This window comes from Bufo gargarizans, chromosome 2, assembly GCF_014858855.1.
Source record: "Bufo gargarizans isolate SCDJY-AF-19 chromosome 2, ASM1485885v1, whole genome shotgun sequence".
Lineage (NCBI taxonomy): Eukaryota > Metazoa > Chordata > Amphibia > Anura > Bufonidae > Bufo > Bufo gargarizans.
In genome coordinates, this window is record NC_058081.1 from 679,149,020 (window position 1) to 679,272,695 (window position 123,676).

Below are 123,676 nucleotides of genomic sequence, written 5' to 3' on the forward strand. Positions count from 1 at the left end.
TCTTCTATCTAATGTTTATGGCCAGCTTAAAACCAAGATGGAATGAAAAAGAGATATTACTTGCTTCCCACTATATGGTAATGAGGGAGAGCAGAATCTGAAGTGGCTCCTGTCCTTGATTCTTATTATATCCAATTCTAAATACTATGAGACAGATTTACTTAAGACTGTATTAGAGAGTCAGATCAGGCAGGCGATTGTCGGCAGGGAAGAATTCTTATTTTTAGCTGTACAGAGCTGAGATGCTGTATTTTCTCTCTTTTCCGTCAGTTGGGGAGCTGATGGGCTCCTTATCTCTGCTCTCTGACATAAACACTCATTATAGCCCAGTTCTTATCCTACTGATAAGAATGTGGCTTAAATAAGTGTTTATGACCTCTTAGTAGTTTAGAGATAAGGTTTATTAGATGACTGGCACAAAGTGAACATAAAAGTACTAGTCACACAGTTAAAAAAACAGTTAACCTTTTGTGACAGAACGGCTCAATACTTTTAATAAAGCCAATTTAAAATATGATTCTTAGTCAAAAATGAGTAAAATGCATTCATAAACAAAAATTGCCTCCGAAGGTGTACATCGCCTATAAGTTCACAGCACCAAGGTGCATTTAGCTCCCATCCCTTTCAGACAAAGCCATGGCCCTTTCTGCTAGGACACACTCACTTGCCTGTTAAAAAGCATCTAAAACACTTGATTAAGGCAGTGTAAAGCACGTTTGTCAGTTTTTTGGTGCAAAAAAATGGTGCATTTTCAATCTTTGTTTTAAGGATTAAAATTTTTGCTTTTATACTGCAGAATACGTGGAAATATAGATATTATTCCATTGCAGAGAATAGACCATGCAGGTGGCGGTTTACATATGTTTTCATCAATGCGTTGTTTTCTTTGTAGTTTGTTAACAGGACAACCCTCCCACTGCACGTGTCTAACCCATCTGCCTGTTCATATATAATCTGTAACTAAATCAAATCACTCATCTGATTAACAGTGAGATGTGTGAAGACAAACACACCTCATCATTTTGCATAAACCATGGCTGTTAGGGTTCCTTCACACACAGTTTTGTTCCTGGCATTTTACTGGGGAAAAAAAAAAAGCCTGACTTAAGCAGCATTTTTTAAGCATTTTTTAGGCTTTTTTGCTCATATAGTGTATGCTTTTTTTTTTTGTATGTGATTCCCGGTAAGGTCACTTTTTTGTAGAGCTGTATAGGGAAAAAAATTGGGGGAAAATAACACATATGCCATCAGACATTGCACATACATTCATTTTAAGCTGCAGAAAAAGAAAAAAAAAATAAATAAATAATGAAGGTCAATGGGAGAAAAACTTCAGGTAATAAGGGAAAAAACACCACACCCAAAGCATGCTACAACACAAAAAAAAGCACCTCACAAGTGAAAAAAAAAGCACTACAAAATAACGCATGTTTGTCCTGAACGTAATATTTTTCCATAGAATTCCCTTCCCTTTAAAACTGGTGATTTTTGCCTATAAACTACAAACCAAATCATGGAAAAAAATATAAAACATCCTGCACGATATGATAATGAATGTTGCGGATGTACATGGTTACATTTATACAATCACAGAAAGTAATGCACTATAATAATAGATGCAAGCATAACATATGGACTAAGCCCTCACTCTCTTGATAAAATCTGAGACACTTAGTCAATACATTTTGATCAAAACACATCTAAGCCCACCTACAAACTGCAAAACCCCTCAAAAACACCTGAAAAACTATGTGTGACACCAGCCTAAAGCCTCTTGCACACGACCGCATTTTTTTGCGGAACAGAAATATGGAAATACGGAAACGGAATGCACACGGAGTACCTTCCGTTTTTTTATGGAATGGAAACGGAATGAAAATACGTTAGTGTGCAAGAGGCCTTAATGTAGCCAACTTTCAAGCACAGTCGTCCACAATCAAAATCCACTTTATACTAGGCGTTTTGACTCGGTCTTAATCATAACCTGGTTTGGCAAGAGTTTAACCCACAGTTTAAATTCCAGACCACCCTCCTGCTACAAACATCTCCACATGCATTAATGACTGTATTAAAGACTAATTAATGACGTCTACGTCATAGGGAATCGCATTAAAACTTCTATAGAACAAAAATTACACACTATAAAATACAAAACAAATCTTGTCTATGGTTTAAACCTTTTGTTGCTCCTGTTATTTACCATGAGGATCCAAAAGGATTCTCGATTCAGGATTTTTGGCATTTAGATCACCATCCCTATGCAAATTAAACACTCTCTTGATACCCATTATTTCAAAACCATCCAGATTCCCTCTATGTACCTCCCTGAAATGTTTTGATAGCATGGAGATATCCCGGTAATTACCTTTTTGTTAGAAATATCTAAGCATTTGCCTATACGGGTTTTCAGGCCGTTGGATCCCACATATTGGAGACTACATTGTTTACAAGTTGCTAAATTTGTGGTGTTACAATTTATATGTTTTGATTTTATAATTTCCACCTGTAGCACTACAAGTAAAAAAAAATCACCTATTAATGTATCTGCAAAGTCTGCATTTCATAGGGCCACATGTGTAAGGTTTTTAGCCAAGTGTGCATTTTTTGGGGGGTATCTAAAAATAAGCTTGGAGAGAGTGTGGTCCCCAATGTCAGTGCCTTCCTACTTACTACTCTAATCCTTGCCCATAGTTTATCATCTTGAAAGAGAATGGGGAGGTACTTAGCACTATTTCTGTAACCTGTCTAAATTGACGACTATATGTGGTTACTAAAGAAATTGGTTGGGGTTGGTTTTTTTTTGTGTTTTTTTTATTTGTTCTTTTTTGTATATCATGACTAATAAAATCCTTTCTTTTCATTCATGTTGTTTTCTTTTTCATCCACGCTTGTTTAAAAACCTGATCAGAATATCCTATGTTTTTAAATCTTAAATGCAATTCTATACTTTCCGTCTCAAAAATCGCATCATTATTACGGTTGAGCTGAAATTATGTTTTATCACCAGTGATGAGTGGCAGGGGCAATATTCAAATTCGCGATATTTTACGAATATTTGGGCGCATATTCATCATATATTCGCGAATTCGAGAATTCGTGATCTCTAGTCATTATTTTCTTGATTGTGAAAATCGGCAATCGGAAAATTCGCAATAAAATATTTGTGATGAAAGTTTGCGATCAACACTACTCCTATAGTCAAAGATATTGCAGCCTTCTCATTGGCCCACAAGCAAGAAGCAGTGAGGGATCATGGGCACTGATGAAAAAAAGAAGATAAAGCACTATATGCTAGATATTTTAAAATTCTCAAAGTGCCAATATTCGCAATATAATTCTCGATTAGAATATTTACGATCAACAGTAGTTATCAGACCTGCCTAAATGTCTCTTATTTCCAGGTACAATCAATTGTTTGGAATTTCTAAGCCCTCAAACTGCCCGTGTTGTACAACCATAGTTGCCAAAATTTTTAATTTTCTGTCCAGGTATACTCTGGCGTGCTTTATTGGCGAGTGACTTCTTATAGGGTGTAGTTTGTTGCCATGGGGTAAGTTTTGCCAGAATATACGTTTTCTTTTTTGAATATTCTAAATATTATTTTTCAGGTTACACTTACTCAGAAGAGCTCCATTATGATCTTGCATTTTATGATGATTTTGGCATTGTATGTTACTTGGGATGCCACCTGTATCTATATTCCTCACTCAGGTCACCATATGGTTTTACATATATACAGTACCTGCTTTGTCATACAAAGCAAAGTTTTAGAAGAATCTCAGAGGACATGCAGGTCTGTAACACAGAGATAAGACACAATCAATATCTTAAATAAAAGTGTGCCACTCACCATGTGGCAGGACATTGGTGTTGTTCCAGTTTCTGCACCCCCCAATGATGTCAATATCTGATATTGCCTATATAACAGAGAACTAGAGCAACCCAGCGTGGTGGCTGAGTGGTTAATACTTATGCCTTAAGAGCTGGGGTGCAAGGTTCCACTCTGACCATGGACAACATCTGCATGGAGTTTATATGTTCTCCCCGTGTTTGTGTGGGTTTCTTCAGGGTCCTCCGGTTTCCTCCGGCTTCCTCCCACACTCCAAAGACATACTGATAGGGAACTTAGATTGTGAGCCTCATTGGGGACAGTTGGATGCTAATGTCTGTAAAGTGCTGCGGAATATAGTAGCGCTATATAAGTGCATAAAATGAATAAAAATAAACCCCTTTAAATTTGACTGTCTGGTAACAGCTACATGAGCACCATCATGTTGCATATACCCCACTAGGTAGAAGTTCATATCCCTAAAGATAATGTTAATTCCTCTCAGGAACCTTTCTATGGTTATCTCTTTCCTTGGAGTCTTCTTTGTCTCCTGGCCACTTCCTCAGTTTCTTTTAACCAAACCACCAGCATGTGTATCTCAAACAGAGTTGTTATATATTTTAAATTGCTGTATTATTTCTTATCCTCTCAGATATAGAGACAGTGGCCCCTGGCACCACAGCATATAACATCCTGGTGCTGGCCCGTTACAGGACATCATGTGCAGTGGTGTCCAGAGCCAAAGAGAAGCCAGAATTAAGGAGCTACTGTATGAATATTTATGGAAGGAATTGTCTGAATTTTTCTTTAATTTTACCAAAGAGAAAGAAGGGGGGGGGGGGGGTGGTAGTATATTTTGTTTTTTAAATTCCTCTCCCGTCCTGTGCCCACTTCTGTCCAGCGCTACCGCTCTGTCATCTTTCTTGGCTGCAGCAGTGTGAGCGGGCACAGGAACAGAATGTACGTTTTTTTCTATTATTTAATTAGGCCCAGTGGAAAATAACAAAAAATTCTGGCAAACCCTTTAATATTGGACCTTACCTACTGAATTTATCCCATGGGTGATAACTAATTAATTATACAAAAACTGCTGCCCCCATGTTTTACAGGACATTGCAAGGGACAAATATTTGCCAGGATTGCCCCTAAAAAACAGGACTTCAATAGAAATAGGCAGCACTCTTTAGAAAGGCAAATCAAGTGGATGCAAGTATTTGGCTTTAGAGCCTTTCTCAAGCATGCATACACCGTAATAAGTGCTTATATATAAATAAATGATCAGTTAAGGCTCTCACTAGTGTTAAGCCTGCCAGAGTTTATTGTATCCGGCATAGCCGGAAAGGGCCAGAGCACCTCCAGGCCCTATTGACTGTAATGGGCAAGCACCAGTTATTGTCATGCCAAAAACCAGACAAATCCATACCAGGTGCTATTATAGTTAATGGGTTCCAGTGGGGAAAGGCAGTATCTGGCTATGCCGAATACAATGAACTCCGGCAGGCTGTTCCTCTGCTGCAATAGCCTATCAGATAGTTTTAATGGTAGTGTGATACTAGCCTAAACACAACAGATAGTAGATTATAGGTGCATACTTACCAATGTTTAAGTTGGTAAATTCAGGGCATCTAAAACCTTCCCCCGGGAACACCTAGACTCTGCCCAGGAATGGCTAGTTATGGGAGCAGTTAATATTAACCCTGCCCACTTTTGACCTGGAACAGCCTCATTTTGCCAGGACTGTTTCTAAAAATGATTTTAGTCAGCAAGGTGATCAGCGTACAGTATACTCAGGCCCTGCTGCAGTGGAGGAATAATGAGTTATGACACTCTGCACACTTCAGATACGATTTGGAACCACAAGCCACAGTGCGAATTGCAAACAATGTGACAGATTACAGTTCCCAGTATTTAGAGACTTTAGCAAAAGAAAGAGTAATCAGAGGCCCATTGCTGCAAACTACTTGCTTAGCTCATGTTTGGACATCAGGGTGGAATTTGCATTGTGTACAGATAATTGCTGGTTGTACTACAACTCCTATTTGGTGCAAAACAAAGAGTGGCTGGTTACTGACTCTCCTAACACCACATGCTGGTCATTGCACCATTTAAGCCCTGCCTTGCACCCACCTGGACATTTAACATCAAGGGCACTCCCAAACTACCATCAGGCAGGAGCCCTAGCTACAGGGAGTGCACCAAGGGAATAAAGGGTTCCCGCTTCTTTACTACATCGATCCCAAGGATGGCCTGAAGGAGAACACTGTGACACTACCACTCCCATCCTCTGCTTCGGATCCTCAGGGGCTCACTGCACATGTGCTACCCATGTCACATAGAAAGTGCGCCTTGGCTTACTATGACTATAACTGCAAATGTGCTATGGAGTGCATCTAGCAGAGCGTAACTATTGCTTGGCAGTTGGCAACATGAGGCATAAGAGGCACGGCATGATGCTGCACACGCACAGTGGAATGCAGCAAGGGGAAGTTGCTTAGTGATGCACAGTAGAGACGTAGCAAGTGGGACACAGCTGCCACATAATGCACCGTGCCAAAGAAAAAAAGGCAGCTAATGAGAATAGCACTAGTCTGACTATACTGAAAGGAGGTGACAGATTTATGCCTGCAACAAAAGGAGCATAATATAGCTCATGCAAGATACCAATAATGAAATATAGAAACCAAAAATGTAGAAATAGTTTAGACAAAAAATTAAACAATTAATAACTAAGCTACCCCATAGGACACATGGTAACATATAATGGTGAATATGACCATATATTTCCAGGAATAAGTGCCTAATAATAAAGTTATATATAACATAAACCTCATAAAGCTGGCGTAAAGGTGATAAATGTTTGCAGGCATCTGTCTCTGCCCTCACCAGGCTCCCTTTTTGGGAAAGTGTCGAAGCCAACGGAGAAACGGCACTTGCGCAAAAGCTGTAGACATGCAGGTTGCAACTTTTTCACACCACAAAAGTGGGGTATTTTAGATTATAAATCTTCCCCATTGTGTTTTACCTCTCTAAAATGTATGGATGCTGGATGGTCCAAATGTTTCATGCATTTGGTGGAGTAGTGTTTTTTATTCTTTCTCTGCATTCACCAGTGGTCACCACATATACTGTAGCAAACCACAGGGACATTGTAAGATATAAATTACAAAGTTCAACAAATGGGTGTAATGACAATTGATATGTTTTTGTTTGCCAGTTCTGGGATGTGTGAAGGAATTGCCCTTGACCATGGTGCTGCATTTGCAACAGTTCAGACAGGGGAAATTACCCTTTTTGGGTAATATAAAATATGACTGTCATGCAACTCTTCTGGGCCCCACATCTGATTTTGTAAGAATATCTTTGAAATTAGGTTTGTTTATAGGCCATAATAGATGGTTCTTGGAAAACCTGTATCTTTGGGTGGCTTCTTTCTACTATGTCCCAGTTTCTTCTCAAAATAGTTGCAGTCTTGGGACTTAGGTCACAGTACATGTTCACATTGTGAGTCTCACTTTTTGATGTTAATAGAGTATTTATCTGTAATGTATTCACATATCTTTTATGGCCCTCCAGCAGGTCTGTGGGATAAACTCGTGTGGGAAATTTGTGACACATTTCGATAAGGCACATCTCACGTGTGTCATCAGTAACAATATCCTTTACAAGTAACTACTTAGACCTTGGGTGGGTGGGAAGTCTCAAACCTCAGCAGTTTGTTATGATTGGTGGGTTTGATGTTTAGATTATTGGAACTATTGGCACCCTCTTTGCAAACCAGTCAAGACATTGCAGTATAGTCTCATATGTAACCATCGTAAACTGTAGATCAGGGTCCCAACTGTTCAATTCTGCCAAAACAGCCGTCAATGTAGATGTGTCCCCTGTCCATATAGAAAACACTTTGTCAATATACTGCCACCAGCACAGTAAGCTAGGGGAACATTGACGTATGTAAAAATTCCTTCCCAAAATAGTTCATGCAAATATTGGCGTAACCTGGTGCCACATTGGATCCCATAGCTGTGCCGCAACACTGCCTATAGAAGTGTTCACAGAACATGAAATAGTTCTCATTTAGAACACTCTCTAGTAGATCCAATAGAAATGAGCAACATTCTGCAGAGGAATCAGAGTCTTCCAACGCTAGTCTAACCGCACATTGCCCCTTAGTATTTGATATTGACGTATTGAGGTGGATTACATCGAAAGACACTAAGGTTGACTCAGCAGGGACAGTTAGTGTCCGTAACAATCAAAAAGTAATTTGTGTCTTTGGTTTGAGAAGTATAATTGATGGCAAATGTTATAAGTACTTTATCCACAACGACAGCAATGTAGGAAAATATTGCGTTATTACCGTAAACTATAGAACTTCCCAGTGGTTTAAAATGTGAATTTTTGACAGGCTATATATCACGTGTGACCTGACATTTCACCTCAAGGTATTCAGATAAGTTCCTTGTCAATGACCCCCTCATTGAGGGTCTTGGTCAGGACCCCTTTAATTCTACCCATAAGCCGGGGACCTTAGACTCTGCCCATCTTGTTTGTGACAGCATAGGCTCAATAAAAAATCAGGCTGGTTGGTGTGTACCTGTTTTAGGTGATGTGTCATTTATGAATGTCTGCCATCGTAGTTCCTTCTTCCATTCTGATATGGTTCCTCTAATGCAGCCTACATTTCACATCATAAGCCTGGCTCTTGAGATAGAGATAGAGAGAGAGAGAGAGAGGGGGGGGGGGGGGGCAGAGTCTCATTCCATTGCAGTTGATCTCCTGTCTAAGCTCAACAAGTGATAGATCAGTGACATAGAATTGATGTCCCCTAACTCACACTGCAGAATCTGAGTGCATTCCTATGTATTTTTACTTCAGCCTGTTTCTCTGTCAGCTGTTAGAAACAGGATACAGGCGGACAGCATTGTTAAGCTTATCTCATAGAATACACTGGAGTTCCTGCACAAAGCACACACAGACACAGTATAGATAGCAGGAGTCAGAGAAGTGTAATCATTGTATGGACTTGCCTCCTATATCAAAGCACTTCTAGTCCCTTAGGTAAGGCAAAAATTATACCTTCCTCAGAACGATATACATAGAGGGACATACAGTGAAATACTGTAAGTGCAATGCGCTGGTCTGCAGTGGAGGCGTGAGGTAGAGAGGAGAATGGGAGTGGTGGCGGCTATAAGGGTGGTGGTGATTAGAAGGGCAAACCCTTCTTCCCCTTGGGGCACACCCTGGACTTTGGGGTCTCCTGCTTGGTGGTATATGAAATACCTTTAAAGTTAGGTGAGCAGCGGGATACAAGGTAGAAGAACAGGATGTGAGGATGGTGGTTCCGATCGTGAATGGATGACCAGGCCAGCTACAATAAAATAAAGTCTCTCCTTTACTAAATAGATGTTGGGGTTCACAGTAGCAGCAGCATGCGCATCTTTACTCCTTGCTGGCTTGCCAGGAACTACTAACTAGCCAGGGGAAAGTAGGGGCTACCCCATCACCTGGCAATTATTACTAAGGACTGCCAGTTAACTAGTTCCTACCCATATTCAATCTTTTGAAATACTAAGTGCATAATAAAGTCACTTTAGCCATTTGTATCAGTGTAAGTGCTGAGTTTGCATCTAAAAAAGCATCCTAACAACTTTAAAGGGAATCTGTCACCTGGTTTGACCATATTAAGCTCTCACCATTGCCATGTGTAATAAATTACCTTCTCTCCTGCAGTGGTTTTCTTTCTTATTTTTATGCTTTCGTTTTGCTAAAAAATTGTGATATGCAAATGAACCAAGAAGTGTCCAGGGGGGCGTTATTCTTCACCCTCTGAGCCCAGTAACGCCCACCTGCAGTGCCTAGCCCGCCTTAGTTTATAGCCCAAACAAGCCTCCTCGCTATGTAGTAACCTCCCACAGTCTAGTTTAATGGCGCCGAGCTGCTCAGTTGGGGGAGCACATGGGGGGGGGGGAGCACAGCGTGATGTAGGGAGGCCATGGCCCCCTCTGGCCCCCCCTTGGTGACGCCACTGGTGTGCAGATCATAGTGTCAAAGAAGTCACACCAAACACTTGTACCCAATGCACACAACATCAATCAAGTTTCCATTTTACGCTGTTCTTTTTGTCCATATCTTATCTTAACCGCATAATATGCGAACCACTTCTCTAGCAATACCCATTACATGCTACAGTAATAACGATAACTTATCACTAGACAGTAATCCAATATATTGACCCTGACACTGTTATGTTGTCAGAAAAATAAAAAAAATTAGGTCTTAGAATGCAGCAACCCCCAACGAGATTATTTTGTAAAACCAAGTGTTTTTGTTATGCAAGTAGTATAGCATAAAAAATAACAATATCAATTTGGCATAATCCTAAACGTACTGGCCCACAGCATACAGTTATCTTTTTTCTTAGACCTCACAGTGAACACCGTAAAAATAAATCCCACAAAATAATGTCATTTGCTAAATTGCAAGTTTTTTTCTTCCACCCTAAAAATAAAATAATAAAAGTTATTTAACTGTTTCTACCCTTGAGGTCTTTTCGTTTTTGCATTTTTGTTTTGCGCTCCCTGCCTTCCCAGATCCATAACATTTTCATTTTTCTGTTCACATAGCTATATGAGGGCTTACTTTTTGCAGGACAAGTTGTACTTTCCAATGCCACCATTTAATATTGCATATGATGTAGTGGGAAGCAGGAAAAAAACTCCAAATGGGTTGGAATTGAAAAAAAAAAAGCAATTCCACCACAGTTTTAAGTTTTGTTTTACGACGTTCGATATGCAGTTACTTTTATTCTCCAGGTCAGTATAAATCGGACGATACATGATATGTGTAGTTTTTCTGGCGTTTTGATACTGATAAAAAAATATGAACCTTGAAAAAAAATCTGTTTTACTCTTTCATCACCATAGTCTGACCCCTATAACTTTTTTCAGCTGTGTGGGGGCTCATTTTTTGCAGGGCAATCTGTACTTTTCATTGATATCATTCTGGGGTGTGTACCATTTTTTTATCATTTTTTCTTGTGGGACATGAAGCGACCACAATGGGAATCAGCCATGTTGACGTTTATTCAGTTTCGCCATTTTCCGTATGGGGAAAAAAATATTATATTTATATAGTATGGGCGTTTTTTGTGTATTTTTTTATTTTATTTTGGGGAAGAGGGTGATTAGAATTTTCAGATTTTTTTTACATATTTTTTATTTTTAAACTTTATTATTATTTTTTACCCTTTTTTTTATAGTTCTTATAGGGAATTATAATAAGTGATCATAAGATTGCTATAGAATGTACTAGTTTCCTATGGAGCTCTGCTACAGGCATAGCTCCATAGAAAACACTATGCAGCAGCCTCCTGTCATTCTCAATGACAGAGGCTGCGGCATACACGCTCCGGCCCCACCGACTGCCTTTCGCACGCTAAGATGCCATGTCAGGATTGACCATGGCATCCGAAAGGTTAAATGTCCGCGACCGGCATTACCGCAGGCTTTAAAGACCTGGCTAGCGCCTAGTACAGCATTGGTCAGAAAGGGGTTAATACACCATATGTACCACAAAATGGTTCCTAAAAAAAACCTGTGCCTTGACCCGCAAAATTCGAAGGTCTTATCTCGCTAAGGCTAAGTTCACACTTCAGTTATTTAATCCGTTTTTTCCATCAGTTAGGCTACATTAACACAAACGTATTTTGTTTCCACGTCCCTTTTTTTTTTTTGCGTATTGGATGAGGACCCATTCATTTCAATGGCTCCGCAAAAAATGCGGACAGCACATTGTGTGCTGTCCACATCCGTATGTCTGTTCCGTAGCCCCGCAAAAAATATAGCGCATGTCCTATTCTTGTCCGTTTTTATCGAAAAATTTGAATATCGTGCAAAGTTCATTTATTTCAGTAATGCAACTTAAAAGGTGAAACTAACATATGAGACTCATTACATGCAAAGCGAGATATTTCAAGCCTTTATGTGTTATAATTTGGATGATTAATTGTGAGATCCCCTTTGCTCAGGGGGTATGGATTAATTAGCTGACGAGAGTGTGATACTTTGAACCTAGAATATTGAACCTTTTCACAAAATTCTAGTTTTAAGCTGCATTAATGCAATTCCTTTTAATTTGCATTACTGAAATAAATGGACTTTTGCACGATATTCTAATTTTTAGAGTTTCACCTGTACTTTACCCCATGTTCCTGCAGCAATTCCCCCCCCCCCCCCATTCCCTAAAGTTCCAGTACCACAGTGTTCAAGCAGGACGACGACCTGAAGCATACGTCGAGATGGGTCAATGACAATGAAGTAGAGGTGCTGGATTGGCCTCCACAGTCCCCAGACCTCAACCCAATTGAACACTTGTGGGTAGAGTTGAAGAAAAAGCTGTATTCATACCCAAGTGAGTCGACCATTATGCACCAACATTGGAAATGTGTAGAAGAGACCTGGGAACAAATTTTGGTCAAGACATGCTTGAATCTGATTGAGAGCATGCCCAGAAAGATTCAGGCAGTGTTAAAAGCCAAAGGTGGATTTACAAAATACTAACAAAATAATAACAATAAAAAAAAAAAAAATTTTAGGAGCGAAACAGTTACAATGCAGTAACATGAGAAGAATCTGCAGAACTAATCATATGCTATATAGTTGAACGTCCAATTCATGTATGAGATAGCCAAGATGATCGTAAAATTATGGTAGTCTCTCGAAGCTGTAGTGGATGGTGAGATATGGAGCCTAAAAGTCAAAAGTTTAGTACTCTTTTGCACGTCAGTGTAGTATTGGGGAGCATAGTGGGCACAGTATTGGGGGCGGCCGAACAAGGTGTTCAGAAGGTAGGGAGGATGATGGAAAAGTAGGAAACTGAGATATCTGTGTGTCAAACTTTGCAAAGGCAAGAGATGGCTAAAAGAAATCCTCATGGCGGTCTGGTCTGAATGAAGAAGATGAGGAAAGAGAATATCTACATCAGAAGAGACAACACTGGATGTAAGAGGCATGGGGCATTGTACTACATGTGAGGAATAAGGATCATTATTTGCTGGCAGCATGATTTTCATCTGATTCACCTTTGTCAGTGTACATGCAAAATAAGTTCTCACTTCAACCCTCTGCTTGTCAGATAGCGGAGGTAGTGAACTAAGCCAGGAACCAAGATGATGTGACAGGAAGCATCTCTCTGCAGGGGTCTGGGCCATTCCCCAGTTCAAGCAAATCTAGCAGACAGCATGGAACCGGCTATTTATAAGGAATTATGAATCGCCCAGCCATCACAGGCACAAACCGGATACATATTTGTGTCCCTGTGGCCACGATTGACTGGCCCGTGGTTTTAGTGTGGTGGTGGGATGCCAGGGAGGGGAGATATACATATCTCCCCACAGAAACCCAGTAACCATGCTTGGACTCTAATTGTAGCCAGAACCCAGGTGGGTCTGTTGGTCCCAGAACCATCTCTTTGTGACCTCATGGTCTGGAGCTATGGGTTTTGTGGGTCCTTGGCTGCCAGCCCAGAAGAGGAGGAGGGGACCCTTCCCAGATGCAGGGAGGGGAGGGACCGGCTACAAGTCAAAAGCCCATGCAAGCCAGCGGGCGGTGTCTTTCTCTGAAAGGGGGGTCACATTGTGCCATGTGTTTGGAGAGACCTGGAAACTGCTGACATCACTGCCCCCACGTGACTGCAGCCAAGACTATTACACCATCCTAACCCAAAGGAACATTCATCTACCCGGTAACTGACTTGTACTCGGTGTAATCCTGTTTGTACCATACTACCTGTATTTGTAACCTCAGACCACTGTATATATTCCTTGTGTATAGTGTGTTATCTAGTGTGCCCTTAAGGCGATTAAATATATAATTTAATCTTGTGCTGTCTTGTATCTTGATCACGAATCCCCACGTCCGTGTTTCGGCCTAGTTATAAGCTACCGCGGGTTGGTTTCTCACCCTATATAATCCCGTTAGCGGACTGGGCTTATAATAAACGAGAAGATGGTGGCAGATAACCGATCTGAGAACGCGCTGTTTCACTGGGGCAGTGAAAAGGCTTTCTCAGCTTGTTGCCTCTCTGTGCCCACGTGGACAGGAGGAGTCTGTGTAAACTGTACCAAGCTGACCTTACATGCTCCTCCGAGAGGGCGTAACGTCATGCCTTGGTAACCAGTGACCATACCGTATCTCGTGAGCTCGACATAGTTGTCGTCAAGCGGGCACGAGGGGTGGTATCCCTCACACTACCCTGTATGTTTTGTAGTATTATAGTGCTGTATGTAATGTTTTCCAAGTATGTCTTTAACAGTAGGACTGGAGGGAATGAGTTTTGGTTGACAATTTGTCATGGGGAGGTGAAAGCAACATTTCAATTTTTGCCTCAAGTAACAGAAAGGCTTGGTGCACCCCTGGGTCTCATGAGAATTAGTAGTCCTCACAGGATCATGCTGTAGCTGGAGGGTCTGTGTGACAAAGATCGTCACAGCGGGGAGAAAACTCCCCTTGCAAAGAAGTGAAGTGGTTAGCCACATCTCTGTGGCTAGTCACTTCAGATTCACATATGTGGTGCTGAAAGTTTAGGGCGGCATAACGGAAGAAAAGGTCATAGTGTAGAGTATGCCATGCTCAGGGAAGCAGGGTTAGTTAGATTAGACAAGCAGCAGTTTTTTAGGTTGTTTGGTGACAAGCCTTCTTTGAAGCAAAAATTTCTTATGTCACTAAGGTGTTAAAATGACTTGTGCGGGGACTATAATTTACTTCAGACATAAATTCAAAATCAACAATAAAAAGTTACATTTTCGGGAGGATTTTTCCCATTTTAATGTGACTGTAAGGGGTTAAATAAAGCCTCTGATATATTGAATAAAACTGATTATAGCACACCCAGCATTCACAATGGCCTGAAACGCGCTGGGTTAGTAGACAAAAGTCCCTGGAAATGATTTTAATATGCTGGCATCTATGATATCCAGCTTGTCTTGCAGTTATCATTGTGAAATAATAAACCACTGTCCTCTCCTCGCCATTAGCTTGTTAACCTTCTTTCCTCCGCTGATTACGCCTCTTTGGATTCTGTAATTGGTGATGACTAGTTTGTCCTCAGAGTTTGATTTTTGTTTGTGGGTAAGCAGATGTTCTGTATATTCTAATTCTCTATGATATTGATGGCAATTGTCTTCATTTTCAGCTTTGTTCATGTTTGTGTTATTGTTACCATGACAAGCATGTGTCATTACTATATCATTTCCTGCATTAAGCCGCGTTCATTTCATGCTCTCTTGTACTGGTGTTTTGTCATTTCTGCTTCCCATCATGTACAAAATAATGCTCTTGTGCTTTCCGGAGATATTTATCATATAATACTGTACTGTTTTCTGAAGTGTCTGTGGCATCACTGTCTTATGAATCATACACGTTAGGCTATGTTCACATCTGCAGCAGTGACATGCAGCGCTATTTTTCCAGTCAATACAACAAACACCACAGGAGAACCCAGTGGCGTACATAGAGAAGTAAGGGCCCCATAGCATGGGTCAAACCAGGCCCCCCAAACGGGTCAGAAGGGTTTCCTCCTAAACCCTTTTCAATGGCCCTTGGGTCATCTTTCCACTGCCTCATTTGCTAAAAGTTGTTCCTTTAGAGGGTGGAGTCCTGACCATGTTTTCCCCTCCAGTAGAAGAGGAGATGATCCCAACTTAGACTGGGCCCCTTCTTGCCCCTGGCCCCATAGCAGTCACATGGTCTTCCGCTATGGTAGTTACGCCCCTGGCAGAACCCAAAGGACCTCATTACAAGTCAATTGGTCCCATCACTGCCGGTCTCTATCATACATCTGACCAGGCAATGCACTGTCCCAGATGAGAACAGAGCTGTAAATAACTGACGGTACTGCACTGGATAAAGCTATGGGGTGTTTCTCACGGGTTGACCTAGGCCCCTTAGTTCCAGTGAAGGGAAATCGTACTGCTTCAGCATACTAAGACATTTTATACAATTGTATGCTTCCACCTTGTGGGGATAGTTTGGAGATGACTCTTTTCTGTTCCAGCATGACTATGGTTGAGTGAATTTGGTGTGGAAGAAATTAAAGACTAGTGATGAGCGGCATAGGCAATATTCAAATTCCTGATATTTCGTTAATTTTTTGCAGAAAATTCGCAATTCCAAAAATCGGCAATGTAATATGCACATATTGCGCACAAAGGCTATATACTAAAAGCCAGGTATGTGCAAGCCAACAACCTATTTATGAGACAAGTATAGTCAGCATACCTTACAATGGCAACCTTGTGCGCAATGAGACATTCAAGACCAGCTCTCATCTGACTCAAGGCTAGTAAGCCTCAAAGTTGTTTGATTTGAGTTGGATGGGCCCCTAGATCATTACCATTAGGGTGACAAAAAAAAGTACATTTTTTTGGGGATGCCAGCTAACTCTTCTCTCACTGCTTAGGAGGGCTGCATAAAATTTTTCAGTTTTCTAATTGTCCTAACATTTTTATTCAATAACCTTTCTATACTGTTTTGTCATGTAAGATCATTTGCATAAACATGGGCATATGGGAAAGACAGGCCAATTAGCAGAATCTGCCTTGTTTTTCAGCTGAAACACTATTTGCATATTTTTCCCATTTGACCATGTTTATGCAAATGAGTTTAGATGACTCTTATACACACACTGCATGACACTTTAATTTTTGCTAACCTTATTATTTTTGCTCTATTGTGAATAAGCAACAAAATCCACAGTGGAAATTTCCCTGTGGAAAATCCACCGGTATTTTTACTTGTGCCATTTTGATACAATTATTATGCCGTTTTTGAATCCAGTTGTCAGCAGTCGATGTAAAGAGGGAGGTACCATATTTTTCTAGCTATAAGACGCACTTTCCCTCCCCCACAAGTCAGTGTGTTCTATAGGGCGAACACTAATGAGCGCTTCTATTATGGAAGCGGTCATTAGTACATTAGGACCGGGAAGCAGTAAATGCAGCGCTCCCTGTGCAGGGTCTGTACTCACTGCTTCCTGGTCTTCTCCTGCAGGCTCCTCATGCTGTGCTGTGACCTGCGCAAAGTGTGAGGATGTTGGCACTCTGCGACCTCACGCTGTGCGATGCTGGGTCACAATGCAGAGCGGCAGGAAGAGCAGGAGATGTAACAGCGGCCCAGAGCAGGAGAGGTAAGTTGATTTTTTATTTTTTTTTGCTTGCTCTGAGCATGGAGGTCTGAATGGGGGTCATTCACATTGAGGTAGTGATTTGGGCTCTAAGCTGAGGTATGATTAACATTGGGGGACTGATTGGTGGCCTGATCTGAGATCTAATAAAATAAAAAAAAATCTTATTTTCCTCCTCTAAAATCTATGTGCATCTTATAGGGTGAAAAATGCCATATATGATGAATATTCTATTTCTCTTTTTTTTTTACTCCATTACTAGGTTTGGCTATTAAAACTTACATGAGTAAAAGTACCCTTTTGAGAGTTTTTTATGGGACGTTTTTTGCTGTGTTAATAGCAAAGGTGTGTTTGCCATTTTTTTAAAAATAAAATGCACCACATATGAAGTGTTTTGTAAAAGGCATTTTTCACCCCAACAACCCTTCACATAGCCTAGGCCCCATCCCCCACCCTTGTGACTTACAACATAAAAAAAAAAAATCCCAAATCTAGTTCAAACTAAAGTCACCTAGTGGGTTCAGTTTTCCTCATACAAAGGAAGCTAAGTTTTCTTTACATACCACCATTTTTCTATATTCCTAATTTTTTATGAATTAATAAATTCCCCCCACATCTGGGACACATCCATTTTCTTGCAAGAATCAGATGACCAAGAAGCAATAATTTGTATATCGTTTGCTCCTTCAACTTAGAGCACTGAAATGAGTTTTGAAATTGCCAATAATTTCAATGATATTTTCCCAGAACTGCTTTATCTTTGGTCATCTAATAAAAAGATGAATCCAGCACAGTTTATATAAAAAAAAAAAAAAAAACACATCATGGTGCAAAAAAGTAAAAAGACAATGCTACTTGTTTCAGACATGTTTCATCTTGGGGCATCTCCACTACATATGGGTACTGTCTACATCCAACCTAGAACATCTTGGGCATTCCGCAGATAAACTTGATCTAAGCATGGCACAAAGTAGAATAATATACTCAATGCAGAATATAAAAAAACTGTAATACTTTATGCTATTTATTATTAAATACTGGTATCTCTTTGCCATTTACTTCTACTTTTAACATTATACTAACAGATTCCATGGCCCTGATGTAACATACCTTCATTTCAGAATTCTGGGGTCCAAAAGTGGCAAAATTGGGCTTTTGCGACTTTTTTGCACTCACTTGCGCAACATTTTATGACTTTTTGCATTTTTACATCACTCGCTCCAGTTTTGTAATGTGGGTGAAAGAGTGGGTGTGGTTGGCTATGTTAATGAGTTTTACTACAGATTTATCATTGCAACTTTTTTTTTTTAAAGTCACAATCTCACTCCAGGAGAAGGATGGAGTAGGAAAACTGGAGTAGCTTCTCTAGACAGAAGTTTTAGGTTTAAGGACAAGCCAAATTTATCAGACAAATAAATTTGGCACTAAGCCCTCCAACACAGACTCAAGCAAAACTGACTTAAAATATTCTCCTCATGATAAATTCTCCCCAATAAATTACCATGTAATAATTATATTACTGTATTTTCCCCTATAAGACACACTTTTTTCCCCCAGGAAGAATGCTGGATCTCCCAAGTGGCGGCATCGTCTGGAGCAGGAGAGGTGAGTAGATTTATTTATTTTTTTGTCTGGTCTTAAGTCTGATTAACCATGGGGGTCTGATCTGAGGTCTGAATAACACTGGGGTTTGATTGGGGGTCTGATCTGAAGACTTATTAACATTGGGTGTCTAATTGGGAGTCTGAGCTGAGGTCTGGTTAAAATTGGGGCTTTGATGGCGCGTCTGAGCTGAGGTCTGATAAACATTGGGGGTCTGATCTGAAGAAGAATATTTATTTTCTTATTTTCCTCCTCTAAAACCTAGGGGGTCTTATAATCATCTTATAGGGCAAAAAAATACGGTAGTTTATTTTTATCCCTCCAATTGACCAACATAATTATCAGTTCATTATTTTGCACCAAAAGTAAATATTTCCATTTAATAATCCAAACCAATGCTTGCAACTGCATATATCTCAAAAACGTTTTTGCATTTTGGACATTTCTTTTTATCTTTTAAGGAGAACCTACACTTACTGTATTTAAATCTTCTGTGTCTCAAGGCATTTTCAGTTTAGGCAACTACCATATATATTCTTGTACTTTTGCTAAAAGCGAATTTATGCTTTAAAGATCCCTTGATACAGTATCATTTGCCATTGAAATTTGCTGTAAATTGAAAATAATTTACGGTATGTTTTTTCACTAACAGGAACCAACATATATTGCCATATGTTACATCATTATAATTCCAGAGCCTGCCTACAACAGATTTCCATTTTAGCCATTGCCCTGTCTAGGCAAAATGTATGGATTAAGATGCTCTCGCTAACACCCAGCGTGAGCCGCTCCTTTGGGTGTTGGCAATTTAACTTCTGCTGATGCCTCATCTTATGTAAACTTTTTAGAAAGGTCACAGTTATAAATAACCTCCTGCTTATTGTAAGTTACAGCTCTGATGTGGGGCAGAAGGGTTTGATGATATACCTGTCCTATTTGGAAACCTATTAAATCCATATATAATATATCATTACTAGGATAATTGCTGGTCCAGCTCCAGGTTTGCATGGCCACTTGGGCTATAGAGTCATGGGGAGCCCCTTAGGCATCAACCCAATATATTTCTACGCAATAATTGTGTCGGTGAAATGTTTTATCGCCATTTTTGCTATGTTTTCTGTGTGCGTTTTTGTAAAAAACGAAAAAACACCTTGTCTGAACATACTCTAAAAAAGGAGACAGACGGCTATATGCAGTAAGTTCTAATTTAACCCCTTTACTGAAATGTGAGTGCTACACTTGTTCAGGAGAATTTTTTTGTTTTTGCCGCCCACATTCACAGCCATATATTTTTTTTATGTCTACGTAGCTGTATGAGGTCTTGTTTTTTTTAAACACAAGCTGTACTTTTTTAGCCACCATTTATTTCATACACGAAATGTCCAGTTTGTATTATTTATGTGCGTTAACCCCTTCCTGACTGCATCATGTAAATATACTGCCGTTTACCCTGATGATCGCGGAGTGCCTGCTTTGGGGGATGGGAGAAGCATGCTTGATGGCACAGCATGCTCCGGCACACAGCGCCAATCGGCAGCATTGGGCTGTCAGTATGACAGGGAGCTGAACAGTGGCGTCGCCAAGGGGGGGCCAGAGGGGGCCACGGCCCCCCCTACATCACGCTGTGCCCCCCCCCCCATGTGCCCCTCCAACTAAAATACCCCCCTAACTGAGGATTCATATTAAGCAATACACCCAAAGTGCTGATTCTGCATTTGGTTGATTGCCAGGGAACCCTTTGACGTAATGATGCCACAGGGGTTCCATGTATATAGGGGTCTTAGAAATGTTCAGAGAATATGTATCTAGTCATCTGTGGACTATCAGTGATCAGTATATGGGGACACCAGGCAATACATAGATAATGTGTGTCCCTGAAAACCTGTACTGTAGCTCATAGTAAAATGTATTATTTAATTGATTATTTAATGTAGTAAATAGTGCAAGTGTAAATGGGGATTGAGGGGGCACACTCAGACGGGAAACACTAATTGGATGGTACAAATTGTATTTTAATACTTTAAAAACACTCCCTTAAAATGAATATAAAATACATATAAAAACATACATCCGTAATCAATATAATGTAAAACACTCCTACACAATGACCTATATGTAGCAGCAACAATGTCCCAATCCACTATTCATGTTGTAGTGGTGGCACTATGGCCTAATGAGTGGTGTCTATGACACTATGGCACTATGGCCTAATGAGTGGTGTCTATGACACTATGGCACTATGGCCTAATGAGTGGTGTCTATGACACTATGGCAAATCCTGATAGCGCAAAAACTTGTAATGATATCCCGTAATGTCCGGAAATGTTAACGCTAGAGGTGTATGACAGTGATAGGACTGACAGTCCTATTTACTTACAGGCTCTTGTAGCTTGTATTCCTAAACAAGAACCGATCTAAACCCGGTCTTACCCTTCTTCACTGCCTGCCTGTAGCACTGGCTTCTCCGGCGGCCGTACACGCGCTCATAGCTACAACCACCATGTCATAATATTGAAGTTTATGAAGATTACAAGAAACCGCACACAAAGCGCAATTCACACTGATGCGTTTGTGATGCGGTTACCTTCCAAATGAGGGTCTGACCTTGCAGTCTTCTCCATCTATTGTTTTTAACGGTATATAAGTGGGATATTTATTATTATAAAGTTCATTTAAGTATGTTTTAATGATAAGCTAGGACAACATAACGGACTAATCCCAATCCACTCCATAAATTAGGATAAGCACAGAAAAGTGGGATTGTGGGTAAGAAAATTTCTGTTATAAAGAGTGAGAATCCACTCACTCAGCTGGCCACTGAGGAAGGGGCGTAAGACCCTGAAACGCGTCTGGTACTGCAGAGTGAGGGAGGATTCACAAAGAGAACAAAGAAGCCAGACAACAAAGTAGAAAGGTGTATAAGAACTACTCCTGACATAGAATCGGAGTGAGAGTCGCATAACAGTGACGTCAACCCAGCGTCTATCCGGTACCCTAGACAACTTGGTCACGTGGGACACCACGCACGGCCGAACACACTACGCGGGACGCTGCGCGTGTACAGCCGCTGGAGAAGCCAGTGCTGCAGGCAGGCAGTGAAGAAGGGTAAGACCGGGTTTAGACCGGGTTCGCACTGAAGCAATACAAGCTACAAGAGCTTGTAAGTAAATCGGACTGCCAGTCGAATTATTGTCATAACATTTCCGGACATTACGGGATATCATTACAAGTTTTTGTGCTATCAGAATTTGCCATAGTGTCATAGACACCACTCATTAGGCCATAGTGCCATAGTGTCATAGACACCACTCATTAGGCCATAGTGCCACCACTACAACATCGTTCCGTCGGGATCTGGCTATTTGGCCACACAAGGAATATAATATATAATTAGGACCCTGATCGGGACTCTGTTGACAATATCATTATATGAATAGTGGATTGGGACATTGTTGCTGCTACATATAGGTCATTGTGTAGGAGTGTTTTACATTATATTGATTACGGATGTATGTTTTTATATTCATTTTATATTCATTTTAAGGGAGTGTTTTAAGTATTAAAATACAATTTGTACCATCCAATTAGTGTTTCCCGTCTGAGTGTGCCCCCTCAATCCCCATTTACACTTGCACTTCTACTTAGGTCCTGAGGGTAGGACCGGAGGGTGAGCACCTTCTCCATACGGAGTGAGGGTGAGCCGCTGTGATCCTTTCTTCTCATTTTAATGTAGTAAATAAATAACAAATAAAAGGTGAAAACATTTTAAATAAAAAAATAAACAAAAAAGTAACTTCCACCCAAAAATTGGCCTTTACGAAAAAATGCTGTACCTGGATGATTATCATCCATGTACAGAGGCTGAGAAACAAAACAAAAAGAAATATAAACTTTTTAAAATGCTGCTTTCCAGAAGGTGAACTTTTGCTCTGATCATGAAGTTCCCAAATCCCTCAGTCATGAGATTAAAGGGGATTTCCAAGACTTGTTACCAATGATCTATCCTCCGGATAGGTCATTAGTATCTGATCTGTTTGAGAAGGCATTGGCGCTCGCAGTAGCGCTGCAGCCTTCCCGCAGCTCACCAAGCATTGTATAGCGGCTGTGCTTGGTATCGCAGCTCAGCCCCATTCACTTACATGGGGCTCAGTTGCGTCTAGGTGGGCCATATAACTGATGAACGTGACGTCATATGGCCCAGGAAAAGCTGTGAGAAGGCTGTCTTGCAAAACCCCTTTAAATAACTCCCAGAAATTGTTCTTTGTCTCCTGTTTGTGTGCTGCTATACAGTACATAATGGTTTGTTTAACACACCTACATATCAATATCTTGATTTATTTCAGCCTTTGTTGTGGTTTCCTTGAAAAGTGCTAACCATTACATACTGGGAAGATCCCACAAGCCCTGGCCAGTCGTACAGCCATCACAATTTATCCGTTGTCAGAGTTCTGCAGATCCTTACACGTGCCCATTTTTCCTGCTTCCAACTCATTATCTTCAAGAACTGACAGTTCACTTGCTGTCTAATATATACCACCCCTTGACAGGCTCCACTGTAATAAGATAATCAATGTTATTCAGGGGCAGGGACGTCAGGTATGTTGAGGTAGGCCTGCCTAGGGTGCCATGAAATCTCAAACATGGAGGGGCGCAAGTTAAATGGAACCTGTCACCAGGAAATTTACTGTCACGCTGGGTTCAGACCTGAGCGTTCGCGATGGAGCGCTCTGTATGCGTGATTGTACGGGCGTTTGCAATCGCGCATACAGAGACAAGCGAACGCCCATTGTCGCACGTTCCCGCTAAAGTCTATGTACGGGAACGCGCGACAAGACGCCCCAAAGAAGCTCATGTACTTCTTGGGGCGTCGGGCGTTTTACAGCGCGATCGTACGCGCTGTAAAACGCTCAGGTGTGAACCCAGCCTCAAACCAGGCTCAATACCTTGTGAGACTGGCTCCACTAAATGTAATGATGCATGTCAGGCCTCATGCACACGGCTGTCATTTTGGTCCGCATCCGAGCCGCAGTTTAGGTGGCTCAGATGCGGACCCTTTCACTTCAATGGGGCCGCAAAAAATGCTCCGTTCCACTGGTCCGCAAAAAAAATATAACCTGTCCTATTCTTGTCTGTGCTTTGCAGACAAGAATAGGCAGTTATATTGAAGGCTGTCCGTGACGCTCCGCAAATTGCAGAACGCACACGGACGCATCCGTGTTTTGCGGATCCGCCATTTGCAGACAGAAAAACATACAACGGTCGTGTGCATGTAGCCTCACTTGGGCCCCTTTCACACGGGCGAGTATTCCGCGCGGATGCGATGCGTCAGATGAACGTATTCCACCCATTCATTTCTATGGGGCTGTGCACATGAGCGCTAATTTTCACGCATCACTTGTGTGTTGCGTGAAAATCGCAGCATGCTCTATGTTGTGCATTTTCCACGCAACGCAGGCCCCATAGAAGTGAAAATCGATCAATTGCGTGAAAATCGCAATTGCGATTTTCATGCACGGTTGCTAGGAGACAATCGGGATGGAGACCCGATCATTATTATTTTCCCTTATAACATGGTTATAAGGGAAAATAATAGCATTCTGAATACAGGATGCTAAGTACAATAGCGCTGGAGGGGTTAAATTTTTTTATTTAACTCACCTTAATCCACTTGCTCGCGCAGCCCGGCATCTCTTCTGTCTGTCTTCTGTGCTGTGTGCAGGAAAAGGACCTGGGGTGACATCACTCCGGTCATCACATCATCCATCACTATGGTAAAAGATCATGTGATAGGACCATGTGATGACCAGAGTGACGTCACCACAGGTCCTTTTCCTGCACAAAGCACAGAAGACAGACAGACAGAAGAGATGCCGGGCTGCGCGATCAAGTGGATTAAGGTGAGTTAAAATTTTTTTATTTTTTTTAACCCCTCCAGCGCTATTGTACTATGCATTCTGTATTCAGAATGCTATTATTTTCCCTTATAACCATGTTATAAGGGGAAATAATACAATCTACAGAACACCGATCCCAAGCCCGAATTCATTACACACAACTGAAGTAGTTCAAGCCTTTTATTGTTTTAATATTGATGATTTTGGCATACAGCTCATGAAAACCCAAATTTCCTATCTCAGAAAATTTGCATATTTCATCCGACCAATAAAAGAAAAGTGTTTTTAATACAAAAAAAGTCAACCTTCAAATAATTATGTTCAGTTATGCACTCAATACTTGGTCGGGAATCCTTTTGCAGAAATGACTGCTTCAATGCGGCGTGGCATGGAGGCAATCAGCCTGTGGCACTGCTGAGGTGTTATGGAGGCCCAGGATGCTTCGATAGCGGCCTTAAGCTCATCCAGAGTGTTGTGTCTTGCGTCTCTCAACTTTCTCTTCCCAATATCCCACAGATTCTCTATGGGGTTCAGGTCAGGAGAGTTGGCAGGCCAATTGAGCACAGTAATACCATGGTCAGTAAACCATTTACCAGTGGTTTTGGCACTGTGAGCAGGTGCCAGGTCGTGCTGAAAAATGAAATCTTCATCTCCATAAAGCTTTTCAGCAGATGGAAGCATGAAGTGCTCCAAAATCTCCTGATAGCTAGCTGCATTGACCCTGCCCTTGATAAAACACAGTGAACCAACACCAGCAGCTGACATGGCACCCCAGACCATCACTGACTGTGGGTACTTGACACTGGACTTTAGGCATTTTGGCATTTCCCTCTCCCCAGTCTTCCTCCAGACTCTGGCACCTTGATTTCCGAATGACATGCAACAGTCCAGTGCTGCTTCTCTGTAGCCCAGGTCAGGCGCTTCTGCCGCTGTTTCTGGTTCAAAAGTGGCTTGACCTGGGGAATGCGGCACCTGTAGCCCATTTCCTGCACACGCCTGTACACGGTGGCTCTGGATGTTTCTACTCCAGACTCAGTCCACTGCTTCTGCAGGTCCCCCAAGGTCTGGAATCGGTCCTTCTCCACAATCTTCCTCAGGGTCCGGTCACCTCTTCTCATTGTGCAGCGTTTTCTGCCACACTTTTTCCTTCCCACAGACTTCCCACTGAGGTGCCTTGATACAGCACTCTGGGAACAGCCTATTCGTTCAGAAATTTCTTTCTGTGTCTTACCCTCTTGCTTGAGGGTGTCAATGATGGCCTTCTGGACAGCAGTCAGGTCGGCAGTCTTACCCATGATTGCGGTTTTGAGTAATGAACCAGGCTGGGAGTTTTTAAAAGCCTCAGGAATCTTTTGCAGGTGTTTACAGTTAATTAGTTGATTGAGATGATTAGGTTAATAGCTCGTTTAGAGAACCTTTTCATGATATGCTAATTTTTTTAGATAGGAATTTGGGGTTTTCATGAGCTGTATGCCAAAATCATCAATATTAAAACAATAAAAGGCTTGAACTACTTCAGTTGGTGTGTAATGAATCTAAAATATATGAAAGTCTAATGTTTATCAGTACATTACAGAAAATAATGAACTTTATCACAATATGCTAATTTTTTTTGAAGGACCTGTATTTTATCAAAGAAAAATGCATTGTTCTAGAATTTTACCACATGACAGGAGGCTTCATATTTTGCATATAACTCTCTTTACTTACTCCACATAGCAGTAAAGAAACAGTTAAAAACGGTAACCAATCAAAATGCAATAGGAGGTATAGTATGCCCAGCCGTGAAACTCCTCCTCCTCTTTCTTTACTGCTCCATCAGGCAGACAGGTCAGAGTTTCCAGCTCTTCCCTTTATGGTGTGATGGGATGTGTACTTTCCATTTGGGGTTTTGTCTTCTAACCTATGTTGTAGTGTATAAGGTCTACTACCCTATTTGGGGGGGTTTGTTTCTCCTGTGAAGTGTTTTTTCCTCGGCAGGGTCTCCTGTTCCTGTTGGCCGCCTTTCTCCCCCCCCCCCACCAACCCACCATTGTCTCGCGCGCTTCTCGGCGGGTTTTCGGTTCGGTCCGCCTTCCTTTCCCTGGGGTAACGTTCACCCCGTCTGCCCACATTACTTCGCGGTCTCTCACCGCGTTATCTCCACTGGCGCTCGCGGGATTTCCTCTCCTTCAGGCGTCTGCGGCGGCCATCGCGATCTCGTATCGCGAGATCTGAGGCCGCCATCTTGGATACCCTGGACTCCGTTTGTGCCGTGCTCGGCTCTGTTGTCTCGGACCGGATAAGTCTGTCAGGCGATCAGGCAGGGGTCTCCAGGTCAGTGGCCGTTTGTCCAGGCCTCAACACTGTAGGGTTCATTCCCTGTGCTTCGGGGTGACGCCCCTAACTTGCTGCTGCTGCAGAGGTGTGAGCCATACATCCTCTATCCCTGGGTGCTGCCCAGCGGCTAAAATCCCAATATACCCTGCTGGGGTTATAGGTACTGCTGGTACCGTCTCTATATATACTGACCCCTAGCCGACCTGCCCTGTGCCATGTGTGCTGTTGGACAATGGACCAGAACGCTGCACATCTTCAGGCCATGATTAATGAGGCCATTGCTGCCTCGATGGAGAAGGCTTTCTCCAGGATTATGACGGCGGCTGATGGGCCTAATGACCTCGCTGAGGTCCAGCACCAGGACTACGATTCCGAGGCTTCGGAGTCACAGGCTCGTGCTGACACTCGGCCACTAAAACGCCACTGGAAAGGCGAGAAGGGGTCCGCCAACCCGGACAGGGGCAAGGCCCCTGCTAAGCGAGACAAACCAACTCCTCCCGCCCCCTCGCCTGGGCACCACTACTCCTCGGACGAGGAGGATAAGCTATCTCCCTCCATGAATATAGTGGACTCGTGGCAGGCCGCGGACTCCGACACTCCGGAGGACGCATGGGGCTCGGATGACGGGGCATTCTCCGGTGACCGAGGGGGCACCTTTCTCGAAAACGTCCAGCTACCTGACGACCCGGCACCACCGCTGGAGGATGGGGAAGCCATCCTGGACCCCTCCGGCCAACGTCTTTTCGACCCGAGAAACATTCGTCACCCACGTTCAGGGGACTGGACGCCTCCGGATCACCTCGCAAAGTTTATGCATCTATGGCTGCGCAAGCCTATGGACAAGACGGTACGCAACCGTTTGCGCTCAGAATGCCCTCGCCCTTCACTACCCGACTTCGTGGCGCAGACTCCGGAGTTCGACCAGATCATGACCACCTTTATGTCTAGGGGTGGTCGTGACCCCCGCAAAGGGGTTGAGAGGGCATTCCATGGCGTACAAGATAAATTGCTGGACTCCATCGGCCCACTTTCCCGCATCTTGTACTTGGCGGATGATGCCCTAGCGCGATCGGAGGAGTTTGACGCTAATATGGTTCGTGAATGGGCTCACAACATTAGAGAATGGGCACAACGGTGCTTCTGTTTTGTGGGCAATGCCAACGTAGCCCTCTCTTCTGAGAGGAGGAAAGCAGCATTACTCCGTCTGGACGGAAAATTGGTGGAATTGGGCACCAAAGAACTAGGGCCACTGGCACAGGGCAAGCTCTTCGGTGAGGCTTTTCTGAAGGAGCTCAACAGACATGTGAATGTCTTTACGTCGCTTAACAAAGCGCAGACCTCCATGAAGCGGGTCTTCCGGGGCAACCCCCAGAGGGGTGTTTTTGGAAGGGCTGGCCGCCACAGGGGCCGTGCAGCCAGCCGATTCTGGCCTTCTGGCCCCAGTACACAGAGACCTCAACCGTTCTACGCAGAAGTGGGCTATAGACAGCCTTTCTCCTTCACCAGAGGAGCCGACAGAGGTCGTGGATCACGTGCCCAGGGGCAGGGCTCGCTTCAACTCCACCGGTAAGTCGTCATGTGATGCATGTACCCCTTCCCACTCATACAGCAGGTCGTATTTCCCTTTGTTTTCAGAACTGGGCAGCTATCTCGTCGGACGCGTGGATCCTCCAGACGGTGCAGGGCTACGTCATAGACTTCGTGGACCTCCCGGACCAGTCGATCCAGCCGCACCCTTTCGTCTGCTCCGCAGAGGACGGCAGGTTGATCGAGAACGAGCTACTAGAGCTCCACTCCAAAGGTGCTGTGGAGCCCGCGCACGATCAGGGGGGCTTTTTCAGCAATATTTTCCTGGTAAAGAAGAAGACCGGGGACTTCAGACCAGTCATAAATTTAAGAAGGCTCAACGCCTACGTTCGGTACAGGCACTTCAAGATGGAGGACATACACCTTCTGAGGGACCTCCTCCGAGACGGAGATTGGTTCACGAGACTGGACCTCAAGGACGCGTACTTGTCGGTACCTGTCCACACGACCTGCCGACGTTTCCTCAGATTCCTGAGGCAAGGCCTTCCGTGGCAGTTCACGTGCCTCCCTTTTGGCCTCAGTTCAGCCCCGTGGTGTTTCACCAAATTGCTGAGGCCTGTGGTCGCACATCTTCGTGCTCGAGGAATTCGGTGCATTATATACCTGGATGACCTGCTTCTGTTTTGCGACGACAGGTCCGGACTGACTCAGCACACACGCTTTACCGTAGACTTCCTGACCTCACTGGGTTTCGTGGTGAACTTCCTGAAGTCGCAATTATCCCCGACTCAGACCGTGCAGTTCCTGGGTTTCGAGATAGACTCCAGGTCCAGCACGCTACGTTTACCGGCGACAAAAATCGCTGCTATCAAGAAGGAGCTACGCAGAGTCATTCGCTGCTTCTCCATCCTCACTCCGTACTCTGGCTCGGATTGTAGGTCTACTGTCCGCTTCCATCCAGGCGATATTCCCGGGACCACTCCACTACAGGGCGATGCAACGTCTGAAGACCTCCTTTCTCCACCGGAATCCTTCCTACGATCAATCGATCCCGATAACGGAGGAGGTCAGGGAGGAATTCAGATGGTGGCTCGACAGCATGGAGGCTTGGAACGGCCGAGCCATCTTCGGGAGCTCTCCCGACGTCGTTCTGGAATCAGACGCCAGCCTTTGGGGCTGGGGCGCGACGGGCGAAGGCAGGTCAACAGGAGGCGCCTGGACCTCTCTGGAGAGTCTTCTCCACATCAACTGCCTGGAACTGCTGGCGGGGTCGTTCGCTATCCGCAGTCTGGCGAAGGACAGGTCGCACTGCTGTATTCTCCTACGGATGGACAACGTCTCGGCGGTCTGCTATATCAACCGCCTGGGCAGAGCCCGGTCCCGGCTCCTGTCGGAGGCGACAAAGGAGATCTTCGATTTCTGCCTTCCCCGCAATATTTCACTCAAGGCGGAATACCTTCCGGGAGAAACGAATCTGACGGCAGACTGGTTCTCGCGTCACTGGAGGGACAGCAGCGACTGGAGACTGGATCCTCAGATCTTTCAGCGGCTCTCGGTCAGGAGGGGCCCCTTCCGACTGGATCTGTTCGCTTCCCGCAACAACAGACAGACTCCAGCCTACTTCAGCTGGCTCCCGGATCCGGAGAGCTTGGCGGTGGACGCGTTTCTCCAACAGTGGCCAGCCGAGGGAGCGTACGCTTTTCCCCCTTTCACCATGATAGCGCGGACAATTCAATACCTGAGGAATCAACGCATTTCTCTTCTGCTCGTCGCTCCCCTTTGGCGGGGTCAACCGTGGTTCCCGGACCTCCTGGCGCTCTCCTACATCGATCCGTTGCTCCTACCGTCTTTCCCGATGCTCCTCACGGATCCGAAAGGGAATCCGCATCCCCTGGTACTCGAGGACCGTCTCCTTCTGGTGGCTTGGGCTCTTTCAGGGGAGCCTGGCAGACCAGCGACTTATCGCAGACGGCTAGAGACCTCATATGGGACTCCTGGGCGCCCGGAACTAGAAGATGTTACCTATCAGCTTGGGATTCCTGGTCCTCTTGGTGCAGTGAACGGGACTTCGATCCATTTACGGCACCTGTGACCGCCATCCTGAATTTTCTTTCACATCTATTCTCTTTGGGTCGCTCCTATCGTTCTCTCAACGTGGTGCGTTCCGCTATTTCGGCGGCTCACGTTCCCTCTTTGGGGATCCCGGTTGGGAGGGATCCACTGGTTTGCCGTCTACTTAGGGGTATACGGTTGCAGAGACCACCGGGACCCAAATATTCTCATCTCTGGGATGTTGAGTTGGTTCTACAGTTTCTGAGAGATTGGCCGACTAATAACAACCTCTCTCTCAGACAACTGTCGGTCAAGTTGACTCTGTTACTATGCCTCGTTTCTTTCCGTCGGGTTTCGGACGTGCGGGCTTTCGACGTCGACGCCTTTTCGGTCTCTCTGGAGGGAGTTACTTTTCGGGTGTCTGGACGTACCAAATCGGACTCTACGTCAGTTTTTTATCCCTTCTTTGCCTCGGAACCGCAACTTTGTGTCGTTTCTGCCCTACGTCGGTACGTAGAAGTCACGTCCGCGCTTCGAGTCTCTGCCTCGGGACAGCTTTTGGTGTCCTACGTTAGGCCTCACGTTCCCATCTCGACTACAACACTCGCCAGATGGATACGGTGGCTTCTGTCTCTGGCAGGGGTGGACCCCACATTCGGTTCGTGGGGCGGCTGCTTCGTCGGCCTTCTCGGCGGGCGCTTCTCTAACGGACATCCTTCATTCGGCGGACTGGTCGAGAGAGTCTACCTTCCGGACGTTCTACTTCCGCCCGAGCGCGTGAGCGGCTATGTGTCTTGTGAATCAGCGTTAAAAATGCAAAATATGAAGCCTCCTGTCATGTGGTAAAATTGAAGATTATGCTAGCGTTAGTGTACTTATAATCTTAATTTTAGTAATGACAGGAGGCGAGTATTTTCCCACCTCTTTTCCCACCCTTGGTGAGTACTCGCGGGTAAGTATATTGTTCCTTCCCTTTCGGGTTGGAGGTTTTGGTATGTATTGTGTTTTAGCAGTCATGGTTCATTTAACTGTGGTGTCATTTGCTGTCATTATGTGTGGGTCGTTCCTGCAAACAGGTTCAGAATCAGTTCCTAACCCATTTCACGTTCTTTTTTCAGTGTAAATCCTCGAGGTTAACGGCTCGGATTCAGGGAGGTTTTTCAGTGTGGATCGGCCTTCGTCTCCTGGAGATCTCTGTGCGTGCAAAGGGCCTTTTGATGCCGGTTACAGTTTATTCCGGATCTTCCTTCATACCTTGCAGCTCCAGGGGAAGGGATTCATTCGGTGGTTCGTGTTTTAAGGGACATTGACTTATGATTGTCCAGTTTTTCTGATGTCGCTTACGAAAGAGGAGGAGGAGTTTCACGGCTGGGCATACTATACCTCCTATTGCATTTTGATTGGTTACCGTTTTTAACTGTTTCTTTACTGCTATGTGGAGTAAGTAAAGAGAGTTATATGCAAAATACTCGCCTCCTGTCATTACTAAAATTAAGATTATAAGTACACTAACGCTAGCATAATCTTCAATTATCGACTGTTTCCTTCTTCTTCCACCTTTTTCTAAACTAATTTGCTCTCTCAAATTTGTGAAAAATCTATCTTGTGAGACCAAGATGGGCTGTCTGCTCACTGAAAGATCAAATTACAACATCCCAGAGAAGTTTATGGAGAGAGGAGGTGGGGAAAGAAACAAAGAGACAGACACAACACAGGCATGATTCTGCAGATTTAGCAGCTAATATCACGTTTTCTCTCACCCCAAGTGCTTTATTCATGCACCTCAGTAATTCTCTAAGGGGCCATTCACACAGTGGATTTTGACACTGTGTGAATGAACCATAGTTTGAGCCACTGTGGTTTCTGCCGCTGTTGTTCATTTTGTAGACCACAAACCCGCTTGTAGCTGAGCTCCATGAATGACACTTCCCTTTTACATCTCAAATTCTCAGACAGCTGAGAATTAGAGATGCAGCATGCAAAGTAGAAAACTGATAAAAATGTCCGATACACGTCATATGAGGGTCAGATATAGTGCGATCATTCATGGCAGCTTATTCTGAAATTTACCTGAAATGGTAAGTATGCTTTAATTGGTCATTTGCATGCATTAAAAGTATTTTTTCTAGAATTAAGAAATGGATCAGTCAAGTGAAAGATACCACTACACACATGATGCTGAGCTAGCCCTACCAGGCATTGTGCCCGGTGTAAAAGTGAATTTTCTGATTACAGATGCGCTTTAACAAAAACTGTCTACTGTTACATTTTCTGTGCAACTGCCCCGACCTGTGTCCTAGCAACTGGTTACACATGTAGACAGGGCTGCATTTACAACAATGCACATGATGGCACGTGCCTCGGGCGTCAGAAAGTGGAGGAGTGAGCACGTCACAGGGAGAACTAATGACTTATGTTGATTCTTTCACCTTAATGCTGCTTCTCAGTGGCTTCAGGGCAGATCTCCTTATCACTAACTTTAGTTTATTGCAGCTACAAGTCAGGAGATTTAACCCTCACACTGCTTATCTAACGTAACAGTAAACTCTTCAGGAAGGCTATGTGAGGTGTAAATCCCCTGACTTGGTGCTGCAGTTAACAAAAGTAAGTGATAAGGAGACATCAGAGCAGTCAGATAAGGATAAAGGCCAGTGAGGCCAGTAAGGCCATATTACCCATATGTACATTGCTAACTAGCAGAGGGAGTTGCTCTTCCTTTCACACAACAGACCATTCCATAACACACTGACACCAAAGCAGTAAAGCTCCTATGTATAATAACTGGGGAAAAAAAGATACAATGGCCATAGAGCAAAGGTAATCACTGTTACACTTATTTTTGTTCCAACCTATGAACATAGATGCATTGTACAACTCACAGATGATGTCAGAGTCCTGTCTGGTTTTCTTGCAGAGCCACTGGATGGGGCATGCTATGATTTTTCCAGTTATAACATACACAATCCATCGATGGGGATGCCTCAGACTTGTTTTACTAGCAGCTCTGTAAGGGTATATTTAGATGACATCTTTGTAATCTTTTCTGTACCTCTGCCATACACATACGGCGGAAGTCCGGTCTCTAAAGATGGTACTTGCTTTCAAGTGCAGCAGGCGCCAAAGCTGCTGAGTTTCTGTTTCAAACAGCAGACACCCAATTGTGACCGAGGCATCTGAGGTGACTTTCATCTGAAGCACTGTACTCCTAGGGCCCGAATCCCTGTGCAGGGAAGCCTCTTATTTTCTGCAATAGCCTGGGTCTCTCTGAAGAAACCCATGCTTTTGCAGTTGTAGTTCCTATGGAGACCCGCAGGTGGCAGGGCTCCATAAGAACATAGCAAATCTGCAATACATTGCAATGTATTGGAAAAGCTATCTAAACTTTGCTTGGCATAGCCATTTAGGGTGATAAAAAAAAGAAATAAAAGTTTTAAAAATAAATAAAAATATTTTAACACTGACAATTGTAAAGTTATGCACATGGGAAGGAATAATGCAAGTCACCCATACATACTAAAAGGTAACACTGACATGGAAAAGGATCTAGGAATTTTAATAAACAGCAAACTAAGCTGCAAAAAACAGCGTCAGGCAGCTGCTGCCAAGGCCAATAAGATAATGGGTTGCATCAGAAGGGGCATAGATGCCCGTGATAAGAACATAGTCCTACCACTTTACAAATCACTAGTCAGACCACACATCGAGTACTGTGTACAGTTCTGGGCTCCTGTAAACAAGGCAGACATTGCAGAGCTGGAGTGGGTCCAGAGGAGGGCAACTAAAGTAATAACTGGAATGGGGCAACTACAGTACCCTGAAAGATTACCAAAATTAGGGTTATTCACTTTAGAAAAAAGACGACTGAGGGGAGATCTAATTACGATGTATAAATATATCAGGGGTCAGTACAGAGATCTATCCCATCATCTATTTATCCCCAGGACTGTGACTGTGACGAGGGGACATCCTCTGCGTCTGGAGGAAAGAAGGTTTGTACACAAACATAGAAGAGGATTCTTTACGGTAAGAGCAGTGAGACTATGGAACTCTCTGCCTGAGGAGGTGGTGCTGGTGAGTACAATAAAGGAATTCAAGAGGGGCCTGGATGTATTTCTGGAGTGTAATAATATTACAGGCTATAGCTACTAGAGAGGGGTCGTTGATCCAGGGAGTTAGTCTGATTACCTGATTGGAGTCGGGAAGGAATTTTTTATTCCCCTAAAATGGGGAAAATTGGCTTCTACCTCACAGTTTTTTTTTTTTGCCTTCCTCTGTATCAACTTGCAGGATGACAGGCCGAACTGGATGGACAAATGTCTTTTTTCGGCCTTATGTACTATGTTACTATGTAAATATCAAAATTCTAATCACCCCCTTTCCCCATAATTAAAATAAAAACATCATAGCCATTGCTGCGTCCCAAAATGCCTCATCTATTAAGATATAAACGCATTTGTCCTAAATGGTGAAAAAAAAATCTAAATGGCTCATTTGCCTTTTTTTCGTCACTTGACCTCCCCCCCAAAAAGCATGAGAGTCAGATATTGGAGATTTAAAAAAATAAAGTTATTTTTTTAGTATTAAAACACAAGAAAAAACTATATAAATGTGGTATAGTTGTAATTGTACTGACCCAGAGAATAAAGGTTTCAGGTCAGTTTTACTACATATGGGATGGCGTAAAAACAAAACCCATAAAATTGTGGTGGAATTGGGATTTTATCCCAATTCCACCCCATTTGGATTTTTTTTTTCCAGCTTCCCACTACATAGTATGCAATATTAAATGATGCCAATAGAAAGTGTAACTTATCCCGAAAAAAAAAACCCAAAAAACTCAAATGGGAAAATTAGAAAAGTCGAGGCTCTGGGAAGGCAGGGAGTGAAAAATAAAAATGCAGAAATAGAAAATTGCAGGGTGCTGAAGGGGTTAATCACACAGCCAAAATTGCATTAAAAAGGCTTTTAAAACCGCATTCAGTTTTACTGAGGTTCCTGTTTCTGTTCATTTGTATACACTAGATGACCAATAACCATATCACAAAACTCAGAAATCATTTTATGTCATAATAATGATAATAATAATAATAATAATAATTTTATGTAGCTACTGTACACCCTCAAGTCTTTAGGCAGCTTCAGCCAAACGAATAGGAGGTGCTTCCTGTGCACTTCAGGGAGGCACTCGTTGGTTGTGAAAAGGAGAGTAGACATGCAAAGGCAAGACCATTGAGTCTGCAACGTAAGTGCATTAAGAACTTCCCACTGCCCTCTTTACACCCTCCCCTCTGCACATGGTAAGGGGAGGGAAAACAATATCAGGTTAAGAAAACTTAGAACAAGTTTGCATGAGCAACACTTTTGCCAAGAAACCATCCTCCTTATACGTTAATGCAGGCAGCGGAGTGGCATGTTATAAGATACAGCTTCCACTGCTTGTTTCTGCAGCTAAGGTTGCTCCCCATTCACACACTACATACATACATATTAAATGTGACTATATTACACTATATTGTGCCATGGATTGGCATCTATCAAGCACCTTTAGGGACAAGACTTCAATAATCACCCATAAAGATCCAAACCCCTTTTGTGATATTAGCATAGCATAATGTAAGGGACTGTGGGCGTGGATCCACTGTGCCAACTAACCAGTTTGGCTTTGGGATAGACCTAAGGGCATTGTCCTGGAGGTACTCTGGTATTCCCCCTTAACCCCTGTGCAGGGACCCAGACAACCTTACTTCAGGAACCAACCAAATCACTGATGGATCAGGAAACACTCATAATCAGGAAACAGGCCAAGGTCTGGGTAGGCGGAGTTTGTGCATATTCAAAAAACTAATCTGAGGTCAAGGCAGGCAGAGAGTATCAGTCGGTAAACAGGCAAGAGTAAGGTACACGGGCAGAGAGTCAGAACTGCACACCTTCACTGGTTAACTAGAACAAAAGGAACCTAAAGCTCAGTCATCTTCCACCTTAAGAGCTGGGGAACTTGCACACCCTAGAGATAAGCCAGGAGGCCTTTACAGAGAAGTGTAGGCTGCAGCCTGCAGACACCACTTGGGATGCCAGTGACCGGTACCGCTGCTGGCATGTAGTATAGGGTAAGTGGAGCCTGACCGCCGACACAAGGAGAGAATGGTGAGCAACATGGCACCTGTGCCTGCCCGGAGCAACGGAACAGCGGTGTGCGTGTGGGGCACTATGGTAAGACTTAAAGGGAACCTGTAACTGGGATTTTGTGTATAGAGCTGAGAACATGGGCTGCTAGATGGCCGCTAGCACGTCCGCAATACCCAGTCCCCATAGCTCTGTGTGCTTTTATTGTGTAAAAAAACAATTTGATACATATGCAAATTAACCTGAGATGTGTCCTGTACGTGCGATGAGTCAGGGACAGGACTCATCTCAGGTTAATTTGCATATGTATCAAATCGTTTTTTTACACAATAAAAGCACACAGAGCTATGGGGACTGGATATTGCGTATGTGCTAGCGGCCATCTAGCAACCCATGTCCTCAGCTCTATACACAAAATCCTGGTGACAGGTTCCCTATAAGTTTTAGCTGAAAAACATTGGCGGGGACATGCATGTTTAAGACTTTGACTTGAGCCTCCAACAGAGTTTGTCCCGAGTTTGTCCCCTGGCATTGCTGGAGAAACATTCTCACTCTCATTGCTCTCGTACGCCCGGAGACACACAGCAAATATATGAGCAGCATATGAGCACTTCTGGGCCTTAGTAAACCCGAGTCAAAAGTTTAACCAGTGGGGCTGTTTTCTTCTGTAAATGAGGCTCATAAGCATTCCCCAGAAAAAGTGTAAAAAAAAATAGCAATATGTAGACTTTTATGGCCTGGGACTTATGTAAAAGATATACAGAAACATAAGAAAAAATATAAAAAATACAAAGGAAAAAATGCCTACACCAACCCATAGCAGCCCCACTCGAATAATACTATACTATACATATCTGTCAATAAATGGGTAGCCATGTAATGCAGCTTCAAGACTAAGTTTAAATGTTTTTCTCTAAAGTAAGGTGATCTGACCTGTTGCTTGGGCCACATTTGGGTTACAACTAAAGAGTCAGACTGTGTTCACATTATGTTTTTGAACCACATTTAACACATACACATGACCTATAGTTTAAACAAAGGGCTCAGACCAATCATACAGTGGCATTTGTCATCATAGGGTTCCATTGTAAAAAAAAAAATATATTTGTTAAAGTATACATTTATTTTCTCTGTAGGATAGAAAAGCAGGATGACAGGCCGAACTGGATGGACAAATGTCTTTTTTCGGCCTTATGTACTATGTTACTATGTAAAATTCTAATCACCCCCTTTCCCCATAATTTTCTATTGAGGGCCTATCCTCAGGATAGGTCATTAGAACCTGATTGTTGATGGTCTGACAACCAGGACCCAGACCAATCAGCTGTTTGAACTCACCGGAGCACTGTGGCCTTCTCGCAGCTTACCCTAGGCCACTGAAGACACGTTCATTGGCCATGTGGCCTAGGCGCAGCTCAGTCACATTCAAATGAATGGGAGATGCGATATCAAGAACAGCTGCCATCAAATAGACACTAGGGTTTTCTAGGTTCCTGTGTATGGGCATCTCTACCATTAAGAGGTGCCCATATGGATAGGAGTTAGGACCAGGAGCAGGGTTTTATAGGTGGTGACCCTTTTCCTTTCCTAGCGGTGAGGCCTAGTGTCTTTACCCTTCCTTCTTGTTGTCTTTTGGTGTTCTCCCCTATTACATCCATGACAGAAACTCCCTTAAACTTTGTAAAGTAATATTCCAAGTGTGCCCTAGGTTCACTCAGGCCTCAAGACACCCACTTGCACAATTAGCTACAACACCTTGGACAACCGCTTTAAGGTCAGAAACCATGTAATGTGACAAATATTCAATATTGAGATACATCTGGAGGTCCCTGGAAGGGGGCAAATATTTTTCACTCTGCATTATATAATAAAGCTTGTTATTCCCATATGATAATGGGTTCTGATGGTTCTGTAAAATGTCTTTCTTCCTTCTTCAGTCACATGACAGCAGCCATAATGCTTATTTTTACTATGGTCATAATTTAAATAGTGCTTCCCATATATTATGCAAATTCATACTAGAAGAAAGCACGTCCGCATTACCCATGTTAATATACAGTACATATGCTCATAACATACCTTATATTATCATAATATCCCCTAAACAACATTTATAGGGGATATATTATATATGTCATGTGCCACAGAAAGACAAATCTTCCCTCACACAGTTCCTCCAAGCTGGGTGATCCAGATAGACAGCCGATATTGGAAATAGCCACCATGGAGGTCAGTGCAGGTGGCAGAATTGTGGGTGCTATCAGCTTTTTATTTGGCTCCCCACTTAGGGAAAGTTCACCTCAATGTTATTTTTACGTTCTTCTGATCCTTTAGAAGAGCAGAAAAAAAACAAAAAAAAACAAAAACGGATCCTCTAAAAATACAGATCCTGTGCATAGGTTATACACATTTGTCATCTGTTGTTTTTTTTTAGACCATGCATGCATCTGTTTTTTTCTTTATTTTTCTGCTCTTCTGACAGATCAGAAATATGGAAAATAAAAGTGATGTAAACCTTGACTTAGGCTTCGGCTACGCGGTGAACCTGACGTGGCCAGGATTGCAGGGGCATCGCAGTCTTGCACTAATCCTATAGAAATAATTGGGATTGCATTGTGACTTGCATATTTACTGTGATCTCCACAACACGAGTGGCAAGAAATCCAGCAGTGGATTTTTGACAACTTTGTCTGCGCCTCTGACAAATGCACTTTAATGGAAGCTGCAATCTGTTTCTCTAATTATACAACAGCCACCGGACATGTATTTCTGAATCTATACTAGCTAATTAGCATACTTCATTTAATGCATTTTCATTCACATTTAAAGGCATGTGTGTACACGCATCTGATGATAATTTAGGAGCGCTCCGTACAGTATTAGAATGTATTGGCTCCGATGAGCCAAAGTTATAGCTTTGCGAAGTCTTGCGAGACTTCGGGTAATAACTTTAATTTCTACTGTAAAAAACCTTTTACCGAACTCAGGTTCGGTTCCAAGTGCTAATAACTTTGGCTCATCGGAGACAATACATTCTAATGCTGTACGGAGCACTCGCTAACAAAGTTTTATGCAAATCAACTTTGGATGTTTCATCCGAAGTCGATTCCCTCATCCCTAGTCTCAATCACTGATGGAAATCACTGCCTTATGCCTCTTTCACATATGATTGTTTTGGTAAGTGATTTCTATAGTGATTTTTAGCCCAAACCAGGGGCAGCTCTAAACACAGAACTTTCCCTTATACCTCATGTCTGTGGAGGCTCCACTCCTGGTTTTGGCTCACAGTCACTGACGGAAATCACTGACCAAACACTGACTGTGTGAATAAAGTTGTCTCACTACAGTAAATGGCATTTATCATGTAGAGAAAGTAGAGTAAGTACAAGGCACTTACTAATGTATTGTGATTGTCCACATTGCCTCCTTTGCTGGCTTGTTTCATTTTTCCATCACCTTATACACTGCTTGTATCCAGGGGTTACGAGCACCCTGCAATCCAGCAATGGTGGTCGTGTCTGCACACTATAGGAAAAAGCCCCAGCCTATGTGCATTCCTATAGTCCCAGCCAGACAGGCAGTGTATAATGCGATGAATCAAGCCAGGAAAGGAAGCAATATGGACAATCAATGCAAACTATTTTTGATTAGCTTGTTCAGTAGATTGGAGGGGTTTCAGATATAGAGCTATAGGTCAAAAGAAAGATCTGTCCCCTGGTCTGTTTATACCCCAAACTGTATCTATAACCAGGGAACATGCTCTGCATCTAGAGGAAAGGATGTTCCTGCAGTACATTGACACAGAAGGGGATTTATTACTGTACCAGTGACACAATGGACCTCTCTACCACACAACATGGTCATGGGTAATTTAGTCAAAACTTTCAGAGGGGCCTGGGGGCCTTTCTTAAATATATAAAAAATATTACAAGTTATAGTTAGTAGATTACCGAAGATCGGTGGTTAATGTAGGGACATATTTAGAGTTAGTAGGGATATATTTCCTGAGATACAGAAACTTGTTGGAGGAAGGGACTAGAACAGTTCATAAGGAAAGGTGTAGGGTAAAAAATATACAAAAACCTCTCAAATGTATGTATACTAATGTCAGAAGCCTGACTAACAAAACTGGGGAGCTGGAATTAGTGATGTGTGAGGAGGACTATGACATAGTGGGAATAACGGAGACATGGCTGGATGATAGCTATGACATGGAGGCAAAAACAATAATAAATTACTAATAGGAGTTTATTATAAACCACCTCATATACCAGAGTCCACAGAAAATCTACTACTAAGGCCTCATGGATACGGATGGCGGTCCGCAAAAATGGAAGCCATCCATGTGCCTTTTGCAATTTGCAGAACAGAACGGGCTGCCTATTGTAGACATGCCTATTATTGTCCGCAAAACGGACAAGAATAGAACATGTTATATGTTTTTGGCGGGGACACGGAACGGAGCAACGGATGCGCACAGCACACGGAGTGTTTTGCGGCCCCAATGAAGTGAATGAGTCTGCATCCGAGCCGCAAAAACTGCCGCTCGGATGCGGACCCGAACAACAGTCGTGTGCATGAGGCCTAAGGGAAATAGATGAGGCGGCAAATCATGAGGTTGTTATTATCGGGGACTTTAACAACCCAGACAGGGGTGGATAGTCTATAGACCTTACAGGCAAACTTCCCGGTGGGCCGAATGTATTTTGTGCTGCTGGCAGTAATTTGTGATGGATGTGGTATTTCGCTCTGTCGGGGTGGTATAATGTGCCACAATATGGTATTGCTGTCCCTGCCTTCCATCAATTTGGACCCAACTACAAAACTTTCCAATAGCAGACTAGGATGGAGACAAGCCTACCTAGCATCACCCATGATGCTAGGGAGGCTCGTACCCATCACGGCCTGCTATTTGCTGCCCTCCATTCGTCATCGCCAGATGTTTTGATCCGTGCGACGGGGAGATGACGCGTTCCTGCGGGCATCAGAAGCAGCCGGGGAGCGAGGTAAGGACAATCTGTGTGAGGGGCCCGGGCATCTGGAGGGGCATTTTTGGGGTTGGATAACCCCTTTAACGCAATGATTATTAGTGAGTCACAGAGCCGGCACCATTATGCAGGGCTATTAGCCCTGTCAATTAAAGGGGAGGGGGAGTGTAATGAGCAGCTAGGGGTGTAGCTGTAGTGGTGCTTCAAGAGCTACACCGACCCCTCGGTGCTCCAACTGATTTGCATAAATAGAAAAGTAATGATATCTCGGCAGCAATGCAAACTATAAAGAAAATAAAGATATTGTTTTAATCAGCATAATCAACCCTACCAGGCAATATGCCTGGTTTAATAGAGTTGATCCTGCTGTCAGAGGCGCTTTAAGTGCTCATTTCCAAAGTATGTAAGATCACTAGATACACAGACATATTTGCTCCTGACCCAGCTGATCTTTCATCACATGGTTATCTACGCAGACAGCTATATCATCTTATCTGTGCCTCTGTCTGTGTAGTGAAAGAACACATGGCTGATCGTCATTGACATGTGCCGTCCCTCAGGCTCAGGCAAAATTTGGAACGTTGGTAGTACTGTAGATTTACAGAGGGCATTATATTACACATATGAATACAGATCTCTTAAAAATATAATGAATGGGCTGGATGAAGATTGAAGAAGGCACCTGGGCAAATGTTTTGTGTTGGCCCCATTCACAGTAAAAGTATATAATGCATTGCCAATGCTCTGTGTATGTCTGAGCCTTTCATAGACCAGGGGTGCACAACCTTTTTTGGTCTGAGGGTCACATTGTCACTTTTATTAAATCCCAAGGGCCACAATAAAACTAAAAGGGGTGTTCCAAGTTTTTTAACTGATGACCTATCCTCTGCATAGGTCATCAGGATCTAATCGCTGGGGGTCTGACGCCTGGGAACCCCGCTGATAACCTGCGCGGGTGCCCTGAGTGTCGGGGCCCCACTGATCAGATACTGATGACCTCTCCCTTTAAAGAGATATTACCATCTATGACATTTATAGCCTTTAGAAAGTATATGCCATAAATCTCTAATACACTGACAAGCAAAAGGGAAATAATGTTTTGAACTTTTGACTTTCAGGCTCCATATCTCACCATCCACTACAGTTTTGAACGTGAGACTCCCATCATTTTACAGACAACCATTTTGGCTATCTCGTGCATAAATTAGACTTGCAACTATTTATCATATGACTAGTTATGCAGATTCTTGTCATGTAACTGCATTGTTACTGTTTTGCTCCTAAAATTCAAAATTTTTATTATTTTGTTAGTATTTCGTAAATCTACCTTTGGCTTTCAACACTGCCTGAATCCTTCTGGACATGCTCTCGATCAGATTCAAGGATGTCTTGACCGAAATCAGTTCCCAGGTCTTCTTTACAAGTTCCTAATGTTGGTGCATACTGGTCAACTCACTTGGGTATGAATACAGCTTTTTCCTCAACTCTTCCCACAAGTGTTCAATTATAACTATAACTATATGTTAAGCAGTAGTATAGATAGCCGGCATTTTGCGACAGAAAATTCATTTGTTGGGACAGCTTTCATATCTATACTTTATTACTGTCCTACCGCCGTCTTTCCTGTCACAAAATGCCGGCTATCTATACTACTGCTTAACGCTTATAGTTACCAGGTTACCATGTACGCGCATTATCAGTCGCACCACTCTTCTGTTTCCTGGATGGTAGCGGTCTCCAGGCAACTATCTGACGCCATTCCTCCCCTTATCTTTTCATTGGCCGCCATTCCCCACGGGGCTGCAGTGTCGGCGTCTGACATCACACGCCGGCGTCGAACGTGGGGGAGGCGGTGCATTGCCTTGCTGGTAGGTTCCCCCAACCATAGGGGATATCAGTGTATAAGTAGAGCACACGATTATCATCTCCTGCTGTATGTGCCATCTCTCACCCGAGGGGTACACTTGATTGTTTAATCTATCTACTGCAGTCTCATAACCTACGACTGCAGCCTGTTCTTTTGGACACTACTGTATATCCCCTGAAGAGTTGACACGGACAGAAACGTGCCACGTCGAGATGCTATTAGGAGCTGATTAAAGTGTTTCATCAGTATTTAGAAACAGGGACCGGGCTGTGATCAGGGACAGGTATCCGGACGGGGTCGCCCCTATCGGGGTGGGTGCTCTGTATAGATAGGTAGGATGGAAATAGACCCCTCCCCTACAAGTAAGGCATAATAGGGTGTAGGCCTCCTCCATCTACACAGACCCCGTCACCCCGTTTTATACCCTTGGCTTGTTCAATTGGACTCACGTCAAGCTCTCATCCTGGATTGCCATCCCTGAAATATCCAGGAGAATCCGGTCCCATTACGTATTTTGGTTCTGGTAAGACTGCTCGCCCCTAGTTCTAGGTTGAGCGGGATACGTTTTTCGACTTTTCTACCAGTGTTGGGGTACCAGCATTGGACCCCTGGTTTTCTCAGTATTAATGCATTATACAGTGGTTATGTTTACATTTTAATATATTTACCAGTAAAAGTTATGTTTTAAAGAGGTTGTCTGGGTTCAGAGCTGAACCTGGACATACCCTTATTTCCACCCAGACAGCCCCCCTGAGGCTAGCATTGTAGCATCTCATGCTCCGATGTGCTCCCTTGCCCTGCGCTAAATCGCGCAGGGCACAGGCTCTTTCCTTTTCAATAACACACTGCCGGGCAGTAACTTCCGCCCGGCAGTGTGTTTGGTGACGTCACTGGCTCTGAGGGGCGGGCTTTAGCTGTTTTACTGGCTAGGGCAGAGCTAAATTCTGCCCATCATTGCCGGTGACTTCACCGGCTTTCTGGCAGCCCCATGGAGAGCCCCGGTACGTCACCGGAACTCCAAAAAATGCCTTTGCCCTGCGCAATTTTGCGCAGGGCAAAGGAGAGCATCGGAGCATGAACTGCTCCGATGCTCATGTCAGGGGGGCTGCCGGGGTGAAAATGGAGGGATGTACGGGTTCAGCTCTGAACCCGGACAACCCCTTTAAGTAATTGTCACTCTCCCGTTAGGGGTTGTTTGCTGCTATTAGATTTGGGAGTGCTTATTGAGCTGTACACTTCATTGCTCTTGCCAGTGATTTACTATTTGATCTTTTGGGCATGGCAGGATTTTTGGCGACATGATTCAATGCAGATAGCTGGCTCAATGAGGTGAAAGACATTTTTTCTGATGAACAATTTCACCAGAAAAGGTATTTGCCATTTTTTCATACGCCCTTTAAGGACCTGACACAGGTTTATAAGGAACAGATTACGTTCTGGTGGGAGGTCCAGAGCCTGGAGAACAATATATAAAATATTATTCCAAGGGGTCTCCGCATTTCCCTTCTTCCAGCAGCTCATTCACGAAACCCAGGGTTTATGACCAAATGGGAACAGAAAGCCACTAATAGCTCCCTGAGATTGATTAGACTGCTCCTAGAGGAGGAAAAGGGTAGATTGGAGAATCTTAAGCAGAAACTGACTGAACAAATTGAGGTGGTACAGACTTTCTCCCAAGAAGCATAATTTTCCAACAAAGAGAAGCAATTGCAAAATACCTTGGAGAAATACCAATACGACCTGAAAGAAACAAAGCACTGTCAGTTTATATTAGGGACTTGTCTGACTTCAAAGAAAATCATATCTATTCCTCTGTGACGAATAAGAGGTATAGTAAACAGAGTAACACAGAGCAGTCTTCCACACAGACTGATTACTCAGACTCTGAATGTGAGTCAGGTCCTAGAGGTAACAGAAACTCGAGCAGAGGCACGAGGAGGCAGGGTCGTCCACGGGGTACCTTCCGGGGACGTGACACGCATTTTTTAGGACAACCCGATCAGACTCTGGATTACCCACTCTGCAGCTGCACCCAGTTACCTCCAAATTAACCTCAGGTTGTGAATTTGTCCTCACGTTACCTTAGCCAAGACGAGATTAAAACTTTGGAATTAGGTCTATCCTTTGTGCCTACCCCTTAATTTAATAGGTTCATTGCTATTAAAGACTTGAACCTCTTTATTCGTAAACATAGGTGGCACAAACACTTTAAACACCCTGATAGCTGCCAATGTCTCGAGTTTGGGATCCCCATTGACCTATTAGCCGATGTGCAATTATTACATTCTCTGGGACTGGAGGACAACTCTATGGAAGGCAAAGGCCCTTTTACTAATCTAAAACATAAGAGTACCAAAATGCCACCAATTTATGATTAATTGTAATGCATTGACGTTTTTCTTAATATGGTCACCAAGGACCTTAAAAATTTCAAGGAATCCACTTATCATTCTAAGTGCGCTAAAACCATGACCGCTGCTATTTCAAAGCTATCCAATGACCCCTCGATCACGATCAAACCCTCCAATAAGGGGGATTACACCATGGTCATGGATTCAGTACAATACAAGGACATGTGTAAATCCCTGCTATCTGACCTTGAGACTTATGAGATTCTAGCCAGGGACCCAACCGAGGATTTTAAGCGGAACTGAAGGGTATTTTAGATGAAGCCAGACTGAGCAGTTGATTTCATCTGATGAGTATAATTTCTTACTTCTATCATTTACTCGTAGGTCCACTTTTTACTGTCTCCCAAAAATCCATAAAGGGCTCTCACCCTTTAAGGGGAGACCGATAGTATCAGGTGTGGACAACCTTTGCCAGAACCTCAGTATTTACCGTACATTGACCGAATTCTGGCTCCCTTCGTTACCGCTTTACCCTCCTACACGAGGGATACCACTGACCTTTTGAAATGCCTAGAAGGTATTCAACTTGAGGAGAATTGTCTTCTATCTAGCATTATGTAGAGGCCTTGTAATCCTCCATACCACATGACCTAGGGATAAGGGCAGTGGATTATTTCCCCCAGTCCCGGGGCTACCAGTACCGCGCCCGCAGCCTGTTCATCCTCCGGATACTCGAATTTACCCTGACCAGGAACTACTTTATCTTTGACAACAAGGTTTACCACCAGCCCAGGGGTACAGCTATGGGGAGCCCGTGTGCCCCCTCTTATGCTAACCTATTCCTGGGCTGGTGGGAGGAGACCCTGGTGTTCAGGGACAATGATCCTGGGGATACATCAAGAATAGGTCTGTGGGCGTGGTACATTGATGATCTTTTCATCTTATGGAATGACAGCAAAATGGAGTTTGAATAATTTGTCTCCAAATTAAACCATAACCAGATTGCCATGCATTTCACCAGTGAATCACACCCTCATTTGTTTGCCCTTCTTGGACATAAAAATCATGAGAAATATCAGAGGTGAACTGGATACCTCGATTTACCGGAAATCAAATTCCACCAATTCCCTCTTGAGGTAGGAGATTAGTCATCCTCTCCCCCTCAGGGAAGGTATCCCTAGGGGCCAGTATTTCTGTTTGAGGAGAAATTGCTCCACTAAACGGGAATTTGTTATTCAAGCAGGGGAATTGAGGAAACGTTTTCAACAAAGGGGTACCCAGATGAGGTACTCAGACCCGCATACAGAGCAGCCTTGATCCAGGATAGACCCTCCCTACTCACCCCTAATCAGCCCAGAAACCAAGATCCCAAAGTGATACGTATCATCACCTCTTTTGGCAGGGAGTCACAACAGGTTAGACAAATTTTCCAACGCCATTGGGATATTTTAAAAATAAATCCTGATTTGAGGGAGGTGATAGCAGATTACCCCCAGGTTACAAACAGACGGGTTCAGAGTCTTCTTGACAGTTTGGTCCACAGCCATTTTACTTCCACCAGCATGTACTCAACTTGGCTTCATTCCAACGTTAAAGGTAGCCACAGATGTGGTAACTGTATTGCCTGTAAACATATACAAGTTACGAAAACCTTTACTAGTCATGTTACAGGCAAGACTTTCTTCATCTTGCATTTTATCAACTGCAAATCAAGGGGAGTCATCTACCGTATGTCCTGTGAATTTGGTATTGAACACATCGGAAAAACGATACGAGAATTCCGGGGGAGGGTTGGGGAGCACCTCAATGACATTCTACACAAAAAAGACACCCCTGTGTCTAAACATGTGCATCATGTCCATGGTGGTAAGGTTCAACTACTCTTCATGGGCATTGATGTAGTCAAACCACCAACCAGAGGGGGCGATTGGGATAAGATGCTTCTCCAGCATGAAGCACACTGGATCTTTTATCTGAAAAACATCCCCCCCCCCCCCCCTGGTACTAATGAGAGGCTCAATTATGGCTGCTTCTTTTGATAATATTTCCTTTACATACTTTTGATTTGTGTTTAGACGCCACCATTATGGTTTATCTTTCATAGCTTATTTCATTTGTTGGGACAGCTTTCATATCTATACTTTATTATTGTCCTGCCCCCGTCTTTCCTGTCACGAAATGCCAGCTATCTATACTACTGCTTAACGCTTATAGTTACCAGGTTACCATGTACGCGCATTATCAGTCGCGCCACTCTTCTGTTTCCTGGATGGTAGTGGTCTCCAGGCAATTAACTGACGCCATTCCTCCCCTTTTCTTTTCATTTGCCGCTGTTCCCCCATGGGGCTGCAGCGTCGGACGTCACACACCGGTGTCGAACGTGGGGGAGGCGGTTCAGGCAGGGAGGCGCACGTCTGCACAGCTGTGTTTAAATTCCACTCATTGGTGCATTGTTTTGCTGGTAGGTTCTCCCAACCATAGGGGATATCAGTATTTAAGTAGAGCACAGGATTATCATCTCCTGCTGTATGTGCCATCTCTCACCTGAAGGGTACACTTTTGATTTGTTTAATCTATCCACTGCAGTCTCATAACCTACGACTGCGGCTGGTTCATTAGGACACTATATCCCCTGAATAGTCGACACGGACAGAAACGTGCCACGTCGGGATGCTATTAGAAGCTGATTAAAGTGTTTCATCGGTATTTAGAAACAGGGACCGGGCCGTGATCAAGGACAGGTATCCGGACAGTAACGCCCCTATTGGGGCGGGTGCTCTGTATAGATAGGTAGGATAGAAATAGACCCCCCCCCCCCTAGAAGTAAGACATAATAGGGTGTAGGGCTCCTCCATCTACACAGACCCCGTTTTATACCCTTGGCTTGTTCAACTGGACTCACGTCAAGCTCTCATCCTGGATTGCCATCCCTGAAATATCCAGGAGAATCCGGTCCCATTACGTATTTTGGTTCTGGTAAGACTGCTCGCCACTAGTTCTAGGTTGAGCGGGATACGTTTTTCGACTTTTCTACCAGTGTTGGGTACCAGCATTGGACCCCTGGTTTTCTCAGTATTAATGCATTATACAGTGGTTATGTTTACATTTTAATATATTTACCAGTAAAAGTTATGTTTTAAGTAATTGTCACTCTCCCCTTAGGTGTTGTTTGCTGCTATTAGATTTGGGAGTGCTTATTGAGCTGTACACTTCATTGCTCTTGCCAGTGATTTACTAATCTTTAAAAACACAATAAAAAAATCCCCAATACAAACCCTTCAGAAAGTAAATGAGCACCAAGTGTTTGGTCGATGTTTACTTGTACAGGTTGCATGGTTTCCTCTCATGCTAAGAACATAGGAAGTGTGGTCTGATGAAGTTGCTATATCACTACATAACCCCTCACACTTCTCAGCAGGCCTGGCTAATAGTAGTACTGCTCGATACAAAGTATTGTACCAGCGATCAGACCATAGCTTGTTCAATTCTCCAAGTGAGCCTTGAAAAAAAGTTAAAAAGTAAAATAAAAATTTCAAGTAAAAAAATTGTTTTTGTCGTATCAAGTCATTTATAATTGGTTAAAAATTAAAAAAAATAAACTACTACCCTGCAGAATAAACTTATTATATCAGATATACTGTATGATGAACCCCACAAAAATACAAATTTAAAAAACACTGACAATTGCAATTTTGCCCACCTGATTTCCCAAAAAATGTAATAAATAAAAAGCAATCAAAAAGCTAAATGTGCCTAAAAATGGTACTAATAAAGGCTACAACTTGTCCCACAAAGAAAGACAAGCCCTCACTCAACTCAATAAATAATAAAAACATTATAACCCATTTCAGCAAATTCCAGAGGCTGCTCCTTCCATTCTGAGCGCTGCCATGTCCCCAAACAGCAGTTTATGACAACATTGAGGAGAAATTGGGTAGCAAATTATTTGGTGCTTTTTCTCCTTCTAAGCCTTCAAGGTCAAAAGTTAACAAATTCTATCAGGTCAAAGATATTACTACATCCCTAGCTGAATTCATTGGAGTGTAGTTTCAAAAATTAAGTTATTTTTTGAAGTTTCTACTGTACTGGTGCCTCCACATGGCGCCCCAAACCCATTGCAGTAAAACGTGTGCGTCTAAAGCCAAATGGCACTCAATCCCTTCTGAGCCCTCTTGTGTGCCCAAACAGCAGGTTGCAGTCACACATAGTGTTTTGCATAATCGGAAGAAATGGCATAACTATTTTGGGGTGTTTTTTCTTCCCTTGTAAAAATGAAACGTATTGAGCTAAAACTACATATTATTCTTAACAAGTCATTTTTTTATTTTTAATGCCCCAATTCTAATACAGTAAGTTCTATAAAAAACCTGTGGGGTCAAACTGTTCTCTGCATCTCTATGTTAATCCCTTAGGAGGTGTAATTTCCAAAATGGGGCCTTTTGGGGGCGATTTTTATGTTTTGACACCTCAAGAACTCTGCAACCTGAAATGGTTTAAAACTTACTAAAGAAAATGGAGACCCCCAAAGTCCACAAGGTGCTCCTTCAATTCTGAGGTCAGGATTTGTGTCAAGTAGCACTCTAGGGCTACGTAAGAGATATTTCTTATAAAATACAGAATCAGGTTAATAAATATGGGGTTTTAATTCTACTTTATCACCTGCTGGGTTGTAAAAAAAATAATTTTAATTGAAAATGTGCAAAAAAACATTTTTAAAGTGCGCCTCCATTTTGCATTAATTCCTGTGAAACACCTAAAGGATTAACAAACTTACTAAATGCCATTTTGAATAATTTAAATGGTGCAGTTTTTAAATGGGTGATTTATTGGGGAGGGGGGGGGGGGTTAGGAGTTCTTATATATGAGCCTCCAAAAGCCACTTCAGAACTGAATAGGTCCCTAAAAAATAGTATTTGGAAATTTTCTTGAACATTTGTAAAACGAATGTCTTTAAACCTCTCCCAAAAAATAAACGTACGATTGAACAATGAGGCCATCATAAAACAGACATGCAGGGAAATTTGCAAAGTTTGTTAAATTTAGGGTTCATGCACACAAACGTATTTTCTTTCTGCGTCCATTCCGTTTTTTTTGCTGACCGTATGCAGAATTATTTCAATTGGTCCGCAAAAAAAAAATGGAAGTTACTCCGTGTGCATTTCGTTTACGTATGTCCGTATTTCCGTAAAAAATTAGAACATGTCCTATTATTGTCCACATTATGGACAAGGATAGTACTGTTCTATTAGGGGGCAGCTGTTCTGTTCCGCAAAATACGGAATGCACACGGACGTCATCCGTATTTTTTGCAGATCCGTTTTTGCGGACTGCAAAACACTTACGGTCGTGTGCATGAGGCCTTACATTACATTTGGATTTTTTTTTTATAAAAAAAAATCCAAAAGAATATATTGACCAAAATGTACTAGTAACATTAAGTACATTAAGAGAACTTTATAAAAACTGGCTTAGTTGCCCATAGTAACCAATCAGATTTCACCTTACATTTTTCAGAGTTTCTTTGGAAAATGAAAGGATTTACCTGACTGGTTGCTATGGGCAACTAAACCAGTTTTTCTTTACACCAGTTGTGATAAATCCCCTAATGAGTCATAAAAAAACAATCTCAGAATTGCTTGGATAAGTAAAAGCATTCCAAAGTTATTACCACATAAAGTGACACGTCAGATGTGAAAAATGTGGCTTTGTCCTTAAGGGGTTAAATATTACATCAATCTACGTGTGCACTTTTGGCCTCAGGAGCCATGTGTTCACATAGTCACATTTGTATTATACTGGTTTTTATAAATCTAGCCCAATAGATTTGCGCAGCCCACAGTGCGCTGTCTGCATTTTTTGCAGCCCCATTGAAATAAATGGGTCCGCATCTAATCCGCGCAAAATAACGATCAGAGGTGGGAAAAAAATATGGTCGTGTGCAAGAAAACGCAAGATCGCTGGAAAACTCCACTAAAAAACTGCATGTGAACCCACCTTAAGGGGCTATATACTTTGTGTTTCATCTGTGAAGATGTCTGAGTTGGTTCCGTGCGTCCATTTTTACCCTCCGTCTGTCATCCATAATCCACGGACACTGCTCAGCTGAAAATGTATTTCCAGACAATCTATCAGCGAAAAATGGGCCAAACACAGATGCGACACGGACGCCATTTATGTTGTGTCCGTGTTTTTTCATGGACCTATTGACAATAAGGCCTCATGCACATGACCGTTGTTTTTGTAAATTTTTTTACGGGTTAGATGCAGACGAATTCACTTCAATGGGGCCACAAAAGATGCGGACAGCACACCGCGTGCAATCCACACATTCGTTCCGTGATGTCCTATTCTTGTCTGTTTTACAGACAAGGATAGGGCTGGTCTATAAGGGGGGTGGCCGCAAAATTCGCAATGCGCACGGCCGGTATCCGTATTTGCTGGTGTGTGAACAGAAACATTCAAATCAGTGTGAAAATGCGGATAGTGCGTATCAATGAAAAATGGAAACGTGAACGAGGTCTTACAATGGGATGTGCAAAAAGTGTGGGATGCACACAGGCCGCATCTGTATTTTGCGGACCACAAAACGGATACGTTCGTGTGAATGCACCCTTATTAGGGCTCATGCACATGGCCGTTGCCGTTTTTTTGGTCAGCAAATTGCGGATTTGTAAAACACGGATACCGGACGTGTGCAATCTGCGGAACGGAACATCCAGCTCGTAATAGAACAGGCTCGTAAGGCGTCATGCACAAAGCCGTGACCGTATTGAGGCCCACAAACAGCGGGTCCGCAATATACAGGCACCGCCCATGTGCACCCCGCATCACAGACCCATTCTGCAATCCGAAAGGTGTGGTGAGGAACTGAGGTACAGAACCCCCACAGAAGCACTACGGAGTGCTTCCGTGGGGTTTCTGTCCGTGCATGACAGAATTTTTTTGCGGTGCGGACGGATCACGGACCCATTCAAGTTGAATAGGTCTGGATCCGTCAGCATAATCTGCACAGATTGGGGACCTCAACGGCCGCGTGCATGAGGCCTAGAGATGAGGGAAGCGAGCTTCGGATGCTACATCCGAAGCCGCTTAGCTAAACAGAAGGCAGAAGGCATTCAAGGCACTGGGCAGGCTCAATCAGCTCAGCTGAATCAGGCAGCAGCAGCTTTAAAATGCTCCGCTGTCCGCTCGCTCCAGTCCCTCCTCTGCCTCCTAGCTACCACGCTGTCTGAAGATGGCAGAGGTGGGTGGAGCCGAGCGGAGCTATATGATCTCCAGCCGCAGAGGCGGCGCGCCGCGGGCTCTGACGTCACGTCGTCACTGACATCCCGCTCGGCTCGCAGATTCCTCGGCGAATCGGCGGCTCGGCTGCTCGGCTTAACCCACCTCAGCCCCCAGTGCTTAAACACCCTGAAAGACCAGGCCAAGACTCCACTCCAGCCTGCCAGCGAACGATCGCCGCTGGCAGGCTGGAGATCAACTCTCTTACCTTCCGTTCCTGTGAGCGCGCGCGCCTGTGTGCGTGCGTTCACAGGAAATCTCGCGTCTCGCGAGAGGACGCGCCGGCGCGTCCAGGAGGAATGAATCAACCACCTCCAGGACGCGTCTGTGCGTACAGCAACAGCGGTCCGGAGGTGGTTAAAAAAAAAAAAAAAGTAAAAAAAAAAAAAGTCCCGGCGGCTCGCTCGGCGCCTTTCGGGTGACAGCGCTGGGGTGCGGGGCACCCACTGCACCCCGTGTAGGATCGGCCCTGCTTTTTACAGTGAAAAGCCACTTCAAAACTTGGAACCGAAGCCGAGTTCAATTCCAAGGTTTTTCACTGTAATAATCAATTAACAAAGTTATTCAACGAAGTCACGCGTGACTTCGTGAGTAAATTACTTTGGCTCATCGGAGCCCATACATTCTAATGCTGTACGGAGACGAATCTCCATGCAGTATTCTAACAATTTTTTGTTAGCAAAGTGGCTTCGGATGTAGCATCCGAAGTCGCTTTGCTCATCTCTAATGACATACCTCCCAACTTTAGAAAATCGCAAATAGGGACAATATATGCCGGCGCGCATCATGGAAGTACCTTTCATACTAGGCCACGCATAATTACGGACTCCGTCTGAACCGCAGCAGCCAGGGACCGGTGAGGTGAGTATAAGTTCCTTTATGTTTTTACAGCATGTGGAGACCCTGGGACAATTTTTTTCTTGCGCTCCTATATTCATTTAAATATTAGCCTATAAATCATCAGATTATAGATATTTTAAGGTCCAAATTGCATACAATAATGAATTTCTGGTCTAATATACAGGTAGAAACCATACAGATACTTTAGTAAGGAGCAATTTATTAATGCACATTTAACCATTAATTTCCCAGGTCAAAAGAGGGAGATTTTAAGGATCAAAGAGGGACAGAGGGACTTGGGTCAAAAAGGGGGACTGTCACTCCAAAAGATGGACACTTGGGAGGCATGCTTAATGAGGACAAGAATACGCCATGTTCTATGGCGGAACGGCCATGCAGACACAGAACGCACATGGAGTCATTTCTGTTTTTTTTTTTTATTTATGTGGCACCATTGAAGTGATTGGTTCTCCAAAAACACGGAAAAAAATACACTCGTGTGCATGTGCCCTTGGGGTTTATTCAGATGGTGTAGTCAGTTTATGCCTTTTAGGCCGAATGCACACGGACGTCAGCGGTCTGTGGTATCCCGGCCTGGCATCCTGCTGAGAGCAGGAGCGCACGTCGTCATTGGTTACTATGACGCAGTGCGCTTCATGCCGCCGCTGCACTACAGTAATACACTTGTATAGATCATACCAGTGTATTACTGTAGTACAGCGGTGGCATGAAGCGCACGGCGTCATAGCAACCAATGACGCAGTGCGCTCCTGCTGTCAGCAGGATGCCAGGCCGGGATACCACGGACCGCTGACGCCCGTGTGCATTCGGCCTTCGGCTAGGTCTACACAACGGCGTGTGCCGAATTCGAGATGGATTTGTCCGCGACTGTCGCGTCGCAGTGCGACACCATAGACTATCATTATAAAAATTGTCGCTCAACATGTCGCAGTGCCGTTGTGCCCTATCTGTCGCGCGACAATGTCGTCGTGTAGCCTTAGCGTGAAACTGCGTCAAACCGACGCCGTTTTTTGTGGAAACAGGACACAACTGCGACATTTTGAGGCGGTTTCACGATGAACAAACCTTCAAAGGTTGTATTATTCACACAGTATAGGCTTTATTGTGCCGTGTATGTACACAGGGCCCTAAATACAAGTTTATTTCTCTGAGGCGCTGGTAATGAGCTGCGGCAGCGTCTCGTCAGTGAGTGTGACCTCTGTGTGGTAACCGGCTCCATGCCTCCACACACTCTCTCTCTCTCTCTCTCCCGCTCTAGCCTTGATTGACAGCTTGTGCAGAAGGGCTCTTGACGTCAGCGCTGGCTCCGGTTGCTAGGGGCAACCCATTTGGCAAGCGAGCTGTGAAGAAGGTAAAAAAAAAAACGAGAAGCAGAAGCCCCGCCCAGGAGACCTCCTGCAGCTCTGACGTCAATGGACATCAGCCCTGAGAACATGATGCCTTGTGCAAGCAGCAGAGCCTGGTAGAGAGGCGCACACTGGCTTCCTGCACAGCTGCCTCCACTCCCAGCTCCTCCATGCACAATGCCTGCTGCAGCAAGTTCTCTAAAGTGACTTTCCAGGGGACCTGCCACCAGCTGGGCTTCACCCCCTGTCACCCTGGAGCTCCTGGAGGTGCAATGAACCCCTTCCCTTCTGGATAAACCCAAACTACAGGACAATGACAACTCCAAGGTCTGTGCACGTTCCTCCAGGGATTTGTCTCCTGGACGCCTGAAGTAGTTGCTGTTTTTTGTTTCCCCCCCCCACCCCTGGACAATGCCTTCTGATCACTAACTGGAATTTGCCTCCTGGTATTGCCCACCCCCCTATACCTGCAGACCACCCCCCTGTACTCCTGCCCGCCATGGACAACTGGCTCTGATGGGGACATTGTGTGGTTGGCATCTCCTGCCTGCGCTCGTCCTGGGGGTGTGATCGTGCCAGTTGATGTCTTTTGCCCCTTTGTCGCTCGCCTCCTTCTCCTTGGCCCGGGTCCCAGCATGGTCATGGCGGATTGTCAGAGGCATCTACAGAGGGGTCCTGTCCGGGTCGGATTCTATGACATAGAACGCACTTTAGGGAAAGGGAATTTCGCCGTGGTGAAGCTGGCAAGGCACCGAATTACCAAAACCGAGGCAAGTAACCCCATTATCTGGTCACCCAGAGCTACAGGTGGCAGGAACGTCTTTGTCTATGGTGGGGGGCGGTGGTGGTGGTGGTTGGTTCTTCAACGTTGTGTCTCAGTTTTCTTAAATGTCCAACCATATGGATCTCTGGTCTTCACGATCACCGCGGATTTAGGTGCTTACTATAGAAAATGCCAAAAAGACAGTTACTATACCGTCCGAGCTCCTGCCACCCCCTCAGCCATAGGATCTAGGGCATGGATATAGCGCCGACGTATTCCGCAGCGCCGTACATAGAGTATACATATACGCACGTGTTGGAGACAATGGGGGCAGATATACCAGTGCTGTTAGATGGGTGGTCCATACCTGTGTCACAGTCATGATGGTGGGGCACAATTTGGGCATGTTGTATTCTTTATGCCACCTCTTAGACCAGTATGCCGGTAAGGTGGCACCCCCATTAATAGATACTGTTGGGAAAGTGTCCGGCGAGATACAGAGATTTGCTCACTTTGGCGCAAATTGCTAACAAATTTGTGTAAATTGATTGGCGCCAAAATGATGCCCAACTGACAGCGAAATTCTGGCGCAACAACGGTAAATGGAGGGTGGCAGAAATCTATGGTAATCAAAGGAGATCCGTGTGAACCTATAGATGATGCCCTGGTCAGATGTGAACCCATGGCTGCAGTGCTGCACGGCAAAAGTGCCACAATGTAGCCCAAACATCAGCCGCCGTCACCCGTGTAGAAGAGATATACCCCCTCACATTCTGACTGTAATGTCGCCTGTGCCGGAGGGATCAGTAGGGTCTTTGTGGTGCCGCTCTTGGAGGGGGAGCACCGGCACACCGTGTCTCCGGCTCAGCAGAGCGGTCTGGGATGTGTTAACGCATTTCATTATGCCTTATTTACCAATTTCTAGGTCACCGTGTGTCTGTGACATGCCGATGCCGAGCGCTCCATTCATAATTGTGTCCTCGCCGGAGAAAAAGTGCCATAAATGTGCCGCTCTGTGCAGTGTCAGCCCCGGAGCCTGCAGCAGGCGCACAGTGCCGGGTGCATACATGGCATCTCCTCATTTTTGGTTTCTTTTTCATTTAAGTCCTTTTCACCCCAGCGTACCCCAAACATTTAGACGGCCCGAATGCATGAGGAAAAACAGGGTGTGTGTGTGTGTGTGTATATATGTATGTATGTGTGTGTGTGTGTGTGTGTATATTACACTATTATATTACACTATTATATTTCTATTGCACTGTTCAGTATTTGCCACTTTTAATTTCTTTTTGTTTAGTCCTATATTTCCAGTTACTGAACTGTGCGGCAGACGGTCCTATTCCACTGATCACAAATTTACTACTTACCTCGTATCTATCTATCTACTTACCTCGTATCTATCTATCTATCTACTTACCTCGTATCTATCTATCTACTTACCTCGTATCTATCTATCTATCTACTTACCTCGTATCTATCTATCTATCTATCTATCTACTTACCTCGTATCTATCTATCTACTTACCTCGTATCTATCTATCTATCTACTTACCTCGTATCTATCTATCTATCTATCTATCTACTTACCTCGTATCTATCTATCTATCTATCTACTTACCTCGTATCTATCTATCTATCTATCTACTTACCTCGTATCTATCTATCTATCTATCTACTTACCTCGTATCTATCTATCTATCTATCTACTTACCTCGTATCTATCTATCTATCTATCTACTTACCTCGTATCTATCTATCTACTTACCTCGTATCTATCTATCTACTTACCTCGTATCTATCTATCTATCTATCTATCTATCTATCTATCTACTTACCTCGTATCTATCTATCTATCTATCTATCTATCTACTTACCTCGTATCTATCTGTCTACTTACCTCGTATCTATCTGTCTACTTACCTCGTATCTATCTGTCTACTTACCTCGTATCTATCTGTCTACTTACCTCGTATCTATCTGTCTACTTACCTCGTATCTATCTGTCTACTTACCTCGTATCTATCTGTCTACTTACCTCGTATCTATCTGTCTACTTACCTCGTATCTATCTGTCTACTTACCTCGTATCTATCTGTCTACTTACCTCGTATCTATCTGTCTACTTACCTCGTATCTATCTGTCTACTTACCTCGTATCTATCTGTCTACTTACCTACTTACCTCGTATCTATCTACCATGTGATTTTCATCATTTTCGTAATTTTTTTTTTATATATGTTTTATATATTTGATCCCAGTCCTCAGTCGTTCCACAGTATGTAAGATAAATAATCTACCACATATCGCCCTCTTATAGATACAAATTTCTGTGTATGACCGGAGCCCCTAGCCCATCTGGTGCCTGGTCATTTTCATGCCCCCCGTAGACCTCTTCCCCGGTTTCTCGTGGTTGTATATACTGCGCATTACTAACTTCTTGATGTCTGTATGGGGGGGGGGGGGGGACATTAGCGCAGTGTCGCCCCCGTCCTCCGGCAGGTTGATGCTGTTACCTCCGGTGAGGACCGTAGCGAGGGGCCAAGTCTTTACATTAATTTCCTGTCGGGAGACGAGAAGTGTTGCTTTTTTCACATTGCGCAAGTTTACATGACCCCGCATTCAGGTCACCTCCGTTTTCTTTTTTTGGTTGTTCATACATCTTACAGATTTTTGGAAAGACTTTCTGCGTCCGTTGCTTCAGTTTACTAATCCCCTCTTCTGGTTTATATCCGTGTCTGCACTGGAATGTGCACATGTATATGGGATCGCCCACTATTTTATAGAGTTATTATTTTTATTGCATACTTTTGTAAGAACTGGGTCTTAAGATATGGACTCCAGATGCAGCAGAGCTGAATTTGTGATGTAACTCTCTGATGTGGAGTCATTTTCCCTTGTGAGAACTCGCTGAGAGTAGTAGTTCCCGGTTCTCCTCACAAATAATATGCTCTGCTACATCATTACTGAATGCAGCACACAAGCAATTCACATTAAAATGAATCTTTTTTTATGTTCAGATCGTTGCTTTGTTATTTACATAGCGGTATATTCCGCAGCATTGTACATGGGATGTAGTCCCTCACATCAGTCCTTTTTTTCCAGTGGGATTTATTGGGTAACCTGAGGTTTAGCTATTGTCCCAGCTCTCCACATCATGGCGTATAAAGGGTTATCACATAAGCTGCATCCTTTATATTGCAAAATGTCACCATGTGTCTTATTGGAGGGACTTAAAATGCACCGTAATGTCTCCGCAGAAAGCTGTTGGGGTCAAACATGATAGAATCTGCGACGGAGGCGCTAGTAAAAAAAAAAAACCCCCAAAAAAAACGCATTGCATCCGGATGTCTTCCGTTTTTCACACAAGCCCCATTCATATACATGGAGCCAGAGCTGAGTGGAAAACCACACAGTATGAAAGATGCGGCGATCAGGCTGATGATGCGTGAAAAACAAAGCTCAGTGTGCACAGACCCATAGAAATGAAGAGGTTAAGGATTCAGTCCGGATCCTACGCGTTCAATACACGCATCGCATGCGGACGGAAAGCTTGCCCGTGTGAAAGAGGCCTAACTCTGTTCACGCAGAGAATCCAGTATAGAATCGTTGCCTCATGCACACGACTCTATTTTGTATCTATGTCCGATACACATTTTTTGCGTACTGCACACGGACCCATTCATTTCTATGGATCCGCAAAAAAAAAACGGACTGCACACAGACGTCATCCGTGTGCTCTCCGTATCCATTGCAGTCAATGTGTTCACAGAAAAAAAAGAATGTCACAAGGATGTCATCTGTGTTTTGCTGACTGCGTGCATGAGGCCTTCTGCAGTGCCGCCAAAGCATTCAATATTGACCGCCGCACGCGTGGATTTCTCCAGATTCTCTGGATCTTTTGATATTATGTAATCTAGATGACAGATATTCAAAGTCTTCCCGAGTTTATGTTGAGGAACGCTTTTCTGAAATTTTCTCACAATTTTTAGACAGTTTTTTCACAGATTGGCGAACCTCCACCCATCCTTGCGTCTTAGGGGACATGCACACGTACAGGATTCATGTGCGGAGAATCTGCACTGAAATCTGCAGGTGTTCGCAGGCAAATCTGTGCGCTCGATCCGCATCAATTGGTGCAGATTTGCATGCGTTTCATTTTACTAAATGAATGAAGAAAATCTGGTCAGGAAAAATAAAATAAACTGATATGCTGTGGATTTTAAAATCTGCACCACAAGTCAAAATCTGCGCGGAAAAAATCGGCATTGTGTGCATTGCAAATTTCAAATTCTCATAGAATACAATGTACATGAACTACGGTGCGAATTTTCCGCGCGCATTTAGCCTTAGAGACTCTGCCCTCTAACATGCGGTTTTTATGTGACTTGGTAGCACATGGCTCCTCCAGCTGTTTTTTTTAAATCATTTAGTACTTTCACGCTTGCGTTGTTAATTCCGGTATTGAGATCCGGCAGAGGATCTCAATACCGGAATTAAACGGATCTGTTTTGATTTTGCACATCAGGATGCATCCGTTCCGTTGTGTGAAATCAAAATGGAAAAAAAAAAAATATCAGTCACTAAATACATTGAAAGTCAATGGGTGACAGATAATTTTTTTTTTTTTAGGCTTTATAACAAAGGTTTCCGTCATCATTGACTTACATTGTTTCCAGTGCCGGATCCATTTTTTTTTGGTTTTTTTGTTTGTTTTATGACCGAACACAAAACCGCAGCTTGCAGGTCACAAAACAGAATGGAGCCGGAACGGAAGACGTCCTAATGCATCCAGAATGCATGGGGACTAAACTGTATTTTTATTTTTTTCCGGTATTGAGATTCTCTGTCGGAGCGCAATACCGGTAAACAACAACGCAAGTGTGAAAGTCGCCTTACTTTTCCAGCCCTTTGTTGCCGCTGTCCCAACTTTTTTGGGATGCGTTGCGGCCATCGGGTTCTAAATGAGTTCATTTTTTTTTTTTCATGAAATGGTCAAATTTCTCACTTTCAACCTATGATCTATTACTACATCAGTCTGTGAAGTTTGTAAATCATTGCATTCTGTTTTTACTTTTACTTTCCTTACATTTTACAACTTTTTGAAATGGGGGTTGTATGTCTGGCATACGGTGTATGTTGCCACAGGGCGCCAGGAACGTGTTTGGGGAATGTTCAGTGCCAGACTCCCGTTCGCCATATGTTATGCCGCGACCGGACAGAGTGAACCCCTGACTATGGCCGTCCGCACCGTCATCTTCTCTGTGCAGGTTCTCGTTATGACTCCATCGACACAATTGGTTCATAGCAATAATGTATATGTGTGTAGTGTATCTGGTGGTCAGGTTTGATTGCAGTCTGATCTGTGTTAGGCTGCGGTCACACGGCTGAATGTATTTTGCGTTTATTTTTTATTTATTTTTCTGACCCATTGTAACAATGTGCATTCTTGTTCGCAAAACGGACGTTTCATCTTTTTTGCAGGACTGCGGAACGGACTTACGGATGTGTGTATCATAGAAATGAATGGGTCGGATCACGTGAATGGGGCGTTAGACTGTGGTGGTGTCCTACAGTAAAACCAGGGTGAGCCCCCCAGCTCCTCATGATGGAGAATAGCCCGGCCTTCTATTATATATTACTAGGATGGCAGCGACTTCTTCTACAGAAAAAAAAATATCTCTACATTTGAACAAAGAGCTCAGACAGGCGACCAAATCATGAGTTCTCTGGACGTCCATCTGAGTGGGGGAGGGGTGGTCAGGCTGGGATAACCTAGCTTTACCTGTTTTTGTCATATAGTGTATTACATAGGTACTAGTTTACAGCATGGTATGTGCGCGTCTGTACGGTATGTGCTTGAAACTTCATCCGTATGTTCAGCCTGTAGTATAGCGGGGCAGTATGCGGATGTATATGTGGTGTCCTGTATAGAGACGCTATAGCTTGGGCTACTTGCACACGACCGTGTACGCAAACTAGAAAAAAATAGGACATGCACAATTTTTTTTGGGGCGGGGCAACGGAACGGACATACTGATGCGGAAAGCACACTGTGTGCTGTCCGCGTTTTTTGTGGACCCATTGAAATGAATGGGTCCGCATCCTATCCGCAAAAAAAACAGAACGGACACGGAAACGAACAACGTTCGTGTGCATGTAGCCTTATGCTGCTGTAATCACTACATCTGCCACCATAAACCTTATTCTCTAGAGTCGCTGAAGTAGTTAAATGCTATCTCTGCGTTGGGCAATCCAGTGTCTCTGGTACCTGACTACCTACGTCATAGCTGTCTTTCACTCTGACGTACGCCACTACAATCCAAGCCCTTTTTGTTCCTCCTTTGCTTGTTTCCTCTGTTAGAGGGTGACGGTTCGTAGAAAAAGTCCTGATGAACCCTTCAAAGTATGGGCAGCGCCCTTACATATGGTGCCGATACTGAGCCCATGGCGTAAAAAGGTTGTCTCCTCCAAGGTATTGGTGGCGTATCGCTAGTAAATGCCACCATTGTTCGATAGGTGCAGGTCCTACCTCTGGCACCCGCACCTATCTCCAGAATGGGATCCCTGAAGCGGGCAGAGTTGTCACACTCAATTCATTTCTATGCCGAAAATAGCTGCGCACGCTCACTTGGCTCTTATCGGAACTCCCATAGAAATGAATGGGGCACATGTACTTTCCTTCACATTCGAGGGCCAGTTCTAGAGATAGGTGCTGGTCTCATAAGTGGGACCCTAACCTATCTGACTGATGGCAGTCGTTTTCCTTGCACTTGGCTTTTGGAGTTTGTGATACCTGTCTAGCTGCATTTAAGGGCTCATGTGTACTCCCGTGGTTTTATTCTGCATCCAATCCGCACCCAATTATTTCAATGGGGCCGCAAAAGACACGGACGGCACACGGCATCCATTTGTCCGTTCCACGGCCCTGCAAAAAAAATAGAACATGTCCTATCCTTGTCCGTTTTTGCTCTCTGCCGGTATCGGTAGTTTGCGTATCCGCAATTTGCTCACTGCATAAACGGCTACAGCCGTGTGCATAAGCCCTAAAGGAACTGTCCCAGGAAGAGCATCACACTGGTCCATGGGCTCTGTCTGGTATTGCAGCTCAGCCTTAGGCCTCATTCACACGACCACAGGCTGTCCGTGCCTGCGCTGCGGGCCGCAAATTGTGGTCTGCAATGCACTGGCACCAGTCGTGTGAACGCCATATTGCGGCCCAGACCTATTGGCACGAATGGGTCCGCAATATACAGAAAAAGATAGGACATGTTTTATCTTTTGCGGTGCGGAGGAACGGACCCAAAAGCCCTCGGAAGCTCTTCGTAGTACTTCCGTGGGCCTCCGACCCGTGTCTCCGCACTAATCCATATGTTGCGGATTGCTGACTCATTGAATCAATGGCTGTTTGCGGTCCGCAATACGAGCACGGAGAGCCCACGGTCGTGTGAATAAGCCTTTATTGATTTAAATGGAGCCAGGTTGCTATACCAGACACAGCCCGTGGACAGGAGTGGCGCTGTTTCCAGAAGGAATAAATAATGCACTTTTTTTTCCTAAGCCTGTAGAATTCCAATCATATCCTATTTATTTCTGTATCAATCCGTGCTCCTCTAATGTGAATGGATGTTGGGTTTCTCGCCTCTGGTGTTTATATGATGGCTGTCCAGATAGAAGATTGCTTGGGGCGCTACGTTTATTTTGCGTTTAGAGGGAAAATTATTAGAAAATACATCAATAGATCAGGTTTTATTTTGTCAGGGTTGACAGCGGAGTCTGATAGAGTTGCTGACTAGCTTTTCTTTTTTTTTATGTGCGGGACAGAAGTGTTAAAAGCGACAATACCGTACCAGTAATGAAGGTAATTATAACCACAGCCAGTATGTTTGGTCTGACCCAGAAAAAAGATACATTCCTTTACATAAAATTGTTGAAATCTTGTAGTTTTCACTCTGGGCACTGAGCCGTGTGCTAGTTTGGCTCTTCTTGTTCTATAGACATCACTTCTTAGCAGTCATTTCATTATCATCACAGAGAGGATTACAATGGCCGAAAAACGCCTATATAGAGAGAGTGATAGCTATAGGCCTCTTGCACACAAACTTTTTTTGTTTTTGTTTTGTTTTTTCGTTCCGTATGCGGAACCATTCATTTCAATATGCATTCCATTTCCGTTCCGCTGAAAGATAGAACTTGTCCTATTATTGCCCGCAAATAACCTTCCGTCGCTCCATTCAAGTCAATGGGTCCGCATAAAATACGGAATGCATACGGAACATATCCGTATGTCATCCTTTTTTTGCGGATCCCTACCCACTTTGCCCATGTGTATACTGTTAAAACACTTTACTGTACATTAAATTATTATAAAAAATTGTATGTTTCTGTTTGAGACCCGCAAACAACAGATCGCATATGGAAACCATACGGAGCTTTTTTGCAGAACTACGGAACGGAAACGAAACTGAAACAAAAAACTTAACGACGGATCTGTTAAAAACTGAAAAAGCCATACGGTTGTGTGCAAGAGGCCATAGAGAGAGAGAGAGAGAGAGACAAAGATATAAATAGAGATCTAACACCGGATCCACCACTATTCCCAGTAGATGATGTCACAGCTCACCTCCTCCCCCTCCCTGCACAGTGACCTCCGCACAGGTCACAGAGCATGCCCACAACCGTCTCCTATAAAAGTCAGTGGGTTGTTTTCTGGCTGAAGTTTCTTATGTCCAGTTGCCTGCTATAAAGCAAATCTCTAAACAGCGAGCGAATAAACTAAATAAAAACACAATAAAAATGTAAAAGAAAAAAAATTGTTTCAACAACACTGCGTTCTGTGGCGGAGGTTCTGTTGGGAACCTCCATTGTTAATTCAGGGGAAAAAATTAGGCATCATGGGGCACTGTCTTGTCTGACAAAATAATGGACGCCATAACGGAAATCCTGAGAATAGATGATACATTCCATTTTATGACGCTGCCTTTTGATAAAGTGATTTCTGGCGCGGCAGGTTTTCTGACCGTGGGGGACACCGCATTTCTCTTCAGTCACTGATAAAATGGCTTTTTATCTCAGTTTGATTTAAACAAATAAAATAAAAAATACAGCGTTTTACGGTAAAGCAGAGGAGGCGTATAGCAGCCGCCATATCCTCCGATTACCTGCTCCGGAGCCATACATAATTAGGCACACTTCCAAAATTGATTTAATAACTCAGGCATGTTTATAATTAGCTATTTTGATTTGCGATTGAATTACCTTTAATTAGCGGCAGATAGGATTTTCCGATCTGCCTAAAATTTGTCTCTTTTGAGCCTCCGGGAAGACGTGTGTTGGATTCCTAAACCCGACAGAATTCTTCATTTGTATTCCATGTGCGATATCTGTAAGACTGTGACCACCTGATAAGCGGAACAGAAACTAAGGCTTAATTCACACAAATTTATTTATTTTCATCCATGCATTTTTTTTTTTTTTTTTTTTTTTTTTTTTTTGCGGCTAGCACGCTGATTCATTTCTATGGATCTGTATGGCCGTCCCTTGAATGATAGAAGAGAAAGTGTCCTATTCTTGTCCGTATTGCGGAGGAGAATAACCCTCGCTATTGACAGTGAGAAAAATAACGAATGCACATAGAAGTGCGGATCTAAACTAAGGACGTGGCTGTGTGCATGATGCCTAATATACACGCCTCCTCGCGTTTTTATTTTCCTCTCAAATGACCATATTCTGGAGAATTTTTATTTATTTTTATTTTTTATATTTTTTTATATTCTGTATTCTACCTTTCCTCTGCTATTCCTCCTGGAAATGTATAAATATTGACAACTGGGTGTTACCATGTCATTTTGTCAAGCTGCGGCCCCAGTGTGTAGGGACGTTCCCCATTGACAAGAAGAATGGTAACACCCAGTTATCAGTTTATTGAGACATTTTCAGGGGGAATAACAGAGGAATAGTGAGAAATGATGCTTATATAGGGAATGCAAGTATTTACTGAAACATGTCCGGAGAGAGGCCACCTACGCAAGCGGTTGGGCAGAGACCTGCACCTGGCCACCGAGCTCATTCACCCTCCGTGAGGAGAAGGAAGAGCCGACATGGCTTTCCTCCTGACGCCATGATCTCGGCACACCCCTGAGCATGCTGGGAGTTGTAGTTTCCGGTAATCTCGATCCATGGTGATTGCATTCAGCAGTGGAATGGGCTTTCTGGGGCGAGATTACAGTAAATGTATCTACTTATCTGGAACGATAGGACATTGTGTTTGATGTTCAGTGCTTTGCTGCTGCACATTTCAGAATCCTCTTATCACCTTTTACGCTATTGCTTTATTGTAATTACGGCAGAACGCCATGTTCCCACTCACTGAAAGTCATTGGGGGGGGGGGGTTAGCGGGAGGCATTACTCGGTGACCGGTCTATTTGGGGCAGCGCCGCCACTAATAAGGGAAATATGAAATCTGCACAGTTTGATCCGATTTTCTTTGGGGCTCATATTTTACAAATGTAATCGAAAACCGAGGGCGGCAGCGACCTAGTAGTAGTAAAAATTAAAAACGAATGCCCCCATATCGTCTGATCCTCATAAATGTCATTGCCGGGACCCCCAGAGGTCAGGAGAACGGGCAGAAGCCCCCGTACGTTACATAGTTACATAACATAAGGAACTGTATTTGCTTCCTGTGTCCGTTTTTTTCACAAATCTAGAATACCACTTTAAATTAGCAATGTTAAAAATGTTAAAAAAAAAGTCTAACATTTCTCACCCATTGAATCCCTGCCGCTCCATCTCCCCGCTCTTTATTTTTCTTGGAGCCATGACGTGCCTTACCTGTACATCTATGTGACTGCGGCAGCCAATCTTTGATGCTGGGGTGGTAAAGCATGTGAGCACTGAGGCCTCTGATTGGCTGCAGCGGTCATGTGGATGTACGGCGTGTCATCACTGGAGCAGCGGCGTGGAATGCAATCACTACATTTCCTGTGGCTAATTTAAAGGGGTTGTCCGGGCTTTTACATTTGGTGGCCTCGGTATAGGTCATCAATATCAGATCAGCAGGGTTGGTCTGACACCTGGCACCCCTGCTGATCAGCTGTATGAGGAGATGGCACGCGCGCAGTGCGTACGTGCAGTATTCATTCCGGTCCTGCTGCTTCGGTCTATGGGACAGCAGCAGCGAACAGGAAGGGAGATGGCATGTGTGCACTGCGCGCGCTGTCTCCTCATGCAGCTGATCGGCGTGGGTGCCGGGTGCCGGACCCCCACCAATCTGATATTGACAACTTTTTCTGAGGATAGGTCACCAATAGTAAAAGCCTGGGAAACTTTAATTTGGTTAACACTCGGACAACCCCTTTCAATCCCTTTTTTAAAGGAGTATTCCAGTTTCTTTTGGATACTGATGACTTATCCTCCAGATAGGTGGTTGATATCAGATCGGTGGGGGTCCGACCCCCACACCTCCGCCGATCACCTATTTTCAGCCGCTGCTGGAAACTAAACAGCGGGTGGAGCCGGAAGCGGACAGCTCCATCCACTGTGTAGTGGGGGTACTGCAGCTCAGCTTCCATTCACTTAACAACATCAAAAAGCTTTAATACGTGTTTTCTAGGACTTATGATGGTCTATCCTTAGTATAGCTCATCAGGGATTGATAGTTGAAGGTCCAGCCTTTGGGGCCCCCGTTGATCATCAGAATAAGGGAAGCTCAGCCTCCTCTTCACTGTTCACATATTCGCAGCGCCACAGATTAATGTGGCAGTGCCTGGTACATTTAAATTGGACTGAATTGCAGTACCAATAACAACCACCTCATACGGATGAGCACTGTTCCCCTTTATTCTGGCTGAGGGTCCAGACCCCCTACTGATAACATTCATGACCCATAATAAGGGAAGGCCATCATCTGAAAAACCCCTTTTAAGGGATTGTGTCCGAATTTCTCTCTGTGGGAGCGCTTCAGTAATAATCTAGAGGCCGAGTTCTTCGCCTTTGCCCTGCAGACATGGCAGCAGACTGCGGGCAGAGATTTCTGGAGTGTTAGCTATTCATTTTTATTTTAATTTGTCACTTGACAGACGTAATCCTCCCATCATTGAAAACACGTTAAATACATAGATGAGATCCTGTTAGTTATGGCCGCACGCGGGTATGCTTTCTGTTCTACCGTGCAGCAGCGGTTATTAGACCGTCATCATCTGCCCATCACAACAAGAGGCCGTTGTTATGGCTTTCCTCCGTGATGCCGCTGGTAACATAGGCCTGCATTTTATGGTATGCTGAAATTCCTTTAAAGGGGTTATGTCACGAAACATATTCTACATTTTCCAAACCAGCACCTGGATCTGAATATTTTTGTAATTACATTTCATTAAAAATTTTGTATAGCTGGTGAGCTATTCAATAAAATGCATCTGTATAGCGCCACCTGCTGTTTGTTTTCATTTTACTTTTTTATTTGGCTCACTGAGCTGGTCGCACATGCTCAGTTTAAATCTTCAACTGCCACAAGCCATGTGTTGCGTTAGAAGCTGTGGCAGTTACAGGGAGAAAGGACACGCCCCCTGAGCGGCCAGGCTGGAGATAATCTAGCAGAGCAGTTGCAGCCATGAATGGGGAGATCTCTGGTTCTAGCTTTGTACCATATGATGTCTAATTTAGATTTTTTTTTTTACATCAATCATGGTATGACTCCTTTAAGAACCCATTCACATGACCGTATTTGCAATGGGGCTGCAAAAGATGAGGACAACTGTCCGCATCCGTAAGACCGTTCCGCAGCGCCGCGAAAAAAAAGAAATAAAATGACGCGTCCTATTCTTGTCTATATTGCAGAGGGGAAAACACATTTGTAATATAGAGCGAGACCTTGCGGAAGGGAAAAATGTGGAATGCACACGGCTAGTAGCCTTGTTTTGCAGATCCGTGGTTTGCAGTCCACAAAACGGACACGGTCGTATGTATTGACCCTAATGCAGCATCTGATAATCTGGCACAGAGCTGTGATGCCTTGTTTCAATTATTTTAAAGCCAAAAGTAGAAAAATTAGCCGATAACCACTAGTAAGCATGTGAATGTCCCCTACCTGTACAAGTGAGTTTTCTGAGACCATCCAACAATCCAGAAAGTCCAATTTCATGCCAAAAATAATGGAATATTAAAGGGGTAAGATCTTGGATCTCCTATCCTCAGGATTAACATCTGATCGGTGAGGGGGGGGTCCAATTCACAGCACCTCTGACGATCAGTTTGAAGACACTGCGACACTCTAGTGAGTGCCATGCCCTCTTCCTAGGCCAGTGATGTCACATTCATTGGTCACATGACCTAGGTGCAACTTGGTCCCGTTTGAGAGAATGCGCCTGAGCTGCAATACCAAGCACAGCCTCTATGCAATGTATGGCGCTGTTTGCTTAATGGAGCACCATGGCCTCTTCAAACAGCTGATCGGTGGGGGCGTCAGGAGGCGGATCCCTATGTATTAGATATTGATGATCTAGGTCATTAGTATCTTACTCACAGAAAACCCCTTTAACCACCTCCGGACCATGTAACGCACGGATGCGTCCGGAAGCTGGTTGATTCCTTCCTCCTGGACGCATCCGTGCGTCATCTCGCGATGGCCGAGATTTCCTGTGAACGCGCGCGTTCACAGGAACGGAAGGTAAGCGAGTGGATCTCCAGCCTGCCAGCGACGATCAGCGACCTTATGAACCCCTGATCACCCCATATAGACTCCCTGATCAACCCCCTGTCATTGATCACCCCCCTGTAAGGCTCCATTCAGACGTCCGTATGATTTTTACAGATCCACGGATACATGGATCGGATCCGCAAAACGCATACGGATGTCTGAATGGAGCCTTACAGGGGGGTGATCACCCATATAGACTCCCTGATCGCCCCCCCTGTCATTGATCATCCCCCTGTAAGGCTCCATTCAGACATTTTTTTTGGCCCAAGTTAGCGGAATTTTTTTAAATTTTTTTTTTTCTTCTTATAAAGTCTCATATTCCACTAACTTGTGTCAAAAAATAAAATCTCACATGAACTCACCATACCCCTCACGGAATCCAAATGCGTAAAATTTTTTAGACCTTTATATTCCAGACTTCTTCTCACGCTTTAGGGCCCCTAAAGTGCCAGGGCAGTATAAATACCCCACATGTGGCCCCATTTCAGAAAGAAGACACCCCAAGGTATTCCGTGAGGGGCATATTGAGTTCATGGAAGTTTTTATTTTTTGTCCCAAGTTAGCGGAAATTGAGACTTTGTGAGAAAATTAAAAAAAAAAAAATTCTGCTAACTTGTGCCAAAAAAAAAATATTCTATGAACTCGCCATGCCCCTCATTGAATACCTTGGGGTGTCTTCTTTCCAAAATGGGGTCACATGTGGGGTATTTATACTGCCCTGGCTTTTTAGGGGCCCAAAAGCGTGAGAAGAAGTCTGGGATCCAAATATCTAAAAATGCCCTCCTAAAAGGAATTTGGGCCGCTTTGCGCATCTAGGCTGCAAAAAAGTGTCACACATGTGGTATCGCCGTACTCAGGAGAAGTTGGGGAATGTGTTTTGGGGTGTCATTTTACATATACCCATGCTGGGTGAGAGAAATATCTTGGTCAAATGCCAACTTTGTATAAAGAAATGGGAAAAGTTGTCTTTTGCCAAGATATTTCTCTCCCCCAGCATGGGTATATGTAAAATGACACCCCAAAACACATTCCCCAACTTCTCCTGAGTACGGCGATGCCACATGTGTGACACTTTTTTGCCGCCTAGGTGGGCAAAGGGGCACACATTCCAAAGAGCACCTTTAGGATTTTACAGGTCATTTTTTACACATTTTGATTTCAAAGTACTTACCACACATTAGGGCCCCTAGAATGCCAGGGCAGTATAACTACCCCACAAGTGACCCCATTTTGGAAAGCAGACACCCCAAGGTATTCCGTGAAGGGCATGGCGAGTTCCTAGAATTTTTTATTTTTTGTCACAAGTTAGCGGAAAATGATGATTATTTTTTCTTTTCTTTTTTTTTCTTCTTACAAAGTCTTATATTCCACTAACTTGTGACAAAAAATAAAAAATTCTAGGAACTCGCCATGCCCCTCACGGAATACCTTGTGGTGTCTTCTTTCCAAAATGGGGTCACTTGTGGGGTAGTTATACTGCCCTGGCATTTTAGGAGCCCATATGCGTGAGAAGTAGTTTGCAATCAAAATCTGTAAAAAAATGACCAGTGAAATCCGAAAGGTGCTCTTTGGAATGTGTGCCCCTTTGCCCACCTAGGCTGCAAAAAAGTGTCACACATGTGGTATCGCCGTACTCAGGAGAAGTTGGGGAATGTGTTTTGGGGTGTCATTTTACATATACCCATGCTGGGTGAGAGAAATATCTTGGCAAAAGACAACATTTCCCATTTTTTTTATACAAAGTTGGCATTTGACCAAGCTATTTATCTCACCCAGCATGGGTATATGTAAAATGACACCCCAAAACACATTCCCCAACTTCTCCTGAGTACGGCGATACCAGATGGTGACACTTTTTTGCAGCCTAGGTGGGCAAAGGGGCACACATTCCAAAGAGCACCTTTCAGATTTCACCGGTCATTTTTTACAGATTTTGATTGCAAACTACTTCTCACGCATATGGGCCCCTAAAATGCCAGGGCAGTATAACTACCCCACAAGTGACCCCATTTTGGAAAGAAGACACCTCAGGGTATTCCGTGAGGGGCATGGCGAGTTCCTAGAATTTTGTTTTTTTTGTCACAAGTTAGTGGAATATGAGACTTTGTAAGAAAAAAAATAAAATAAAAAAAATCATCATTTTCCGCTTACTTGTGACAAAAATAAAAAATTCTAGGAACTCGCCATGCCCCTCACGGAATACCTTGGGGTGTCTGCTTTCCAAAATGGGGTCACTTGTGGGGTAGTTATACTGCCCTGGCATTCTAGGGGCCCTAATGTGTGGTAAGTAGTTTGAAATCAAAATGTGTAAAAAATGACCTGTAAAATCCTATGAACTCACTATGCCCATCAGTGAATACCTTAGGGTGTCTACTTTCCGAAATGGGGTCATTTGTGGGGTGTTTGTACTGTCTGGGCATTGTAGAACCTCAGGAAACATGACAGGTGCTCAGAAAGTCAGAGCTGTTTGAAAAAGCGGAAATTCACATTTTTGTACCATAGTTTGTAAACGCTATAACTTTTACCCAAACCATTTTTTTTTTACCCTAACATTTTTTTTTAAATCAAAGACATGTAGAACAATAAATTTAGCGAAAAGTTTATATATAGATGTCGTTTTTTTAAAAAAAAATTACAACTGAAAGTGAAAAATATCATTTTTTTGCAAAAAAATCGTTAAATTTCGATTAATAACAAAAAAAGTAAAAATGTCAGCAGCAATGAAATACCACCAAATGAAAGCTCTATACGTGAGAAGAAAAGGAGGTAAAATTCATTTGGGTGGTAAGTTGCATGACCGAGCAATAAACGGTGAAAGTAAGGTAGTGCAGAAGTGTAAAAAGTGGTCATTAAGGGGGTTTCAGCTAGCGGGGTTGAAGTGGTTAAAGGGCTTCTGTCACCCCCCATTGTGCAATTTTCATTAGTCGACATTAGCTATTTGCTAATGTCAGCTGAGTGCAATCATACATGTCCTACCTTTTGTCTGTGGCTTATTTCTTGTAAAAATCATACTTGTATTGTATTATATGCAAATTTCTTCTCTACCAGCAAGTTGGGCGTGTACTTGCTGGTAGCTGCCGCTTCTAGACACGCCCCATCTCCTCTTGATAGACAGGGCCAGCGAGCGCTCTCTTCCTCCCGCTGGCCCCGTCTGCTGCTGAATTCCCGTGCCTGCTCCGTAACGTTCCTCGATCGGCGCAGGCGTACTGAGTGAAGGACGCACGCTTGCCAGCTCCTTCCCTGTTACGTCACACTACGCCCGGAATAGAAAACTGCCGTCATCAGCGATTAGCAAATAGCTATCGTCATCAGCCCTTTAATGAAGTTATGACTGGTGATTCAGACCAATCTGAAAAAAAAAGGAATCCTATGCCCTCTTGGTCACTTGCCTAGAGGCCTATAAATACAAAACTGGAAGTCCAAACCTGAAGTGGTTAAAACTTCCTATTTCTGGAGCTATTTATACGTACAGTAACAAGTACCACTGGAAAAGTCTTTTCTGTGAAAAAAAAGGGGGAAAAAAGTCTGAAACGAACATTTATTCACTTTAAAAATAACCACTGAGTCATGGATTTTCTCTTTGCACCTCTTCAGAATTGTATTCCATTGTTTTACAGCCAGTAATGTCAATTAATTATATACGGTACCTACTTAACGGACCGGGGGAAGGAAACCCGAGGTATTTTATTGCACTTTTATGTTCCATCTTAGAATTGCAAATTCTTATTATGTTTTCTTCTTTTAATTGCAATTTATATATGAAAGCCAATTGTGAAGTAAGTGTTTCCATTTGCACTAATAGCAGGCAGCACTTTTATTTCTCTACATTTCTATGGAGTTGCCTTATATTAGTTGCATGTTTGTTATAATGTATACATACAAGGTTGTCCACCTTACAGTCTTTCCTGAATACACATAAGGCCACTTTCACGCTTGCGTTGTTGTTGTTTTCCGGTATTGAGATCTGGCAGAGGATCTCAATCAGTGATGGCCAGTTCGCAGTGTTCGCCAACGAACACATGCGGGCTGCCATCTTGACTCCCCCGTCCGGCGATGCACAGGTAAGCCCTTACCTGTGCCGCGAGCAGGTCTAAAAATCAAATGCGGTCACCGGGAGCAGGCCGTTCCGAGAACAGCCGTCGGAGGCCTTAATCGGGCTGTTCTCTGAACTGCCTGCTCCCGGTGACCGCATTTGTTTCAGACCAAGATGGCAGTCAAGATGGAAGCCCACATGTGTTCGTTTGCGAACTGGCCATCACTGATCTCAATACCGGAAAAAATGTTTGTTTAGTCCTCATTAATTCTGAATAGAAAGAGATCTGTCCGGGATGCATCAGGATGTCTTCTGTTCCAGCAGCGTTCCGTTTTGTGACTGGACAAGCTGCGGTTTTGTGTCTGGTCATAAAAACGGATCCAGCACTGAAATCAATGTAAGGCCTCATGCACACAACCGTTGTTGTGTTCCGTTCCGCAAAATGGGGTTCCGTTGTTCCGTGATCAGTTTCCGTTTTTGTTTCCGTGTGTCTTCCTTTATTTTTGGAGGATCACCAGACATGAAGGAAAGTAAAAAAAAAGTGTAAGTCAAGTTTGCCATGCAAATGATAGGGAAAAAAACGGACGCGGACGACAATCTTGTGTGCCTCAGCGTTTTTTCATGGTCCCATTTACTTGAATTGAACCGTTTTCCATGAAAAAAATAGGACCGGTTATATTTTTTTTGACTGACTGGAACCACGGATCACGGACGCGGATGACAAACTGTGCATTAGCCGAGTTTTCAACTGACCCATTGAAAGTCAATGGGTCCGCAGAAAATCACGAAAAAAGGAACAACTGACACGGAATGAAACAACGGTTGTGTGCATGAGGCCTAAGTCAATGGTGATGGATCAGTGTTTTTTTTTTTGTTTTTTTTAGGAGCCTAACGTCTTATTCTTATCCGTTTTGCGGACAAGCATAGGCCCGGTACAATGGATCCGCAAAAAAAACTGATGCAATACGGATGTTACACGGACGTCATCCATATTTTTTGTGGACTGCAAATAACATATGGTCGTGCACATGAGCCCTTAGACGTATGTCGGCTAAACCCGTCATGTTGGTGGGATCGGCCAACCATCTAATGTATATGGAGGGCCCCCCACCCCCTTCCAATGGCAGACGTCGGGCATGTTGGATTTCAGCATGCCTGATCCTTTAGTTATCGGGGAGATAAGACGTCCATTGCAGGGGTCTCGAGGCGGCTTTCTCTGATTCATAACATATAAATGCAGGCATAGGTTGGGAATCGGTGGAGATGGCTGTGGGCCAGATGAGCGATCTTATATGGCCACTTTTAGTAGGGTTGGTTCTCGCAAACCAAGAACGACAATTATCTGACATATTTTCGTATGAACGGACTGTAAGAATTTTAGGATCCTGGATGAGGGGTGAAGAAGGATAAGGGGGGTAAAGAGCTGTAAAATCTATAATGGAACCTTAGGGGAAAAAAAATGAAAAAAATGTAAAGAGGAATAAAGTATTCTATAAAAGCACAAAATGCTATAAAAATATTAGATAAAAAAAAAAAAAAGTTAGTAAATCAGGCTCTATTCCCATAGATCAGTAGGTTGCATGTGATGAAGCAGCTGTATGGCCCAAACCTTCTGAGATGAGCTTGGTGTATGCGGAGTAGCCACGAGGCCAGATCCAGTACGTGTGATCATACGGAGGCAGAAGGCGGCCATTGTCGCCCTGGAATAACATTATCTATTCATGCTAAACAGCCGGACTCTCCTCCTGACTGACTGACTGCTGGTTTTGACTCTTTGCTACAGTTTGAGAGCCAAGTGGAATTTCTCCTTCCATAACATGACATTTAGTGTTACATTCCAGCATGCTTTCCCCCAGACTAAAAAAAAAAAAACACTTCATGCTGCATTTATGGGACGAGGGAGGGGGGTTAAGGCCTCGCTTCACCCTCTGCCTAATTTCCATAACTTCACATAATCCACCAGGAATGTAGAAAAAAAAAATCCCTCCGTTTGCTCCAGGCCAAACTGCCAACGATGTTTCCTTACTTCATTGCGAATGTACCGAGAAGAGAAAAACACAGAAAACACTGGTATTCAGCACCTAGTACACGAGCACACGTAAAGAGCGACGAGGCCGGTAATTACAGCCATGACGTTTGTTAAATGGTGCTGGGAAATGAAAGCACAATTTTATTATTTTTTATTTTTTTATCATAAAACAATGCTTTAAAGGGGTTGCCCCACCAAAAAAATAAAAAAAATTAAACATTTTTCAAAGCAGCTCCTGGATAAGAATACTTTTGTAATTGCATGCAATTAAAACATTTAGTATAGCTACTGAGTTATTCAATAAAATGTATCTGTATTACGCCACCTGCTGTTTGTTCTTTTTCTTACGTCTCTGTCCACCTCGCCGGGGTGGTCGTACGTGCCCGGGTCTATCCTTGAACTACCACCAGCCAGATCTACTGGTTTGACAGATAACAGGGGAGCAGCGGCAGCTGAAAGGACGTGCCTCCTAGGAGAGACCTGCCACAGAGAGGATTCTAGCAGAGAATGTGAAGATCTCTGGAGCCTTGTGAGGTACAGGGCTGGTTCTAGCTTTGTTAGATAGAGATGGCCATACATGATGCCCGATTTTTAAACTTTTTTTTTTTTTTACATTAATCGTGGTATAACCCTATTAAAATAAAGATAATGCATTTCCTTGTGCATTAATGGCTCATGCACACGACCATTGTAGGTTTGTGGTCCGTGTTTAACGGATCTGTTGTTCCATATCTATCTTTTTTTTTTTTTTTCTGTTTTGTGGCCACATCCGTTTCATTATGCCACAAAACATATCCGTATTGTTTCCGTATGCGATCCGTTTTTTGCGGATCGCAAACGGAAACAGGAAGTTTGTGATTTGCGGACAAAAAAAAAGGACATGCACTACTTTTTTGCGGAATGGCCAAGCGGATATAGGGAAACGGAATGCAAACTAAGTCCTTTCCGTTGTTTTTGCAGACTCATTGAAGTGAATGGTTCAACATGCGGTCCGCAAAAAAAATAAAAAATGGAAAAGACCCGGAAAGAAAAAACGTTCATGTGCATAAGCCATATAGGTGTTATCCACTATTGAAAATCCACTTGGGTTAGAAGAGATCAGCGATCTTGCTCTAGCCATGTAGAAAGCAAGTGTCCAATTCCTCTGCAGTGCCTCCGCAGGAAAAACGCTGCATTACATGTTTCCAATTGGAATCAGTGGACACAGATGCAGGACTCGCTTTGTATACGCCGACTCTGAATAATAGATGTCGTACCCCTCTATTGACTTACTTTTTCTTTATTTTAATAACGTTTTTAAAGACCGTTTTCTTGGACTCTAAAGTCTGTATTACACAGCCTGATATGGCAGATGATCGTCGGGAGGGAAGCGTTCCCTTCCAGCAATCGCCTGCTCAGTAGTGGAGGAGACCGCTGCTATTACATGCAGCCATCTCCCCCGCAGCATGGGGAGGGTGTGATCGCTAATGCCATCTCGTCCCCATCCTGTAAAGCGGTTTGCCAGTGGCAGATCATTATTAGACACCACGATCTGCCGTCTGCAAACGATAATTTTTGAACATGTCAAAAGATTTCGATTACCTGATTATCGAGCTCCCCACTGACTTGGTCCTCCGAGCTGGCTCCCACATCTCCTTGTTCTGGTCTACGGTTGGTTTTCTTCCTCTCAGGCATGGACATGGTGAACTGATCCTCTTCGGCCTCTTAGGCAGAGAGACTTGAAGCTAAAGGGGATGTAACAAACTGGTGCTTCGAGGGCTCTGACCAGCTCCTCAGTGCTCTAGTTATGTCACTTGCATATAAATAAAAAAGCAGTTTTCTCAGTAATGGGGCAACAGGGAGCTATAATAAGGGTATAGTTTTTCTCAGAATGATCAAAACTACCATGCTGTATGCCTGGTTTAATAGGGTCGATCATGCTGACAGATTTTGTAACCCAAAAAAATAAATATGGCGCCCATTCTGAACACCATATTGTTCAACTGGCAAAAATGCAGTGATAAATCTGCTTCCCTTCTGTTACAAAGCTGGCTGCCTGCAGCCACCTCTAGAGGGAGCTCAGTGCATAGGAATGTATACAGTTACCATTTACTGGAATTGAAGCTGAACTAATCTCTTTGCATTGAGCTCCCCTAGTGGTGGCTGCATGAAAATGTTATATTTTTTTTTGTCGGGATAGAGAGTGAGCAGAGTAAAATAGTCAACACTAACTGCAGGAACTTTTCCTGGACTTTGCAGTGTGATCCATGGAGGCGGCAGCGTATGTCTCCATGTACCTCGCCATGTTCCAGTAATGTTAAGTCACTTTGTTCTCTTTCTTTCATCCCTAAGTATTTTAGCATTGTTCATTGTGCAGCCGTTAAACAATTACCGATTCTGCGTGTTGTCCCCTATGTGGAGCGCCGTGTAATAAATTCAGGTGTCTGAGGAGTTGCTGTTAAAAGCACAACACGCTGAATTGTTCCCCTGGGGAAGAATGAGCTCAGCAGTGGAATCTGTCCCTAATAATTTGCTGTTTGCATGTTGAAATGAGACCAAAGATAACAAGAGGGCGGTTGACTATTCCCAGAGAGGATTCACAGTGTAAGGGAATATTACCGTGCGTTTCTTTTTATTTTTGTTACAGGCTCGGGATGCTAGTTAGTTATTTTGCAATAATCTGGTAAAAGGGGTTGTCCAGGATTAGAAAAACATGGCCGATTTCTTCCAAAAATTGCACCACTCCTGTCCACAGGTTTGTGTGCGTTATTGCAGCTCTGCCCCATTGACTGCAATGGAGCTGCCAACGTAGACATGTTGGTGCTGTTTGTGGAAGAAAGCAGCCATGTTTTTCTAACCCGTTCAACCACCATGACTTACCGTTACATCACAGTAACTGAGGGAATGTATGAAGCGGGCTGCTGCAGTGAGCCTGCCCCATACGCGGGTGTCGGCTGCAATGACTGGGGACAGTGCTCATGCCGAACCCAGTCATTTAATCCCTCAGATGCTGTGATCAACTGCGATCGCGGCATCTGTGATCTAAGGTAGTGGGACGCAGCTCCCTCTGCCTTCCGATCGGAGCCCCTGCAGTGAAATCATGGGACTCTGATCAGTCACCATAGTAGCCTGTACGCTTATGAAGCTACCCAGGACTGTCATGGTAAGCCTCCTGCTAAACTGTGCACGAGCCGTAGCTCAGCAGCGAGCATGGTATTATGCCATTCACACTAATAAATCGCTAAGCGTGAATTGGACAAAGGATCAAAAGAGCCCAGGTTCTAGCCCCCTAAGGGAGGTAAAAGTTACTGCTAGGCCCCATGCACACGGCCGTTGTTCACAGCCGTGTGCGGGCCGTGGAACCGCGGCCTGGATCCCTCCTGAGAGCAGGAGCGCACGGCGTCACTGGTTGCTATGACGCCGTGCGCTCCCTGCTGCCGCCGCAATACAGTAATACACTGGTATGATCTATACCAGTGTATTACTGTATTGCGGCGGCAGCAGGGAGCGCACGGCGTCATAGCAACCAGTGACGCCGTGCGCTCCTGCTCTCAGGAGGGATCCAGGCCGCGGTTCCACGGCCCGCACACGGCTGTGAACAACGGCCGTGTGCATGGGGCCTTAAAATGGTTTAAAAAAAAAAAAGCCCACAAAAATATAAAGTTTTTAAATCGCCCCCCCCTTTCCCAATTTTACATATGAATATATATAAACAATAAAAAAAAAACATATCTGGTATTGCTGTGTCTGAAAATGTCTGAACTATTAAAATATTTTAAAGTATTCCTGTTCGGCGAATGTCGTAACGGCAAAAAATGAAAGACGCACGAATCACCGCTTTTTAGTCTCCTTATCTACCCGCAAAAATTTGAATAATGGTGATCAAAAAGTTGTACGTGCCACAGAAATTGTACCCATAAAAACTGCTGTTTGTCCCACAAAAAACAAACTCGCAATACAACTTTTTGGATGGAAATTTAAAAAAAAGTTATGGCTGTCAGAAAGCAACATTATAGAAGTTGAGCCACAGTATAAGGACAGTAATATCAAAACCACAAAAACCTTGGCAGAATTGTGAGTTTTTTCAATTTAGCCCCATGTCCGTTCAGATAGAACTTGTCCTATTCTTGTCCGTTTTGCAGACAAGAATAGGCATTGTTACAATGGATCACCCAAAAAAACGCATGCAACACGGACACCATCTTTTTTTTTTTTTTGCATATCCGCATTTTGCATGTGAACGCACCGTAATAGTAATGTTGCGCTCCACAAAATATGGATGTGCTCTGTGTGCATTCTGCAAATTTGGCGGGACCCACTGTCAAAAAGCCTATTCTTGTCTGCAAAATGGACAAGAATTGGACAGGTCTATAATTTGCGGCCTGGATGCATGGATGACATCCGTTTGCTATCCGTTTTTCTTTTTGCAGACCCATAGAAGCGAAAGGGCAAAAAATGCGCATCGAACACAGACCAAAAATAGTCGTGTGCATGAGGCCTCATAGCAATGCTGCACCGCCGTATATTCCCTAGACGGATGACACAGGGAATCGGTGTCGTCTGGTAAAGTATTCAAGAAGGAAAATTCTTTCATAGTTCGGTGACATCATCATTAAGAAATCTGCTCATCTAATCCCTCACCTCATCTGAACCTTTCTCAATGACATAACAAAAAGCGCGTTAAGCGTTTCTCTTTGAAAGCAGATCTTGTATAAACAGGTTGAGCATTGGCAAATAGGAGAGAGGTGTATCCGGAAGAGCGGCGCGCTGTACTGTAAATGTCAAGTGACGTCAGCTGTTGTGATGCATTCTTCTGAGTGAGCTGTCATCACCGTGCTGGTGGCAGTCATACGGCTGTCAGGCTAGGAAGCTACTGGAGTAGGACTTGTTTACCTGTAGGACGCTATAGGCTACCGCAGCGCTACTACCTTGTGGCCAGTAGGATGTGGTAGTCAGGCCTCATGGTCTGTAAGGGAACCCCATGCTGGGGGACAGGAGTTTCCGTATCGGGCCCCTTTGTCGCGACAATCAAATAACCATACACATGTGATCCTCGGGCCCGTCCATGGTTCTCGTGGACCTTCTGTTGTGAACAAGCTTTGATTTTTCAGAGTTTATGCTGTATATTTCATGCTTCTCCTTTTTTAATTATCGTTATTAGCAGATTATAACATGAAGAAGATCAGAAAATCATGGCTGCCTACAGGGGAATGAATGTTAATAATGCAGGTCCCTATGGAATCTGCACAGAAGGTTTCTGAGGGCTTATTATATAAGGACGCTGGTGATGGAGAGTTTTGTTCCGTATCAGTCGGACTGAGCTTTTCTCCCATATAAATCCTCTTAAAGGGGTTGTCCCATCTCAAACATTAGTAGGATATGCCCCCAATGCTAGCCGGTCAGGATCTTGTTTTATCTACTGTTGAGCGAACTTGTGTTTTAAGTTTGGCGTCTAAAGTTTGGGTTCGGGTTATCGAAGAATCCCGTTATGGATTCTTAATTCCGCTGTGGACCGTGGTAGCGGAATCCATAACGTGATTCTTCAATAACCCGAACCTGAACTTTAGACGCCGAACTTCAAACACAAGTTCGCTCAACACTAGTTCTAGCCTTAGAACAAAGCCCGCAATGTGAAGTAGAGCGCACCGCGGATGTGCTGCTGCTAAAAATAGCCGAGCACTGGTTCGACTATTTACGTCAGCTTTATGGAAGTAAATAGAGCTGTGTCCGTGCTTGTCTAGTGCGACCCCCTTTCACTTCAACGGGACTTCCGAAAATGTGGTGCAGAGACATACTTTTCTCTGACTGATCAGAAGAACGGAACTTGAAATGCCGATGTGAATCCAGTCTAAGGCCTCTTTTACACTACCGTTTTTTTTTTGTTTGTTTTTTTGTTTTGCGGGTTGTTTTTTGCAGTCAATATACGGTCTGTATACGGAACCATTCATTTCAATGGTTCCGCAAAAAAAAATGAATATACTCTGTATGCATTCCGTTTCCATATTTCCGTCTTGCACGTGCACATTGCAAGCGCTGTCTCTTCATACAGCTGATCGGCGGGGGTGTCGGACCCCCTCCGATCAGATATTGATGACCTATCCTGAGGCTAGGTCATGAATATTAAAAGCCCGGAGAACCGCTTTAATTTGTTTCACTTCAGATTTATCACTGAAAATTTTTCCAAAAAGTTGAAGACTCACTCCATTGGACGTGGGATGTAGAAAACTGGAGTGGCATTTCTGGATAAAGTTTTACGTTTATAGATGCGCCAAATTATACAAAGAACTTAAATTTGATACATTTGGTGCAAAGAACGCCCACACGGACTCAAGTAAAACTGGTTTCATATATTACCTGGTACCGGTCCATTCTGTTTCTGAAATGCCAAGAATTTTCACAGCAAATTTTACCCTTTACAATACATAGGGTGAAATATGTGGATTTTGGATTTTGTGCATGACTTGAGATGACATCCACAGTGGAAATTATCTGCTGCTTTCAGGCCCAGACGGGTTTTGATGCGTGAATAAGCCTACGAAATATTGGGGTTTATTTTTTACTTTATTAGGCTGAGTTCACACGGGCGAGATTTCGGCGCTGGTGCAATGCGGGAGGTGAACGCATTGCACTCGCACTGAATCCGGACCCATTCATTTCTATGGGGCTGTGCACATGAGCTGTGATTTTTACGCATCACTTGTGCGTTGCGTGAAAATCGCAGCATGCTCTATATTGTGCGTTTATCATGCAACGTAGGCCCCATAGAAGTGCAAGTGCGGATGCGGTGCGATTTTCACACACTGTTGCTAGGAGACGATTGGAATGGAGGCCCGATCATTGTTATTTTCCCTTAGAACGTCACTCCAGTCATCACATGATCCATCACCATCATGTGATGGACCATGTGATGACCGGAGTGACGTCACCACGGGTCCTTTTCCTGTACACAGCAAAGAAGACAGAAGAGATGCCGGCTGCGCGAGCAAGTGGATTAAGGTGAGTTAAATTATTTTTTATTTTTAACCCCTCCAGCCCTATTGTACTATGCATTGTGTATTAAGAATGCTATTATTTTCCCTTATAAGCATGTTATAAGGGAAAATAATACATGCCGATTTTTCTCACGTGCGTGCAAAACTCATTACAATGTTTTGCACTCGCGCGGAAAAATCGCCCGTGTGAACCCAGCCTAAGGGTACTTTCACACTTGCATTGTTTGATTCCGGCAGGCAGTTCCGTTGCCTGAACTGACTGCCTGATCAGGCAAACTGTATGCAAACGGATGTCATTTTTTCTGACTGATCAGGCATTTTTCTGACTGATCAGGATCCTGATCAGACAGAAAAATGCCTGATCAGTCAGAAAAATGCATTGCAATAACAATACCAGATCCGTTTTTCCGGTGTCATCAGGCAAAACGGATCCGTTTTTTTTTTTTTTTTTTTCATTTTTAAAGGTCTGCGCATGCATTTTGAATGCCGGATCCGGCACTAATACATTCCTATGGAAAAAAATGCCGGATCCTGCATTCAGGCAAGTCTTCAGTTTTTTTTGCCGGTGATAAAACTGTAGCATGCTACGGTTTTCTCTTTTGCCTGATCAGTCAAAACGACTGAACTGAAGACATCCTGATGCAAACTGAACGGATTACTCTCCATTCAGAATGCATGGGGATATGCCTGATCAGTTCTTTTCCGGTATAGAGCCCCTGTGACGGAACTCTATGCCGGAAAAGAAAAACGCAAGTGTGAAAGTACCCTTAGACTTTTTTATATATATATATATATATATATATATATATATAAGCAGAGAATCGGACAGCACTCCAAGACTTGAAAAAAGTAGAAATCTTTATTCACCCATGTGAAAAATAATTTGCGACGTTTCAGCTCACAATCGAGCCTTGAGAAAGGCTCGATTGTGAGCTGAAACGTCGCAAATTATTTTTCACATGGGTGAATAAAGATTTCTACTTTTTTCAAGTCTTGGAGTGCTGTCCGATTCTCTGCTTATATTAGAAGGTGGAAAGCTCATTCCTTTGGACCCAGCACCTGAGCCAATAGCTGGTGCCGCCAAATCTCCTTTTCTGCTATATATATATATATATATATATATATATATATATATATATATATACACATACAGGTCCTTCTCAAAAAATTAGCATATTGTGATAAAGTTCATTATTTTCTGTAATGTACTGATAAACATTAGACTTTCATATATTTTAGATTCATTACACACCAACTGAAGTAGTTCAAGCCTTTTATTGTTTTAATATTGATGATTTTGGCATACAGCTCATGAAAACCCAAAATTCCTATCTCAAAAAATTAGCATATCATGAAAAGGTTCTCTAAACGAGCTATTAACCTAATCATCTGAATCAACTAATTAACTCTAAACACCTGCAAAAGATTCCTGAGGCTTTTAAAAACTCCCAGTTTGTTCATTACTCAAAACCGCAATCATGGGTAAGACTGCCGACCTGACTGCTGTCCAGAAGGCCATCATTGACACCCTCAAGCAAGAGGGTAAGACACAGAAAGACATTTCTGAACGAATAGGCTGTTCCCAGAGTGCTGTATCAAGGCACCTCAGTGGGAAGTCTGTGGGAAGGAAAAAAGTGTGGCAGAAAACGCTGCACAACGAGAAGAGGTGACCGGACCCTGAGGAAGATTGTGGAGAAGGACCGATTCCAGACCTTGGGGGACCTGCGGAAGCAGTGGACTGAGTCTGGAGTAGAAACATCCAGAGCCACCGTGTACAGGCGTGTGCAGGAAATGGTCTACAGGTGCCGCATTCCCCAGGTCAAGCCACTTTTGAACCAGAAACAGCGGCAGAAGCGCCTGACCTGGGCTACAGAGAAGCAGCACTGGACTGTTGCTCAGTGGTCCAAAGTACTTTTTTCGGATGAAAGCAAATTTTGCATGTCATTCGGAAATCAAGGTGCCAGAGTCTGGAGGAAGACTGGGGAGAGGGAAATGCCAAAATGCCTGAAGTCCAGTGTCAAGTACCCACAGTCAGTGATGGTCTGGGGTGCCATGTCAGCTGCTGGTGTTGGTCCACTGTGTTTTATCAAGGGCAGGGTCAATGCAGCTAGCTATCAGGAGATTTTGGAGCACTTCATGCTTCCATCTGCTGAAAAGCTTTATGGAGATGAAGATTTCATTTTTCAGCAGCGACCTGGCACCTGCTCACAGTGCCAAAACCACTGGTAAATGGTTTACTGACCATGGTATTACTGGGCTCAATTGGCCTGCCAACTCTCCTGACCTGAACCCCATAGAGAATCTGTGGGATATTGGGAAGAGAAAGTTGAGAGACGCAAGACCCAAGACTCTGGATGAGCTTAAGGCCGCTATGGAAGCATCCTGGGCCTCCATAACACCTCAGCAGTGCCACAGGCTGATTGCCTCCATGCCACGCCGCATTGAAGCAGTCATTTCTGCAAAAGGATTCCCGACCAAGTATTGAGGGCAGAACTGAACATCATTATTTGAAGGTTGACTTTTTTTGTATTAAAAACACTTTTCTTTTATTGGTCGGATGAAATATGCTAATTTTTTTAGATAGGAAATTTGGGTTTTCATGAGCTGTATGCCAAAATCATCAATATTAAAACAATAAAAGGCTTGAACTACTTCAGTTGTGTGTAATGAATCTAAAATATATGAAAGTCTAATGTTTATCAGTACATTACAGAAAATAATGAACTTTATCACAATATGCAAATTTTTTTAGAAGGACCTGTATATAAAACCCAATGCGATTGCTCCAAAAATTCTTCCTCTTTTAAGTGTAGAGTGGCTCTGAGCTCAGCGCTGAACACGTAGGAATGCAAGGAGCCCATGAAGAATTGATTGTGACATTGAAAGCTCCGTCAGGGCACAGTCAGAGGTTGACTCTTGTTAATCTTGGCAGGACGGACTGTGGTAGAATAAAAGCTGTTTACTTAGTGCAAATATTTCTTTTTTTTTTTATAGGCATCTCAAACTCCACGTTTATTTACTCGCCCTTATTTTATCTACTTTCATCAGCAATTACATAAAGCGCATGTTGTTATGTGGCCAGCTCCCTGCCTCAAACGTTAACTCCATGGATACCTGGGGCCCCGTTCAGCGTTGACCTAGCAACATACCGAACGAAGTAGGGTTTCACCTAGGTCTTAACTAAGAAGATTCTTGGTTTATACCAACATGAAATAATTTCAGGATGACATTTAAAAAATCTTTTTATTTTTTTTTTTAAATGTATTTATTATAACAGAAATAAAAAAATAAAAAAGGTTTGGGTGCCGCTACCACATAATGGCTTTGTGGCGCCAATAATTATTTTAGTGATGCTTCTTATGTTTGCTTTCTGGTGTAGATTGTGCCGTATTAATGTTACCTTCATTTGAGAATTCCATTATGGGTGACCCGTGGCGTAGAGAAGAGGGGCTGAAAACTGATGGACGCATCAGTAAGAATGAGATATTTTTGGAGTTTGGTTCTGCCTGCCTGGGAAGCAGTCGTACCCACGTTAGGCACGGTCGGGAATCCGATCTTTGGCGTAATGAATCCTGTTTAGAAATTTGGGGACCGTTAGAAAAAAAATATGGTTGCAAATTTTGTCGCACACCATTTGTGCAGTAAGATTTCCGTCTGGGAAGCAGAAGGGCCAGTAGGCCCAGGTCATTTATCTTTTTCTGTGCCAGTTTTTGCCGTGGAAAAGGGCTTAAATCTCTGCCAGCGAGAGGGCTGGCAGACCCCCATCAATCTAAACTTCTGGGCTACACGTAGGCCTTTTTAAACAGCTGATCTGCGCGGGTGGCGGTAGACAGATATTTATAGCCTATCCTGTGAATCATCAATATTATACTCCTGGAAATTGGGGGAGGGGAGGGGGGGGGAGAACATGATAAGTAGACAAAGAGGCATTTTTCCCATAATTTATTGCAGTTTTTTTAATTTTTATCTCTTATTTATATTTTTTTTTTTAGGCAATATTTTATAATCGGAGGTACACTTTACAGCCTTGTGCACATGGCTGTTCTGTTCTGCAAAGGCACCATCCATGCCAGGCCACAGAATGATGCAGACCCATTCAACTTGAATGGGTCCGTGATCCGTCCGCACCGAAAAAACATGTTCTATATTTTGCGGTGCAGAGGCATGAACAGAAAACTCTATGGTGCTTCTTCTGTTGGGGTTCCATCCCTCTGTTCCGCACTCCTCCTTCCAAATTGCGGACCCATTCATCCATGATGCGGTGCACAAACGGCCAGGGCTCGTAAATTGCGGACCAGCTGTTTGCGGGCTGCAGTATGGGCACAACCGGGCAATGACCGTGTGCATGAGCCCTAAATCCTTTTTTCATGAAATGGAAAGGAAACTGCTATACGTTTTATGTGATTACGGTAGTTACTACATTGGTTGTTTTTTTTACAGCGCGGTCAGGGTTGTGTGTTTTCCTCCATCCTGTGACTATGAAGCTGACATTTACAGCTTAGACTTGGGTGTCTCTCCCGAACTGTTTTATGTCACAAAGAAGGTCAGCGCCAAAGAACATTAGACGATGGGATTAGTCTGGGTCACGTACTGCTGGTCAGGGCAGCATAGAAGCCTCTCCGTGTCTGGAGCATCCTGGATTTAGGATGATGGGCTCACGTACGTCTAGTAATCACCGGATGAGGCCTTCTGAGTTCTAGGTCACCGTGTCTTCAGAGTGGCTGCTGCTTGGATAATGTCATATTTTCAGGAATTGATACGTAGGTTTTCCTTGTATACTGTAAATCAGGAATGATCTCCAGATAGGGACGGACAATTCATCTAATTAATTTAAATATTGGGGAATTGCAGAGAACAGTGTTCCCCAGAATATTACCCTTTTATACTTTATACAAAGGGATAGAAACATGTATAATGTTTATATATAAAAGGGGGTTTTAAACCTTTTTAATCGCACTTTGTATTGTATAATACTCGCTGTTAAAGAGGTTCCGGAATTCGAAAAACATGGTTGCTTTCTTCCTATCCATGGATTGTGCATAGTATTGCAGCTCAGCCCCATTGAAATCAATAAGACTGAGCTGTAATACCACAAACAGCCTGAGGACAAGTGTGGTGCTGTTTTTGGAAGAAAGTTCCATCACAGGGGCTCAATACCGGAAAAAAACTGATCAGTTTTATCCTAATTCATTCTGAATGGAGAGCAATCCGTTCAGTATGCAATCAGGATGCATCAGTTCAGTCCCTCTTACGTTTTTTTGAAAATACTGGAGCATGCTGCAGTTTTCTCTCCAGCATTTTTTCCCATTGGAATGAAAATTGCCGCATTGACGGATCCGGTCTTCCGGGTGTGCACATGCAAAAAAAAAGCAAAAAAATTTTTTTATATCGGATACGTTTTTTCCAGGTGACACTGGAGAGACTGATCCGGTATTTCAATGCATTTGTCAGACGGATCCGGCAGGCAGTACCGGCAACGGAACTGCCTGCCGGTATCCTCTGCCGCAAGTGTGAAAGTACCCTTAGATGAACATCCGATAAAACTGTTGATTTTGGTGAGACTGGTCAGCCATCTAATGTGTATGAGGGTGCACCGATTTGAATTTCGGAATGCCCAGTCATTTCTTCTTAGTGGAGACAAGCCTCTGCCGTAGGCGCCTGGCAGCAACGTATTCCTCCATCTAAGGTCTGTGGGCAGCCCAACTGTTCAGCTTTACTTGACAAGCTGGTGACCTTCTGATGTTGGAATGAGGGACTCTGAAAATGCCTACAGTGTTTCCTTAAAGAGGATCTGTCACCAGGATCAACCCCTTACTGACAGGGTTGATCCTGCTGGTGAAAACAATAACGCGTGGCAAGCTCTGGACAGTGATGGAGCTGAGGTGCATCGGGAGGCTAGGGCCTGTCCTCTATGCACCGAAGCACTGATTTGCATATAGATTATTATTATAATAATAATATTATTATTACTAATAATAATATCTCCTGAACAGCCCAACAGATTTTCATCATACAGGTATAGTTTTAATCAGCAGGATCAACCCTACCAGATGTTATGACTGGTTTAATAAGGTTAAGGCCTCATGCACACGACTGTTGTTTGGGTCCACATCCGAGCCGCCGTTTGGCGGTTTGGATGCGGACCCATTCACTTCAATGGGGCCGCAAAAGATGCGGACAACACTCCGTGTGCTGTCCGCATTCGTTGCTCCGTTCCGCGGCCCCGCAAAAAAAATATAACATGTCCTATTCTTGTCCGCGCTTTGTGGACAAGAATAGGCATTATATTGACGGCCGCCCGTTCCGTTCCGCAAATTGCGGAAGGCACACGGGCGGCTTCCGTTTTTTGCGGATCCGCGGTTTGCGGACCACAAAAAAGTCATGGTCGTGTGCATGAGGCCTAACCCTGATGACAGGTCCTCTTTTAGAATTAAAGGGGTTGTCTCACTTTGTACTGTGATTGTCCATATTGTCTCCTTTGCTGGCTAGATTAATTTTTCCATCACATTATACACTGTTTGTTTCCATGGTTACGACCACCCTACAGTCCATCAGTGGTGGCCGTGCTTGCACATTATAGGAAAAAGCATCCGCCTCTCTGGTGACCAGGACCGTGGGTCCTGACATAGGCTAGTGCTTTTCCTTATAGTGTGCAAGCACGTCCACCCGCCCGATGGATTGCAGGGTGGTCGTAACCCTGGAAACGAGCAGTGTATAATATGATGGAAAAATGAATCCAGCCAGCAAAGGAGGCAATATGGGCAATCGCACTACACTAATAAATGCCTTGTATTTACTTTCTGCAGCCAACGACTGGCCTCAGTGGTGACGAACCCTTGCATCATAATAGCAAAACAACAACATTGATGGAGTGCTGCATCGGTTATACAAACCGGATTCCCAAAAAGTTGGGACACTAAACAAATTGTGAATAAAAACTGAATGCAATGATGTGGAGATGGCAAATGTCAATACTTTATTTGTAATAGAACGTAGATGACAGATCAAACGTTTAATCCGAGTAAATGTATCATTTTAAAGGAAAAATACGTTGATTCAAAATTTCACGGTGTCAACAAATCCCAGAAAAGTTGGGACAAGTAGCAATAAGAGGCTGGAAAAAGTAAATTTGAGCATAACGAAGAGCTGGAAGACCAATTAACACTAATTAGGTCAATTGGCAACATGATTAGGTATAAAAAGAGCTTCTCAGAGTGGCAGTGTCTCTCAGAAGCCAAGATGGGTAGAGGATCACCAATTCCCAAAATGTTGCGCAGAAAGATAGTGGAGCAATATCAGAAAGGTGTTACCCAGCGAAAAATTGCAAAGACTTTGCATCTATCATCATCAACTGTGCATAACATCATCCGAAGATTCAGAGAATCTGGAACAATCTCTGTGCGTAAGGGTCAAGGCCGTAAAACCATACTGGATGCCCGTGATCTCCGGGCCCTTAAACGACACTGCACCACAAACAGGAATGCTACTGTAAAGGAAATCACAGAATGGGCTCAGGAATACTTCCAGAAACCATTGTTGGTGAACACAATCCACTGTGCCATCCGCCGTTGCCAGCTGAAACTCTACAGTGCAAAGAAGAAGCCATTTCTAAGCAAGATCCACAAGCTCCGGCGTTTTCACTGGGCCAGGGATCATTTAAAATGGAGTGTGGCAAAATGGAAGACTGTTCTGTGGTCAGACGAGTCACGATTCAAAGTTCTTTTTGGAAATCTGGGACGCCATGTCATCCAGACCAAAGAGGACAAGGACAACCCAAGTTGTTATCAACGCTCAGTTCAGAAGCCTGCATCTCTGATGGTATGGGGTTGCATGAGTGCGTGTGGCATGGGCAGCTTGCATGTCTGGAAAGGCACCATCAATGCAGAAAAATATATTCAGGTTCTAGAACAACATATGCTCCCATCCAGACGTCATCTCTTTCAGGGAAGACCCTGCATTTTTTAACAAGATAATACCAGACCACATTCTGCATCAATCACAACATCATGGCTGCGTAGGAGAAGGATCCGGGTACTGAAATGGTCAGTCTGCAGTCCAGATCTTTCACCTATAGAGAACATTTGGCGCATCATAAAGAGGAAGGTGCAACAAAGAAGGCCCAAGACGATTGTACAGTTATAGGCCTGTATTAGACAAGAATGGGAGAGCATTCCTATTTCTAAACTTGAGAAACTGGTCTCCTCGGTCCCCAGACGTCTGTTGAGTGTTGTAAGAAGAAGGGGAGATGCCACACAGTGGTGAAAATGGCCTTGTCCCAACTTTTTTGAGCTTTGTTGACACCATGAAATTCTGATTCAACATATTTTTCCCTTAAAATGGTACATTTTCTCAGTTTAAACTTTTGTTCCGTGATTTATGTTCTATTCTGAATAAAATATTAGAAGTTGGCACCTCCACATCATTGCATTCAGTTTTTATTCACGATTTGTATAGTGTCCCAACTTTTTGGGAATCCAGTTTGTATAACAGACCATCGCCCATTGCCTTATTATGGGTCTGCTGGTTTCTGGTATGGTAGTCATTTTCGCAGCATTTATGAAGGAATCTGCAGCGGAACGTCCAATGCAGATGTGAACAGAGCTTTGTGTAATTCTACCAGACGGCTTACTGAATGGAGATGCCTGTGTGTACTAAGCTGTATGTGGGTCTGAGGATTTAACCTTGATGCTGAGCGATCTACCTTGGTTAATAATTAGGTTAAGAGGTAGGTTGTTAAGGATCCTCACCCCTTTTGACCAAGAACAAACAGTAATCCAGACGAGGATAATAACGGATCAACGCAGGTTAGCGTCATCTGGAGCTGTCTTGTCTCCATTTACTGAGTTAGAAATCAGGAGCATCTCAGCCATTTACGTGATGTAATTCAGCAGATAAGGGACTTTGAGAGGAAATAAAAATCAGATATCATATAATACATGACAATTTCTTTCTAACATAGCTGGAACCAGCCCTGTACCTCACATGGATCCAGAGATCTCCCCATTCATTGTTCCAGTTGCTCTGCGTGATTTTTCAAGCTGGTAACTCATGGAGAGTGTCCTTTCTGCTGCAGCTGGTGACTGTAAAGGGCATCTGTCAGCAGATTTGTAGCTATGACACTGGCTGACCTGTTACATATAGACTTGGCAGCTGAATGCGTCTGTGTTGGTCCCATGTTCATATGTGCCCGCATTGCTGAGAAAAATGATGTTTTAATATATGCAAATGAGCCTCTAGGAGCAACGGGGGCGTGGCCGTTACACCTAGAGGCTCCGCTCTCACTGCAGCTGCGCCCCCTCTGCGCTGTGACAGGGCCAAGCAGTGGAAAAGTCATCTTGCCTGGCCCCGTCAATCAAAGTGCAAAGGGGGCAGCAGTTGCAGAGAGAGCAGAGCCTCTAGGTGTAACGGTAACGCCCCCGTTGCTCCTAGAGGCTCATTTGCATAAGTTTAATCATCATTTTTCTCATCAATGCGGGCACATATGAACACTGGACCAACACAGATGACTTCAGCTACCAAGTGCACATGTAACAGGGCAGCCAGTGTCATAGGTACAAATCTCTTTAAAGAATGGAACTGAGCATGTGCGTCCATCTCGGTGAGCAGGACAGAGAAATGTAAAAACGCAAATAGCAGGTGGCGCTATGCAAATAGATTTAATTAAATAACTCAGTGGCTGTATAAAATTTTTAACTACATGCAATTACAAAAGTTTTCAGATTCAGGTGATGGTTTGAAAAATGTAGAATGTTATTTGTGGGACAATCCCTTTAATTTTGCTTTTAGAAAACACTTACAATATATAATAAAATCCTAACGATTTAGCAGATCACATTTATACAGCGCAGCAGAGCAGAGTCTGTCATTGGGCTCTGTGTACCGTGATATCTCAGTTTATGACTATCTGAATTGGAGGGCTCTACAGGGCTTGGCCTCCTCCCTCCATGGGCCCCATAGCATCCCCTTGAGTTGTCTCTGTAGTACTTATGTTTACTGCATGGCTTCCAGGGATCTGGAGAGATGACTTCACAGCGACCGTGCCTTGAGTGACAGCAGATTTAAACGACTGAAAATCCCTTTCACACATGTGAATAGGATTTTCTTCTGCAGCATGTGCAACCCCCATTCAGATAACAGTCCTGCAACAAATCTGCTGCCCGTGAACTTGAGGCTTTGCAGTTGGTGCTCGGCGTGAAGAGTCAAGCCAGGTCCAGACGTTGTGGACTTGCATGGGATTATCTGTCATGTCTAGTCTTACCCTACTGGAATCTGTGGATTTTGTTGCAAATCTTTGTCAAATCCTCAGCGAAATCCACGTGTCCAGTGCGGATTGTGCTGCACATTTTTGATGTAGGTTCTCAGTGAGTCTCCCCCGTGCTACATTGAAAGGTGTGTAACACGTGGTGAAAGTTCACAAAGAATTTCACATGCTGCAGGTATTACAATCCACACCACACGTCGGTTTCCGGTGGAGTGGAGGAACTTTGTAAAATTCCATCCATTTGCTTGGTACTTCAATTTTATCTGCAGATTGGGCAGGATCTATGTTAGCACTGCCCACAGGTGGGCGGTTCAGGGTGGGTGTTTTTGGGGTGTTCCCAGGGTGGGGCTTATATGCCCCAAATTTTTGTGAAGTGTGCAATTTGGGTCCCATGTGGGTGGTCCTAGATTTTAGAAAATCTTCCACCGAGTTGGATTTATTATATGTGGTCACCTGGTCCTTACGGTCTACGACATCCCACCATCACCAATAATTTAGTCCACTGATATCGCTGTGTTTCTGGAATATCTACCCATATTTGCCTTATTTTTCTTGTCTTTTGCAAGTTTTCTCCATCTAAGAGAATGACATGCCGCAAATATCTATGGAAGAACCTGACGGTTCCGTCTTCAGAGGTTTGATCTTGTAACGTATTACTCCTGGGTTTTACATTCCGTGCCTGGTACAAGGCCTTCTGTCACGTTTCAGCCTGCCGTCCCCGGATGCAGAAACAGGTTGGAATGTTTTTCTCCAGCGCATGAAGTTCTTCCTCAAGGGCATTTATACCTGATCCGGTGCCAGCGCACAAGCTTATTGTTCAATATGTGACAGCAGGGTGTGTTTCCATGAGGAAGATGAAAGATTTGACAGATCTCAGTGGCTCACTTGCTCTGATAATTATCGTGGCCTCCTACCTGTGATTTACTAAATGAAGCGGTGGAGCAGAAGACATTAAACAGGGTGGGGATAGAAATCAATGTGCCATTTAGGGTACTTGGAAAGCTGGGTGACAACTTTTTATGTACCTTGGCTTGTAATGCTGCTACTAGGTGTTGTCACCTAGAGTTTTCATGGCAGACTATAAGAGGACAACTCAGGGACTTGTTTTAGGAGAAGTTCCCTTTAAGGCCCCTTTCACGCGAGCTTTACGGATTCTCTCAGGGTCCTTTCAGGATAAAAACGGATGGTTTGGCGCGCAAACGGAGAACTCGCTTCTGTGAAAGAGGCCTAGATGCAACCCTTGATGGTCCTTGCTGGTAAGGTCAAGTAATGATGTTGCATTTGATTGTCTTCTAAGACATGTCATATTAAGGCTTGGGCTGCTACTTCCTGATGGTAAAAAGTCTGCACAGGACCTTAGGTCCACCAAAGCCAAAGGTTCCGATAGGGTCAGATCTTTTTTCGGCTGTTTACCTGTCACATGCAATTTTCTTCCCTGAAGAACAAGCAATTCATGTTAGACCAGTTGTTTGTGACTGACGGCATACCCTAAGGATAAGTTATCAGTATTAGAATTCTAGAGAACTCCTCCTTTAAAGAAGTTTTCTGGCATTTATAGAGTGATGGCCTATCCTTATCAATATCTGATCAGTGGGGATCCAACTCCTGGCATTACCCCCCCTGATCAGCTGTTTGAGAGGTTGCACTCCTCCCAGTCGGGGACACGTAAGCCCTCCCCCCAAGATCAAATAAGCTAACTATACACATTAGATTCTAGTTCTAATTCTTGAGGTCTGCACAACTGTTTAAAGGGCATCACTCAGTGGATTTGTACCTATGAAACTGGCTGACCTGTTACATGTGCGCTTGGCAGCTGAAGGCGTCTGTGTTGGTCCCATGTTCATATGTGCTTGTATTGCTGTGAAAAATGATGTTTTAATATATGCAAATGAGCCTCTAGGAGCAGCGGGGTGTTGCCATTGCAGAGAGAGAAGAGTCCATTGCTCCTAGACACTCATTTGCATATATTAAAACATCATTTTTCTCAGCAATGCGGGCACATATGAACATGGGACCAACACAGATGTCTTCAGCTGCCAAGTGCACATGTAACAGGTCAGCCGGTGTCATAGGTACAATCTGCTGACAGATGCCCTTTAAGGACTGGTGCTCGAGAAGGACTGGGCATCTGATGGAGTTTAGAAATTCATGGTACTCCACATTTGTCATGCCATTAGTTCATACATTAAAATATAAACTAATTGCATCGCATGTGGAGTGGCGTAAACTTCTGAATTTTGTACACCTTAGAGTGGCAGGTTTAAATGACAATTTTGGACTAGCCAACCATCCAATGTGTGCCAAGGCCTCCTCACTCTTCCCCGACAGCATCCATCATCAGAGGGAAGCATCTCAGGAGAGGTAAATCGGTGTCTAGGTGCGGCGTAGTCCCTTCTCCCAATTCAGAACACATGCGTGCTCCACTGAGCATACATATGATTTGGGGAGGGGGGGGCAAGATGGATAGTTGTCACCCATTAGCTACAGTATATAAAATATTTGTCCAGCATTAAAGAATATTATCCTCCAAGGTAGGCCATCAAGGATAAATGCTTATCTTTGAAAGTTGTTTATTGGACCTGGCTTTAGCCGGCTTGGCCAAATATTTGCCTTCTCCTGCCGAGACAATAGATTGCTCCCCTTCAAATAAGCCGGCGCTTCAAAGTCACAACCGCAAAAGAGGTCATATTATTACGTGGATGAATTGATCTTGAAGAAGGTTAGTAATGCTCTTGACGTTATGAGCATAGTTAATATGCTCCGCAAGGCGTGGTAAAGGCCAGTATTATGATACCCCCCCCCCCCCGGTATTACTGTCCTGCACTTTGCCTCCGGTTCTTGTCATTTTAGTAAAATTTGGTTTCTGTCAAAGCTTAGTGAGTAACTTTTTGCTTTCCCAAATTTTCCTATTGTGTTCTACCATGGTGGGCAAGAAAAGATGTTTAATAGGTTTCTCTACTCTGCAAATAGACTCGCGTCGGAACCGTAAAGATAGCCTTTATCCCAGATTTTCCCACCTTATGCTCCTTTTCTGGGACCCCACCTGTTGGGACAAGCAATGATTACCTTCTATAGCGATTTCGGGACATGAAACGCTTAGGAATATGTTGATTTTCATTATCCTTCTATGTTGGGGAAAGCGCGTGGCATAAAATGATGTCACAGTGCAGTTATTACTACATACAGTGATGTCGCAGCATAACTTACACAGTGATCACAAAAGGTTGATCATTTTGATGTTATACCATGTGTCTTTTCCAAATGCACAGAGATATAACGTACATGTATCTGGCTGTTTTGGCACTTGTTGTTTCTGCTGAATGCCATTCAGTCCATGGCTAAGTTTTCAAAGTCATTATATTGCGGCTCTGCTAAGTTTTCAAATGGTGATTTGTTCCATCTAGAGAACGTATGGTTGGCAGGAACAGGGCTAACCACCCTGTTCATCTCCTCTTGGTAGAAGTGGGCTGGTCCTACTTCCTGTTAGGAGTTCCAGTCCAGAGAGAGAAGGGAGAGGAAGCACATGTGAGAGCTCCTTCTTCTAGGAACCAGATCTGATTCTCCTGTGAAACCTTTACTATAGAGCAGTGGTGGCCCCCTGCCAGAAAATGCTAATGACACCACCATTATGGAAGCGGTCATGAGCATGCGGGAGGCACAGGAAGGTGAGAACAGCACTCCACTGGCTGTACTCACCTTCTCTGGTCTTCTTCCGGCCCCACACTGTGTCCTGACACGTAGAGTGCCAGGAAGTGGTAAGTTTATATATTTTTTTATTTTAAATGTCTGAGGCTGGGAGGGGAGGTCTGGTCTGAGGCTGGGGGAACTATTGGGGGTCTGATCTGAGGCTGGGGGGTCTGATGGGGGCTGATCTGAGGCTAGGGAGGGTTAGATGGAGGTCTGATCTGAGGTTGGGAGGTCTAATGGGGTATGATCTGAGACTGGGGGTCTGATCTAAGGATGGGGAGGGTCTGATCTGAGGCTAAAGTAGGCTGGGGGGTCTGATAGGATGCTGATGGAGGTGGGTGGTAGATCTGAGTCTGAGAAAGGTAGAGATAGTTGCGAAGAAAGAGGCAGGGAGAGTGGAAGCTGGGTGAACCCCTCTCTAGACCCCCTGGGATGAGCTTGGCTGCCATTATTGCCAAATAAAGAACTAAAAAAATATGTGGTCAAAATTGCGCCTGTACTATTTGTAATGTATAGTGCAGGCGCCATTTTGTGCTGCAAAAATACAGTACTCTAGATTTATTTAATTGAAGCGCAATTTCTGTAACCTCTAAGTCACTTATATTTTTGACCAAATATAGCCATCAAATTTTTAAGTTGAGAATTTTGTATGGCCCCCGAATGATGTTACAAAAATCTAAATGGCCCTCGGCAGCAAAAAGGTTCCCCACCCCTGCAAACGGAGACAAACAGATTTCAGAACACTTCCTCCAGAAAGCATCAGTGTGTCATAGCAGCAGAGTGATCGGCAAAATCACAGCTTTACAGACACTGCTTCAAGGTGAGGGACTACAGCTGAGACACCACCACCTAGCTAACAAACATCAAGCCTGTATCACAGTGGACACCCATGTTCACAAGTTCCATTAGATTGCCATCCAACCTGTCATGATACCTCCTCATCTGATGCCAGAATCTGCACTTTGGGTTTAATACTGCTGAATGTGCCACAAGTTATATTTTGTCCTAAAAGAGTCTTTTATACATTTACTTCTGGCCTTATTCTTCAATTTACTCGTTACTGCATCGATCCCCACAGATCGACAGCCTGAGGAAGTACATTGTGACACAACATCTCATCAGGGCCATTAACACTCCCATTCTCTGCATCGGTTCCACAGGGGCTCGCTGCACTTAGTTTCAACCTTCCATGTGAGTTCACCTTGGGGCCTACAGGCGGATAGGTTGTATGTAGTAATGAGAGCTAATATGGATGTGGAACCTAAGGAAACGTAGAGGATGCTCTGTGAAGACATGCACAGCATGCAGCCAGGAGATGAGGAGGAACTGCTGTGCTGAAAATTAATGAAGTATCGGCCATTACCGCTGTGAAGAACATCTGCCTGCTTGTGAACTTACCTAAGGCTGGGTGCAGACAAGACGTTTAGTTTGGACAGTCATTTTCCATTAATAAGCCATAAAATATTTACAATCAAAATCAAATTAAGCACGTACATGAAGCGGTTTGACTTTGTAATATTTCACCTTTTTTTAATTTTACACCTTGGGATTGTACGACTCCTTGAAATATCTTATTATAAATTTTACAGTTCTGCCGTCGCTGGAAATGAATCTTCAGCCATTAACATAGCAGTATGTTGCCATTACGACAAATTCCTCTAATCACAATGTTCTGCGTTCCGTCCAAGAGGCAGCGGGTAGAGGGAATAAATAGGCGCCTATTACAAAGCTGCGCGAATTGTTAATGCACAGCCCCAGTATATAAATAAGAGACATTGAATTGTTCATCACACCTCCATCCAGATACCCCCGCTGTGGTTGGCATTTCATGCAGAATGAGTCTGCTCGCCTGTGGAATGACTAATCCTCTATTTATTGAAAAAAGCCTTTTTATTAACTCCGCAATTAATAAAAATAAATCTCTGTTAAACCAAGAACAACCATGGATATTCATTCAATTTCTCCTTCTGTTTTATTCCTTTATCTTCCCCCTCACTTCTGTAAAAAAAAAAAAAAAAAAAATATATATATATATATATATATATATATATATATATATATATATATATATATATATATACACACACTTTTTTTAAAAATTTTTTATTATTATGCTGAGTTAGCTGTGAAATACCGTATATCATTATCGCAATTACATACAACTTTTTCAACTTTATTTTATTAAAGGAAGTCTGTCAGCAGTTTTGACCTTGCTAAGCTGCTGACAGCACTAAGTAGGGGCTGGGGAGAGCAGGACAAATGTACCAGTTGTGAAGCTTTTCTCATCAGGAGTAGCATGACTATGAACTTTTATTCTGCCAGATTCTCCTTCTGCAGGTGACGCTTCATTGTGAAGTGCTGTCTGCATTGAGCTGCTTCAGAATTTCTCTCTTCTGAGTGACAGCCAACCAGGAGACCACTGCAGCTGTCACTTGGAGCACAGTGGAGGGGCTGTGCAACAGCTCAATGCACAGAACACTTCACAGTGAAACTCCGCCTCCTTGGCACTTCCCAGGCAGAATAAACTTCATATTCACATGACTCCTGATGAGAGAAGCTCCAGAAAGGTAATGGAATTGGTAAAGCTTAGTAGTTTCTCCTTTAGTACACCACCAGGAAAATTGTCTAGTTATCAATTCCCTAGTATTGTATTATCAGATTCATCTTTCTGTCATCCCTGGTGCTACCCCATAAACCATGTAAAAGGCTGTGTATTAATCTAAATAAGCATAAAAGCATGGAATAGACCATACAGAATATGAGGTGTGGAGCGGGTAGAGGAAAAGGTAGGAAGCCAGATCAGGAACGGACGTGCACATCCATGAGTGCATGTAAAATTGTATATTGCGTGGAGAGGCCCTTTAACCCACCTCATGCTGCATATAGTATGTACCTAAACACGTTACCTACCTGTGCAGTGTAGTAGGGTTCATATACAGGCAGCTGTCAGATTGTAAAGTTAGATTATGACCTTTGCACCAACTGAATTGATCAAAGAATAGCTTTTATGTGTGGAATTTTTCAACTTTACAAAGTGGACTAGCAGAATGACGTGCATTCCAGGTATAGTCACAGGTTCTGCTCATTACAGGGTTGTCATATCCCACCCTGGAATCTGCGTAGGCAATACTGAGCACAGAGGGAATATTTGAGCAGCTCATGACAATGCTACTAGTGCATAGTGCACTTCCTGTGGCATGGCTGCCGCTAGGGATCTTGGAGGCAGCAGATTTAAAGGGAACCCGTGGGGCCACTAAACCGCCAGCATGCCGTTATGCAGCTGGAGGTTCAGGTTTCTAAATCCTGTTTTTTCGGGATTAGCTAGAAAAGAATCTAGTACTGGCTAGTGGCTACAGATTAATCCGGGACTCTTCCCCAACAGCTTTAGACGCTTACACATTGCACCTATGAGGCTGAGGGCGGTGCACCTCGATTTACTGTGCATGCGTATTCAAGTGAGGTGTACTGTTCTCCACCATCAGCCCGATGACGCTGGAGTCCCAGACTCATCTCCAGCCATTAGTCACTTTGTAGTCTAGCTATTCCCGAAAGGGTCGGTTTCATAGGGGTAGCTTTTGGAAAGTTATACCCTAGTGCAGGCATGCTCAACCTGCGGCCCTCCAGCTGTTGTAAAACTACAACTCCCAAAATGCCCTGCTGTAGGCTGTTCAGGCATGCTGGGAGTTGTAGTTTTGCAACAGCTGGAGGGCCGCAGGTTGAGCATGCCTGCCCTAGTGCATAATGGCATGCTGGTAGTTCAGTGGCCCCATAGTTGGGGACAGGTTATTCACCCCTTTACAAGTGATTTCCGATCTTTACCTCCTCTGATCGGCGAAGGTGTGGCGTGTCGGACCCCCACCAATCAGATAGTGTTGGCCTATCACGAGGATAGGTCATCACTTGTAAGGAGTAGACAACCCCTTTAAATTGGCAGCATATAGAACATTTTATATACTTTGGGGCAGGGCTCAGCAACCTCAGGCACTCCAGGTGTTGTGAAACTACATCTCCCATCATGCCCACTTGCTTGGCTACTCTGTGAAAGGAGCCTGCTGGGATTTGTAGTTTCACAACAACTCGTGGGCCGAAGGTTGCTGATTCTTGCTTTAGGGTTTGTGGAGTGAGAGGTTTTCTAGAATTTTGAAGTGTAGTTATTGTATTTGATGAATATATTTCCCAACGTTTCCCGTTTCCCTGCGATACTACAGCTCCTAGCAGATGCTTTGCGTCAGGAATGGTTAGTAATATCTCATCGTTGGTTATTTTAGTTTGATGTCCTCCTATTTCTGGACAGAACAGAATACGTTGTCCGCGACATTAATGATCTGCCCGGGGTGACGAAATGTTTACTCATTTTCAGCCGCTATCTCGTCTGCTTTAAACTACTGAGGTCACAGGAAGTCATCATTTTCCAAAAAGTGACTTGTTAGCATTTCACAACAGAGGTCATTTGTTCTCCTTTACAGTGAGCGGCTGGAATCAGGCTGCTGTGTTCTTCGTCTACATTTCGAGTATGTAGTATTATTTCTTTTATGTGCCATTATGGGCTAGTCCGACCTTGCAAATAACATCTACTAACTTCTCTGTATGAAGTCAATATTAAATCCCCAGGACCATATTTTTGTAATTTTTTTTATGTTTAATTTTTCCCCGCAGTGTAACATATAAGGATGAAATCTTCAGAGAATCTACAGCACAATCAAAACGCACACGTACCTCTTGCTGTTGTTGCGGTGCATTTACTGCAGATTTACCATAAAAGCCCGTCCGTCACGTCTGTGTTGGCAGCGACCACAACAATATGGCAGGCAGTCACCCTTTTTTTCATCCTTACCCATTACCCAAGGATACCCATCCTGTAGTTACACACGCTTAGGTTAATACCACACAGTATTCAACTTGGCACAAAACATGCCTGTTTAGATAGGATGATGAGATTAGTATTCTCTGGACAGCCAATGGATAATGTTGGTGCAATATAAGGAAAATGAAATTAATTAATCTCTGATATATGGGGCGCAATCTATATTTTGTTTCACTCTGGCCACCAGTCCTCAGCATACGCGGACACTTCCTTTTCTGTAGCGATCACTTCTCGTCAGTCCTCTCATTATCATCTACGGCAGGATTTTTACAAAATGTATCACCTCACCTGCATCTAGCTACTACCGGATCCATCATTTACAATGGGTAATGATCACAGCCCCACCTCCTCCCCCTCCCTGCACAATGACATTTGTGCAGGGTCATTACAGCAGGCCTGCAACACTCTCCCATAGAGTCATCTCAAGTCAACAGTTTTCTATAGTCCATGTGGCTACTGTAAAGCATATCTGTTCTTAACAGCAGCCCAGGCAAGATGACCGCCCTCCTAACTACATACATAAAGTAAAAACTAAATCTCGGCAATTTTTAAAAAAATTATTCATAAAGAACGTGTCAATTAATATATTTTTTAAAAATATAGGTGTGCATTCCCTTAATGTTGCATCTGTTAAGCATATTTCGATATATTATGTTCATAGTATGCCTTCGGTTGATGAGGGGTAATGTGAAAAAAACTGTTCCTTCAAGCTGTGTGCCATAGTTTTATGTTTGCCGACACTACATGGTAAGTGAATGTAGAGCGTTAGTTACTAAGGTCATTAGGAGTATAGCAATGTCATCATGTGAGCCTTGCAAAACCAACATGAAGGGAGCCAAAGCAAGTCTTAACAAAGCCCTGTTGTTTGCTTTATTATTATTTATTAACCCTCATTATTTAACCACAAGGCCTTTTCTCCTGCGTTTTGGCCGCCTGCTCGGTTCCTTTTTGGAAGCGACAGCATGGAAGAGCGTGAATGAGCTGGAATGTAATGACTGCAAGGCCGGCTTAGATCCAGACTAGGAATCAAACCATTGGGACACGTCCTAGCTGTAGTCACCCGTGCCAGGACTTTAACGTACTGGAGCAAACAGGCTTCATTTCTGCAACAACGTAGGACATGTATTTAGGCAACATGCTGCTGATTACTGGCAAACATTCCTGTTCGGGAAATCAATTAATTTGGGCTTATTGTTCTGCAGTTCTCATTAGTATACTGTTGCTTATAGGTGGTCGTTACATAACTGCAAAATAAAACCGCGTTATTATGCTGTGTTACTCTACCTCTCTCCGGTTTGGGACCAGACCTATAAGTATTTCCCCTTCCCATACCGGAGAGCAACCAGAAACTTTCGGGGCCGGTGTGAAGTGTAGGCAGCTGCCTTGTCCACCATTGAGATGGGCATTATTTAGGCCAATTGAAAGCTAAGTACATACAGCTGATAATGCTATAAGGGTTTAGGTCCGATGTGTGCTTTCTTGGTGGACCCATGGTACATCTCATGCAGTGGACCCGTGACGCCTCTCATGCAGATATATGGTACAGTGGCCTACCTACTCAGCAAAGGAGAAATGTACAAGTAGGAAGGAAAATAAGGACTATGTATTATAACGTAACCTAACCGAAGAAGACTAAGGTTTGGTTGGGAAGGACCCATTGATTTGAGTGGTCACTGTGTAATTCCTAGTTTCCCCAGTGGTGGTGCTGCAGGAAATTTAAGCACTGTCTGTTTTCCCCACATATTACAGCTGATCGCTGAGGATCCTAAGAAGGGCACATGTAGATTGTCATCACCAAGTCCTTATAACAAGTAGGGATAGTTTAAAGGGGTAATGTAAAAAATTAAAATCTTACATAGACTAATATATGACAACCTCTTTCCAACAAAGCTAGAACCAGCCCTGTACCTCACATGGATCCAGAGATCCCCCATTCATTTCTCCAGTTGTTCTGCTTAGGGTGTGACTTTTCTGCTGCAGCTGGGGCAGTTGTAGGATGGAACTGAGCGTGTGCTTCCATCTCAGTGAGCAGGACAGAGAAATTAGACAGAGAGCAAACAGCAGGTGGCGCTATACTAATAGGTTTCATTGAATAACACTATAGCTATAATACATGTTTAATTAGATTCAGATCCAGGTGCTAGTTTGAAAACTGTAGAATATTTTTATCGTGGACAACCCCTTTAAAGCAGACAGCGGAGGATTGTGACCCGTAGAGAAATTCATCTTAATATTAATGGGCAATTACATTATTATGCATCTAACAATTTAACATACTGAACTTTAGGGACCAATTGTATATGGGGGGTTATCAAACCCCTGCCATGGGCACTACGAGAGCTTGTCCCTCCCCAGAACATTATTCTGGGGGGTGCGAATGACCATGCTTTAACCTTTGCTCGATGACTCCATGTTGTCAGTAGTACACCTCTATGACTGCCCACGCTTTGTCATGTGACAGTGCCGTTCTGTGTGGCCTACTATGTGCTAACACCACGTATTATATTACTTTTAATCCTCCTATAGGATTGAGTGGTACTATAGGTTTATCCATGGTAACTTTATTTTTATTTTTTTTATGTAGTTGTAAAAAAAAAACAAAAAAAAAAACATTGTCGTGTGTAAACTTTCCCTATAAAGTTGCATGAAGGCGCAACACATGGGGTCGTCTGTTTTATGGTATGTAACGGCAATTTACCTTGACCGTATTCCTCGACTTGCGGAAGAAGTAATGATTTTTGTGGCAAATGAAGATGGTTTATGTCGTCCTGTAAGGAATGATTGGTAAAGACAGGCCTTTAATAGCAGAACGGAAAGCGGTATGTCACTGAAGTTGTAGCCGATATGAATGGGCATGCCAGGTAGATGGATGGCGGCACTGGATGGTAGCTGTCAGGATAATAAAGAAGTGAACATAAAATAGCTGTGTATACAATATGTGTGTGTGCCAAGAACAAAATCATTCGGTCTTCCATCACGGAGACGGTGGTACTCTCTGGATAACAAGAACTTGAGTGAAAGATAGGAACCGGCCAAAAAATACTTGGTAGGCAGAAATGAGGGCACCAGATTAGTAATGGCGACCCGTGTCGTTTTAATAGGCTGCTTATGTGTGTGTGTTTATTTTTTATAGATGTTCTAATACAAAATACGGACTAGTCACAGTGTGTTCTCTTATCCTGAATAGTAAGGACATATTGTACACTCACTCACTACAATTATATACACAATTTGCAACCGGTCAATTATGGTTTTGAATTGTCTGACTCGATTTCTGTGAATGAGCACAAAACGTGAACCTAAATTATGTACAAAAAATAAATAAATCTTTGCGGTATTAGATCTGCCCTCTCTTTATTGGCAGCTGACGTGATATTTTGACCACGCCTGGTATTTCTGTCCTCATAAGAGGATATTACCCTTATGAGAAACTGATTATGTATCAGATGGATTAACCTCTTCTACCCCGGGCCAGTTTTCACCTTCCTGAACAGGCCATATTTTGCAAATCTGACATGTCGCTTTATATGGTAATAACTTTGGAATGCTTTTAGGTATCCAAGCCATTCTGACGCTGTTCTGTCTTTGCCTCTGCTCCGCTGAACATATGACATGTCCTATCTTTTGGTATATTTTGCAGATCATGAACCCATTTGAGTCAGTGGGTCCGCACCGCAAAATGGAGTTCACACGGCCGGTGGCCTTTATTGCGGACCACTATTTGCGGTCCGCAACGTGGGCACGGGGGCCATACGCTGGAATGAATGGACCTCTTAAAGGCTATGTACACCTTCAAAGGCAATTTTTTTTATGATTGCATGGTACTCATTTTGGGCATTTTTTTCAATTGGTCTTTAATTTAAATATTGAGCCGTTCTTCACAAAGGGTAACTGTTTGCCGAGCTGTGTGACTGGTATATTCACTCTGTGCTGTCATCTAATAAACCTTATCTCTAAACTACTGAGAGGTCATAAACACTTATTTAAGCCACATTCTTATCAGTAAGAGAAGAACTGAGCTATGAGTGCTTATAAGGTCAGAGAGCAGAGATGCTCCCCAACTGACGGAAAAGACAGAAAATCCAAAGGGTGCTACTAGAGCTTCTCAGTTCTGTACAGAAAAAGGGTTCCATATTTTTAACAAAGACAAATTGAAAAAAAATTTTTTTAGCTCAAAATGATTACAATACAATAGTAATAAAATTGCCCCCAAAGGTGTACATAACCTTTTTAAGTGGAAAGATTTTAGGATTCATGAAGGCATCATTTGGCATGACAAAGCAAAATGCTCTACCTCAGTATATGGTTATTATGTTTCAACAAAGTAGAAGTAGTACCAAAGAAGACGAACCAAACCACATGCAACAGAAATGAGTGCTGCTTTCTGATGACTTCAGTCATGCAGCTTGTTATTTTTACATTGCCCCAAAACAATCCATTTTTGAAGAAAATCCAGCTTCCAATGTATAAAATGAATATTTTAAGGCTTTATCTTGATTTTTGTTAAACCCATCAGCCTGCGCTCAAATTTTATTTTTTCTATGTGGATCCTGAATTTCATATTGTTCAAACTTGTAAGTGTTGAATTTGAATATACTGTTACGTATAACCTTTCTCTTCCTATGAGTTTCTTCGTTTGCTGTGTAATCTAGTGACTGGACGTGAACAGCCAGGCGCTGTATTCGGTCAGTTTCCATAGACATTGGATGGAGTGGATGAGTGTCCGCGTGACCACTGCTCCATTCAGACTCTTGGGGAACTTTCCACCACGTCTAGTGATCAGTGGCGGTCCCAATGATCCTACATTTATCACTTATCCTGTGGACAGGTGAAAAATATTTTTAGTTGGATAAGGCCTTGAAAGGGGTTATGCAACAATGGTGGTGGGGAGTTTGCCCCCACCCCCCACCACACTTGGCCAGACCTGTAAATGGAAGCTTACTTGCCTACTTCCCAGTGCTTGCTCCCCTCTCCTTCAGGCCAGGCCTTCTCCTCTGGGCACCCTCGATGTCAACATCCGGTTTGATATTGCTGCAGCCAATCAGTGGCCGCGGCAGAGACTGGATCCCCTTGAGTCTTGTTACTATGTGTCAGACTCGTGAAGTAAGGGGAGCTGGACACCTCCACTGCCAGCAATTGCCTGCAGACATGTACAGCGAGGGAGCCCAGCAGAGCAGCCCAAGCCTGGAGGAGGAGAAGGAGCGGGGAGCCAGTGCCAGGAGCTGGCAAGTAAGCTTTCAGCCAAACTGGGGGAGGAGGAGGTTGCCAAATTCCCGTCTTCCCCATTCTTGTGCAACCCTTTTAAGAAACCTGCCATTCTCCAAGGCCAACTTCAGGTGGCCATGGTGTGGTCACATTTCATCATCTGTGTTACACCCAGACTAACCATAGTTCTACTAGTTCACTGTAGATATCCATATAAGTTCTGTTCAGTAGAACTACAGGAGAGTAGAGGAACAGCTTATCTATAACATGGTTGTCCATGGACATCCAACAGTTGATGTATTTTAATCGCTGACATAGGATAGTGGGGGCTTTGCTGACACAATAGTTGAGATCACAAGGTTTGGTTGGTCTTCAGCAGATGTTCGATATAAGTAATTGGGCAACCAGATTGACAGTCAGCTTTTTCAAAGACCCAAACTATGAGATAGGAGATTTATAAGCTTTGTGGTCCCGAAAGTCAGGACTGTTGTCCTTTAGCCATAGGGTAATCCTTGCTGTATTAAAGCAATCTCCATCACTAGGCATGTGATTACATTTTCTGTGCCCAGGAGTTGTTCTTTATTCATACAGCAAGACAAGTGAAGTGTTCTTGTCAAGATGGCGTGACGGGTACTCCATTCCAATGTAGTCCTCTGTGAGGACCTTTTAAGACATTTTTATGATACACTATATTATGCCGGGTTTATAAGCGTGTTATTTCTCAGTTGTCTGGTTATTCTTCTGTTTCTTTGCGTTCAGTGACCTCTGGAAAACACTGACTTTAGATGATGATGGTCAATGTTCTCCAGTATGTCAGATTGAGACTCGTTTTTATGTCAACGAAAGGTTAAAAGAAACTCGCTAGGGATAAAAAGTGTGTCCTGGAGGAATCCTGTAGGGTGCGGGAGTAATTGGGCTGTCTGTCGCAATCCCTCTGCTTCCCTGCCAGCTGTCGCTGCATCCCGGAGGAGATGAATATAATTCTGAGAGAGCTTGAATCATGAAATGTCAGCAGCTTTATTCATGGTGAATGTGCGTAGCAACCCAGGCTCTTGCCATGCTCAGCGAGTTCACATACAGCTGGAGGAGGTTCTCGTTACCTGTTATAGGGGACTGTAAAGGCTGGGGTGTAGCTGTAGGAGGTTGTGTAGCATTGTGAGGCTCACCTACAGCGAGGTCGGTCAACATTGTGTATGTCAAACCACTAGAGGAGGCAGTGGAGTCTTATGTGTATGAGACCATACACACAGGTGTGGGGCGCTGTTCACTTCTAAAATATTACTAAGCTAGGGTGCTCTAAATAAGACTTTCCAAGTTCCAAACTGATTTTAGCCTATATGACTCCTCATAGGTTATAGTGATAGGTGGCAGATTTTTGTTGCTGAAATTTTGCAACTGAAAATCTTCTGTACATCTCAATATGGTTTTCTTCAGGCCCCATTTAGATGGATGGAACCAGCGGTGCATCCAGTCTTCCTCTGCCTGAGGCGCTAACTGAAATGACTGCTTTAGGGCTCATTCAGACGGCCGTATGCTGTCAGCAAAAATGCGGATCCGTTTTTTTTGCGAATTAGATGCTGTCCCATTTACTTCTATGGGGCCTTCTTCCATTGCACAGCTTATCAAAACAAATGAAACATGTCCTATACTTGTCAGTGAAAATCAGGTCATGGCCCCATTAAAGTCTATGGGTCAGCAAAAGAAAAAAAAAAAAAAAAAAGCTGAAAAGCTAAACTATCCGCAAAAAAAACAGATCAGCATTTTTGCGGACAGCATACGACCGTCTGAATGAGACCTTATTGTTAAAGGCATGCTTGGAAAACATTATACATGTGTTCCCTCAAGATACAATGGCCTCAGGATACAATATTTTCAACATACAATGTTCTTTGTTCTTTTCTGGGCAACCGTACATTGAAACCAGACTCAACATACAATGCCTCAGACTCGGATCCAACCCATCAAGGCCACTTCTCTGGTAGAATAGCCGTATTAGTTGCTAGTTAGCAGATAATCCTGACTGTTATATGTAAGGACTTGTTTTATCTGTCTTAGGCTACTTTCACACTAGCGTTCATAGGTCCGTTCGTGAGCTCCGTTTGAAGGAGCTCATGAGCGGACCCGAACGCCTCCGTCCAGCCCTGATGCAGCCTGAATGGAGCGGATCCGCTCAGACTGCATCAGTCTGGCGGCGTTCAGCCTCCGCTCCGCTCGCCTCCGCACGGACAGGCGGACAGCTGAACGCTGCTTGCAGCGTTCAGCTGTCCGCCTGGCCGTGCGGAGGCGAGCGGATCCGTTTAGACTTGTAATGTAAGTCAATGGGAACGGATCCGCTTGAAGATGTCACTATATGGCTCAATCTTCAAGCGGATCTGTCCCCCATTGACTTTACATTGAAAGTCTGAACGGATCCGCTCAGGCTACTTTCACACTTAGAATTTTTTCTAAGTTATTAATGCAGACGGATCCGTACTGAACGGAGCCTCCGTCTGCATTAATATGATCGGATCCGTTCAGAACGGATCCGATCGAACGCTAGTGTGAAAGTAGCCTTAGTTATCTGCTTATTTTTCTTTAATCTTCATTTTCTCTTATCTTTGACATTTTGGGGCTTTGGAACCGATTACTCAACTTAAAATGGTTTCATCATACAATGTTCGTCCTGGAACCAAGGAATATTGTAACTTGAGGGACCGCTGTATATAGTGCTACAAAACATACTGGTTAATATAGCAATACAGTTGAATATGCAGAGATGATCTCTTCCTCAATGAAAGCACTCAATGCCCAAGGTCTTTCCGCTACCCCTTCCCCCCCCCCCCCCACACACACACACCTAATGCTGCCTGAGGCGATCGCCTCACCCCGAGGCATGCTATAGTGCAAAAGTAGTAAAAACCAAATAAAACTATACTTACTTGGCACCACTGGAAACGTACTGACCCATACAATAAAAGTACCACGCGAATTATGATGCTCGGTGAGCGTCGTAAAATTTAAAGTGCGAAAAATAGTGGGGTAACTTTTTTGTTTCCATTACCACATGCCAAAAAACTTAGTCAATCAATACGTTGTTTGTACTCCAAAATGGTGTCCCTAAAAACTAGAATTCTATAGAAATAAAAATTTGGCAGAAAAAAAAATTATCCAAAAGAAATCGTATATGTGATGTCCTTTTATTTTGAAAATAATTACGATTTTGCCCAGCCACACCCGTATTCTGGTTTCATTGTATTAAGTAATATTACGCTCAATTTTGGGCCCACACTCTGGGCGCTTACGCTCTGCTTTTGAAACGCAAAGCATTGGCACATGCTCAGGATCGGGCGTTGTTAGCACTTCCTCTTCAGAGCCCAGCTCCCGCCCCTTCCTTCTAGCGCTCCGGGGGAGGTGAGCGCTCGCTATGTGGCCTTGCATCAGCAGAATTGTAAGCGCTAATTCTTTTCACGGGTGTAACTTTTATCCTTGTCTAATATGAAATGTAGTTTGACGTTCTGAAACATTCAAGTGTCACCGATGTGCAAAAGCAGAGGGGGCAGGTCCTTTTTCGCAGCACTGTTCGGCAGAGATGGCTTGTGCAAATGAAAGAGAAGAGTCATTTGAGGGCGTTATTGGCAGATCCATTTAGTAATGCTGTTAGAATTAAATTAAGCGTGAGTCTTGTCCGCTGGCTAATGCTCCGTATTCTGTTGACTCTACAGGTGGCAATAAAGATTATTGACAAGTCTCAGCTGGATGCTGTAAACTTGGAAAAAATCTACAGAGAAGTACAAATCATGAAGATGCTGGATCATCCCCACATTATCAAGCTTTATCAGGTGAGCATACAGTGTACGTTGCGTTAAGGGCTCATGCAACCCACAGTGTAAGGGCTCATGCACACGAACTTAAGGGCTCTGGGCACTCCGTGCTGCGGATGCGGACCCATTGACTTTAATGGGTCCGCGATCCGCAAGATACGGTAAAAGATGAAGCACGGATCAGAAGCTTGCAGAAACACGCCGAAACACTTCCATGGGCTTTCGAGTTTGTGCCTCTGCGCCGCAAAAGATAAGATCTCTTTTGCCGTATCATGCGGATCGCGTACCCATTTAAGTAAATGCACATCCGCAGCATGGAGTGCACGCGCCCGTTGCCCGTGCGTTGCAGACCGCAGCACAGGCACAGAGCCCTTACGTTTGTCGGCATGAGCCCTAATACAGTACCGGCAATGTGAATGAGATTTGTAACATAGTAACATAGTTTATAAGGCCGAAAAAAGACATCTGTCCATCCAGTTCGGCCTTGTATATTTTCCCGTGCAGAAATTAACCTGCCGTGCGGATTTAGAAATCTGCAACATGTTGTTTCTGTGGATCTTTAGGGGAAAACCACACCAAAATCCGCAAGTAACACTGATTTTGGAGTGGAAACACATGAAAATCAGTGTGGAAATTTTGTTTGTAAACCCGCACCACTGTGCTCTAGGATTTTGATATTGATGGCCTAGCCTCAAGATACGTCATCAATATCTGATTGGTGGGGGTCCGACACCCGTCATCTCCACCAATCAGAAGACAGGGTGTCGCCTTAGATGCGACTTCTTGTACCAATATTATGCCTCAAATTTTACGTACAAAAGGGTCTCTCCCTGCACCACATCTTGTGCAGGTCTAATCTGTCTGGGTAAATCTACACCATCTTTAGGATTAGTAAATCTGTCCCCATGTGGTTCATCTGTTCTTGGCTAAAACCACCCCAATTTGCAGCAAAATACTTAAAGGGTTTCTACCACTTGCTTCTGACACATTTGGTTTTCAGACACTAGCGATCCGCTAGTGTCTGATGTACCATACAAGCTAATTATTATATTAATCCGTTCGGCCGTTTGGTTAAAAAAAAAGCACTTTTATATTTATGCAAATGAGCCTCTAGGTGCTATGCGGCCGTTTTTCCAGCACCTAGAGGCTCCGTCTACCTTGCTAAACTGCCGCCCAGCTCCTCGCTCCAGCACGCCCAGGAGCAGTGGAAATGTCTGAGCACGGAGCGATCAGACATTGACTGCGCCTGCGCCGAATGCCTCCGAATGCCGCGACGAACGGCGCAGGCGCGAGATTTCGGAAGGCAGAAGCAGGGGGAGGATCGATTTGAGTTGAAGATGGGCGTGCTGGAGCGAGGAGCTGGGCGGCAGTTTAGCAAGGTAGACGGAGCCTCTAGGTGCTGGAAAAACGCCTGCATAGCACCTAGAGGCTCATTTGCATAAATATAAAAGTCCTTTTTTTTAACCAAACGGCCGAACGGATTAATATAATAATTAGCTTGTATGGTACATCAGACACTAGCGGATCGCTAGTGTCTGAAAACCAAATGTGTCAGAAGCAAGTGGTAGAAACCCTTTAAGCTTTGCCAAGTGGCACACTGCCGAGTAAGGCCTCTTTCACACGACCGTATGGCTTTTTCAGTGTTCTGCGGTCCGTTTTTCATGGAACCGTTGTTCCATTTTTTTGTTTCAGTTTCTGTTCTGTTTTTTCCGTATTTCTGTATGGCATATACAGTATGCAGTAATTACATAGAAAAAATTGGGCTGGGCATAAAATTTTAATAGATGGTTCCACAAAAACATAACTGATACGGAAGACACACGGATGCATTTCCGTATGTGTTACATTTTTGTGTTTTTTTGCGGACCCATTGACTTGAATGGAGCCACGGAACGTGATTTGCGGGCAATAGTAGGACATGTTCTATCTTTCAACGGAACGGAAATACGGAAACGGAATGCATACGGAGTACACTCCGTGTTTTTTTTTTGCGGAACCATTGAAATGAATGGTTCCATATACGGAACGCAAAAAAACGGCCTGTAAGCAGAAAAAAAAACGGTTGTGTGAAAGAGGCCTAAGAGTGCGGCCGAATTGTGGAGGTGCTTTTGAGGTGTAGAGCATGCAAGTGATTGAATATAGAGAGTGATGCAAATATTATGATTCTAAAGAAAAAAATACAATTTTCAAACACATTTTTTTCATTTTCTGTGGTAGGTTATGGAAACCAAAAACATGCTTTATCTTGTCACAGAATATGCCAAAAACGGAGAGATATTCGGTAAGTGCGATCTTGTTCATTCAGTGCCTACTATTGGGATCTGCTGAGTGTATGAACACATGGGCCTATTACGCCGCACAATTGTCAGGAGCAAGCTTTTATAGGAATGCTCATTCCCATTAATAAGTCCATATAATCGAGAGCCGATTGGCTCGAATTGTTGGCTGATGGGCATCTTTTATCAGTATGAAAGATACCTGATTATTGGCATTGCATCTCCATGTGTAATCAGGGATGTGCTGCCGATAATCAACAGAACTTAAAGGGACACTGACAGGCCCAAAAAGCATATTTAGGGGTATATATGACAGTATAGGTCTTATAAAGGGTATTAGAATCATCTAGGTATCCCCCCTGCCCACCTCATAAATACAGTAAAAATAAGTTTTATAACCTGCTTTCCTGGTGTTCAATCTGCCCAAGGGGCGGTGCTTCATATCAATTTGCGCCCAGCCAGCCTTGCCACAACTGCCGTTTGAAGCGCCGCCCAGCTCATCAATATTCACTGAGCTGGGCGGCTACTCTGAAGCGCTGTACTAGTGTCCCCGGCCATCTTCAGCGCATGCGCCCGGCACCCTCACTGGCCGGGATCGCATTGCGTGTCTGCTTTATGCGCATGCGGGGCGCTGCTGTGCCCGGCGCATGCGCATAAAGCAGACGCGCAATGCGATCCAGGCCAGTGAGGGTGCCGGGCGCATGCGCATAAAGCAGGCGCGCAATGCGATCCCGGCCAGTGAGGGTGCCGGGCGCATGCGCTGAAGATGGCCGGGGACACTAGTACAGCGCTTCAGAGTAGCCGCCCAGCTCAGTGAATATTGATGAGCTGGGTGGCGCTTCAAACGGCAGTTGTGGCGAGGCTGGCTGGGCGCAAGTTGATATGAAGCTCCGCCCTTTGGGCAGATTGAACACCAGGAAAGCAGGTTATAAAACTTCAGATTACTGTATTTATGAGGTGGACAGGGGGGATACTGAGATGATTCTAATACCCTTTATAAGGCCTATACTGTCATATATACCCCTAAATATGCTTTTTGGGCCTGTCAGTGTCCCTTTAAGGAGGGAGGAATGACTCTCCTTTAGTTCAGTTTGCATCGGCCTGTGTAGTCAGGCTAGTGTAAACGAGCGCCGATGGATGTGTTGTTATCTATCGTTGCTTGCACCACCTCAGCATCGTGCAGTATAGCACAGCTCTTGCTGTCATGTAAACTTATTGGGCATTATCCTTGGAAGTGGATTTCTCTTTCAGATAAGACTGCACTGGGAATATTGGCTTCCTCGTGTACAGACAGTGTAGTTTGTCTTACTATTTAGATATTTCACATTTCACACATTTTAATCCCAGGAATTTGCCAGGCATGTCCAGGTCTGGCATTGGCTAGCACTGTAATCGGATGCTCAGAGAATGTAGTGACTCTTCATGCAGTGCATCTGCCACCCTATATAGAGCTGCACTTTTTCCTTCTCTCTAGGAAAAGATAATCTAGATCTCAGTCCTGAAGTCTTTCCAAGGTGCGCATAGGAAAAAAAAAAACAAAAAAAAAAACACAACTTTTTTTATTTTGTTTAATATGCCATATGACCACAATCACAGTGACGGTTCAGTTCCACCTTCTCTCTTCCACCAATACAGAGAAATTAAAATTGTCTGGGTTGTGTACGGCACCACTGGTGACGAGCACGGCGTTCTTTAGCAGCATTTTGCTTTTCAGCATTCAGCTTTTCTCCCGGGCCTCTGTGCGAAAGCAACACCTGGGCTTACCAGTCAGCCGCCAAGGATGCCGCATGCTGTTAGATTTCATAATGCCACCAAATTGGTTGTGTGGGTATCTCCGGTGTGAAGGCTCAGGTCAGATTCCAAACTCTGCATGCCTTGCTGATGCTGGAAATTGCATAATACCCCCTGAACACGGTAATGCCATATGCATGGAGCCTGTACAAAAACATACTGATTCCCTACAGTGCCTGTGTATTACAGACTCGTGGGCACTGTGCATGTGGCCTATAGTGCCACCTTACAGAAACGTACTCTAAGAGAATACCTCCGAAATACGGCAGGGGTTGGGACCCCCTTATAAAATGCAACCTCTGTATGAAAGCAGAGGACACATAGGGCCAAAGATACATTATACAATGGTATGTGTGAGGCCTAGCTTAATTGCATTGATTATTGGCTATAATCTTGATGGATTAGGATCACACCCTGCAGGCACCATGGCTTTCACAGTTGAAGCCGTAAGACCTTAGGGTCTTTGCACAGTTGTGGCCTCTGTATAAAATGGATGCCCACATTAATTTTAACGGGGTCCATTGATGTTCTCAGGTTTCCTGCAGCACTGTGCCATCCTTGCTGTCAAAACTACCAGAAAGTTTTGGCAGAAGCGTCCCAAATGCAGCCTTAAAGGGGTTTTACGGTCCATATATGTTCATCACCTATCCTGGGCATAGGCCGCCAATATCTGATTGGCGGAGGTCCAACACCCCACAGAGATGTGAATGGGAGCAGGGCTGCAATAATCAGCTCCATCAACTACACAAAACAGAAATGCTGCAGAACAGCTGATCGGTGGGATGTTGGGCCTCCACCGATCCTGAGGATAGGCCCCTTGAAAGGCTTTGTGGATCTATGGCTATTTTTTTTTTTTTTTATGCACATTTGGGCTTCTAAACATTTTTGTTATAGGTTTTTATTGGAAAAATTTTTTACACCTTTTGGGCTTCTACAGTCGTGGCCAAAAGTTTTGAGAATGACACAAATATTAGTTTGCTTTTAGATCTTTGTTTCAGTTGTTTCTGTGATTTAGTGAAATATAATTACACGCACTTCATATGTTTTAAAGGCTTTTATCGACAATTACATGACATTTATGCAAAGAGTCAGTATTTGCAGTGTTGGTCCTTCTTTTTCAGGACCTCTGCAATTCGACTGGGCATGCTCTCAATCAACTTCTGGGCCAATTCCTGACTGATAGCACCCCATTCTTTCATAATCACTTCTTGGAGTTTGTCAGAATTAGTGGGTTTTTGTTTGTCCACCCGGCTCTTGAGGATTGACCACAAGTTCTCAATGGGATTAACATCTGGGGAGTTTCCAGGCCATGGACCCAAAATGTCAACGTTTTGGTCCCTGAGCCACTTAGTTATCACTTTTGCCTTATGGCACGGAGCTCCATCGTGCTGGAAAATGCATTGTTCTTCACCAAACTGTTGTTGGATTGTTGGAAAAAGTTGCTGTTGGAGGGTGTTTTGGTACCATTCTTTATTCATGGCTGTGTTTTTGGGCAAAATTGTGAGTGAGCCCACTCCCTTGGATGAGAAGCAACCCCACACATGAATGGTCTCAGGATGCTTTACTGTTGGCATGACACAGGACTGATGGTAGCGCTCACCTTTTGTTCTCCGGACAAGCCTTTTTCCTGATGCCCCAAACAATCGGAAAGAGGCTTCATCGGAGAATATGACTTTGCCCCAGTCCTCAGCAGTCCATTCACCATATTTTCTGCAGAAGATCAATCTGTCCCTGATTTTTTTTTTTGGGAGAGAAGTGGCTTCTTTGCTGCCCTTCTTGACACCAAGCCATCTTCCAAAAGTCTTCGCCTCACTGTCCATGCAGATGCGCTCACACCTGTCTGCTGCCATTCCTGAACAAGCTCTGCACTGGTGGCACTCCGATCCCGCAGCTGAATCCTCTTTAGGAGGCGATCCTGGCGCTTGCTGGACTTTCTTGGACGCCCTGAATCCTTCTTAACAAGAATTGAACCTCTTTCCTTGAAGTTCTTGATGATCCTATAAATTGTTGATTGAGGTGCAATCTTAGTAGCCACAATATCCTTGCCTGTGAAGCCATTTTTATGCAACGCATCGATGGCTGCACGCGTTTCTTTGCAGGTTACCATGGTTAACAATGGAAGAACAATGATTTCAAGCATCACCCTCCGTTTAACAGGTCAAGTCTGCCATTTTAACCCAATCAGCCTGACACAATGATCTCCAGCCTTGTGCTCGTCAACATTCTCACCTGAGTTAACAAGACAATTACTGAAATGATCTCAGCAGGTCCTTTAATGACAGCAATGAAATGCAGTGGAAAGGTTTTTTTTGGGATTAAGTTAATTTTCATGGCAAAGAAGGACTATGCAATTCATCTGATCACTCTTCATAACATTCTGGAGCAAAAACTTAAGCAGCAACTTTCTCCAATTTCCAATATTTATGTAATTCTCAAAACTTTTGGCCACGACTGTACATCTGCAGTATTCACACTATATAGCAGCTGCAGAAAACTGTTCTGTGATGTCACCCAACTCCAGTCTGACTGATGCTGAACCCTCTAATAAGCTGAATCCTGCCCAAGTTCAATCTTGATTTAAGCATAACGCTGGGTTCACACCTGAGCGTTCGCGATGGAGCGCTCTGTATGCGCGATTGTACGGGCGTTTGCAATCGCGCATACAGAGACAAGCGAACGCCCATTGTCGCGCGTTCTCGGAAGTCTATGTACGGGAACGCGCGACAAGACGCCCCAAAGAAGCTCATGTACTTCTTGGGGCGTCGGGCGTTTTACAGTGCGATCGTACGCGCTGTAAAACGCTCAGGTGAGAACCATTCTCATAGGGAATCATTGGTTCTTGCCTGTTGAGCGTTTTACAGCGCGTAGGAACGCTCTGTAAAACGCTCAGGTCTGAACCCAGCCTTAATCAGCCCAGAAGAGCGTTCAGCAGAGGTCAGAAGGTTGTCAGAGAACAAGCTGTCAGCCTAATGGATTTATCACAGCTTTCTGCAGCTTCTATACAGTGTGAAATATAGCGGCTGTAGAAGGTAAATGTTTTTAATAGAAACATATTGCAGTAAGTGTTTAATAGCCTCAAATGCATGTACTGTAAAAAATAAATTAAGAAGTTTACTCCAAAGGTGTCCGTAGCCTTTAAAATGTGGGCCTCGTGTTGACGTAATTTTATCTCCATTTGAATTCTCCATTACCGTTTATTACACTGAAATGGAAACTTTTTTTTTTTTGGTTATTTCCCAAGAAATATATGTAACTCCACGCCAGAAAAAAAAAAATTTCATTTTCCATTTCTAGGAGCCCCCTGAAAGCCGCTCTGTTTGTTTTCTACCGCGATTATGCTTCATTGGAGAGATCCAGGAAGTCCTAATGACGTTGCTCCTCTACCTGACTAATTCATTCCGGCTTAATTGTTTTAACATTTGCTTCCTGTACTTCAGAGCTTGAAAACAGGGATTTTCTTCTGCTCCTGACCTTAAATGATCAGCGCGTCTATCTTGGAGATCCCCGACCATTTCCAAATCAACTTCTGTTTATGCAGTTTTAATGTGAGGACACTCCTGATAAGAGAACAGCCGCCACGCAGCGATTTTTTCACTTCCCTGTGAGGTTTTTCTTCACCTTTCCTTAGTTATTGCAACTTTTTATTTTTTAATCTGTACATTTTTATTAACTATAAGCAGTCTGCATATGTACGTCAGCGGGGCCTAGTGGGTGCTAGAATATCATACATTCTGCATTATTAGATGGTCATAGAAATACATATAACTTGTAAGGGTAGAACCAAAAGGAAGGTGGCCCAAAACTAAATGTTACAGGGGTTATCCCATGACTAATGTGAAAAATGTAATTCATACGTAATCTAATACAGGACGACCACTTTCTAGCAAAGCTAGAACCAGCCCTGCACCTTACATGGATCCAGAGATCTCCCCAATCATTGCTCCAATTGTTCTGCTGGATTTATGTCAGGCTGTCAGTTTATGGGGTGTGTCCTTTCTACTGCAACTGGTGGCAGTTGAAGGATGGAACGGAGCATGCTTCCATCTCAGTTAGCTGGACAAGAAATTAGAAAAAAGAGAAAACGGCAGGTGGCGCTAAACCGACAGATTTCATTGAATAACTTAGAGGCTATAATTTTAAATTACATGCAATTACAAAAGTATTCAGAATCAGGTGCTGGTTTGAAAGCTGTAGAATATTTTTCCTCCTTTAACTAAAAAAATCTGCTGCTATAATTGTTTTTATTTTCATGGAAAATTACTGTTTGATACGTTGCTAATCCCCTAGAATCCTGTATTTTACCTACTTTCTTTGTAGTTGCTCCTCTGGTCAAGATCCACTTCATAGTCAATGATGATACTTTGGTTTCTTGCCGATGATGACTTTGCTCCATGTTTGAGAAAGAAAGCCAAGATGAGGTGCAATCTTCTACATCACAAGACCCTTGGTTTGTGGATAGGAATTTAATCGGTGGCAGAAGTGAATTGTCAATTGCACTTTAATTGCTTAAATACATTCTCCAGATTTATACGCTGTATTCTCTGTTACATGGATTGCAGGATAAAACTTACCAGGAAAGATTAAAGGGAACCTGTCACCGGGATTTTGTGTATAGAGCTGAGGACATGGGTTGCTAGATGGCCGCTAGCACATCCGCAATATCCAGTCCCCATAGCTCTGTGTGCTTTTATTGTCTTACGTTTAGACCATCCTCTTCACCTAAAACAGGCGTAGAAAATGATGAATGAGACGGGCCTGCCCCCTTCCACGTCACGCCTACAATTTTAGACCTGGCGTGAGCGGGGAAAAGCCTCAGATAGCGGTGCAACTAACCATTGCACTGTCATCTGCGCCTGAAATACGCCAGATTGATAAATTACCCCCTAAATTTCTGGTTTATACACAGCAGCCAGTCTGAGGGGGCAGAGCTGCAGGGGAGGGACAGAGCAGCATTCTGGACCAATAATGAGAGAGGAGGCATGTCTCAAACTACCGCAGACTCCCTGTAGGCACTGTAGTTAAACTGTAGTCACAGATCACAGCTCTGCCCTGATGGAGCTGAGCTAAAAAGCAGCCAAGCAGTGAGACCTGAGGGAAATAAATAGCTAATTCAGGTGATATATATTTTTTTTTTTTGTAATTGAATAGGTAAGTGCACCAGCTACCCCTCTGGGAATGGTTACTATAGCAACTGCTTACGATAGGAATTATAGAACAATTCCAGCTTATTGATATTAAAATCATCTATATTGATATTGAAAATATCCAGGCAGTTTGCTATATATTTTGCCCACTATTTTAAAGGGTTTTTCTGATTATCTTAAAGATTCACGACCACCAATGAATTGGCCACTAGGCACAGTCTCATGTCTGGACGTGTGAAAATATCACACATTGACGGCCTACCCTAAGAGACCCGGTCCACCATGGGTGTTGTGTGGAGCTTAGATTAGAGCCGTGGCGGTCTGGATGTTAAATCTATAATATGGGGACATTGAATTCTACTGACTGAAACCGGCATGCTGGAAATACCTGTAGTTACAAAATGGGACTACTCCTGTAAGTCTGAAGTCAAATGGTTGCATTTACACTGGAAAAAAAAAATAAAAAGCATCCACAAAATGCCTACACTTAACAGATGCCCCGCTAGCTCACAATTCAGTTCATGTTTTCCCAAATTGACACAAATAGCTGGATTCCATTTATTTCACATTACGGCAAATGCAAGTTTTCTGTGAACTGCTTTATAGAGCATGGGTTTCAATTTTTATTTTTAGCTACTCATAAAATGCCATTTTAGTTATTGCCTCCATAATTCTAGCGAGGAAAATACTGCAGAAGCCTTTTTCCTTATATGTAAATTGTTTGCTTATTCAGCCATGTCAGCCATCTAGGAGTGAGCCGAGCACCATAACAAGCACAAGATGTGTGGTGCCGAGCCCACGCTGAGAATACGGGCTGTCGACTGGAACCAGAACGTTCTACTGGTTCATCAACTAGCTGTCTGAACTCTTACACTATGGATGCTGGGATGGTGGCTAGTAGATTTAATTCTAGCATCTTATCCATAGATAACTGTGCGAAAATGTCATTATTATTCCTGCAATTATTGTATATTGCATGTGATACCAGCACGTAAAAAGGTTTTGGGGGATTACCGCAGATATGCTTCATAATAGTTTACCTTTTCCCCATGGTTTTTTTTTCAATGTGAACTCTCCCGACCCATTTTTACCATATAGACCAATCCCCTATTTTCTTTCCATCCTGTATGTCGCACTTCCTGTTGCTTTAATCCACCAAACCCATGATGCATCTCTCTCCTTCCTGTGTCACAGCTTCAGCAACGCCCCCTAACAACGTCCAGCTAGTTTATAGCTCCTCCCACACAGGTAGTTACATAGACACTACCTATCACTGCCCCGCCCATGGACACTAACATCACAGGAAATAAGAAGAGCTGCTACGGACATGGTCATGTGACCACAGCCCAGAACGGGAGATAGGAGCAATAAGGATAAAAGAAATACATTACAGAAATACAGCGACCTTCATCAATGATTATTTTTAGGGTAAATGCAACGGACAATCCGCACTGAAATCTGCAGGTGTTCGCATGGAAATCCGTGTGGTCAATCCACATTAATTGGCGCGGATTTGATGCTGATTTGGTGAGGATTATCCACATGTGGATTAGGGCTGAAACGATTTCTCGATTGAATCAAGTAATTCGACGCAAAAAAATCCTTGATGCAAATTTTTTGCATCGAGGATTCGTTTGTGTCATGTGACCACGGAGCTGGAGTGAAGAGCTTGCTATTACTTACCGCTTCGTGGTCACCTGCCGGCCCGTACCGCGCTGCACTGGATCCTGACACATCGTCAGGTCATAGTGCATGTAAGCGCGTACTATGACCTGATGCTGTGCGACGTCAGGATCCAGTGCAGCGCGTGGAGAAGAATAGGAAGGAGCTGTGGAGCGACGCCCCTACAGAAAGGTAAGTATTTTTTTTCACCTGGCGCTGGGGACCTGGCACTGCAGGGGGTCCGCCGGCCAATGGATGACATGGAGGGGACAGATGGGCGTGGGGGCACATGGTAGGGGCTGATCTGAGTGGCAGTGCGGGGACATGGAGGGGGCTGATCTGATGGAGGCTGGGGTGACATGGAGGGTCCTGATCTGACGGGCACGTGGTGGGACATGGAGGGGCTGAATCTGACTGGCACGTGGGGACTATGGAGGGGCTGATCTGATGGCACTGGGGGACAGGGGGACATGGCAATGGATGGCATGGAGGGGTTGAAGGCACTGGGGGAAAGGAGTTGATGACACTGGGGGAGTGGAAGTGAAGGCACTGGAGTGGGGGGGCTGAGTAGGGCTGAAACGATTATTCGAATAACTCGATTAAATCGAGTCAAAAATTCATCGATGCAGTTTCCCTGCATCGAGTAATCGTTACATCACATGATCACGGAGCGGGAGTGAAATTAAGCGTCTCACTCACTGCTTCCGTGTCCTCCGGAGGCCAGAGAGGCAGGACTGAGCCGGCCGGCACAGCGGAGGGAGGAGGGAGTCTCTCCCTCCCCACTGTGCGCGGCTGCCGCTGAACACCAATGAGGACAGAGTAGGAGGAGGAGGGGAGGGACTGTGGCCACTGCGCCACCAATGAATGTGCCGGCCATATCCCACAGGGTCCCCCTCCTCCCCCCCATCATTGGTGGCAGTTTGCAGTTCCGATCGGAGCCCCAGCAGTGTAATGCTGGGGCTCCGATCGGTTACCATGGCAGCCAGGAGTCACGCTACTGAAGTCCTGGCTGCCATGGTATGTTAGTGAGCAGAGAGCAGCGCATTATACTCACGTGCGCTGTGGCCGCCGGTCGCTCCTTCTTCTGTCTGTGCGGCGGATTGCTAATGCTTACAGCATTAGCATTGCGCCCCACAGACCTATGAGAAGGAGCGACCGGCGGCCACAGCGCACGTGAGTATAATGCGCTGCTCTCTGCTCACTAACATACCATGGCAGCCAGGACTTCAGTAGCGTGACTCCTGGCTGCCATGGTAACCGATCGGAGCTTTAAAATGCCACCAATGATGGGGGGGAGGAGGGGGACCCTGTGGCCACTGCCACCAATGATAATACTGGGGAGGGAGGGGGGGGGCGGTTTGCGTTACCAGAGGGGGCAGGCAGATCAGAGGCTGGGGGCAGGCAGATGGAGAGAGAGTGGTTAATGGAGGCTGCAGGCACCACCTTGGCATGTATAAAGTTATTGGTTTAGAGAGGGGTTAATGAAGGCACCTCCAAGGTGCTTTCATTAACCTCTTCAAACCAATAACTTTATACATGCCCATTGGGTTTGGAGGGGTTAATGGAAGCACCTTGGCATTAGGCATGTATAAAGTTATTAACCCCTTCAAACCAATAACTTTATACATGCCTAATGCCAAGGTGCTTCCATTAACCCCTTCAAACCAATAACTTTATACATGCCAAGGTGCTTCCATTAACCCCTCCAAACCAATAACTTTATACATACCTAATGCCAAGGTGTTTCCATTAACCCCTTCAAACCAATAACTTTATACATGCCTAATTACGTACGTTATTTGAAGTAGCTTTTTCTTATTAGATTACTCGATGAATCGAGAAATATAATCGATAGAATACTCGATTACAAAAATATTTGTTTACTGCAGCCCTAGGCTCATGGCACTGGGGGATACTGGAGCTGATGGCACTGGGGGAACTGATGCACTTGAGCTGATCGCTGATGAGTTTTTATAAAGGAAAACAGTCTATTAATTCAATTTTTCTTATTAGATTACTCGATTAATCGTAAAAAAATCAATAGAAATTAGAACTCTATTACTAAAATAATCGTTTTCTACAGCCCTAATGTGGATTTTACTGTCCCAATTGAAGTGATTAGAGAAAATCCGGGCAAAAAAAATAAAAAAATTGACATGCTGCGGATTTTAAAATCCGCGCAGAAAAAAATCTGCATTGTGTGCATGAGAATTTCAAACTCTCATAGAATACAATGTACATCACCTATGGTGTGGATTTTCTGCACGCAATCCTGAT

The 123,676-nt window shown here is 43.8% G+C and overlaps 1 protein-coding gene across 1 annotated transcript; it reads left to right on the forward strand.

The window, feature by feature from the left end:
• The first annotated feature begins 55,356 nt into the window (after positions 1–55,356).
• LOC122926295 (serine/threonine-protein kinase SIK2-like) lies at positions 55,357–118,137 on the forward strand. Its single transcript, XM_044277666.1, has 4 exons — positions 55,357–55,989; positions 110,428–110,544; positions 112,744–112,807; positions 118,031–118,137. The coding sequence occupies exons 1-4, from the start codon at positions 55,855–55,857 to the stop codon at positions 118,135–118,137; spliced, it is 423 nt and encodes a 140-aa protein (XP_044133601.1). The 5' UTR covers positions 55,357–55,854.
• The last annotated feature ends 5,539 nt before the right edge of the window (positions 118,138–123,676 follow it).

What these genes read in the sequence shown, in the direction of transcription:
- LOC122926295 (XM_044277666.1), top strand. Translation starts at nt 55,855, where the DNA reads ATGGTCATGGCGGATTGTCAGAGGCATCTACAGAGGGGTCCTGTCCGG. An exon ending in ACATTATCAAGCTTTATCAG is followed by an intron (nt 110,545 to 112,743) that starts GTGAGCATACAG and finishes TTTCTGTGGTAG; the next exon opens with GTTATGGAAACCAAAAACAT. An exon ending in CAAAAACGGAGAGATATTCG is followed by an intron (nt 112,808 to 118,030) that starts GTAAGTGCGATC and finishes CCTGTACTTCAG; the next exon opens with AGCTTGAAAACAGGGATTTT.